Below are 134,573 nucleotides of genomic sequence, written 5' to 3' on the forward strand. Positions count from 1 at the left end.
TTGAATCCCTACAGTGTGGAAGTAGGCCGTTCAGCCCATCAAACCCACACCCACCCCCCCAAAGACCATCTCACCCAGACCCACCTTATTCCTGTAACACATGGCCATTCCACCTAGCCTGCACATTCCCGCACACTAGCAGCAATTTAGCATGGCCAATCCACCTAACTTGCATGTCTTTTGGACTGTGGGTGGAAACCAGAGCACCCAGAGGAAATCTGCGTAGACATGGGAGACCTCTACACAGACAAGCACCTGAGGGTGGAATTGAAACCACGTCCCTGGCACTGTGAAGCACTATGCTGCCCCTTGTGGAAACTCTGCATAGGCAGTTCCCTGAGGGTGGAATCAAACCCGAGTCCCTCGCACTGTGAGGCAGCAGTGCTAACCACTTAGCCACCATGCTGCCTAAATATTTGAACCCCCTACTCCTAAATCCCCGCATTTCCTTTTGGCTCAACCAGCCACATAATGTTTTCTTAAGGTTTGATATGATTGTTGCGTCAACAACAAAAAGAACAGCCTCTGATTGTACATTCTAGACCACCATGCAGAGAAGTTTTAATTTTGCTTTCTGTCCTAATTCTTAGCCAAATAACCTTAGCTCCAAGTCCCCTTGTTCCAGAGCCCAGACCATGTGTGGAACTCTTACAGAGGCTACAGGGTGGTGTTGGTGCAGGAAGTAGAAATGAAGACCTAAAGTTGTACTGGAGCATGTTCTTAGGTTACAAAAGAGTGACATTTAATCTACACTGATGTCTGAAATAAGTGCTCATTTCCTTGCGTGCATATAGGTTCCAAATTGCTTTATGAACATTGTTATTTTGAATATTACAAAATAAGTTCTTAAATTTTCATGGCTGTTCTTCCAATTTCCACTGGTGAGAGTTGGGTAGAAAAGTGGTGCAAACAGCCATTAGTTATTACCCATAGTCATTGATGGAATTCTTCTGATCTTCTTCCACTGGGAATTTACCGTAATTCTTGTGAAAATGTTTGGCATGGCCTTAGTAAAAACTGAGCAATAGCACATAGTAAGGAAGAATAGCTGTGGAATATATCTAGCACTGTGCTTCCATTCCACCTTGCTGATCTGTGCTCCATATTGTTCTGTCTCCCTCCCTCCCACATTCTGCAGTCAGCACTTCTACTCCTGGTTGCCTTTAATTTTTACTCTCGGTATGAGGACAAACAGCAGAATCTTTTCAGCCGCAGAGACAGCCTGGGTGGCAGGCGGGAGATGAAATTTGTTAAGTGGCATGTTGGATCAATCACCAGATGTGGTAGTCTCTGGAAAAATTGATCAGAGGCAGCCAAAGAATAGAAGAAGCTACTCACTTGGCAATAGAACATAGAACAGTACAGCACAGAAACAGATCCTTCAGCCCACCATGTCTGTGCCAACTATGATGCTGTTCTAAACCAATCCCATCTGCCTACATATGGTCCCTATCCCTTTATACTCTGCCTGTTCATGTGTCTGCCTAAATACCTGTTAAACTTTACTATCACAACTGCATCTATCACCTCCCTGGCAGTGCGTTCCAGGCACCTACGAACTTGTGTGAAGAAAACCTTTCTCACACATCTCTTATTAAACTTTTCCCCCTTTCACTTTAACCCTATGCCCCCTTGAATTTGACATTTCCACTCCGGGAAAGAGACTCTGACTGTCCACCTTATGCATGCCTCTCATAATTTTATATACTTCTATCAGGTCACCCCTCAGGCACTGATGCTCTTACAAAAACAGTCCAAGTTTCTCCAACCTTTCCTTATAGTTAGTACACTCCAATCCAGGCATCATCCTGGTGAACTTCTTCTGCACACTCTCCAAAGCCTCTTCATCTTTCCTACAGTGTGTTGACCAAAACTGCACACGGAACTCCAAATGTGGTCTGACCAAAGACCTATACAGTTGCAACATGTTGCCAATTTTTATACTCAAAGGCTTGACTGATGAAGGCAAGCATGCTGTATGCCTTCTTTACTAGCAGCCTATTAGAGCCAAGTAACTTTGACTCAATTTTATCAGGGGTAAACCTCTGCTTTTTAAATGTTTTGTAATATTTTTAATCAAGCTGACCAGGTATGCTATGATACATCTCTGTAGTGCATCTCTGACCTTCCAACCAGAGATCGGGACATTACCACAACACCACTACAGTATATCTTAACTTCTTAATAGGTGTCTTTAGCCAATAGTCACAATCTCTAGTGGGATAACCTTGGATCATCTGTTATTTGGTCATTCAAGAGCTAATTCATCTGAAGAGATACCAAATGATATTAGGGTTACCACCACTGCACCACAAGTCCTGTATCACTGAGCCAGGAGGTCTGGGTTCAAGTTCCACCTGCTCAAAAGCTGTGTCATAACATTTGTAAAGAGGGAAGATGGTGGTGTCATGGTAATGTCAGTGGGCTATCAGTGCAGAACCCCAGGTTAATGGCACATTAGTACAAATACCACTTTGGTAGAATTCAACAAGAGTCTGGAATTAAAATCTGGTTTACGCCAGCCATTGTCACAAACCCAATTGGTTCAACGCCCATTAAGGAAGGAAATCTGCCACCAAACATAGTCTGGCCTACACATGAAGCCAAACCCACAGCAATATGGTAAATTCTTAACTACAGTCTGGGCAAAGAGCAATGGTCAAGAAATACTGACAGCCAGTTATGCCCATATCCTAGGAATGAATGAACAAACAGATTAATTAAAAATACTTACCTCAAAATGCAAGCATGATAATTCTGAGATAGTCGGAACTGCCAGTGCTGGAGAATATGAGATACCAAGGTATAGACCTGGATGAACACAGCAGGCCAAGCAGCATCAGAGGAGCAGGAAAGCTAACGTTTCGGGTCTGGACGCTTCTTCAGAATTCTGTTTTGTTCAGGTATATGAGGTAAGCTTCATTCCTCTCAGACATGGTAATCTTTGCAAAAGCAGGATCATTAAATCTCGGGATGCCCTAAAAAGGTTCCTTAAAGTATCATTGTTGACAGCTTCTCTAATTGCGTGGTAAATAAATACCAGATTTTCCATCACCCCAGGAAAGTTCTGGAGTCTTGAGGAATGAAGGGTGATTCTCATGAATGCTGTTATCCAGGGTAAAATTCTTCAGCCCAAAAAAAAAGTCTTTTTTTCTGTATTTATCTATTCTCTATTTATTTCTAGCAAAAGTATTTGGAACATTAAACAAACAGCTGTTTTTCACAAGGTGGAGGCCAAAAATCATGATGGAACCTCTAAACAATTATCTAATCAAGGTTGCCACACACTGTGCAGCTAAAATGCTATGTTCAATCATCAGTAGCCAGGCTGTTATAAGTTAAGTTTTAAGAATTTAAGTCAAAAGAATTATTTTTTGGATTAAGCTATCTACTTAATTTACTGACTAAAGAGGAGGGTGAGATTTACACTTTCACCCAGGATCTGAACCTATTTATTACCCTGAGATTGTTAAGGAGCAAACTCAGGAACTGTGACTGTTTGGTTCCATCTAGTGGCTACTCTAGATTACTGAATCAATTCACACTCCATTCATCCGGAGGCTGGGAACAATGAAATTAGTTAAATTATTTTAAAGAATAACTATTTGTACCAGCTCACCACTTGATACTGCAGAAAGAATGTTCATGAGGTAGCCTGTCTCATTTTCTGGGGATAGGGACACTAAGAATATAAGACTCATTCCAGGGATGAGGGACTTCAGTTATGTAGACAGATCAGAGAAGACTGCTAGGCCATAAAACATAGGAGCAGAAATATGCCATTTGGCCCATCAAGGCTGATGCATCATTCAGTGACACTGTGGCTGATCTAATAATCCTCAGCTTGACTTCCGTCCTTTTCCCTATAATTTTTGATTCCCTTATTGATTATCTATGTGTCTATCTATCTATCTATCATCTGTCGATCTATGTATTGTCCATCCAGACGGCTGTCTGTCCATCCATCCGTCTGTCAATCTCAGTCACGAATGTATTTAACAACCCACCCTCAAAAGACATCTGCAGTAAAAAAAATCCACAGACTCACTCCACACTGAGAAAAGAAATTCCTCCTCATCTGTGTCTTTAAGTCTGCAACCCCTAATTCTGAGATCATACCTCTCCCACTTAGGCAAATAATTTCTCCAAAATGACTTTGTGAAGTCCTCTAAGAACCTTGAATGTTTCAATAAGGTTGACTTTCATTCTTCTAAACTCCAGTGAGCACAGACCCAATCTACTCAAATTCTCCTGATAAACAGCCCCTTCATACTCGGTATCAACCTAGCGAACCCGTCTCTGGATTGCCTCCAATGCCAGTATAATGTTCCTTAGATAAGGAAAGTAAAACTAATCACAGTATTTCAGCTGTGGTGTGACTAGTTCCTTGCAGAATTTTACAAGACTTCTCTACATTTATAACACCATTTCATTTGAAATAAAGATCAACATTCCAAATGCCTTCTCTATTAACCACTGAACTTGGATTCTAACTTCCTGTGCTGTATAGATGAGGACTCTGAAATCCCTCTGTTCAGCAGTCTTTCTCCATTTAAATAATATGCAGCTCTTCCATTTTCCTGCCAAAGCCCATAACCTCATATTTTTCCATATTATATTCTGTAAAGTTTTGACCATTCACTTGACTTGTTTCATTCCCCCTTCATTCTTTGCGTGATCCTCACCTTCCCATCCATTCCTGAGTTGTTCACAAAGTCAGCTGTATAGGGGTTTCCTGATTTACGAACACTTGTACTTGCATATGCAATCCCATATGGGATGTAATTTTAAAGGTTCAACATATGAATGCTCCCTCTACTTCTGTATGGCTATTTTATATTGTCTTACATTGTGTTGCGACTTACATACAAACCAATTTGTGAATGGACTCAATACCAGAATCCGTTCACAACCCAGGAAATGCCTACAATAAATTCACTTTCCTCTGCCAGGCCATTATTAAATATTGTAAATAACTGTGGCCCCAGCTGTAATCCCTGTGGTACTCCACTAATTACAGGTTGCCATCCTGAAAAATGCCCCCTTTTTCCAATCCACTGTATTCAATCAGTTAGTCATGCCAATATTCTATCCACAACACCTTGGACTTTTACCTTATTAAACAATCTAATGTATGGTACATTAGGACAGAATTCTGTAGTGATGCCTGTAGACATTTGACTGTTCTGTTGTCAGTTACTGTTTGGACTTCAGTTGATTGAGAGTCACTCGAATGAAGACTTGGAAAACTGTAAAGGATTAGACAAGAGCTCTTGCAGCACAGTGATAGTCTGACCTTTGAGCCAGAAGACCTTGTTTCAAGTCCAAATTGCCTCAGGGGTTTGACACTTTTGAAGAGGTGGATTAAAAATATCGACGAGCAAAGTGCTGATGAAACTCAGCAATTCTGGCAACATGCAGGACTCTCTGTCATCGTTTCAGATTTTTGCGAGACACGTGTGAGGTGATACATTTTGGAAGATCTAATGCAGGAGGAAAGTATACAGCAGATGCCAGTATCTTTAAGTAGCATCAACATATAGCTGGATCTAGGCCTACAGGTCCACAGTTCCCTGAAAGTGGCAACATAAATAGATAAGGTGGACAAGAAGGCATATCGCACACTTGCCTTCATCAGTCGGGCAAGGAGCATAAATATCGGCAAGCCATGTTGGAACTGCATAAGACTTTATTCAGGCCACATTTAAATATTGTGTATGGCTCAGGTTGCTATACTACGAGAAGGTGAGGAAGCTTTGATTGAATGAATGAATGATTTTATTGTCATGTGTATTTTACAGTAAGACTATAATAAATTACAGTGAAAAGCTTTCATTTGAATAATTTAAGAATAAGGGAAAAGGGAAAGATATAGCTGAAAGACAGTCCATCACTCCTGAGCCAGCTCACCCCTATTAACAACAGCGTACCGCTATCCCTCCTCCTCCACTTCACTGCCATCTACACTGGATCCGACCAACGTTGAAGCCACTGATCCTAAGGTGCTATCTTTTGCCATTGGGTCTACCTTGCCAATGTTACTTCCACTAACATAACAGCTACCAATTCTGATGCCAGGTCCTGTGCTTGCCCTGGAAAAGTAAGTAAGGACTCACTCGAGGTCTGGTGTGGTACCATTCGCCTCCATGTTTGGCTTGCTTGAGGTCTGGCGTGGGCCCACTCTCCATCATGCTTTGCCTGCTCGATGTCTGCATGCTTGGCCCTTTCGCGGTCCACAGCGGGTCTTTGCTGCTGCCAAAGCCGTCTAAGCTTAGGATAAGAGGTAAGTAAAGGTATAGAGAGAAAAAAAACAAGAAGAAAGGAAAATAAAAGAAAAGGAAAAAGAGCCAGATTGGGCAGACTCCAGTTCAGGACCCCTATCTCTGACGCCATCTTGTTCAAAGAGGGTGCAGAAATGGTTAATTAGGACTTTGCCAGGTTTGGAGGATATTAGCTATGAGGAGAGATTGGACAAACTTGATTTGTTTTCACCTGAACATTAAAGGATGAGGTGTGATCATAGAAGCTTAGAAAATCATGCAAGGCATGGAGTGGATAGATAGAATCTTTTTCCCGGGGTAAAAATGTCAATTATTGGAGACCTAGGTTTAAGGTAAAATGGGATATGTTTAAAGGAGATGTGCAAGTCAGGTTTTTTTACACAGAGGGTGATAAATGCCTGGAATGCACTGCCAGAGGAGCTTGTAGAGGTGGATACAACAGCAATGTTTAAGCGGCATATTGACAGATATATGAATAGGCAGAGAATAGCGGAATACAGACCATGTATAATCAAAGGGATTTTTAGTTTAGAAAGGCATCATTTTTTGGCGCAGTCTTGGTAGGCAAAAGGGTCTGTTCATGTTCTATTCTGTTCTTTTTTCTAGACCTCTTTAAGAATCCAAAGTGGTAAGGAGATTGAATTAGAAATCAGAGTAAGAAAAACATGAGGAAGAAAAAAGTAATTTTAAAATCAAAATTATTTTGATTCATACTTGGAACAAATATTTTGAAAGAAATTTGATGCGTTGCATGAGGCAATTCACCTTAGGCACTTAGGTTCAAGTCAGGCCCAAACCAATTGGATAAGAGTTTTCTTTGTCTGCTACCCACAATGGTCCAGTATGTGATGAGTTCCTGTAATCTCAATTGAGTATCTAGTGAATCTGGACCAAACAGTAAGGCTGCCTCCATTTTCGCATTAACCTGGCATGTGTCACTGTGATGAGTGGAAAAATTAATAGAAAAACTTTAAAAAATGTAAAGTTTCTCAATCCAATTTTCACATTGCATAAATCCACCTCACCCACAGTATGCATATAATAACTGTGAGACCCGTTCTCTTTTGTTTTAGTACAACACTCAGAAATTGGGCTGATCAGATGCCAGCTGCTCCTCCGTTTCATTTCTGTCCTGCATCATCCAATATGGGACAGCAACCCAGACATCAACCGAAGGCCCGGGAACAGATGGTACCCTGCGGCCAACAGACCTTTTTGTACAGACTCTCCCAGCCACACGATGTAAATTAGACTAAAATATTAATAGAAACTTTTGTTTCTTTCACCAACATAAAATGCATTGCCATTAGTGGACAGCTTAAATTTTTCATGGCTTTCAATTAATGCAGCTACAAAGTTTACAGTTTTACAGTGTTCATGTCAAAAATTAATGAAATCAAAATAATTACAGTAGATCTGTGTAATACAGTCTTTTTGAATGCAGCAATTAAAATAACAACATGCCCTTATTTACATCATCTGTGCCCAATGCTAATTGTGCCTGATGGTTATCTGCTACTCAAGCAAATGCATTATCTTTGAGAGGGGACCCCTCATCACTAATTACTTCCACCATATCAGCAGCAGGCCATTTCCTTAAACAATTACATCAACATTAAAGAGATGCCCAACCTGAAACTACAAATTGTTCGTGTTTGCTTAGTCACTTTCTTTTGTACATTTGTTACTCAGTAAGATGAAAAATGTTCCGCAGGAGACTGGAACAATTTCCATTTCAGCAACCCAAAACGAGCCTCAAGCACTTTCTGATCAAGTTGGGCACTGTATACTACATATTTACACTGCCCCAGGAAGCACACAGAGGTTAGGTGCACTATGAGTGTCATTCAGACTAAAGCTCCCTCTGCACTGCCAGTTAAACATTCTTTGGTCAGGTACAGCACAGGTTGGATCCCAAATAAAGCTGCTACTACATAATCCCATCAACATACCCAAGTCAGATGCAGAGAAAACATTCCTTTGCATGATAATGATACTTTTTCATTTTCCATATCAAACACAACTTGTGTTTGACACAACTCTGAGTGACACTGCAGATTCACACCCAGCAGGAACCAAAGTGAGAGTATCCAGAAAAGACGAAGACATTCATTAAGAAGCTGTGATTAAATGATGCCAAGATCAGCCCTCAGACTGCAACAGGAGTGATAACCAAGAGACTCTGAAATCTTGAAGTCTTGGGGAAAGAATGAATTAGAGTTGCAAATGATTTCCACACACCAAGCACGGAAGCAAAGTGTGTGTAGGGCATATAATGGAACAATAATTGATTATTTGTTACTCAGGTGTTTGTGAATGTTGCGAAGATAAGATTGTGTTGCTTGGAATAATTAAGAATCGTGTAAATAGATTGAGATTGCTTGCTTTCGTTTGAGTTAAAAGATAGCCTACAAAGACCAACAATGTACACTACTTCTCTTTAATCCTAAATCACTTCAGCTCTGTTCCCTAACTCAGGGGGGAAAATCACACTGTCTCTTTGATTAAGGAAGGAAAATGCACATGATTCCATACAGAAATTTGTTTGACGTACAGTAGAGAGCCAGACTCATATAGGTTGACCAAATAGATAGTGTTCTTGTCAAATCCTATTTGTGCCAATAGCTCAAATGGACTTGGACTGAAGTGTCTTATTATCAGAGGGTTTTTAATTCCAGTGAGCATTTCCCATCCTGTCCAGGTAAGATCTCTCCTTGGGGGCACTGACATATGGGGTTGCCTCATTCCCATCTGAGCTGTCACTCTGTGCATGTCAAGTAGGAGTTTTAATCCAATTAGTCATTAATAAGACAAATGCCCTGTAGCAGCAGACCAATTTGCTACCCTTTTATTCAGATTAATTTATCGGAGGCTTTAAATACCATCATGTCAGGTATAGTAAAGTAAGGGTTAACAGAATTGTGGTTCACCAGATGGAAGAGTGTTATTTTGCGTTACTTTTCCTCCGGAGGCTGAACTGTTGAACTCACTGGGAAGATGTCACATGACTTTATTTTGGAGTTTCAATTTAAGCATGATAGCTTCAGGTGCTTCCATGTTTCACAATCTATGAACAGAGGTCAAAGAAATAAATTAAATGAATAATCACAGAGTAGTAAAATGCTATAGAAAATCAATCTGTTTTCTTTAGGACACAGAAGAGATGTGAGGCCAGCATGCACAATGCAATGATGTCCTAATATTGATTCAATGGAAAGCAACTTGTGCAAGGGATTGAGAGTGAAAGTAGCCAGTGAGCATAAACTCTGCACAAGTTACTTACAAGCAGTTCCCATCTCTAACTGCTTCACTAAATAACTGTGACAGCCTGAGCTGGACTTAATACCTGAGCACTCCTGGGAAGTGTGTGTGAGCGATTACTAGCTCAGAAACAAAATGCTGTTTGATTTGTGTGGTTTATGTTAAATTTTCAGTCAGGATAAAGATGGAAAAAGTTTTTGTTAATTTACATAGAAAAGTGAAAATTCTAAGTTTTACAGATCCATGTTTATGAAACATTTAGATGCTTTGTTAAATATTCCTTCAACAATTATTAGAAGTATTGTTGAGATATCGTCTAGACTTCAAAAGTTTTAAAATTTTAATTTATTTTCAGGACAAGGCTGATATCTGTTGCCTGTATCTAGTCCCCTTTGAAAATAGTGGTAGGATTTCTTAACTGCAGAGTTTGTGTGGTGGGCATACGCCTACTTTGGTGTTAGGTAGAAAGTTCCAGGAATATGATCTGGTGGCATTGGAGTAAAGCTCTTTGTTTCCAAGTCAGGATAATATTTAATGGGCACTTTGGAGGCAATTCTGTGCTTACATACCTTGCTCCTTTTAAGTAATAAAGCTCCCAAGTCCGGAAAGCACTACTAAAGAAGCCTTAACAAATTTCGTTAGAGCACCCTGTAGAAAGCAAAAAAAAAGTAGCCACTATACTAATAGTGGAGGTACTGGATACTTAAACCACTGGATGAAGCACTGATCAAGTACATGCCCCCTGGAGAGTAGTGACTTTCTTCAGTGTTGAAGCTGCATCAATCCAGGGAAACGAGTTGTGTCCTGTGATGGTAGAGAAGCATTGGGAAGTCAGGAAGTGTGCCATTTCCTTAGGAATATCCAGTTTCTGACTTACTCTAGCAGCTGTGGTATTTTAGTAGCAGTTCAGTTTCTAGTAAAAAGTGGTCTGTCACGATATTGATGGTAGGGGTAAGGCAATGGGGAACCCCTGCAGAATTTTCCTGGGGCTAAGATGGTTGGCTTCCAGCAATACGCAGTCCCAATTTTTCATTGTGCATCTAATATCCGCCAGCTGGGAGTTTCACCCTTTAAATCAAATGGGTGACATGATTGAACTATGCAATAGGATGAAAGACATTGGAAGATTAGATAGGAAATTACTCTGGTCTCTAAAGGAGAATCTAGATTGAGAAGAACATTACATCTTAGAATTTGAACTAAATGAATGCAAACACAATATCTTCCCAAAAAGATATGAAAGAATGCAAAATATCCTGCTCCAGATTGCTATAACTGCAGAATCAATTGAATGTATAAAATGGCTACTTTTGTGGATGGTTACAAAGATATCTAAAATTTAAGAAATTGTGATGGAAATGATCAGGTGTATCCCAGAACTTTGTGGAATTGATTGCTGGGATTTGTGTATCATAAATAAACTCGGTGAGGTGCACGAAGTCTGGGGGTTGGCAAAGGTGGTCCCATTATTTGAAAAAGGTGGTAGGTAAAAGCCAGGGAATTAAAGACTGGTGAGCCTGAGGTCAGTGGTGGGTAAGTTGTTGGGAATCCTAAAGGACAGGATTTACATGTATTTGGAAAGGCAAGGATTAATTCGGGAGAGTCAGTATGGCTTTGTGCATGGGAAATTGTGTCTTACTAACTTGAGTGAGTTTTTTGAAGAGGTGACAAAGAGAATTGATGAAGACAGAGCAGTGGATGTTGTCTTTATGAACTTCAGCAAGGCATTCGACAAGGTTCTGCATGGTGAACTGGCTAGCAAGGTTAGATCACATGGAATCCAGTGACACCTAGCCATTTAGATACAAAATTGGCTTGAAGTTAGGAGACAGAGGTTGGTGGTGGTCTTTTGGACAAAAGCCCTGTGACTAGTGGAATGCCACAAGGTTTGTTGCTGGGTCCACTGCTTTTTATTATTTACATAAATGATTTGAATGAGAACATAGGAGGTGCGGTTTGTAAGTTTGCAGATGACATTTGACACCAATATTGGCATTGCAGTGGACACCTAAGATGGTTACCTTAGACTACAATGGGATCTTGATGAGATTGGCCAAGGATTGGCAAATGAAGTTGGATTTTGATAAGGCAAATAAGGGCAGGACTTATACAGTTAATGGTAGGATCCTGGGGAGTGTTGCCAGACAGAAAGAGCTTGATGTGCAGATTCATTATTCCTTGCAAGTGGAATCACACGTAGACAGGGCTGTGAAGAAAGCATTTGGTACACTTTCCTTTTTGGGTCAGTCCAATGAGTGTAGGAGTTGAGCTGCCATTTTGCACTTGTACAGAACAATAATTAGGCTACTTTTGGAATACTGCATTCAATTCTGGTCTCTGATATAGGAAGGATGTTGTTGAACTTGAAAAATTTCAGAAAAGATTTATAAGTATGTCGTCTGAGTTTGTGGGTTTTATCTATAGGGAGAGGCTAATTAGGCTGGGGCTATTTTCTCCTGGAGTGACAGAGGCTGATGGGTGACCTTAGTGTTCTTTAAAATCATGAAAGGCATGGATAAGGTGAATAACCAAGGTCGTTTTGCCCAGAGTAGGGGATTCCAAAACTAGAGGGCAGTGGTTTAGAGTGAGGGGGAAAGATTTAAAAAGGACGTAAGGGCAACTTTTCACACAGAGGACGGTGTGTGTATGGAATGATCTGCCAGAGGAAGTGGTGGAGGCTAGTACAATTACAACATTTAAAATGTATCTGGATGGGTACATAAAGGAGGGGTTTGGAGACCTATGAACCAAATAGGACTTGATTAATTCAGGATGTCGGGCATGAATGAGTTGAACCAAAGGGCAGCCCATGCTGAACAGTACAATGGCTGTATGACACTGTGATAAAGAGCTCCCATAGCGAATAACACAACCTACTGTGTTTCTACCTCCGCTAAAAGTAACATTTAGGACCATGATTAAATGTTTTCAAAAAGACAAACTGCAGTGCAACTCTTCACAACTTGGAGATCCCATTGGCTGGACTTTGCTGTTTACTGTGAGGCTATCCAATCGGAGAGCGGAAATGTGTGTCCGCGACTATTGGACAATGATCGAAGCATATAATCCAATCAATGAGTCCACGCGCACAGCGGCTCTCTGAGTTTACCAATCGGCGATACAAGGGTCGTGCCTTTTGGCCAATCGTCAAGGCGGAGGCCAGTAGGATGTTGGACCAATCAGAGGAGAAAGGCTTTCGGGGAATTGTCCAATGACCGGACGTAGCGATGGGATTGCCACCAATGGGCATTGAGGAGGGAAAGGGCGCCAAAAATTGTCGGTTGAGATCAGCAATGGCGGCGGCTACTGCGGGAGAGCAATACTGAGGGACTTTTCCCTCTGGGCTTAGGGGTGGTGAGTGACGGGCTCGGTCATGGCTTCTCACAACATCGCCTTCCTCGTCGATACGGCGGCGGAGCCCGGGCCGGTGCGACAGGCAGCTCTCCGTGTGCTGTTACACTCGGGTTGCGGCTCCGGCCTCCACAACGTCCGCTGGGCTTTCAAACTCTTCAACTCGGCGGCGGCGAGGGCGAGAACCCGCGGTGGGTCCCGGGGCCATGGCTTCAGGGAACTACGGCTCCGGCACCTGGAGGAGCTGGAGGAAGCCCTGAGCCGAGAAGCAGCGGCCAGTCGGGATCGGGGGCCCGCCGTTGCCTCCGCCACTCAGACCGCGTTGATCGAGGCCTTATCGGACTATCAGTGGGACCAGCCGGACATCACGTCCCCCGCTAAGTCCCGCCCGGGATCAGGAACCGAGGCCCCGCCGCCCCGAGCTCGAAGTTCCCTCTTTCTCTTTGTCCCTTGCCCGCACTCCCGGGATGAGCTACTTGGTTTCCTGCAGCTCCCCGCTAGCCACAACTGCCAGCAACTGGCTGAGAAAATCATCCCGGCTTCAGTCCGGACCTTACTCTCTAGCCATTCCATCGCCTTCCATTGGGTGGATACCCAGTGCCTCCACCAGGTACCCGATTTTAATTTCTCGTGGTTAAAGTTCTGTCCCTGCTTTCAATTGCTCACCCCATCAATTACCACACCCGACTTCACCCTCCCCAGTCTACCCTCACTTTGATTGACCTTCTTTGATTTCGCTCCCTCTCCTCCCTCCCTCTCCTCCCTCCCTCTCCTCATTTGGACCCCTCTTTTTCTCCCCTGACTTAACCCGCTGGCCCCCGCGACTTCACATCACTTCCCCAACCCCTCACTTAGTTCCCCTTTGTCTCCCTGTCCTTCCACACTTCGACCCCCTTTGCCACTTTCCACTCGCATCAGTAATTTCTTACATGTCTCAAAGATCCTGCCTCTAAATCTATTAGAAATATTCATGTGGATGAATTAAACTTAAAGATAACAATTCATATGACAAAAAAAGTTCAAACGAAATCAAAAGGAGTCTAAGTATTTTAACATCTGTAAAATACATTCTGCTACCTATTGGCCAGATATTGTATGCACCCTTTCCAAAGCCACCCAAGCTTGGTCCAGCCCTACTCCAGGACTTCGCATGACTTTGGTTGACATCACAGTGCTGCATTGTGGAAGTATTACACTGTTGGGGGTACCTTCTTTTGGGTAAGAGGTAAAACCACAAATATCTTCCAATTCCGGTTAACATTAAAAGGAATGTTCCTGTGGCACCATTTGTGGAAGTGGACCATATTCTGTTGTCCCAGAACCTTATTGAAAATACTTTCAAAGTTCAATTTGCATATTTGTTATGACTCTTTTGAGTACTTTGTGCCCAAATTGGCAGCTGCATTCTGGTACATAATTGCATGTTTTACTGTGTCATTTGTGCTTTGCGTACATCTTATTAAGTCTACTAATTTATATGAACAGAATTGGTCAGATTCTGTTGTGTCAAATCAAAATGTATTCACAAATACCCAACAACAGCCAGTGTGACATTTATGGCTGCTACATGCTATGCATTAGAGTAAAATGTATCATCATATGAAGTGTACCTTTCCAAGTGAAATGTTAAAGTGCCAATTCTGCTCCTTTTTTGACTGGATGTTGAAGAATCATAGCAGCTGATAATATAGAGAAGTACCTGAGCGAATGTTGTTTCTTGACCAATGTCTTGAATAACTAATACTAGGTTTACTACATCAATACTATTTGTCATCTTGCTGTGTACATCTGAGTTGCTATACATGCCCAGTTATCAGTTACTGCATTTCAAGAAGTAATTAAGTAGATATAACATGCTGTAGTTTGTTCTGAAAACTGATAAATCGTTACTATTTATAATAGGTCTTCCAGGCACTGAATTTCTTTTACTTATTTCAAAGCATACCTTATTCATAAAAAAACTTTGTAGTTTCTAAAGTATTTTGATTCTCTAAAGTCTTAACATATGGAAAACAAACAAATGATACCCAGCAAACAAATGAAAAGCATTTTTTACTTGTACATATATTTTGAGGCACTGGGATGGTCCAATAAATGAACAGACTCCCATTGTACTTTGGCCACATTACCTTAGATAGTGGTCTTGCCCCATTGTGCCTTGGTGGCAGCTATCCCAAACTTAAATGCATCCCTTAGCTCATAGTCCTGGACCTTGGAACACGCCTGTCTGGAATACTTGTTTGAGGTCCACAGCTTGTACTGGAAGACTAACAAGTTTTGGACACACAAAAGAGCATCTTTCGTAGAGTTGATGGTCCTCTGGGCACAGTCGATGTTTGTTTGTCTCAGTATGCATCCCGGGGAATAGACCATAAAGCACAGAATGCTGCATCATGGAGCTACTTAGGGCAAATCTTGACAAGAACCACTGCATCTCTCTCCAGGCTTCCTTGGTAAATGCACATTCCAGCAGGAGATGTGTGACAGTCTCTTACCCTCCCTCCTCCCAATCTCTCTCTCACCATGTACATCTCACACACCTGCTTCAAGGGCAGTGTGTGGTGCTGCAGGGAGTCTAGCCATGAAGGATCTCACAGGTAGTGCCCTTCTCACCACCAGCCAAGGAACATCTTTGCTTGTTGGAAAGTTCTGACAAAATGGCTTATTTCTACCATCTGTCAAACTGAACATTGTTGTAATCTGGCAACTTTTCACTCAGCACTGTAGGAGATTTGACTAATGTTTTTGTTACACTGCATTTTGCATTTAGTCATGCATGTAAATTGCTGTCACAACTTTATTTCTTGCTTTTCTTGACTCATAATTGACTTTAAGAGCTATCTAAGGGAAACTAATTCACCTCCAAAATGCAAAGTATCGTAGCTTTAAAGGAAATTTCCAGGCTGCAGACCTCTAGTCATTGGCTGAGGCAGTCTAGTTTTTAAGCTGCGTGATTGACCTATTGCAGTTCTATTGTTTCCATGCTACTTGATTTTGTTTAATTTTGATGGTCTGTCTTGGGTAAATATCAACGATTCTAAAGTAGTATTAACCTTTGTGTGGAGAGTTCAAAAGGGCGGGTGAGGATCTATGTGTTGGCCTAGCCAATATTTATTCCTCCAACAATATTGCGAAAACAGATTATAAAGTCATTATTATGTTGTATCTCATTGCTTTAATGAGCCTTTGCAGTGCACTGTTTTGCTTTTACAATTTGTATGTTTTAGTTTGACAAAAATCTTTTGTTTTTTCTTCCCTTCTAGTTCACTGGAACTTCTGATCATATTGGATATAAAAGGGTCTCTGAAGTGATGCGCTCAGTTGGTGGAAGTTTAATTCCCTTTACGGCTTTAATGCAACTTGCAATTAATGACTCTGCTTTACTATTGGGCAAAATGTCCCAAGTTGGTCAGAAGAAGATTGTTTTTGATAAAGATGGAGTAGATAAAAAAGAGTTTGTGAAACTAAGGGAAACAGTAGCTGCTCTCTTTCCATTTGATTGCAGTATGAATTACTTTGTGAATATTGAAAGTTTCTACCGGAAGATGTTTCCTCTTCAAATTGGATTACTGACTATCACCCAAGGTAATTATCCTTTTTCCTACCGTTATCAGTTTTGAATGTCTGCTTTCTGGACATTAATGAATAATATGGTTTTTATTTGATTCCCTGGTTTAAATGCTATAGAGGCATTTACTTCCACCTTGCTGAAGTTCCAAGGTAAAGTTACTAATGGCACAAAGCAATTTCCACTCTTGTCAAAGCTAAATTCCGGTCTTGATCTAGAATGAGGGAGCAACCTGAATTAAAGCTCCTGTGAGAGACATTCTGTCACCATTTTAATTTGACAGCCAGGAAACGTCAATCCCGTGTCATGTCAAAATTGTTCATGGGGTTCCTGTTACTTTTACAATTCTTCTAGGCGATTCTGGTTAAAGTTTCTTAAATGTAACTTCAAGTATGAAAAATCATGGAGCTGCATTTTAGTGAATTTTGTCTGTTAGTATTTGATTTATAGCTGCTTTAATGGGGAAGATGTTTACTTTTTCTCCTTCTGTTACTATCCAATATATCACTAAATTTGTGTAAATTATTGTGAATTATTTGTGTAAAATAAGACCCCATCTGCCTGGTGTTTGCTACGGTTAATTTACTATTTTACGGTTATTTTACTATTTGAAGATGTGTGAATAGTTCTCCTGCTTTGAGCAAAGTTTCACCCTCAATACTATCCAAGTGAGTTGATTTGGTAGCATTGCCTCTTTCTGTGTGCAAAATAGCTAATAAAGCTATGCATAAATGCTGCCTTTCAAAATAGCTTATTGAGCGTGAATGTGAAGATTGACTGGGACTCCCTTAGTGCCAGGGGCTTTTAAGGGAGGGTTTTTTTCAAACTGTATGTGGATAGTCTGATGAGGGAGGGGACCATACTGGACCTGGTATTGGGGAAATGACCCTGGACAGGTGATCAAAGTTTCAGTGGCGGATCATTTTGGGAATAGTGACCATATTTCAGTCTGTTTTTGGATGTTTATGGATAAGGGCAAGAGTGGACCTCGGATGAAGGCGTAAAATCAGGGTAGACCAACTATAACAGAATTAGGCAAAGAATTAGAGAATGTGGATTGGGAGCGGCTGTTTGAGGGCAAATCCCATTCTGACATTTGGGAGTCTTCTAAGGACCAGTAGATTAGAGTGTGGTACGGACATGTTCCTGTGTAAATGAAGGTCATGAATAGCAGGATTCAGGAAAGCTGGATGGCAGGGGAAATTATCAGCTTCATCAAAGAAAAAGGAAGCATACCTAAGGTCTAGACAATTAGAAACAGATAAAGGCCTTGAAAAATATTTTAAAAAAGTAGGGAGGAGCTCAAACGTGGAGTTAGGAGGGCTAAAAGGAGCAATGAAATGTTCTTGGCCAGCAGGGTTAAGGAGAATCCCAAAGCATTTTCAACAAAGATTAGGAGCCGGAGGATAGCCAGGGAAAGAGTTCACTCAAGGATAAAGGAGGGAGGTAATAGGTTCTTTTTAATTCTTTAATGGGGATATGGGTGTCTCTGGCTGGGCCAGCATTCATTGCCCATCCATAATTGCCCAGAGCAGTTGAGAATCAACCACATTGTGGGTCTGAAGTCACATAGAACATAGAAAAGTACAGCACAGTACAGGCCCTTTGGCCCACGATGTTGTGCCGTGAAATAATCCTAATCCAAAAATAAAGTAACCCAACCTACATTCCCCTCAATTCGCTGCTGTCCATGTGCATGTCCAGCAGTCACTTAAATGTCACTAATGACTCCGCTTCCACGACTATCACCGATAAACTATTCCATACGTTCACGACTCTCTGGATGAAGAACCTCCCTCTGACGTCTCTTCTATACCTTCCTCCTAACACCTTAAAACTATGATCCCTCGTGGCAGTCAATCCTGCCCTGGGGAAAAGTCTCTGGCTATCGACTTTATCCATGCCTCTCATTACCTTGTACACCTCGATCAGGTCACCTCTCTTCCTCCTTCTCTCCAGAGAGAAAAGCCTGAGCTCAGTCAACCTCTCCTCATAAGACAAGCCCTCCAGTCCAGGCAGCATGCTGGTAAACCACCTTTGCACCGTCTCCAAAGCCTCCACATCTTTCCTGTAATAGGGCGACCAGAACTGGACACAATATTCCAAGTGTGGTCTCACCAGGGTTTTGTAGAGCTGTAGCATAACCTCGCGGCTCTTAAACTCGATTCCCCCTGTTAATGAAAGCCAAAACACCATATGCTTTCTTAACAACCTTATCCACCTGGGTGGCAACTTTGAAGACCAAGATCCCGCTGTTCCGCCACACTGTCGAGAATCCTGCCTTTAATCCTATATTCAGCATTTAAGTTCGACCTTCCAAAATGCATCACTCAGCATTTATCCAGGTTGAACTCCATCTGCCATTTCTCAGCCCGGCTCTGCATTCTGTCAATGTCTCGCTGAAGCCTGCAATAGTCCTCGAACTATCAACGGCACCTCCAACCTTTGTGTCATCAGCAAACATACTAACCCACCCCTCAACCTCCTCATCCAAGTCATTATAAAAATTACAAGGAGCAGAGGCCCAAGAACAGAGCCCTGTGGGACACCACTCAGCACTGACCTTCAGGCAGAATACTTACCATCTACAACCACTCTCTGCCTCCTGTCAGCCAACCAATTCTGAACCCAGACAGCCAAGTCACCCTGTATCCCATACCTCCTGACTTTATGAATGAGCCTGCCGTGGGGAACCAATGCCTTGCTGACATCTAGGACATGAGTGAACCATTTGGGTTTTCCCTGATAATCGACAGTGACTTCGTGGCCATCATTTGCCTTTTTTTAAATTTATTTTTTCACTGAATTCAAATTCCACCAACGACTGTGGTGGGATTTGCACCTAGGCTTCCAGAACGTTACCTGAGTTTCTGGATTAACTGTCCTGTGATAATACCACGAGGCCGTTGCCTCTCCTGACCTTCTTAATGAGTACTTTATGTCTGTATTTACCAAAGAGAGGCACCTGAGAGATGTTGAGGTTGGGAAAGGTGTATGAATGCTCTTGGGCAGGTAAACATAATGTAGGAGGAAGTGTCTTGAAATATGTTAAGGTAGACAGGTTGCCAGGGCCAGACGGGACCTATCCCAGGATACTGTGGCAGGCAAGACAGGAAATAGCTGGAGCCTTAACACATCTTTGCGTCCTCTTTTAGCTTCAGGCAACTTTCCCAAGGACTGGAGAATGTATCTTTGTTTAAGAAGGGAAAAAGATAATCCAGGTAATTGCAGGCCAGTGAGCCTGACATCTGTGGTGGGCAAGCTGTTGGAGAAAATACAGAGGAACAGAATTTATTCACATTAGGAAGAGAATAGAAGAGATAGGCAGCATAGGTTTGTGCGAGGGAAGTCATGTCTCACCAACTTGATTGAGGTTTTTTTTGAGGAGGTGACAAGAATGATTGAGGAGGAAGGGGCAGTGGATGTTCTCCATGTGGACTTTTGTAAGGTATTTAATAAGGTACTTCACGGCAGGCTCGTTTGGACGGTAGTATCCAGGGCGAGATGGATACAAAACTGGCTTGGTTAGAATGGACAGAGTAGCAGTGGATGGGTGCTTTTTGGAATGGAGCTCAGTAACTCATGATCTGGGACTTTCATTGTTTGTAATGTATATATTTAAATGATCTGGAGGTGAGCATAGGTGGTCAAATCAGTAAGTTTACGGATATGACCAAAATTGGCAGAGTGAGGAGCAATGCCAAAGGATGCAGCAGGACGTAGCTTGCAGATTTCTACAGAGAAATGGCAGATGGAGTTTAATCCTGACAAATGCAAGCTGATGCATTTTGGAAGATCAAATTTGGGTGCAAATTATATAATAAATGGCAGAAGCCTTAGGAGCATAGACATACAGAGGGATCTGGGCATACAGGTCCACAGATTCCTGAAAGTGGCAACATAGGTGGATAAGGTGGTCAGGAAGGCATATAGCATGCTTGCCTTCATCAGTTGGGGCATTAAATATAAAAGTTGGCAAGTTATGTTACACCTATACACAACTTTAGTTTGGCCATATTTGGAATATTGCACACGCTCCTGATCACCACACTCCCAGAAGGATGCGATTGCTTTAGAGAGGGTGCAGAGAAGTTTCACCAGAATGTTGTCTGGTCTGGAGGGTTTTAGTTACAAGCACAGGTTGGATAAACATGAATTCTTTTCACTGGAAAGATGAAGGCTGAGGGGCAATCTGAAAGAGGTCTACAAAATTGAGAGGCATAGATAGAGAGGATAGTCAGAGGCTTTTATCCCAGGATGGAAAAGTCAACTACAAGAGAGCACAAGTTCAAGGTGCGATAACGAGGTGTAGAGCTGGATAAACATGGCAGGCCAAGCAGCATTGAAGCAGCAGGAAGGCTGGCGTTTGGAAGAAGGATCTAGGCCCGAAATGTCAGCCTTCCTGCTCTACTGATGCTGCTTGGCCTGCTGTGTTCATCCTTATTATTTCAGATTCTCCAGCATCTGCAGTTCCTACTACCTGTGAAACAAGTTCAATGTGATTGTTTAGGGGAGAAGTGCAGGAAAAGTTTTTCACACAGTGGGTGGTGGGTGCCTGGAATGCACTGCCGGTGAGTTGGTGAAAGCAGACACGTTAGCAATGTTTAAGGCTTATCTTGATAAACATGTGAACAGAGGGACAGAAACTGCACATGAACAGTAAGTAGCAGTCTAAATAAGGATTGGGAATCAGCACAAACTTGGTAGGCTGAATGGCTTGTTGCTATGGCTAAATGTATTGCATATTGCATTGCATCTTTGGAACATTTCTAAAAGTTTTACAAAGGTGCTGCTTCTAGTGCAGACTTTGCCAGTTGAGGGTTTCACTTCATTTTTTTATTGGACAAATGGATAAGCCAATCAAAAAGCATATGGCATATCTTCATGTGTCAGGCATAGAAGCATTTAAAAAAGACAAATCATGTGCAGGAGTATAGAACTTTAGTTAAGCCACATTTGGAATTTTATTTGCGGTTCTAGATGCCACACTACCAAAAGGATGTGGACACTTTGGAGAGGGTAGAGAATTTATCAGAAAGTTGCCTCATTTGGAGGGAATGAGCTGTGGGGAGAGATTGGACAAACTTGGTTTATTTTCACTTGAACATCAAAGGAGGGCAAACCTGATAGATGTTTATAGTATAGAAAGGCATGGATGGAATGGATAGATAGGGTCTTTCTCCCATGGTAGAAATGTCAAATACAAGGGTCAATAGGTTTAAAGTGATAGTGGGTAAGTTTTTAAATGAGACACGAGAGGCTTTTTTTTTTACACAGCGTGGTATGTGCCTGTAATACACTGCTGGATGAGATATTGGAAACAGATGTAAAATGTTTGCGGTAGCTTGACAGATATATGAATAGGCAGGGAATAGATGGATAAGGACCACATGGAGGCCAAAGTTTTTTATTTAAGTTTAGAAAGGGCGTCGTGTGTCAGTGCAGTCTTGGAGGGCCAAAGAGCCTGTGCCTGTGCTATACTGTTCTTGAAGTTACAACTTTAAATCGTAAAAATAATGGTTTCTTGGCATGAACAGGTGAGCAGGTGATGTGTTGTCCTGTAACTTTGGAGCCGGTTTCTTCTTGTCAGAAAAATGTGACTGCGCCCGTGAACATCATTGTCAAAGGAGCTGTAAAAGATTGGGATCGGCAAAGGACTAATCAATTTTTAACACATGCTTGGATTTTACAATGTGCTCAACAAAAGGAAACTAAAGATAATTATTTTCTTCAACGACTTCTGGAGCAAATGACCTGCAGCAATATATATCTGGTAGGCATTTTCATACAGGCGAATCATTATGTAAAGGTATAATAATTCATGTTATGGTTCTGCTTTTGCATTTGGGATTTTAATTATCTCTCATTTAAAAGATTTGATTGTTGGTGATAGCTTTTCCACCATTGATTTTGATATTAATCACACTGTTCTATTTAGCAGTCAGTTGTAACGCAGCTTGCTTAGTAGGAAAACAAATAGGACTAATGGTGATACCGTCAAAATGTTATGAACTTTTTCGTATTTTTTTCCAGGTTGTTGATGTGGAGATAAATAATTATTTGCCCCCGTATACAGGGCTACTGTCTCCTCTACTTCGAGGCACAGCAGTGCTTACATTGTTTTGTTGCGAACAAGAACCAGAGTTTGAAGAGCTTCTCTTGCAGGCTGAAATAATTGAGAGCAACCAGACGATGTCTTCTGAGGTGCCAGATGCTGTAAACAGAGCATTGACTCTGGCCTCTAATTCTGCTGAAGATTTACCCAGTTCAGGTAAGAACATGAAGTAATACCATTAATTTTATAAATGAAGAATAAAACCCTTCTTGCCAAGTACAGTAGGAATACTTTCTGGCAATTTCTTAGTCCTTCTGTATAGTCATGTTCATTTTAGACAACAGGACTTCTCAAACTTGAGTGAAATGTGAAACTTTGTAGATAAAATGTATTTGTGTTGTTGGTCTCTTTGAATGAGAGCATTATGGTAGATTGGAAATATTTAAGTACTGTTTTTTAAAAAAAAAGATTGTTCTGTCCATTGTCAAGATACTAGAAATTTCATAACAAGCTTGGCTATTGGTGCTGAACTTTTGTCAACCTATTGTTCGGTCTTGTAGTGTTACTTTTTTCAGAACTGAGCAGACTAGCTAGTCTATGATCTTGTGGCTAGCAGTAATTCAGTAAATGCAGGCTTTTGGCTCATGTAGTCACGTAGTTCTTGCATTTCAAAAATGACCAGGCTGTATTCTTTGTAAAAAAAAACACAAACCCCAAGATATTAAGTAAACTGCAAAATGAACTTTTTTTTTTCCTCGAGATTGTAGGACCAACAGATGCTGCAGAATCTGAGGTAACAAGGTGTAGAGCTGGATGAACACAGCAGGCGGAGCAGAAAAGCTGCAGAAGGGCCTAGGCCTGAAACATCAGCTTTCCTGCTCCTCTGATGCTGCTTGGCCTGCTGTGTTCATCCAGCTCTACACCTCGTTATCTCTTTTTTTTTTCCCCTCAAGCCTTGTTTTCCATATTTATTATACTAGTGTTCAAAAGTGACAGGTTTAGTTATGTTTTTTTCTGGATGAAAGAGCCTTGTGGCCAAATTTGGTTATGTTGGGCAATTGACAAATGTAGAACTGTAACTAACTCGTGGAACATGGATATTGGTTGAACATCTGAAACAAAATTTGCCACATTTGAATTTGAATGGGGCAGCCAGAGGATCTTTAAAAACTAAAATAAAACTAAAACTAAAAGAAAATATAAAAAGAAAGCTGAAATTAAAACCACGTTGAAATTACACTACTGAGAAAAGACTATTTTTGTGTATTTTTAGTTTTATGTATTTAATTATTGTTTATTATAAATTTTGTTCTTGCATTTAGCAATATTTAGTTGTGATGTGATTGACTGAATATAAGCTATAAGGTAAGTAAAGACGTCTATTGTACAGTGAAGTGTTTTAATGGTGCAATTTGATTGGTAGGTTTGTGCACTGTAACGTTCTACAAATGATGAGCTAGTATGAAATGTTCATATTTACATTTGCAGTACTGTGTGTGCGTAATGCCATTTGAGCTACTTCCTGCTGAAGTATTATTCCATGAATTATCATCAATCCTCAATCCAATCTGACGTCTGATTTTTAAATAACCAAATTTAAATATATTGCAATTCCCAGGTATTTATAAAGGACCTGCTGATGCTAATATGATCAAATTGGATGGTCTATTTGCATCTTAGTAAACTTATTATCTTTTTATATAAACATGTTCTGGCCTATGATGACCCGCCTCGGATGGGTCAGACTTGAACCCAGATCTTTTGGCCCCGAGACAGGGCCGCGAGAATTGTGCCACAAGACCCTAATCTTAACTGTTATTGACATTTTCTCATTCACATTTATTAGATAACTAAAATTTTTGTGTAAAAGTCATTGAGATATGAAGAGTTGACAGTAAGTATATGGCAGCGGTGATAATGGATTAACAGTGTTGATTGAGTTTATTATTTCCCATTACATCAAGGTTTTCAATAGTATTGAGACCTGTATGCTGCTGCATTATGCCAATTGCTATTTAAATGACCTTAAAAATTTGATGTAAGATGGCTGCAATTTCTATTGAAATTAAATTTAACAGCGTATCCTTGTGCAACGTAGGTGTCTCTACCTCTGAATCAAGAGGCCTGTGTTCAAGTTGTAACGTCTCTGAACATGCTAATTCTAAAATATCCTGAAATAAAGCTAATCCTGTCTGGGGCTATGGTCACTAATTAAAGCACTATTATTTTAAAGGGTTGTATTTCATTTCTCTTTGGAATCCAACTCTAGTAGAGGAAGGGAATAAATCTCACTGTAGCCCAGCAAGGAAACACCTTTTTTTTTTCCCCAATAAAGTTGAATAAATTATATATAAAAGTTGAAGAAATTCTAACACAATGGAATATCTGGCCTCATTTGCTTGCATATCAATTAAATAGCTCCATGAGGTTACATTTGTGTTGCGGTAGCATACCTAAAACTAATTCACTTTAGAAATGAAAATATAACGTTGTAAAATTTTAACAACTAGAAGTCTTTTTATGCAAATCAAGTACTCACCATGAAATCTACGATAGGCCAAGTTTCTAGTCCATTTTGGCTAGCCCAAAAACATTAATTTACCCAATCCTCAAATACACATAACTTGGTGAGTTTTTCCTTGCTATCCTACTTGAGAAATCCATTCCATGAATTTGCTACACAACTGAGTCCATGTTTTCTGCCTCTCAAATTTGTAAGACATTAAAATATGTCAGTGAGGTATGAGTTTTCTAATTTCCCAATCTTGAAAATGTAAAATAACATGACCCTTCTCTTCTCCAAAGTGCTAAATTTCAAGTGGTCAAACCTGACTATTGATGTACATTAAAAGATTGAATTGGATTTGTCCTGCTTTCTTCCAAAGAGGTTACTGTTCCAGATTGGGTGCAACTGGAGCTGGCTCAGACTTCCCAACAAAGGATTTCTTTTGTTGAAGGCTGGTTTCCATTATCAGAGTTATCAGGAGCAAGCTCTACTCTAATGGAATCATTCAGGTAATGAAACTAAATTGTAGTGACAAAAGTGTACATTTTTCAATAAATTGAATAAATTATGTAAAAACATTTATGAAATACGAACACAATGAAAATCTGGCCCTATTTGCTAGCATATCAATTAAGAAGCTCTGAGGTTACATTTGTGTTGTTGTAACTTATCTGCGCTCTAATGGAATAATTCAGATAACTTATTAAATTGTAGTGAAAAAGGTGTACTCTCAGGAAGGCTAAGTATCAAATTCCTAAAAACTAGTCAACTTGCTGTTTTATGCATTAGGTCAATGCATGGAGTTGATGAGAAAGCTAATCTGGACTATGAAACCTCTCTAACTAATCAGTTAGCTGAGTTCTACCAGAAGAAGTCTGCGGATGAAGCCGGACCAATTGTAGAGCAAGGTTTAAAAAGAAGACGGTGTAAGTGTCATATAACTTGCTTGGAATTTAAAGAAGGGTGTTAACAGGAGTTTGCCTTAGTGCTTTTTTTCTACCTTTTCCCACAGTCTACAATTGTTTCCTTTCTGTTCCCAGTGAAATGTCTCAATTGTGATACTGTTCCTTGCCTATAATTTAACAGATTACTATTGTGATCTCAGGCATTGAATGGCAGTGTTTTGTCTAACTGCGTAAGACCAGGTAGATTCTGACTCAAGATAAATCATGTTCAAAATAGACTCATAGATATATACACTACATGCAGTAGGAGAATAATTGGGCCATCATGTCCTCACTGGTCAACAACAATCTGACTCCACTATAATCCCATTTTCTAGCTTTTGGCACATAAGTCTGGAACCTTTGGCAATGCAAGTGAATATCTGAATATTGCTAACACATTTGAGAGTTTCTGACTCAACCACTCTTTTGAGGCAGAATGTGCCAAACTCCCACTATCCACTGAGTAAAAACATTTCTCCTGAACTCTTCTCTTGGCCTGTACCTTGCACCTTATGTTAATGCCTCCATTTATTCACCCCCACTTGTAATGGAATAAATGCCTTTCTTATCACTGTATTTATGTCCCACATAACCTTTTATAATACCTCTGTCTGGTTCCCTCTCGGCCGTCACTATTCCATGGCAACAACCCTAACCTATCCAATGTGCCCTCATAGCTCACGCACCTTTGCACAGGCAGCATCCTGGTAAATCTCCTTTGCACCTTCTGTGGTGCAGTCTCACTAATGTGACCTGAACTGCATGTAGTACTGCAACTGTGGCCTAACAAGTTTGTTTTTAATACAGTTCCAGTGTAACCTTGATCTGTATTCTGTATCCCTGGCTAATAAAGGCAAGTATACCATATGACATCTTAACCACTTTATCTACCTACTGCTCTGCGTTCAGGGATCTGTGAATATGCACGCCAAGGTCCTCTGATCTTCAACACTTTTCAGGGTCCTCCCATTGATAGTGTAATGCCTAGTGTAGTACTGTTATTTCTCCCAACTGCATACCTTCCCCCGTTTCCAAGTTTAATTCCATTTAGCACTGCTATCCTCGCTTGACTAGTCTATTGAGGTTCTCCTGCAGTTTACAGCCATCTTCCCCGTTATTTGAAACCCTGTCATGTTTGCGTCATTCATGAACTTGTTGATTATAAGGTTAAGTCCAAATTATTAAAGTACGTTGCAAACTTCAAAGAACTCAGAACCAAGGCTAGTAAAACTCCACTAGAAACAGACTTCCTGTCACAGAAACATCCTGTACCATCACCTTCTCCTTTAATCTCTGGATCCAAAAATGGCATAATATGTCATTTTGCCTTGGATCCCATGAGCTGTTAACTTTCTTCAGCTTGCCAAGTGGGACCTTATCATAAGCTTGCTCAAATCCACGAATCTGGCATTGAATGCATTGCCCTCGTCAACGTTTCTGATTACCTCTTCTAAAAATTTGATCAAATCTGTCAAACACAACCTCCTTTTTTTTAATAATGGCAGTGTTAGCAGTACTCCAATGTTTTGGCAGCTCATCTTGGCTAGAGAATTTGAAAATTACTGCCTCAACCCCTGGTATCTCTTCCTTTACCTCGCTCAACAGCCTAGAATGCAACTCACCTAGGAGAACTTTAGCATATTAGCATTTGAAAGTGCTGTGGTCATTTTGATCAAATTTTATGGCCAGTTGTAACAATCTCCTTAGGTTAGATTGTTCACTGATTCATTTCTATTCTTCCTTCCCTGTCCTGAACACTTTTGTTGAATCAATTTCAGGTGGTCCTCGAACCCCTGTACGGCAGAGGATGAGATCTATGAGTCGCTCTCTTCAGATGTTGAATGTTGCTAGACTAAACTTGAAAGCACAGAAAAACCAACCGGATGGGATGCAGCTTTCCATTGGAGATGATCCTGCGCATCAGCCCAAGAAACATCTGGGGAGCAAACAAAAAGCTAAAAGAATGAAAAAGATTACTGTAGGTATGTCTTGCGAGCTGCCTTTTGCCAAAGTTATGGGTTCCTGCCTTGATTATTTCAGACAAAAGGTTTTTTCAGATGTTTGGAACACTTAGTCTTCTCAAAGTGTAGTGGCTTAAGTTTCGATTGAGTAATTGAAACACTGCTCAGTCACTTGCTATCCATTATTGCATGAGACAGCTTTGAGAAAGCAGGGGTGTAGTGACACCACCCCTGAAATAAGAGACCTGCTCCAGTGGTGTGTAATAATATCTCTGAATAAATTGATTAGCAAAATGGATTGAGAAAGCAGTAAAGTTGGTGAGTCAATCACCATTACATTAAAGAAAGATAAAAAGTTTTGTTTTGTGTTGTGCTTTGGTGTTAATTAGGAACTAGGTTAAGTCTAAAATATTGAACAATGACTGATGGCCATGGGTGCCTGTGGAACTTACTACAGAATTGTGCTGATACATTAGTTTTGTAATTTTAAAATGCAGAATAGCTTCTTGAAAATTTTTATATTGTCCTACCTAACATTGCTTTATGCACAATTTTATGATGAGATTATGAATGGTCTGAATAGAAGAAACAGTTAAATGGAAATTATCTTCCACTACTCATTATTATGTACTTCTTGCCTATTTGCAGCTTCCAATCTGACTTCCCATTATGTCTGTTACAGATTTTAAAACTGAAGAGGAGATGATGTCCAGTTTGAAAGAAAATTACGAGAAGCATGTGGCAGATGAATTGTCCCAGTTTAGTTTTGTGCAGAATGCAGTCTCCGTCATTAAAATATACTTAAAATCTGCAAACACTAATGTTCATGAGGTATTATTAGCTTCTAATTTGATGGCTTGATAATTCTGAAATAATGTAATCTCACGAAGAAAAAGCTTTTTTAAAAAATCTTCAATGAATTATAATTTACATCAATCCGAAAAACGTGAAACGAATTGCTATTTATTACGTTATTGCAATATTGTCACCTTTAATGTGTTTTATCTACTGATACCATTACATTATAGCAATTATATAGACTTTAACCAGTAAGACAGAATCTAACCATCTCTCCATGATATTCAGCTGGTGAACGACATACACTCTGCTCTAAATCTATCTCCATGAACATCCTAGGGATTATTGTTCACCAAAAATTGAACTAGACTAGTCATGTAACTGGGTAGCTCCGCAAACAGGTCAGAAACTATAAGTTCTGGTGGTGAGTAACTTGTCAGACTTCTCAAAGCTTATTGTTTATGTACAAGGCACCAGTCAGGAGTCTGATGGAATCTCGTCTTTGCTGCAACTGCAGTCATCCAGCAACACTTTTAAGGTTGACATCATTTTGGGACAAAGCAGTCCACTTGATTGGCAATGCATCACATTCTGTCCTATATCATAAACACTCACTGTTTCCACCACTGGCACACAGTGGTAGCAGTGTAATACCACATAAACGTTAGAACATGGAACATTACAGCGCAATACAGGCCACCAAGTGTCCAGGCCACCAAGTCTCCTTTGACAACTGCATCCAAACCTGTAAACTCTGTGATTTGTGTAATGCGATCACTTTCAAAAATGTGAAAATAATAACTGGAACTTATTTCTAGCGGGATAGAAATAAATACCAAAAATGCGTTGATGTGTTTGTTTAGAATCTTGGTTGGTCCACAATTGGATTTCAGGCTCTAAAAGAATGTGGAAGCACTGGGGAAAATACAAATGTTTTTGTTAGAATTACATCAGGATTAAGAGAATATTGCTATCAAAGAAGATGGAACAGGCCGGGACTGTTCCTTTTCCAGGGAAGATAAGACCAAAGAGTGCCCTCAATATAAAATTATATGGGATTACTAGAGAACCTTTTTAGAGAATGTTCTTTTTAAGGGATGCATATACTGTAGTCACTAATAAGTACAATAGAGAATTCAAAAGAAATGCCTGTTCGAGATTAATGTGGATCACTTCACCATGAGAAAGTCAGGTGACTGGCGCAGGTGCATTTAGAGGGTAACGAAATAAATTGTGAGGAAGAAGTGCCAATTGAATGAGATGAAGAGTGGCAGAAGACATAAACACCAGCATGAGTCTATTGTCCAAAAGGCAAGTTCTTACATTGTAAGTTCTGTGCAATACAATGCAATTAGATATCTAAGATATAAATTCCACTTAAAAATGCTCACAATTAATGCCTCCAGAGCTCCCTGGAGGAAGCATTTCATTTCAAATTAGGAAGGACAACTGCATAGTCTTACTTCTGGATGCCTTTTCACAATTTTGAATGCAATACCATTTCAACACTGATTATTTTGTGTACCTTTTGAATGTAACAGCTTTGCCTCTTTTTATTTAAAGACTGCATGTATAAATTTGATTCAAATGCAATTACTGAAGAGCACTAAATCCATTCGGCAGCAGTATGGAAACCAGGAGAACAAGGAACTCAAAATCAGAGAGTAAGTAAAACAATATTTAAATTAAAGACTTTAGGTTTTATTCATCCTCTTATTGACACTCAAATGGAGTAAGTTTAACACAATACTTTTTTCAAGTGTGAGGGTTCTAGCAAAACTGCATGAAACTATCCACACTGAAAAGATGCCAAGTTGATAAATTATCTAATTCAAGCTCTCTTGGTGTGTTGTACATGTAATGAAAATATCACTGAGTTAAAGAAATGCCCATCCCTCAGTTCGCACTCCTAAAATCATTTTCCCACAGGAAAACATGTAATAACTCTGGGTTGTTCCTGAACTGTAGATTTTACATTAAAACATATAACTACCTTGAATCTAACTGGCCAAAGGATCTCTCACTTTCTAATTTTCGACTTGCTAACACTTTTTTCGACTTGTCTCCTCCTTGATGCCTTTCCCATATACTGCTTTCCCCTTTTGATTCCCCAGCTTACTGCTCCACATGCCCACCCCTCTGCCTTCCTAACCCGAACATGAGCAGGAAGGTTGGGAGATGTGGGGATGGGATGGAATGGCAAGTGGTATGGTTGGAGAGAGAAGTGTAAAGGAATTAGGAAAGTAGAACAACGGTTGTTTTTCTTTTTAAAAAAAAAATCTGTATATGCAAAGTTAGAGTGCATTCTCAGGCTTGTACAGTAACCACTTGAAAATTAAAGTAGAGAGAGTGCTGTTTGGAGAGTCTACCTAATTTACAAATGATGTTGAAAAGAAATGTTATTGGAATATGCTTTAAACAGGCTACCTGGATGCTGATTGATTTGGCTTAAGGTCCTACTTGCAGGAAACGTAAATTTTAAGCTTGTAAATTGTCAACCTGCTTCTCACTTGGATTTTGACTACCCGATGTAGAAATAGCCTGTGCTAACAACAGACAACCAACAGGGAAAATAGTAATTAAACTAAATTACTTCTGCAAGGAGATGTTGGTGTAGCCTAGGGGCGTAGACAGGAAAGATTAAAATTTCTGTGTTTCTGTTAGAGAACATCTTTGTGTTAATCTTTATGCTGGGTCCTGTTGCAGTTGCCAGCTCCAGGTCTTGTTACGTTTAGAGATGTTCCAACAGTTTCCATCATTGCAGAGCGACCGTGAACAGTTGGAACGGCTTGTGGAAGAAGTGAGTATGGTGTTAGGTCCCAGACCAAACACACAATTTCATCTCTTTGTTTAAATCTGAGTTAGAAACTCCTGTCCCATCAATTTAAGTTGTGGTGTGAAATGAGGTTAATATTTTGAATTCTATTCTAAGTATGCAGCAGTTCTTAAATAATTCCCTATTAGAATGTCCAAATAGAAATGCCTAAGTTATCTAAAATAAAGATTAAATTTTTTCAACTTGTAGAATATTCATAGGTGATTAATTGCTCATCTGCATTGGCTGAAGTAACCTTGGCTGCACAGTAGCTGATGCTCAAGTTTTATCCCATCATTGAGTGCATGAAATGGGCTTGTCATAAATGCCCTGGAAATTCTATAGCACTATTGGTTTCTTTTTGAAAGCAAGCTCCTCCTACATTTTAGCCTTATGTACATATCTTTAAAACAGGTTATTTGGACCTGCAGCGGCAGTCTACTGATAGGATGATGGCATGGTCTTTGCTGCTCCTGAGAGAGGGAATGGCCTTCCTCTGCACCATCGCATCCATCAGGTCCTTGAAATTACTTTTGGCAAAGCGGGTGCCAATTTCCCTTAGCTAATAAGAGGAGGTAACTCACATGAATCATGCAGGACAGCTTTAGACTGCAGCACTTGATGGGGTACACAGCTGCCGTTTATAGATGGTATGTCAGGGATCCCAGTAATGGCAATGCTTCCGCCTGTGGCAAGTGGGAGAATTAAAAGAACAGGTCATGGGAGGGGCTTTTTTTTTATATTTCTTCATATTGGTGTCACTGGCTTGGCCAGCATTTTTTTGCTCGTTCTTTATTGCTGTTTGAACTGATTGATATATTAGATCCATTTTAGAGGGCATTACTGTGGGTCTGGAGTCACATTTAGGACAGACCTGGTAAGGACAACTGAATTCGTTCCCTGAAGCGCATCAGTGAACCATATGGGTGTAACAATCCACAAGGGTTAGCTTCCAGATTTTCTTTGATTCAAAATTAGCCATCTGCCATGGGAAGATTCAAACACATGACCCAGAGTGTTAACCTGGATCTTTGGATTACAAGTCCAGTGACATTGCCACTCTACCTATGCACCTTTAGAGAGGCAGTGGCACTGAGGTGAGTTTAGAAAGATAATGTGAGAAACCCACAGAAATATGTCAAAATTGACACCTACCAATTTCTTGTAAAATTCAACCTCCCATTTCCAACCCTAATTTGTCAAAAAATATACACACTTACCTTTTGGAGTGGTTTACAGTGTGCAGTTCTGGGCCAGGAGCATTTCCAGATGAAGCAGTTTAGTTCAGGCCAGTAATCCATGCCTTCAACAGAAGAGAGGATTGGTCTTGAAATTACATCATTTTTTTTGGTGTGCTTGACTCAGACTGCACTTCCCTAGAATCAAAGTTTCTGCAGCCACTGTGATAGCTGCTGAGAGTAAAGTATCAAGTAAGTGGTTTTGGGGACATGGTACCAAATTATTGGGCAAGAGTTCAGGTTGAGTCGGAGTTGGTGAGCGAGTGGGGTCTTCGTGGGTTTGAGGTTTGGCTGGGGAGGAGGAACAGTTGGATTAGGTTGCTTGGGTCCTGGTGCTTTGGCTTGAGGCTTTTGGGTTGCAAGTGGTGTGTTCACGTCCAATATGGGGATGTTGCAAGAAAATATTAGACTCCAACTCTTGCAGGTTTGGCGACTGTTTTGGAGGGTAACAGATGCCAGGTAATTGAACCCGTGGAAGTTTCAACTTCCCAGGAAACTCCTGCAGAGTCAGTGCGCTGGATCTATCACAAGATCCCAACACATCATCTGAGGTACGCCGAGTTGCCAACAATCCAGAAGATCTGACCATGATAGCCGATATCTTTAGAAAGGTAGGAGGTGGTTCAGTACTGCTTGGGTTTGATGCCCTATGAAATGCCACTCAACTTCAGAGACCAAGATAATTTGAAAAAGCTGGGATGCATTAGGTAAAAGCATATTTAGCACTTCTGCGATGTTTCACGAGGCATTATAAATACTTGAAGTGCATTTATACAGAATTGTCCACTGGAACATCTATCTGTATTTCTTTTCCTTCAGCATTTTTTGTGTGCTCTCTCCATGGAGTGGATACTGGAGATGCTGGTCATGGACATGAGCATGTATATCTTTTTAAAAAGAGCTAGAAATTATACCATTTGTTTTGCATTGATGTATGACTCGTTACGGTCTTAGGTGGGACAGATAAACTACAACCACCAGTTCTCTTCTCGACTGACTAATCTGTGTTAATTACTTTTTGAAAAATTGGATGTGTTTCTCTAAACTTCCATAAAACTGTGGTCAGTTTAAAAAACAAAAATTACAGCAGCAGACTTTTGTGGGTTAAACACAGGATTGTCTATTTATACAAAGCCTGAATGATCTGACACTGCATCAACCACGCTTCGGAGTGATGTAATACAGAATTTAGTGCACTTCTGTGGTTCGTAAATCAAAAAGACAGTTAACAATTGACGTCTTTGAGAGTCCAGTAAGGAAGGAATCATTTTACCATACTTGACTTGTACCAGATAAGTTGAGATAGCTGGGGTTGTACATCTGGGTTAATTGCATAGCACCCCTCATGGAGAAGGTTATTCAGATCATGCAGACAGACACTTGTGACTGCTGTGTCAAGATGTTCAGTTTCTTTCCTGTTAACATTGGAGCGTTGGAATCAGGCTTAAAGGCTCTTTAAAGTACATTGAGCCCTCTTCTTGAAAGGCCAGGATAGTATGCCCTTTTTCTATAGCTGTCTTGCCAATGTTATTCTTTAGACTGTGCCATGTTTCTTCAGAGTTTTGGGACTAAAAGATTTTAGTATCAGCAAGTTTCATTCTTACGGCCAATGGTCAATGATATTTTATTGAAGGCAACTGGTTTGCTTTCACACTCAATTTGTGGATGCCTACTCTTGTCAGCTATCCTCTGTTAGATTGCACAAATAGGGACATAAGTGTCTCGGGGTCTGTTAACTTTGTTTTTTGGAGTAAACTTTGAAGATTGGTCAGGTGTGAATTCCACAAAAGAGATTTTTAGACATATCTGTTCAAAGGGAACATCACTACCCATTATGAATGATCTCTGAATTTTCCAGCCTCTTGGTCTGTTTTGAAGTTGCAAAAGTCACATTGGCAGCCATCTTGACAGTTCCCGAAGCTTTTGTTGGAGCACAATCCATGTTTAAGATTATGAATGCGACATGCCTTTTAAAGAGTGTGACACTGGTTTGTAATTGGAATTTCAAATATATTTTAATAACGTTAACAAGTCAGATACTTTTTCCATAGGTAATTACTTTGTTTTTGACTGTAGATGACAAATTTGTTGCGCATCATATCCCTAACAAAGGACACCACCTTTCTTGCCACATTTCTGGAAGAAGAGATCTTAAACACGTAAGTTTAAAACAGTCATTCAGTCTGAACATGTTACTTCCAGTTTGTACTGGTATTCTAATTGTCCTGCATATACTATTCCAGTTGACAGGAATCTCACCCCACCATTTTCTCAGGGTTTTGCCCATTTAAAACAGGTTTAACTAAACATTTTTCTTGGAGTCGTGAATCTTTGGCAATCTCCCTGGAAGGGTGATGGAAGCAGAATCCTTGAATAAGTTTAAGACATAAGAATTGACATAACAGTGACTCATTTGTTAGCACTGCTGCCTCATAATGCCGTGGATGTAGGTTCGATTCCAGCCTTGGGTGACTGTCTTTGTAGAGTTTGTACATTCTTCCCATGTCTGTGTCCGTTTGCTCCCAAAGTCGAAAAGCGTGCAGGTTAGGTGGATTGGCCATGCTAAATTGTCCACATTGTCTAGGTTCGTGCAAGGCAGGTGGATTAGCCATGGTAAAATGAGGGCTCTGGGTGGGACCCTCTTTGGAGGATTGGTGCAGACTCTGGACGGAATGGCTGCTTTCTGCACTGTAAGGATTCTTAATTTTAGATAAAAGCACAAGGTAGAAGGTTATTGGGATTATGTGTGAATTTGAGATTCCAATAAGATCATCCGTGATCTGATTCAATGGAACTTACCACTTATCAATTTTTTTTATCTCTGTGGCCTGGTGCTTTGCTACATTTTGCCTTTATCCGTGGGTCAGTTGAGATAAGAGAACTACCTCAATCACAAATTTGAGCCATTAAATCAATATAACATCTTGACCCATGTATTCTGTGGCAGGTTTTACAAAGGATATGAGAAATGTAAGATAAAAAAGAAGAAAAATATTATTATTTCTTCCCCAGATTTCCAACAGCCACATGATGTTGAAAAAAATCATTTATTGTTTAATATTTCAAAGCTTGCAGTGTTTATAGCATGTTATTACTTTTCTGGCATCTTTTCTTGGGATGATATTAGTTGTGTTACATGTTTGCAACATAAGAGCAGCCTGTTTGCACTTACTTTCCTGCCATACACTTTTTAATATTATATTCAAAAGCGTTCAATTTTCTGTTCAGTAAGTAGATATAACTTTTGAGTCTGGAAGTGGATCTGCTGGAGTTCAAACTCTAACCACATTTTTCACAATGTACTTAGTCCTCTGTATCAAAGTATCAAACCTGCACTGAAGAATACTAGGCATAATGTTGAACGGGTATGGAATGTTCATTTGTAATTTAGTGGGGAAGTTAGTAGGGGTGTATTTTTAGATGTATTTTGCGAATTACTTAGTTTCATTGTGGCAGAACTGTTTGGATTTTACTTTTGCAGAAAATTGTGTACGATTAATTACAGGGATGGAGCATTTAGCATCTAGTCTTCAGAGATAATGGGAACTGCAGATGCTGGAGAATCCAAGACAACAAAGTGTGAAGCTGAATGAACACAGCAGGCCAAGCAGCATCTTAGGAGCACAAAAGCTGACGTTTCGGGCCTACACCCTTAATCAGAAAGGATGAAGGGTCTAGGCCTGAAACATCAGCTTTTGTGCTCCTAAGATGCTGCTTGGCCTTCTGTGTTCATCAGCTTCACACTTCGTTGTCTTAGCATCTAGTCTTTTCTCTGTTTTGTCCTAGTTATTCTTTGAATGTTATATTAACTTGATTCAGATAGTTTTAATCATATTGCTTTTCAGGTATTTGTTTACAGTGCCAAAGATACTGGGTGAGCTATACTTTGGATTAGGACAGAATGTCCCAGCACAACTGGCTGCAGTGCTTCCTGCTGACTTCTTGAGTGATGAATCCTTGAGCCAAAAAACAGAGTCACCTGATGTGTTGGTGGCCAGTGAAGCAAACTTTGGAGGTTGTGAAGGAGAGCAGCTGGAAGAACTACGTACTAGATCATCTCGAAAGAGAAGGTATTGGAATCTTCTTTCTTTTGGTATTTGTCTGCCTTTCATCACAAAGAGATTTGTAATCTCAAATTGCTTGAGTCACAACTAACATTATTATAGGCCTGTGATGAACAGCAAGAGAACACATTGGAAAATCACTTTATTCAGGGTTTGCACTCTTTCTTCCCCGGATTTCCAACAGCCACAGTATTTTGCTTGTGTTCTAGTGCGCTGTAGCTTATTCATGTACAATCCCAAGTTTAGAAAGTTAACCTATCATTTTACAATCAGTGTAGTATTTTACTCAGTATGACAAGTATATTATTATGAAAATCTTTCAGACCAGTTTAGCACTGCTAAAATCCTAGTGGGCAGCACAGAGGCAAGATGTGTGGAGGCTTCAAGTGGTGTGTTTTCCAGCATGATATTGGATGACTATAAAGATATCTGTAGTACAAGTGAGGTATAAATGCAATCACACAGTAGAATTGAAGATTGTATAAGCTGACACTTCACTATAGTACGAATAGGTGCCACATTTCATAAGTAATTACTTATGAAGCATTGGGATGTTTTGAGGGGAATAAAGCTACATAAATCTTTTTTAAATTTAAATTGTGCTGTGTAGATCATGAAATGACAAAGTATTTGTTAGTGTGAGCTACACATTGACCTTGTTCCACCTAGAATTTAAAAATTTCTTAGACAGTCACAGCGACATCTTGTCATATGATGAAAGGATGACATTTTGATTGATACTGAAGACAGCTGCTCAGCTTTTGTTGACGTTGTCAGATCAGCTGATTCAACGAGTGTCTCTTTCTGAACAATGCTGCTGTCAGGTTGAATGTCATCAGTCAAATTTCAAAGTTTGTACACTAGAAGTGCAATTCTTTGGAAGAACCTACATTTACTTTCTGCAGTTTAGATCACCACCATAGACTAAAGTTTGAACTAATAGGTTAAAGTTGTAAAACGAATGTTTGGTGCAGTAAATGTAGGTACCTTAATGTGAGCATTCAAGAACTAAACCTGTTCAAAAACTGTCTTTTAGGAGCCTTCCCCTGACAAGACATCGGAGTGTGTCTGAGATTTCCCATAATTTGCGACAAATTCAAATACCAAAGAAATCTGCAAAACTGGTAAGTTGTTGGGGGTGAAGGAACTATGTGATCAGAACTGAGGTACGGATAGTGGTTTTCAGGAAGAATAGATACAGCTGAAATTGTAGAATTTGGTGCTTCCACTGCAATAAATCAATATAATAAATATTCTCTTAAAAGGTTTACTTTGAAGAACAGCCTTGACTTAGAGTGAGGCTAATTGAAAAATACTCCCTTCTTTCCTGTAGTTGATAGATGTGAACCATGGCGCACTTAGAAAGTGAAATATTTTTGTACTTTAATGCAGTATTACTATCTCAAGATGTTCCAGATTTAAACATTATTGTAGATGAGGCCTAACCAATGTTTTTTAAGGTTATTGCTTTGCTTTTGTATGCTGCTTCACTAATAGAACCAAGAACCCCAAATGCTTACAACTGTCTAAACTTTTCCTGCCACTTCAAACATTTTGTATATGCACTGTATGACTGCATTTAAAATTGTGCTCATCTTTCGTTGCCTCATTTAATTTTTCCAGCTAAAGTCGATCAGCTCACACTTGTTGAACTTCCATAATTTCACTAGTACATCTGATTTTACAAACTTTAATATCATTATTGTATAGATACGTTGTAAGACCATATATTGCACTTGTATTTGCTGTAGCTATCCAGAAGAATATTTCATAGTCCACTTTTCACTTGTTCATTGTTTAAAACTAAAAATTTTAAATCTTTTTTTGGGTAATTTATCAATTATTAGTTTTTGTTTCAAAAGGTGTTCTGGTGGAACCCCTTGAAGTAACTTCACAAATGTGAAATATATGGAAGTCTTGTAATTTGTGTGGAAAGTTGCAACATAAATCGAGCTGGAAATTGTACTCATAAAAACTGTTTATTGTAGCAGGAAAATTTGCAGCCTCACCTCCCCATTGCTGCTGAACACCCAATATTACCATCATTACCTTCACAAAAGGAAGTACAAGGTACAATTTGCTAATATTTATATAATGTTGCAGCATTTATGATTGCTAAATGTATATTTTAATTTTGTGCCACTGATTATTGGAGCTCATTTGGTTATGGAACAGCTAATAACTTGATTCAGTCATTGTCTAGCCATTTTTTTAAAATGTGCCCTCTTGTGAGCTGTTGCGAGGTTCACTAATTTGATGTGTGGCAAATATAACAGGATTTATTGAAGTTGATTGCTGTTTATTTCCTTTTTTCTGTTATGTACCTTCAATAGTCTATCATTTTACAAGTTAGTAGTAGCATGCTGATCCCTTGGTACAGCATCCTCTTTAAAAGTCCTTTACAGCCTCACTTCACATATTATGTCTGACTAGTTCAGCTTTGCATCTATCACTTGCTCCACTGTACCATTATATATTATTTTGATGGTAATGCTGATAGAATAGTGCTATGTAAGAATTTTAGAATTTGGATCTAGGGGTAATGTATGTCCAAATTTGGATGACATGTACCTGGGAGAACTCACAGGGGAAGAAGGATCTGTTTTTGAGAGCTTGGTGAGTTGTTGCAGTGCAGCCTATGGATGATCCACTCTGCAACTGCATTTCGGAAGAGGTGGATATTGAGTCCGGTGGCAGGGGCACCGAACAGTCTTTTCACTATAGTACTGGTGACGAATTACATACATAAAAATAGTGTATTGTTCCATGGAGATGTTAAATTGAGGCTTCATCCGCCTACTAAGGCAGATATTTTTTACAAATTCAACATAGTTCAGTACTGAAAATGTTACAACTTGCATTTTTCATAGTCAGCATTTTCAAATCTTTGTTGGGCAGTGTAGAGACACATGTTGAAGAATGCTCGAGAGATGTTATTTTAAAAGTAACTGGTCCCTTGTGTCATAAATGTAAGGCATACAGACTACCAATGCATGTCAGGTGATTATGTTTTCAACATTATACTCAGTATTTGAGAGTATCCCCAAAAATCAAGTAAAAATTCTGAAATCCGGTGTAGTTCAACAAATCTTGATGCTTTAACTTTTTGTAAGCAAGTATTCAGGAGTGTAGCTGATAGTGCACCAAGGAAGATTATTAAAGGAAAAAAATACATCATTCACAACTTCTGGATGCCCTGACATGCTTTACAGTCAATGTGCTTTTGAGGTATAGTCAGTATAATATTGCCAGGAAATGCTTTGGTGATATCAATTAATGGATAAATCTTGGCTAGTATATTGGGTATAGTTCCTCTACATTGATTCTGAGCCACACTGTTCAGTCTCTGAACTTTCCGTTGATAAATGTTAGAATTGATTTGGATAGATGCTTTTGTCTTGGGAAATTGTTTCAGTATCAGTTGGGTTTGGAATGACAGTGAGGCAGCAGAATTCTGCACAGTTCAGGGTAAAACAGTTGGTAGATGCTGAGTACTGTAGCTGGCTTTTAAAATTGCAGCATTTCACTATGCAAGTGCCTGAGAGGCCCTTGGGGTTTGCTGTTTGTAGTAATTGGCTGGTAGTAAATTTGAGTTTAGCAACTACAGGAACTGAATGAAAATGGACAAGTTAAAGGGTATTGAAAGTTTACTTGGAAATTTTTGTCCCAAAATGGGTTACAACCTCAGTTTCTGGGATAGGAAAGTTTTTAGAAAATAAAAACAATTACTGTCCATGATTACTATCAACAACAATGTTTCAAGTGCCAGTACTTTAATAATTGCTTAGTCATGGATCTATAGTGGAGTATTCTGCTGTTGGTTATTCTCTGTGATCAGGTATGTAAGCCTGTTCATGTCAATGGAAATGTATCCCAAAAGTAACCAACGCTTTCTTGGAAAGAAAATTTGGGGGCGGGGGGGGGGGGCAGAAAACTTTAATGCATGTCTTAGTGTATGAAATAAATTGCATGAGTTACTCTGTTGAACTTTTCTTGTTGGACATCCTCTCAAGTGACCTTGTCCTTCTGTTTTTACCTTCATAGAGGTGACAAAAGTGCGAAGAAACCTCTTCAATCGAGAAAAGCTGTCTCCGAAGAAAAAGCTGAAGATGCCAAAAAGCTACTCTGAATCGGTGGTTGAAGGATCAAGCAACCTGCACAATAAAGAAAAAACTAGTAAAGGTTCTTGTGTTCAAACCAAAAATGTTACTTTATAAATTCCACTCTACTTTTCAAAATAGCAATGATTCCTGTTTGACTTTCTGACGTTCTAGATGTGAATTGACTTGGTATAGTACTGGAGACTTGGGACTACTGCATTTGATCATTTTCCCCTTCCCATTTTTGATGGTCCTTGTTATTTGGTGCACTCGCAGAGTTGCCTTTAATTTTTAAGAATCTCTGTCATGTGGCTTATACAGGGACTGGCAAATTGTCCTCACATCCAAGTCCGATGTCTCCATGTGCATTTTGTAGCAGAAGCGATTAAATATTCACTAGGTTTAATCATTTCTTCATTGTCAAAGCCTAGACAATGCTAACACAGATATAAGCTCAACTTAAATTCAAATTCTTTAGATTGATAATTTCGATTAAACAGCACCGCAAATCTAATTTTGGAAAGTGAACAAATTTGAAAATGTTACATCTTTCAGGGCATCGAAAATTACTGACCAAGAAGGTGACCGAGACACCACTTCACAAACAAGTATCACACCGGCTCCTGGACAAACAGATTAGAGGGAGGTAGGTAACCATATATAGAATACTGTACTGGAATACAACACTGACATAATTCAAATAAATGCTGTAATGAGGGATAGGTTCTCTTTGGATTTGCTGGCAATCTTTATGAAAACTAAGTTTCATGTCTGTATTTCTGCAGATGCTCAGAGACTGGTTCTGATGTTAGTATTGTTAAGGAATCTCCAGAGAGAGCGCTATCTGCTGGTAGGTCTTTGGTTGAATGATTAAGTATTTTGTAATGTTCATATTCTTCAAATTTAGCAAATTATTACGTAGATTATCACCAAATTAAATTTCACTAACGGCCAATGTTCTGTCCTTTCACTGAAGTGAGAAATGTGACAACATTTTTTATTAAAAGTACAAGGAGAATTATGAGAATGCATTGCCTGAAAGAGTGATGGAAGCAAATTCATTAATAAAACAGTTTTGATAAATATTTGAAGGGAGATTTGTAGATCAGGGAGGAAGAACAGTAGTTTAACTGAGTGCATCGCTCTTAATTAAGGACAAATGATTTGTTACAGAGTTAAAAAGCTAGTTGTGCTGGGACATTTTGGTTCTTAAGTAAGTGATAGAGTTCAGGTAACCTGTTATACTGGCCATGTGAGCCCAGAATATTAATTGAAGATCAATCAGCTGACCTAGTAATTTGCAATTACTGTAGTGAAAAAAGAATACAAAAATAGTATGAATGTGCTACTTTACATGAAAGATTAATCTTCGCTTTAATGGAGTTCAGTTTACAGTTTTTATTACTTATGTTTAGCAGCAGCAATCTGGCATAATTTGAGCGTCTGACCATATATTTTGAGCATCAACTAAGTGATTATAATTAAAGGCCATTTTATTGTAATATCATTCAGAAAGCATTAAATGTGAAATTAATTATTCAGGCTTGTGATCATTTTCCCTTCATAATCATATTTTTTGTAATGTGCAGACTGTATTCTAAGGAGGAGCCCACGCATCAAGAAGGCAGCTCTTGCTAAGAGTCATTCTAGTTCTTTTTACTCTGGTTCATGCCCAATGTCTCGGAGTTTGGAGCGAGTTCAGTCATTGTCACATATACAAGCAGCAAAAACAAAGAGAGCAGGTAAACAAAGTTACAAATGTTTTTCAAATTTTATCCCTTGTTTATGTATGTTCCTGTGACATTTAAAAAGTGGGCAAGTTGATTTTATTCATGGCCACGTCAAAAATTCAGAAGGTTTTGGAATTGTTAAGGTCTGTTCTTTAAAAGGAGCCTGTGGTGAGAAGTCTCTCTTGAGTCTTGATTTTTAACAACATTCTTGAAAACAAAATTATTAAACACTTGATTGTATGTTTGCAATTTGCTTGCCCCACTTTCCTTTGTGGTTGTGTATATCTGCCAGCCATTTGTCATTAGTCAACCAAGATGCACATGTTGGTGCTATTTAATAATTGGAATCTGGATCTACTTATATTCTCACCTTGTACAATGTGAAAAAATTACTAACAAGACTCAGTAGATCAAGTGGGAACACTCAAAATATACAGGTTTTTGGATGATTTTGCCTCTGCAAGTAATCACGTTGCCTGGGAAAATTCAATGTCAGTCGACTGTTCGGAATCGATTCACTTCTGTGTGAGGGATCTGTGAGGACTGCTTGTCCAACCACAAATTGTGTCTCTCGTGCTGCAATCACAAATTTTCAATGTCAAAAGACAAAGCCTGTGATTGGAGGAGCAGCAAGGGCAGGAGAGAGGGAATCAGTTATTGGATTGAACTTGCAGAACATTTGGCCGAAAGGTGGTGATAAGTAACCTGGGATGGATCTTGGCAAGATCGGCTTCAACTAGGGATCTGAGCCTGAGGGATGCAAATCATCCATGATCTAGTTGAAAGTTGGAACAGGCTCAAGGGGTGAACAGCTTACTCCTCTTATTGTTTATGTTCCTACCTCAGTTAATTCAGATGGATGTCAGAAAATAAGGTTTAAGTAATTAAAGAGCATAAAATTCCTAGTGATCACCAAATTTGACCTCAACCAAAATTCCAAAAATAAAATCTAGTAAATAGTCTTTTGACTATAGCCAAAACATTTATTATATGTATTATTCATGTATCTATTTGGTCAAAGCATTAGATAGATACAAATCTTATAGTATTGTAAATTGGTGTCAAAACTTTGCATATGCCGAAAGTGTCTATTTCTGCTGAATAACTTAATCACTCCTCCTTTAGACATTCGAAACATCCAGTCTCCAAATCGGCTTCTTTTTGGTGCTGTGCTTGGGCACGTCAGACCAAAAGAGAAGCAGTCATCAAAGGGCTACTGTTCAGATTCTGAGAGCCTATCTGCATTTCAGGTATGATTAATCTTAAATATCATTTGAGGGTTAGAAAATAAATCAGACATATTATTGAAAGAAAGAAAATTAATTATTAAAAGTAAATCTTTCACCCCACCCATTTTGCAGTAGAAACAGTTTATTTACTTGAAAGCTGAGTTAAGCATTTGATTCAGACAATCATTACCTCCTTTTCTGTGAATGCAACATGTTGGAAGCTTAGTGGCTTTAATGTAAAAATGATGCACATGTTGGGGGCTTGGAATAGGTATCCCATTGAGTGCAACATATTATTTAAACTGAACGTATTTAAAATTGTAAATATTAGATTAGTGTCCCTAACCTGTTGATAGTGCAGAGACTAGCTAAACAATAAACCTTTGAGCTATTAGCTTAGTTTGCACACTATTAGCAGTAGGGAAATTTACTTATAACATTTAGTTCATCAGTATTCATCTGGTTAGCTAGTATTTTTGTTCTTGTTGACTTTTTGATAAAGCCTAAGATTAATGAACTGTTGGAGCTTTGGAATTATAGTTTACTAACTTTGTGTTTTAAATGCTGTTAGCCTCCAAAGCCTACTCCTGAGAAACTTCCAAGATCCCCGGATAAGAGCAGAATCATACAAAAGTCCCCACTGACATCCTGCTATTTGACACCAAAGAAGGATGTAAACATCTCCAAGACCCCAACAAGATCTAGAACCATTAATTGCAAAAGTAAGAAATCTTCCCCATGGAACATAGTATTGAATTCACGCTTTCAATCACCTAGGCGAAGTGAACGTCTGAGTAAAGAAACAACTAACAAAAGTAAGTCAACTTGGAAGATGGAAGTTCAGTCTCCATTTAACTCCTCTCTTTCACTGTCATCACCTAATAAGGACTATTTGCCAGTTAAATCGTCTTCCCGACGGAGTGAACGCTTAATGTCACCTTGCAGAAATAGTTCAACCACAGATGTTTCTCCTGCACCTTCAAAGACTTTAGAATTGGCTTCCCAAGTGAAAACGCCAAGGAAATGTTTATCTCTGTTAAACAGTCCAGATAAGGTATCAAGAAAGCGATCTCTATCTTATTCAATTAATAGTTTGGTAAAAGATGAATCATCAATTCCTTATACACCACATAAAGGAAAGTTGAAGAGATCGAAGTCTGATGATTCATTCATCTCTCACGCTCCAGTAAAATGTTCTGTGACTTCCCCAGCAAAAGTATCGAAGAGGATTGCTAATACGTCATGCTCATCAGATCAGGCCATATCTCAGAAATCAGATTGGAGCCCTTCTTCTACACAAAGAAGTACCTGGGAAGTCAGTTTTCAAATGCCACCGAAAAGCTCAGTGGTAACAAGATCAATGCATAACATGTTTACTCCAGATAGACTGAATGCAATGCAGCCTAAAAGTCCAATTAGAACAGGAGTTGGATTTCCTGTCACATCATCAAAATCTAAGATGAAGACACCACCAAATTGTGCTGCAACACCACCTCAAAGCTTAGTAAGGACACAATCAGTGTTCTGTGAAACACCACTAAAGTCCAAGTTGAAGACGCCAAGAAAATATACAGCATCACCACCCAGAAGCCCAGTGAGGACACGATCAATGATCAGTGTTACACCAATCAAGCTTGAGTTGACGGATCAACCTGAATCTCATATAACACCTCCACACCTCAGATCTTCAAGGAAAAGGACTCTGCTTAATGTTGCATACTCAAGTATTGATCAAAAGACATTTAAATATAATTCAACACCACCTAAAAGCCCAATTGCAATACAATCAGCACCTGCATCTAGTTCAACATCTACACATCGCAAAACCCCCATAAAGTATGTACTTAGCATTACACCCTCTAAACATGAGCTAAATACAATGTCTAATTCTGGGTCAATGTTGTTTGCATCTCTCAAACCAGTATCCACGAGTGAATCAATGGAAATTCCAGGAAACCTTGCCACCTCAATGACCAGATTAGACCAAATATTAAAAACCCCAGTGAAAGGTAAGAACACAGTTTGCAACGCCCAGAGTAAAACACGAAAGACCCTGAAGACAGTTGGTAAATCCAAGCTTGAGGGAATTTCTGTCTTGCAAGAATCCAATTTGTGTGAGAGTATACCACAAATAAAATTTGAAATCTATGACAGCAATGAAAGCTCTGTCTCCAGCCAAATCTTATCTAACAGTTGGTTTGCAGCAACTTGTGATAACTTGGAGAAGGACTGTCTTAATGCTGTTGTAGGATTAAATACCTCAAATTCCCTCCTTTGCTCTTCTCAGAACACAGTTTCTGACCAAGATTCCAGTGTCAGTTTGATAAACGAGAGACTGAGTTCATCTCTGGCCAGAACAACTGATGCTGGTGCAGCTGACTCTCAAGTGGAAGAGAGTAAAGACATATCTCAGGTTAGACTCCTACAAAGTGAAAGCTCTGCCTTGAAAATGAAATTTGCTGTGCTCAGAAAAGGATCAGATTCCAGCGTTGCTAACTCTGTTGTTTCTAAAAAAATTCCCTTGCTTCAAACACAATCCGCGTCGTATGAATTCCGCTGGACTCCAGATAGGAGGCAAAGGCTAGCAGCAGCACGGCAACAGGTGCCTGATTTTGCCAGAAAAATCTCAACTCCAAAGGGTCAGAATTGGCCACCACTGCCAACATATGAAGTTGAGCTGGAAATGCAAGACTCTGGACTTCCCAAACTCCGATTCAAACGGACCAATTCTAGCACAATGATGAGTCCACAACTGGAGCAATCTGTCACCAAAAGTAATGAAAGTCCCTCCTCAGTGTGTGTAAAGAAGGATGGAAGTGAAAGCCCGTTAAGCGAGAGAAATGCTCAGCGCTGTGTTAAGCATTCGGGAAGAATAGACGGAGGCCATATATCTCCGTCATTTTGTTTTCATTATTCCCATAACACTCCAGCAAAGGCTACACCCAGAAAAGGTGGAGTCCAGACTTTTATTTGCCAGTCATATACTCCAAGCCAGTGGTCCTGTGATGCTGCTTCTCCATCTCGAGCGGATTTAGGATTGGTTCCTTGGACACCTTCTCCCAAACACAAGGCAAGACCTTCTCAAACACCAGATGCTATCAAAAACTGGCCACGGAAGAAAAAGGCAGCCACAACACCACTTAGTGCAAAGCAGCAAAAAGGAGCGACTACAGCTGTACAAAATGATAACTTTTGCACGGATCACTACAGCAACAAAATCGTGCCTTTGGAGGAGATTGGTATGGAAGGAGTGTGCCGGTTACAAGATAATTCCCCCACTATTGAATGGGACCAAAGGTTTCCAAATAGTCCAAAGGAAAAGTTTGGACTTCGGTCTAGAAAACGTGGGCATGATCTTATCTGTACTCCATTAGAAGAGGGAAGAGAACCTAAAAGGCCAAGAGAGGCAAATTTCACTACTGCCTTTTCAGATCCAGAGTTTGCATTGGAAGGAGTGCAAAAGGAACAGTCTTCACCTCGTGCTTTCTCTCGTTTTTGTAATACCTTCATGCACCACCGTTCAGTTGAGGAGGGGATGATTTTCGATACTCCAGGTGATTCTCCTACGCTAGTTCATTTCCCCAAAAATGTTATTTTGATAAACATTGCACTGTATTTCAATTACTATTACCTGTTTCGGGAGGGAAAATTAATGGAAATGCGACTCAGATAGCTTGACCGTGAAAAAGTAATTCTTAAGGTGTAATATTGTCTATTGAAGACAGTGACTGGATTGTTATGTTAGGCTGTTGATTTGTCAGTTTTCCTGGAAGGTAGTGCAGATTACAATGCAAACTCCCTTAACTGGAAATCATTTATTGACACAGTATATCTGGTCTCATCCTACAACATTAGTATGATCGCATTTGGTTATAAAGTAGTTACATGATATGATTTTAATTGCAAAATGAGTATTAGCAGCGTATAGTTAAACTGGAATAAAGTCTTCAGGACAATTCTAACCATCTAAAGAGAAAACATTTGCTGATATGGAGCTTAAAATACACCAATTGATCTTTTGCAGTTTGTTATAAAACTTGGAGGTGGGCTGTGGCTGGAAATTAATCAGGAACTAAAATCTTTGAAAGACCTTGGACCGTCTCTCCGTATATGTCTCTCTTTCTGCTTTTGCATTGAAATGTTGCTATAGGGGGCCCCCAATTTGTGAACGTAATTTATGAACATGATCCTATACAGGGGTTTAGTTTTAATGATCTAACATACGAACATCCCCTGTACTAATGAGCAGCTGCTTTGCATTGCCCTGTGTTGTGTTCTGATTTGCGTGCAGACTTCAGAACGGTGCCTGTTCACAACCAAGGGACTGCCTGTCTTCTGATCTTCTCTAAACACACATTTTTTGCTTGGCAAACAAGCATAAGTTGATTCTGAGGAATGAGTTCCTGAATAGATGTGATGCAATACGAAAGGGAGCAAATTACAAGTTACGTTTGTGGAATAAGCTCCATCTAATTGTTGATATCAACTGTGAGAAACAGTGAGTGACCAAGTAGAACTCAGAATCTTGGTAGCTATTCAGTCAGATCACTAATGTAGGTAACAGTAATACAGTTGTCTTTTTATTTATTTAAGGGTTGAGAGTCACTGGCAAGGCTAATATTTATTGCTTGTAAAATTATACTTCAGTCGCAACCAAAAATAATATTGTATTAGTTTTTTTGAATTGGAGTAGAAAGGCTTGCGTTGGGTTGTACTAAAGAGACTGTTGCCAAAAATGTAGCCTATGAGCTGTCTTAGTGGACCAGCTGCTTTCTACCTGTGATTGTAATGGTTTTATTTGTGTTCTAAAGCTGCAACATCACCAAGCTGTAAAGTTAAATCAACCCTGTCTGCTAGCAGTCTACTGGCACTCACTCAGTCACCGTTGTTGTATACTGGGAGAACACCTGCTAAGAAAAAATCTGGTACTAAAGGTAAAGTTCAAACTTCCTATCCTATTTAAGTGTGATGTCTGATCATTATTTCTGAAATAGCCTTATGGATTACCTTACCATAATTAAATAGCAGGGGAGTCTCTTGATTTCTTTCTTCCTTTTCACTGCTTTAAATTGTCCACCATTCGTTTAAGTTGTGTGCATCAACATTTCTGTGGTGCACACCATTGGTCGCAGGCCTCCAGTCCAACCACCGCGCTCCATCTCCTAACTTTGAGTCAGTTATGAAAGTCTTGGGAGTGTTGCCGAATATAGAGATATTGGAGTGGAGATTCATAATTCTTTGAAAGTGGAGTTGCATGTTGACAGGGTAGTGAAGAAGACGTTTTGTACACTTGCCTTTATTGATCAGTGCGTTGAAGATAGGAGTTGGGAGTTCCAGTTGTGGCTGTACAGGTTGTTGGTTAGGCCACTTTTGGAATAGTGTGTCCATTCCGGTCTCCCTGCTATAAGAGAGATGTTGTGAAAGGGTTCAGAAAAGATTTACAAGGATGTTGCAGGGGTTGAAGGGTTTGAACTGTAGGGAAATACTGCGTATGCTGTGGATACTTTTCTAGACTGTCGGAGACTGAGGGGTGACCTTAGCGGTTTATAAAATCAGAGGGGCATGGACAGGGTAAATAGCCAAGGTCTTTTCCCCAGTGGAGGGGAGACCAAAACTAGAGAGCAAAGGTTTAAAGTGAAAGCGGAAGGATTTAAAAGGGACCTAAGGGGCAAGGTTTTCTCACAGGGTGGTGCATATATAGAATGAACTGCTAAAGGAAGTGGTGGAAGCAGGTACAATTACAACATTTAAAAGACATCTGAATGGGTACATAAATAGGAAGCATTTAGAGGGACGTGGGCCAACTGCTGGCAAATGGGACTAGATTAATTTAGGCTATCTGGTTGGCATGGATGAGTTGAACCAAAATGTTGTTTCTGTGCTATACGTCTCTGTGACTATGTTGGCATCTCTAGTTTTTGCCCTGGAGAAGATGATGGTGAGCTGCCTTAAACACCCTGAGCCCTGCCGAATCTTCACCATCCCCCCAGACCTCCCACTGACTGAGGACGAACGGTCAGTCCTGAGCAAGGGGCTCACCTTTGTCCCCCTACAACCACACATCAACGAATACCAGTCACGGTCGGACACAGAGCAGTTTTTCCGCCGTCTTCGCCTGCATGCCTACTTCTTCAACCGGGAACCCAACCCTCCTTCCACTGACCCCTTCACCCGCTTCCAACACAAGTCCTCCTCCTGGACACCACCCCCAGGCCTCCTACCCTCCCTCGACCTCTTCATCTCCAACTGCCGTCGAGACATTAACCGCCTCAACCTCTCCACCCCTCTCACCCACTCCAACCTCTCCCCCGCAGAACGGGCAGCCCTCCGCTCCCTCCGCTCCAACCCCAACCTCACCATCAAACCCGCAGACAAGGGTGGCGCAGTGGTAGTATGGCGTACTGACCTCTACATCGCCGAGGCCAGACGCCAACTCTCCGACACCACCTCCTACCGCCTCCTCGATCATGACCCCACACCCGAGCACCAAACCATCATCTCCAACACCATTCATGACCTCATCACCTCAGGGGACCTCCCACCCACAGCCTCCAACCTCATTGTTCCCCAACCCCGCACGGCCCGTTTCTATCTCCTTCCCAAAATCCACAAACCTGCCTGCCCTGGTCGACCCATCGTCTCAGCCTGCTCCTGCCCCACCGAACTCATCTCCACCTATCTGGACTCCATTTTCTCCCCTTTGGTCCAGGAACTCCCCACCTATGTCCGTGACACCACCCACGCCCTCCACCTCCTCCAGGACTTCCAATTCCCTGGCCCCCAACACCTCATATTCACCATGGACGTCCAGTCCCTGTACACCTGCATTCCGCATGGAGATGGCCTCAAGGCCCTCCGCTTCTTCCTGTCCCGCAGGCCCGACCAGGCCCCCTCCACCGACACTCTCATCCGCCTAGCGGAACTCGTCCTCACACTCAACAACTTCTCTTTTGACTCCTCCCACTTCCTACAGACTAAGGGGGTGGCCATGGGCACCCGCATGGGCCCCAGCTATGCCTGCCTCTTTGTAGGTTACGTGGAACAGTCCATCTTCCGCACCTACACAGGCCTCAAACCCCACCTCTTCCTCCGGTACATTGATGACTGTATCGGCGCCGCCTCTTGCTCCCCAGAGTTGCTCGAACAGTTCATCCACTTCACCAACACCTTCCACCCCAACCTTCAGTTCACCTGGGCCATCTCCAGCATATCCCTCACCTTCCTGGACCTCTCAGTCTCCATCTCAGGCAACCAGCTTGTAACTGATGTCCATTTCAAGCCCACTGACTCCCACAGCTACCTAGAATACACCTCCTCCCACCCACCCTCCTGCAAAAATTCCATCCCCTATTCCCAATTCCTCCGCCTCCGCCGCATCTGCTCCCACGATGAGGCATTCCACTCCCGCACATCCCAGATGTCCAAGTTCTTTAAGGACCGCAACTTCCCCCCCACGGTGATTGAGAACGCCCTTGACCGCGTCTCCCGCATTTCCCGCGACACATCCCTCACACCCCGCCCCCGCCACAACCGCCCCAAGAGGATCCCCCTCGTTCTCACACACCACCCTACCAACCTCCGGATACAACGCATTATCCTCCGACACTTCCGCCATTTACAATCCGACCCCACCACCCAAGACATTTTTCCATCCCCACCCCTGTCTGCTTTCCGGAGAGACCACTCTCTCCGTGACTCCCTTGTTCGCTCCACACTGCCCTCCAACCCCACCACACCCGGCACCTTCCCCTGCAACCGCAGGAAATGCTACACTTGTCCCCACACCTCCTCCCTCACCCCCATCCCAGGCCCCAAGATGACATTCCACATTAAGCAGAGGTTCACCTGCACATCTGCCAATGTGGTATACTGCATCCACTGTACCCGGTGCGGCTTTCTCTACATTGGGGAAACCAAGCGGAGGCTTGGGGACCGCTTTGCAGAACACCTCCGCTCAGTTCGCAACAAACAACTGCACCTCCCAGTCGCAAACCATTTCCACTCCCTCTCCCATTCTCTTGATGACATGTCCATCATGGGCCTCCTGCACTGCCACAATGATGCCACCCGAAGGTTGCAGGAACAGCAACTCATATTCCGCCTGGGAACCCTGCAGCCATATGGTATCAATGTGGACTTCACCAGTTTCAAAATCTCCCCTTCCCCCACTGCATCCCTAAACCAGCCCAGTTCATTCCCTCCCCCCACTGCACCACACAACCAGCCCAGCTCTTCCCGCCCACCCACTGCATCCCAAAACCAGTCCAACCTGTCTCTGCCTCCCTAACCGGTTCTTCCTCTCACCCATCCCTTCCTCCCACCCCAAGCCGCACCCCCAGCTACCTACTAACCTCATCCCACCTGCTTGACCTGTCCGTCTTCCCTGGACTGACCTATCCCCTCCCTACCTCCCCACCCACACCTTCTCCACCTATCTTCTTTACTCTCCATCTTCGGTCCGCCTCCCCCTCTCTCCCTATTTATTCCAGTTCCCTCCCCCCATCCCCCTCTCTGATGAAGGGTCTAGGCCCGAAACGTCAGCTTTTGTGCTCCTGAGATGCTGCTTGGCCTGCTGTGTTCATCCAGCCTCACATTTTATTATCTTGGAATCTCCAGCATCTGCAGTTCCCATTATCTCTCTCTTAAACTGCTGCAGTCTTTGCAATGCAAGAATATGGTGGTGTCCTCGTGCATCTACTGCCTTTATCCTTCCAAGTGATAGAGGTCACGGGTGCAAAAAGTGCGTTAATGGAGGGTTACTGCAGTGCATCTTGTAAAGAGAAAACACTTCTCTTCACTGTGCTTTATTGATGAAGGGAGTGAATGTCGATTGTGGTGGACAGAGTGCCAATCAAGCAGGCTGCTTTTGTTCTGGATTGTGTCAAGCTTTTTGGTGTTAGCAATGCACCATCCAGGCAAATCAAAAGTAATCCATCGCATTCCTGACTTGTGCCTTGTCAATGGTGGACAGGCAATGGGGAGACAAAGTGAATTGATTGCAGAATTCCGACCTTCATTGTTGCAGCAAGAGCAGTTCAAAGCATTTGACTAGTGCTGTTTAGCTTCTGGATGATGGTCACCCCCAGGGATGTGTTAATGGGGAACTCAGCAATTGTATACCATTGATCATTAGGGACGATGGCTAGATTCTCTCTTGGTAGAGATGGTCATTGCCCAGGACCTCTGTGGTGTGATTGTTACATGCCACTTATGAACCCAAGCCTGCATGTTATCCTGCTATGTGGCATATGGACAGGAATACTTCACTTTCTGATGAATCACAAATACTTCTGAATATTGCACAGCGATCAGCAAACTTCCCCACTTCTGACCTTATGGATGAAAGATGCACAATTTACACGGGATAATCATTAGCACTACTAACATAATTCGCTTCTGTATTCAGTGGAATGTCATTTTGGCCTTTTTGTATTAAAAGAATGACAGTTTGATTTGAGCAGATGGTAATTAGTTAACAGCAGTTATGGAACATCATTCCCAGATCAAAAAAAGTCTGATGTTTTGAATTGGGAACCTATCACTGTAGTAGGATGATGTATTCATCTACATTAATTTAGTTCTCAAATCAGCTGACATTTCAGGATCTTCAACATCAAGGACAAAGCCCATCTGATCAAAATGTTCAGTCCTTACACCATTGGCATACTCTGGTGTCCCATCAACAAGATGCACTGCTGCAACTCACCAACTTTTCTTTATAGCATCTTCTAAACCCTCAACTTCACCCGGAGTGCAAAGAGAGAAGGTACTCAAAAAAAAAACTACTACTAAAAACTTCCATTTGTTATCATACGATTTAAAAAAGCATGAAATTCCCTACCTAGCAGACCATTTCTTTGTACCCCCACCATGTTGATTGTAGCTGTTCGAGAAAGCTGTTGTCTCTCACCTTCTCATTAGCGATTGAGAATGCCTAGTAAATGAAGGCCATGGATGACCCAGAGAAAATCAATTTGTGCCAGGTTAGGATTGTGTAAGGTTACTACATCCCTGCCTCTCTGCCCTTACAGTAGATATGTTAAATAAGTCATCTGCAGCAAATACATTCCAATTAAGCTGTCTTCAGTTCTCAACTGCTTAAAATTTCCGATTCTGGATGATGCCTCATTGTGGATTGCAATTCTGTTTGTGCTCTTGGCCTTCTTCATTGCTGGCCTTATGGCAAGTTTTGGTCCAGCTTGGATCATTTCGATACTGCAAAACATTTTGCCCTGAAGGGCATTGCTGACCCAACTGTCAGTGTTCCTATCTGACTGCCTCGTGTGGTTTTGAAAAATCATTAGAGATTCATTTGGAATGATCTTGCCTACATGGTTGTCTGTCTGTTGTGTCCTTTGTCTTAAGATACAGATCCACTTGAATTTTTGGTCTGGAATTAAGTCATGAGGTTTGAGTTTTGTGACTAAAGTACTGTTTTTGATAGTGCTAAATCTTTTAACAGATGCTACACATGAAGATTTGCTGACTGATAACTCACCTAGCCAAAGGATGGCAATCGTTGGTGACACTGACCAGGATCATTCTCCTTTTGCCAAAGCACCTGTTCGTCGTTGCATCACAAAAACGTACTCGAGAAAAAAATTAGTCAGTTAATGAGAACATCTCACTCCTGGCTTTATCTTCACTCGCTTTGTTTTAGTTCCTCTCTCTGAAGATGTAGGGTATGAAATGTGGTAAATATTTAAACAGTGGAAACTACTTTGTGATTATTGTGGATGTGAAGTGGCACTTGAAATGGAGGGAAAATGCAACACTGCGTTTTAAATTCTGTAATTTTATGTTCACATGTAAAGGGTGACTGAACCTTCAAATGTCATGTTTTTACAGTGTCAAATTTTGTTTCTTTTATATATTTATATATTATGGTTGAACCTTGTTTCATGTCCCAAAGTATCAGTGCAAGCTGACTGAGATAACCTGGATTAGTGGGAAGCAAGGCTGAACATCCATGCTTAAATTCTGTGTGCCAGTTACTAGATCTTTTCCACATGCGTGTTGAAAACGTGGAAAGAAGGATTCATTCCAGCTGTAGAGCTAATGTTATGCATTGGAAATAATCAGTTCAGTGAAGTTCTTTTAAATATTGGGGAATGGGTAGCAGTGCAGTTGCTGACAAAAGGGTTGATATTCTGGAAAGATAAAATTGAAGAGGGTGTAGGGCCGTTTTGATCCAACCTGTAAGATCAGTATCATTGCAAGCTTTAAATGTTAAAGTTAAGACGATTTGTAGTAATTTAGCAGTGGTGTCAATTTAACATTTTAAGGTTTTTCTTGCCTTGTGTTTTAAACTGCCAGTGTTTATTTTAGTGCATCAATGTGAAAATGGTCATTGAAAATTTCAAAGCAGATACTATCCATTTGCTGAGACTTTTAGGGCTATTAATCAAGCCCTGGACATGCTTTGAGATCAATTGTGGGTGTTCTTTATTTTAAATTATTTATTTCTGTTTGTCACATAATTGAGAAGTTCACTTACTGCATTTTTAAAAAAAAACCTGAAATTATGGAATGTTTTCTGAAGCTAACTCATGTTGAAGGAACACCAGTGATGTGTTGTTGAATCTCTACAGTGCAATTTGATCTTTTCAGGTGTTGCTGCTCTTGGCAGTTGTCACTTTTAATTTTAAACAGATTTCACAGTAGGGCATTGCAGAGATGTTCCTGGCTTTTACATTTCTTTTTAGACTACCTGAAAAGAGAATACCTGGATCCATGTGGTAGGAATGTGGATGAGCCACATGATGTGGAATCCAGATCACCAAGTGATGTTTCAAATTTCTATTAAATAGCAAATTATGTATAAAGTTTTACAAATTTTGGGATGAGGGTGTAAAAATGGGGTAAAATGTTTTTAAATGAAAGATAATGAAACATTTTGTACAGTTATTTGCTAAAATAAACAATGAATTTATTACCCTGTTCAGAAAGTGAGAGTTTGTGCATGTTACATAATACATGAAATTCTTCTGACCCGAGCTGATAGCAATACCAGACTAGTCAGATTCCAGATTGAAACCTGGCATAAAGACCACCAGTTTTACTTTTCCATTTTGGTGGCTATCACTGAATGGTATTGACAAGGTTGTTTGTGTACTTTAACAAAAACATAAGTTTATTGAAGAAAAAAAGGCTGACAGTTTGGAAAGGCCTTATTATAAGCAGATTCAGCGCTTTCCCGGCAATATCCTTTCAGGCATTCAACTCCAATGAAGTATCACTCCTATCATCGTTTTAAAATTTCTCACTGAATTGATGAGCGCGCAAGCAGTTCCTTCCAGAATATTTCCTACAGACTTTCTGTGCATTCACCTAATGTGATTCCATGATACTGACTGTCTTCAAGAGAGCCAGGTAGGCCAACTGTCTGACTTTTGTCAGAGAAATTTAAGGATAAAATCAAGGATGTCTACTTTCACACTGCTAACTGCCACAATTGAAGGTCTGAATCTTCAAAGCTGCCACCTGCTTCTGGCCTTTGACCTCCTGTAGGTCATAAATTCTCAAGTCGACAACAGTATTTAGCCTACCAAGTTGCTTGTTAATTCATTTAGTTATGGTTGCATGGTTTCTTTAGCTGACTTCTTTAATGACTTTCTGACTCTTTCAAAAGAACATATTAGAGTTGCAGGACCATAGTCCAAAAGATCATTAACCTCGATGTTAGAATCTAAATTCCCAAGTCATATTGCACAGTAAACCTTCATAACGTTGTGTTGGAGGCAACAAATCTGATTTTCAGATGCTGACCTAACTGTTAGATGAATGCAGAGTTTTCTGTTTTCAGTACCAATTTGAAGGTTTTCTTTCCCTCCATGAAGAATTAGGACAGAGCTTTAATTTGTGTAATTCCTGATTAGATTCACAAAACCACCAAAATACAAGAGTGCAAGCTGTCCCAATGTCTACCTTATCTCTTGTTTCATTTAGGGGTTATTACAGATCCTGTAGATACCATGAGTATTGGTGGATATTTCATATTCTAGCCACCTTACCATGTAAAATAAAAGTAAACTCCTATCTTCTCCAGTGATAATGGGAACTGCAGATGCTGGAGAATCCAAGATAATAAAATATGAGGCTGGATGAACACAGCAGGCCCAGCAGCATCTCAGGAGCACAAAAGCTGATGTTTCGGGCCTAGGCCCTTCATCAGAGAGGTGATGAAGGGTCTAGGCCCAAAACGTCAGCTTTTGTGCTCCTGAGATGCTGCTGGGCCTGCTGTGTTCATCCAGCCTCACATTTTATTATCCTATCTTCTCCATTTGTTCTTTTGATTTTCTTCAGTTGCATCCTCTGTTTACCAACCTGGAAATAATTTTCCCTGACTTACCTAATCAAAATCCCTTCAAACTTTAACACTTCTGTCAGATTTTTCAACCTTTTTTTTTTGAGTGAGTTGTATCTTTCCAGCTTTCAACTGGGACAGAAAATGGAATACTAAAGGAAAATATTGCAGCTGTTAAATCCTGGCAAAAATAAAACTGAAATGAACAGTCAATTAATTTTATTATGACATCAGTTGAGACAGTAACCATCTTATGATTTGAAGGCAAGAATCAGTCATTCACATACCCATGATAGAAAGCTGCACAGAAAACAAAGTCATAATCACATGACACTGGGTTCTTGTCCAACAGGTTTATTTAAAGATGCAAGCTTTCGGATGTATTTTCTCAACAGTTTATAAGGAAATACCTACATGTAAGGGGTGAGTTATAACCTGTAGTTGATGTAGGACAGGTACCGTTGCGCCAATTGACCTTCTTAACTGTAACTTCAGTGACAGTTGTGTGTAGTTCATCTACCTAGCATTGATTTGTTACACAAACATATCTTCCATTAAATACCCTCCAAGCCTGAGGTCAAGGATAAGTCAATTCACCAAATGAGAATTTAGTTAACAAACCAGGCAATCCTTGTTCTCCTAATGTTAGGGATTGCTATCTCGGGACATTGAGATGAGTTAGGCCTGAGGATAACTCCTTTTAAAGGATTGAAAACTTGATTTGCAGTGGGCTTCACTGATGGAAAAATACATTGGCAGGATATACTTCCCAGCCCTCTGTCTTCCATAGATTCATCCAAATATTCAAGCATAAAAAAACTACAGCTGGAAAACCTCAAGTCTGACAGTATTTGTGGAGAGTGATCAGTTAATGTTTTGAGTACAATAACCCTTAAAAACAAACTACAGATTTGTTACTTCATTGAAACTTGTGTTATATCAACGTGCATTGAAGACACATGTCCAAAACAGCATGCTCTAGAAGATGGATGTATGCAATTTTGTTACTTAAATCTATGGTGCCCTCCTTATGTGAGAGCAGAGTAAGACAAGGTTGCGTTAAAGATCAACTTTAGAAAGGGAGAATGTTTTTAAACTAAACTGTAGTTGCAATAACAGTGAATTCTGATGTACAAAACAAAACAAATGTTTAACCTTTTTGAGTAGTCCATATCCTTTGGAACAAATGCTGATAATGTACAACAGGTGGGAAGTGAGTAGAAAAACTCGGTTGAAACTGCCTGAAGTAAGTTTGTGCCAACCATTGATATCCAAAAGAGGAAAAAAAATCCTACATCTGACATTGCTCTGAACCGGAAATATTGTTTTATTCTCCCTCCATTGCATGTTCTGTGTACTTGCACTCCTGTAGTTTAGTACTAGTCACCTAGGTCTATCAGCAAGTAGCTGCACATGTGTTCTGATGTGGAGGTGCCTGTGTTGGATGTAACACCAGGCTATAGTCCAACGGGATAACTTGAAGACACAAACTAGTCGAGACTCTGAAAGCTTGTGTTTTTGAATAAACCTGTTGGACGAGAACCTGGTGTCGTGTGATTTTTGACCTTGTTTTCTGCATAGCTTTCTATCATGGGAGCAGCAGTAGGATAACTCTATATGTAGCTCATGATTTGGCCAGTAGATGTCCTCTGCAGCTAATAGAAAGCTTAAAAAAATAGTTTCAACTTGTATCAGAAATTGTTTTCCAAGTTCCTGTATAATTTAAACTTTACTGACCATAGTTCATCCAACCAATCAGTGCACTAAATTGTTACAAATTATTGCTTCCTTTCAATTTTCTTTTGATTCAGACCCAGTGAGCATGAGGTGAAAAGATTTGATCTGGTGTCTTTTCAGCAATGTCTGAGTTCTGCAATATGAGCAATTATTTCTGTATGAATTCCTGTTTATTTTATTATTCTGACAGCTTCAAGGATTTAGGTACTCTTACCTGTCATTTTAAAGCAGTTTATTCACTGTGTTTCAGTTTTTTTTTAACTGATTTTCTTAATGCCCGCCCCCCCCAACTTTTTTTTGACGGGCCTGATTTATCCAGTTTCACATTCCACAATTATTAGTGGCTTGCCAGTACTTCCTCCAGAAGACTGTTCTTCCTGTGAACCTACAGATTGCTGGTGAGTCTTTGGCTCTGGTCATGTAGTATGAGGTTTAAGCAGGCAGAACTCTTTGGTCATATTTTATTCATGGGTCGTGTCAGTTTATCACAGTGGCACTGTTTTCAGGATTTGAGATACCAATAACATTAGACAAACTGAAGGTTTGATACTCACTTCAGCTACTACTTGTGGTAACACACTAACCACACCTGGCTCAAGAAGCTTATCCTAAATTACTCACACATTTGTTTGTGGCCATCTTATACTTAAGGCCCCTCATACCAGTCCCTGCTGAAAATGGAAACATCACTAAATCTATCCTATCAAATCCTTTCCAAATCTTAAAATCATACAGTTTCACATTTGTAAAAGTCTGCCAAGTATTCTTCATGTATAGTTCTACACTGGGATAATGCACATGAACTGAATCTGATCTTGGAAGAAAATAAATGTGGTTAGTGTTGTATTCCTGTGGAAATTTGTGAGAAACTACTGAGTCAGTATGGGTGGAAATTAGGAACAGCAAGGGAGTAGTCATCTTGTTAGGGGTTTACTACAGGCCCCCCAATAGCAGCAGGGAGATTGAAGAAAGCATAGGTCGGCAGATTTTGGAAAAGTGCGGATGTAGTAGGGTTGTTGTAATGGGTGACTTTAACTTTCCTAATATTGATTGGAACCTCCTTCGAGTAGAAGATTTGAATGGAGCTGTTTTTGTAAGGTGTGTTCAGGAGGGTTTCCTAACGCAGTACGTTGACAGGCCAACGAGGGGAGAGGCCATTCTAGACTTGGTGCTCAGAAACGAGCCGGGGCAGGTATCAGATCTTGTGGTGGGAGAGCATTTTGGTGATAGTGACCATAACTGCCTCACATTCTACATAGCTATGGAGAAGGAGAGGATTAGGCAGAATGGGAGGATATTTAATTGGGGAAGAGGAATCTATGATGCGATTAGACATGAGTTAGGAAGCATGGACTAGGAGCAGTTGTTCCATGGTAAGGGAACTATCGACATGTGGAGACGGTTTAAGGAACAGTTTTGTTGGGAGTGATGAGTAAATATGTCCCTCTGAGACAGGCAAGAAGGGGTAAGATTAGGGAACCTTGGATGACGAGAGCGGTGGAGCTTCTAGTGAAAAGGAAGAAGGTAGCTTACATAAGGTGGAGAAAGCTAGGGTCAAGTTCAGCTAGAGAGGATTACATGCAGGCAAGGAAGGAGCTCAAAAATGGTCTGAGGAGAGCCAGGAGGGGGCACGAGAAAGGCTTGGCAGAAGGAATCCGGGAAAACACAAAGGCATTTTACACTTACGTGAGGAATAAGAGAATGGTCAAGGAAAGAGTAGGGCCGATCAGGGATAGCATAGGGAACTTGTGTGTGGAGCCTGAGGAGGTAGGGGAAGCCCTAAATGAGTTTTTGCTTGTGTCTTTACGAAAGAAACCAACTTTGTAGTGAATGAAACCTTTGAAGAGCAGGTGTGCATGCTGGAATGGATAGAGATAGAGGAAGCTGATGTGCTGAAAATTTTGTCAAACATTAAGATTGACAAGTCGCCAGGCCCGGATCAGATTTGTCCTCGGCTGCTTTGGGAAGCGAGAAATGCAATTGCTTCGCCACTTGCGAAGATCTTTGCATCCTCGCTCTCCACTGGAGTCGTACCTGAGGACTGGAGAGAGGCAAATGTAATTCCTCTCTTCAAGAAAGGAAATAGGGAAATCCCCGGCAATTATAGACCGCTAAGTCTCACGTCTGTCGTCTGCAAGGTGTTAGAAAGGATTCTGAGGGATAAGATTTATGACCATCTGGAAGAGCATGGCTTGATCAAATACAGTCAACACGGCTTTGTGAGGGGTAGGTCATGCCTTACAAACCTTATCGAGTTTTTTGAGGATGTGACTAGAAAAGTTGATGAGGGTCGAGCTGTGGATGTGGTGTATATGGACTTCAGCAAGGCATTTGATAAGGTTCCCCATGGTAGGCTCATTCAGAAGGTCAGGAGGAATGGGATACAGGGGAACTTAGCTGCTTGGATACAGAATTGGCTGGCCAACAGAAGACAGCGAGTGGTAGTAGAAGGAAAATATTCTGCCTGGAAGTCAGTGGTGAGTGGAGTTCCACAGGGCTCTGTCCTTGGGCCTCTACTGTTTGTAATTTTTATTAATGACTTGGACGAGGGGATTGAAGGATGGGTCAGCAAGTTTGCAGACGACACAAAGGTCGGAGGTGTCGTTGACAGTGTAGAGGGCTGTTGTAGGCTGCAGCGGGACATTTGACAGGATGCAGAGATGGGCTGAGAGGTGGCAGATGGAGTTCAACCTGGATAAATGCGAGGTGATGCATTTTGGAAGGTCGAACTTGAAAGCTGAGTACAGGATTAAGGATAGGATTCTTGGCAGCGTGGAGGAACAGAGGGATCTTGGTGTGCAGATACATAGATCCCTTAAAATGGCCACCCAAGTGGACAGGGTTGTTAAGAAAGCATATGGTGTTTTGGCTTTCATTAACGGGGATTGAGTTTAAGAGTCGTGAGATCTTGTTGCAGCTCTATAAAACTTTGGTTAGACCGCACTTGGAATACTGCGTCCAGTTCTGGGCGCCCTATTATAGGAAAGATGTGGATGCTTTGGAGAGGGTTCAGAGGAGGTTTACCAGGATGCTGCCTGGACTGGAGGGCTTATCTTATGAAGAGAGGTTGACTGAGCTCGGTCTCTTTTCATTGGAGAAAAGGAGGAGGAGAGGGGACCTAATTGAGGTATACAAGATAATGAGAGGCATAGATAGAGTTGATAGCCAGAGACTATTTCCCAGGGCAGAAATGGCTAGCACGAGGGGTCATAGTTTTAAGCTGGTTGGTGGAAAGTATAGAGGGGATGTCAGAGGCAGGTTCTTTACGCAGAGAGTTGTGAGAGCATGGAATGCGTTGCCAGCAGCAGTTGTGGAAGCAAGGTCATTGGGGTCATTTAAGAGACTGCTGGACATGTATATGGTCACAGAAATTTGAGGGTGCATACATGAGGATCAATGGTCGGCACAACATTGTGGGCTGAAGGGCCTGTTCTGTGCTGTACTGTTCTATGTTCTATGTTCTATGTTCTATGTCAAACGAGGTTATGGTAAAAATCTGCAGACAGCATTGCAATTTTTGGGTTCTACTTCTAGCTGTCCTCTAGGGGGCACGCTTGGTTCAGTTAAAATGGCAATTGGACTGAATACCTGGATTTTGCACTTCACGCAGTATATGCTTAATGATTGGGAGATGTTTGCAAGTGAAATGTTGAAAACCCTAGATTTATAACTATTTGCCCTGTGATTTTTGCCTTCGGTCGCTGCTTTTGATTGTTTCTAACATTCCAGAGATGAAATATTTCAGCTGGGGTTTCAGTTTCTGATTATTATTGAGTAACCCTTTATTGATGCTTTTGATCTCTGTATAGAATTATATGTAAAGAATGCTTGGTAGACTTTTCCCAGTGTGAGATTTTATGATTTTTAAGATTTAGAAAGGATTTGACGAAGTAGATTTAATTATGTGAGATAACAAGGTGTGGAGATGGATGAACACAGCAGGCCAAGCAGCATCAGAGGAGCAGGAAACCTGACGTTTCAGGCCTAGAACCACCTTCTGCTGTGTTCATCCAGCTCTACACCTTGTGTCTCAGATTCTCCAGCATCTGCAGTTCCTACTATCTCTGAAACAGAATTAATTATGTTTCCATTTTCAGCAGGGACCAGTATCAGCGCTCTTAAAGATAAGATGGTCACTAATAAAGAGAGTAATTTCAGATAAACTTCTTGATTCAGGTGTGGTCAGGGTGTGCTACCACAAAAATTAACTGAAGAGCGTATCAGATACATTTAAGGAGAAGCCTTAAGAAGGAAAATAAAATGTGTTTATAGGCGTTAAACAAAGAAGTTGGAAAGCATGGAACAAAAACAGAAGTTGCCAGAAAAATTCAGCAAGTCTGGCAGAATCTGTGGAAAGAAAGCAGAGTAAATGCTGGGGGTCCAGAGTTCTTCAATGGAAAGTGCTTGTGTGGACCTGTTGGGGCCAAATGATCTTTGTGCTATAGACAGCATGAACCCAAAGAGAAAAGGTGGAAGTTAGAGAACAAGATAACAAAGTGTGGAGCTGGATGAACACAGCAGGCCAAGCAGCATCTCAGGAGCACAAAAGCTGACGTTTCGGGCCTAGAACCTTCATCAGAGAGGGGGATGGGGAGACGGAACTGGAATAAATAGGGAGAGAGGGGGAGGCGGACCGAAGATGGAGAGAAAACAAGATAGGTAGAGAGAAGTTAGAGAACACCTTTTTTTAAGGATAAGATTTAGAATTGTTAAGGAAGCTCTCTTATTTTTTTGTTTTTCTAGGAGGGAATAAGCAGATCTAATGACAAAACTTTTAACATTGAATAGGAAACAGGAAACCATGTTTTGAGATCATGTCAAACATTAAGATTGACAAGTCGCCAGGCCCGGATCAGATTTGTCCTCGGCTGCTTTGGGAAGCGAGAAATGCAATTGCTTCGCCACTTGCGAAGATCTTTGCATCCTCGCTCTCCACTGGAGTCGTACCTGAGGACTGGAGAGAGGCAAATGTAATTCCTCTCTTCAAGAAAGGAAATAGGGAAATCCCCGGCAATTATAGACCGGTAAGTCTCACGTCTGTCGTCTGCAAGGTGTTAGAATGGATTCTGAGGGATAAGATTTATGACCATCTGGAAGAGCATGGCTTGATCAAATACAGTCAACACGGCTTTGTGAGGGGTAGGTCATGCCTTACAAACCTTATCGAGTTTTTTGAGGATGTGACTAGTAAGGTTGATGAGGGTCGAGCTGTGGATGTGGTGTATATGGACTTCAGTAAGGCATTTGATAAGGTTCCCCATGGAAGGCTCATTCAGAAGGTCAGGAGGAATGGGATACAGGGGAACTTAGCTGCTTGGATACAGAATTGGCTGGCCAACAGAAGACAGCGTGTGGTAGTAGAAGGAAAATATTCTGCCTGGAAGTCAGTGGTGAGTGGGGTTCCACAGGGCTCTGTCCTTGGGCCTCTACTGTTTGTAATTTTTATTAATGACTTGGACGAGGGAATTGAAGGATGGGTCAGCAAGTTTGCAGACGACACAAAGGTCGGAGGTGTCGTTGACAGTGTAGAGGGCTGTTGTAGGCTGCAGCGGGACATTGACAGGATGCAGAGATGGGCTGAGAGGTGGCAGATGGAGTTCAACCTGGATAAATGCGAGGTGATGCATTTTGGAAGGTCGAATTTGAAAGCTGAGTACAGGATTAAGGATAGGATTCTTGGCAGCGTGGAGGAACAGAGGGATCTTGGTGTGCAGATACATAGATCCCTTAAAATGGCCACCCAAGTGGACAGGGTTGTTAAGAAAGCATATGGTGTTTTGGCTTTCATTAACAGGGGGATTGAGTTTAAGAGTCGTGAGATCTTGTTGCAGCTCTATAAAACTTTGGTTAGACCGCACTTGGAATACTGCGTCCAGTTCTGGGCGCCCTATTATAGGAAAGATGTGGATGCTTTGGAGAGGGTTCAGAGGAGGTTTACCAGGATGCTGCCTGGACTGGAGGGCTTATCTTATGAAGAGAGGTTGACTGAGCTCGGTCTCTTTTCATTGGAGAAAAGGAGGAGGAGAGGGGACCTAATTGAGGTATACAAGATAATGAGAGGCATAGATAGAGTCGATAGCCAGAGACTATTTCCCAGGGCAGAAATGGCTAGCACGAGGGGTCATAGTTTTAAGCTGGTTGGTGGAAAGTATAGAGGGGATGTCAGAGGCAGGTTCTTTACGCAGAGAGTTGTGAGAGCATGGAATGCGTTGCCAGCAGCAGTTGTGGAAGCAAGGTCATTGGGGTCATTTAAGAGACTGCTGGACATGTATATGGTCACAGAAATTTGAGGGTGCATCCATGAGGATCAATGGTCGGCACAACATTGTGGGCTGAAGGGCCTGTTCTGTGCTGTACTGTTCTATGTTCTATGTTCTATGTTCTATCCCCAAACACTGTCATTAAGCAATTTCTTAGTTTTATTTAATGGCTAGTTACTGTAATATAATGTCCGGAATAGGAAGTTTAATTTTGTCTATATATCGTTGAGACAGATTGTTGGTTAGAAGTCTGCCAAAGAAGTCTCTTTCATTAAGAATTCATTGAGATTATTTAGTTTTAAATAACACTGCCTATTTGGTTTCTAATGGGAAGGGTTGTGATCAGATATATTTTAAGACTATTCATAAGACACTAACTAATTCAGAGTGGACTGGTCTGAGGTTTCATCCATGTTCAAAATACAGATAATCTCACCAAGTCAGATGAGGTTGGAGAAATTCGTACATGGGTTTTAGCCCTGGGGGAAATTGGGCTTTGAGTCTTCCTCCTCAGTGCTGCTATTGCTCTGGACAGGTGGTTGTGCTGGGTGAGACCATGATCGTGGCTGTGTGTGACATGCTAATGCTGGCTGTGTCGCAATCATAGATTGGGCTCATTCACATCAGCTGGCAGCTCAGCTAAGATAATAGAAGTCAAGGGTCATTGTCTCTTCAGGCCAAGCAAAAGGCAGTGAAATTACAGTAACAAAATCTTTTCATCCTCTAGATATTTTTAATCAATCTGTTGAGATTTGTTACGACATATCTCTAGAGCACTTAGGACATGTACCCAGATAACAGTGTGGGGCTGGATGAACACTGCAGGCCAAGCAGCATCTTGGGAGCGCAAAAGCTGACTTTTTGGGCCTAGACCCTTCATCAGAAAAGGGGGATGGGGAGAGGATTCTGAAATAATTGTACCCAGTCCTCCTGGTCTAGAGGTAGGGATACTACCATCATATCACAAGACCTTCTACTGTCCTAATTGCATTCTGCTTTTGGAGATCATGTGATGAAGTCTTCCAGTGTTGCAAAACTATATGCCAGTCTTTGTTGATATTACAATGTTGGTTTAGATTCCTTGATCACAATTTAAATAGCACCATTTGATTGATAACTCCACGAAGAATCATGTACGATACATAGCATGGAAACAGACCTTCTGGCAAGCAGTCCACGCTGCTGTTCATTCTGCGTTTGTGTAACCTTCCATCTTTTGTCTTCTAAATCTACCATTTTAACACATTATTCAGTTTTCTTTCATACCTGTCTAGTTTCCCTTTCATTTCCTGTGATGGCAATTCCACATTCTCACCATGTTTGGATAAACAGGTCCCTTTCAAATTCCTTAGGGGATTTATTCATGACCTTCTATTGATGCAAACCAAACAGCTATACAAATGCCAATCTGAGTTAGCTGAGCAACATTGGAATTGTTAAGGCTAGTCAAGATAAGGAAAAAAAAGTTTAGTCAGAGCCCGTGATCAATATCTTGTCATGCCCCCCCTTCCCAGCCCCTTCAGGTGAGGTCAAGGCTGCCATCATCTGTAAACATCCCATCCCTCCCCTTGCTCCCATGTTGATTACCTGTTCAATATCTTGTCTGGTTGCACACAAAGGATACCATGCCTGAACAAATAAAAATCATTGATTTCAAGGCAAAACTAGGTGGGACCAAGGCTGTATTCGAGACAAAAGAAGCCAATCAAAACACTGGATTGAGTTTGTTGGAAATTATCATCCTTCTGTGACCAGCAAAATTTTCTAATAGGTCCCAAGTTAACTCTACTTCCTCTGCTTTCAAACCAATGTGATTCACTGGATTGTAGTTGGGTTCAACAAAATTGGCCAAGCTTCCCATTCCAGGCACTAAGACAAATTGGTTTATTTCCCTTCTGAATGAGATTAGCTCATTTACCATAAACGAGGAATTGAGCATCATGCCTTTTTGTTTTGACTGCAAAATGCTAACAAATATCTTGAAAGCAGTAACTACGCACTGTCTCGAACAGTGGCTCCATTATATACCTGTTTATCACTTCCACTAGTCCAAATAACTCCCAACACCTTTCCATATGATCATCTGCCCTTGTCCAGTGTTGCCCTATGAACACCACAATATTCAGTGACATTAGTGGTGTTGAAGAATGGATATGTGTAAAACAAGCCTCAAATCTAATACCTATCTTCACCAGGAGGTTAAAAATAAAAAATACCCTCATCTCCCCTCCCATCATTTTGTTGGAGTTATTCCCCTAACTCAAAAACATAACGATAAATGCAGATTAAAGGACTCTCTACTCCTTCTCATCAAACACTGGTAGCCTATTAGAAACACTATATCAGGCTGAGTATATTGTCAGATACAAATCAGTTTGTTTCTCAATCATGTGTGTGATCTTTCAACATTGTCCTAATGTTTGGTGTCGATAAATTGAGGCATTGGAACACCAAGCCTTCACTCATTTAATGAGGTACAAATATCAAAACCTTGGCTGAGCAGAGAGAAATTCCTGTCTTCTGCCAAGTGCTTGTTTGCCAGTATCCGCTCTAGTTGGGGCACTGCAAGTTGCTAAGAGCGATGTTATTTTAAGAGAGATTAAGTCCTGGATGTAGAAAAGTTGACATGCTTAACTCCTGAACAAATACTACCAATTTGCAGATTCATATATTTTAAAAAGCAGATAGAAGAAACTGCTTATATGTCTTTACAAAATAGCAATGATTGGACTGTTTTGGTAAAGAGGTGGGACAGAGTGTTGCACAATTTGCTTTCTCTCATGCATCACCTCTGATAGCACCTTTGACTTTAATATGATACCATAGCTGGTCTGTACTGTAGGATATGTTAAATAAAGAAGGGACTATCTTATAGTCCATAGGTTCTATGTAAAATTCCATCAGAATGTCTGAATTTTTTTTGTGTGGCAATTGGAACTCTGCTTTGTACCTGAAATCCATTGCATTTCACCTAGGCAAACATATAAATCATGACATTGGAAGTATTGGGTGGGTGTTAAAATGAATCAAACCTTTCTAGCTGCTCTGTTTTCTTTCAGTTTCTACCCAAATTTCCTGCTCAAAATAACCTACCTTTGTGCTTCAGTGACTGCCAGCTATGATAAACTTCCAGGAATGGTAATGTTCAGTTTGAATTTCCAATACCAGTCACCTCCTTCTGCTGTGCTCAAAGCCTTGATTGTCTCACATGTCTGGAACACGCAGGTCGTGAGCAACTTGAACAGGCGGCAATGAAGACTCAATAGCTCTTTGTGCTGTAGACAGTGTTTAAAAAGTGGGATCACACAGGGGTCGTGGCTGCTGAAATGACCATTTTGGCTATTTCTTTGTCAACTTTTGATGGAATTCCACCATTGCAATGATCACGGATTTGCTTGTTAATTAAGGAATGATGTGAAAATCAGAGCACCTAAAGCAGTATCGGAATGCAAAGTATGTAGGACTGAAGACAACATTTTCTGTTTTCCATGAGGACCTTCTAAAGTTTGGACATTCGTCACTTATTTTTGTAATCGTTTGTTAACCTTTTTTCACACTGAAAATGATGCCATGTATCAATTAAAAGCAATGTTTAGTGAACTTGTCTGTTGTTGGCTAAAGAATATTGAACAGGTCACTGCAGATAAATGTTCTTCTCTTCTGAAAGGACCACCACAGTTCAGTTGATAGTACTCTTATCTCTGAGCCATAAGGTTTAGGGTTCATGTTTCACTTCAAAGCCCGAAGGCAAAAAGTCAAGGCTGATACTCCAGCATAGCACTCAACGAGTGCTTCTGGAAATACCAACTCTCCAGCGCAGCATGAAATCAAGCTTCCATCTCGCTGCTTGCGTGAATTTAATAGATGCTGCCACATTAGTTGAAATAAGACTGAAGGGATCAATGCTGGCCAAGATTTATTCCTCAAAAAGAGATCTAGTTAATGCTGTTTCTGGAGTTTTGCTGAGCACAAAATTAGTTGCTGTGTTCTCCACATTGCAACAGCTACACTTCAAAACCATTTCATTGGCAATAAAGTGTTTAGCGATGACTGCCTTTCATGGAAAGTTTGTACAGATGTAAGATGTTGCTTTTCTTTCACAGGCAAAACTGTTTTACGCAATGAGTAGTTAGGGTATGAAAGGCATTGCCTGAAAATGTGTTAGAAGCAGGTTTAATTGAGACCTTCAAGGCCTATTGGATGATTATTTGGGTATAATGTGCAAGGGTTTGGGGAAACTTGTAGGACAATGCCAGTAGGTATTGATACTCGTTTGAAAATCCAGTATGTCATGATAGATTGAATGGCCTCCTCAACACCATAACTTTTCCATCATTCTCTGAAGCTTGAATGGTTTATGTCTTGTTTAGGTGCCTTGAAAAAATTACAGAATATGGAATATAAAAACAAAACGGGTTGGATTTTCTTTTGTTAGGCATCAAGCCAAGAGACAAGCTAACATGAGAGAAGAAAGAGGAGGCGGGGCAGGGTCTATAACTTTACACACTACCTAAGTTGCACTGACCTCAATCAAGTTCTTGCTTCCTTTCAGCTTCATGAGCGCAAACTCTTCCTCTCCCAGTGCCCGCACTTCACTTGTGAAGAATGGCTGGAAACAGCTGTCTTCGGACCTGGGAGCCGAAAGGAAATCAACAAATTATGTCCAGCCAGAGGAAAAGAGAGCACAACAGCCTGAGATCTGAGGATCAGCAAAAGGGATGTGCCCATCTATTTCCTGAATGACATTGAAATTTCCACAAATAGGTTTTGTGTTTTCCCACAAGGAGACAATCAGCGTAGAAGGCTTGTTGTGGAACTATTATCTTTTAGCTGCAATAATGTCTTTATTCAATTTATTTATTCAAAGCGTGGTCTTCACACCCCATCTTTTTCTTACGGTGCTGAGCTAACCTTTCGGGGAGATCTGTAATAAATCTAAATTCTTTGATGCACAATTTTTGTCGCCTCTGGTTTGTATTTAATCAATGAGCAAAGGAAGCCTGACACTTTAAAAAGAGTAAGTCAGGAAGTGGTGATTAGCTGATTGTGTTCAGGTTTTCTGAGCCTGAATTTTGTTGGTTGAAGGGAAGGCTGGAGGAGCTGAGGAGTTTAACAGTTGCATGGCACAACTGCTAAACCATGGTTTTAATGTATTGAAGGAAGGGGAAAAATTCATATGTCATGGTGGCCAGACCTTAAGAGGAGACGGAGAAGAAAGCTCAGGATGACATTGGAAAATCCGTCAAGTATGCCCAAACATTAAAAAGCAGACAAAGCTAATCCAGCAAATCACTACCATATATAACAAAGTGTGGGGCTGGATGAACACAGCAGGCCAAGCAGCATCTTAGGAGTACAAAAGCTGACATTTCGGGCCTAGACTCTGATGAAGGGTCTAGGCCCGAAACGTCAGCTTTTGTGCTCCTAAGATGCTGTTTGGCCTGCTGTGTTCATCCAGCTCCACACTTTGTTATCTCGAATTCTCCAGCATCTGCAGTTCCCATTATCTCCAATCACTACCATATCTCCTCCCAATCATTAGCAAAGTGATGGAAGCAGTCATCTACAGAGATAGCAAATGTCATTTGCTCATTAATAATATGCCCACCGACACTCAGTTTGGGTTCTGCTAGGACTATTCAGCTCCTGATCTCATTAGAGCCGTTGTCCAAATGTGGACTAAAGCTGAACTCCAAAAGAGGTGAGTGTGATAGCCTCTGACATCAAGACTGCATTTGACTGAGTATGGCATCAAAGAGCCGTAGCGAAACTGAAATCCGTGGAAATCAGGCAGAAAACCCAATATTAGTAGGACTTATACCTGACACAAAGGAAGATAGTTCTGTTTGTAGAAGGTCAATTATCTCAGTCACTGCAGACATTCCTCAGGATAGATATTTTCTAAGCAACCTGTTCAGAGACATTACTACACACCTCTGGAGGAGGTGGGACTTGAACCTAATTGTCCTGGCTCTGAGATAAGGATACTACCAACGCACCACAAATACCCCAGTTTCCTCAGGGAATATACATTTTAAACAACCTGTTCAAACTTGTCATAATACGCACTTTAGAAGGAGGGACTTGAACCCAGGCTGTCTGGCCTAGAGGCAGGGATACTGCCACTATACCACAAGAACCCCTAGTTCCTCAGGTACTAAGCTAGACCCCACCATTTTCAGCTGTATCTTTAATGGTACATGCTCCATTATAAGATCAGCAGTAGGGAAGTTCGCTGATTATTATGCAACACCTTTCACAATTGCTCAGACACTGGACCACAGCAAGACCTGGACAATAGCCAAGCTAGGCTGATATTTAGCAAGTAATATTCATGCCAATCAAGTGCCATACAATGGCCATATGCTAACAATCAGCACATGACATTCAATAGTATTATCTCACCTCATCAACCCTTCTTTCATTAAACACCTAGGGGGTTTACCACTAAACAGAAAAAGGACTACATCAGCCATATAAATACTGTGGCTTTAACAGCAAGCCAGAGGCTAGGAATTCTGTGGTGGTTAACTTAGCTCTGGACTCCCCAAAGCCTGTCCATAACCTACAAGACACAAGAAGAATACTCCCAACGTGTTTGAATGGGTGCACTCCAATATCATCCAAGATGTTTCACATGATCCAGAGAAAAGTAGTCCACTTGATTGGCCCCCTTTCCACCAACTGGCACATTCACCCCCTTGACCATTGATATAATGGCAGCTACAAGATAAAGTGAGGTAACTCACCCAAGTTTTTCTGATAGTACCTTCCAAACACACAGCCCCCCACCATGTAGAAGGACAAGGGCAGGAGATGCATGGAAACATGACCATCAGCAAGTTCCCTCTGAATCCTTCCATCCTAACTTGAAACTACAACAGAATTCTTTCACTGACACTGAGTCAAAAGCCTGAACTCTGTCCGCAAATATCCTGCAGGTGGACCAACATCTTAAAGACTTCAGCTGTTCAAGAGGGCCATTTTAAATACGCTGTCAAGGGGTATTGGGAAGGGCAATAAATGCTGGCCTAGCCTGTGATACCTACAACCCATAATTGAATAAGAAAAAAAATGAAGTGTTGAAATTCTAAAATAATCCAAGTGAATGCACAAGATACAAACTCATTATTAGAGGGTTAGTGAATGAATTTCTTTGAGACATGCAGTAGATTAATCACTCCACTGTGAAGCATGGTACTGGATATAGATATCGTTCACATCACTGTTGTTATTTGTAATTTGATTTATTTACTTATTGTCACTTACATTTTACAGTGAATAATACAGTAAAATGCAGTGAAAAGCTTCTTCAACTGTTACCTCAATCCAGAGCCATTTTGAACAATTTAGGAATAAAAAGGATGAAAGATATAACAGTAAAAGGGTTAAAGCAATGATACCAATACCCTCTTCCACCGCCCCGTTACTGCCTGCTGCTACGCCAACATACCAGCTGCCACTCTTTCGGCACCATCTGGTTGCTGCTGGGCCCACCCCGCCGACACCGATGCTGATGCCAGGTCCTGTGCTGAATCCACACTCACCCTGCAACAAGGAATTCCTGGCTCCACTGCCAGACCAGTCCACCGCTGCCGCTGTCTCGCTAAGACTCCTCGCCCGCAAAGTTGCCTCGTTGGTGCTGCCATCTTGAAAGGTCTGCTGCCACCGCTGCCTCTGATCGCTGGAGGTGTTTTGCGCCCACCCCACTGCTGCCGCTTCCGCCACCCCCTCCAGTCGCCGTGAGCAACCACTTCTGCTGCTGCCTCCAATCACTGGGAAGAGCTGCCATTCCACACACCGCCCATTCTAGCTGCTACACCAACAGTGCCAACTCATCCATGTCAAATAGTTCCATTTGAAAGAAAGGAAAGAAAAAGACTAGAAGTAAAAGAGAGAAAGAAAAAAGAAAGCATGTGGGAGCGGATCAGCCCCTATCAAGAGCTCCCACACACAGCCCTGCTACTCTGCCTCCATCTTTTATCATGTACAACAGTGAGTCTTAAGTCTGTTGCCACAGGCACTTCTGGAGGTTGTAGAATTTCCACCAGTAGTTTATCCAAAAATCCAAGTGAGAAAGCAGGTGAATAAATATTAAAATCCTCACCAACTCCTCCCACACCATGTTCCTGGGAAACCAGCCGCACTGATCTGAACAGACCAACCGCGCACCAAGTCATCAGCTTCCAAAATGGATCCTCCTTTCAGAACTTATGGATAGCACCCTATGTCAAGAATGGCAGTGGAAATGTTTTAAGAGCAATCTGAAGGCCCAAGAGACCCTATCGTGTATCCTCCCACCTCCAACTACCCAATTCTGTCAAACAGTTATTCTCCACATCACCAACATTGTTATAATTAATAACTGAAAGTATTCTTTGAAAATGTAAGAAGTACTGCAAGTTTTTGAAGGCCACAGTGATTTTTCATCAGGGTTGCTGGTAGCCCAGGAGATTAATTTAAACTTTAATTCCCAGTGATTCCAGGGCAATCACGGAAAGGGGACGATTCCTGTGTTTTGCCCAAAGAAGGAAAAATCAGGTGCCTCTTTGAACCAAGTGTAGATAGGCTCCCAGCAGCACATAATCCATGTTGGATATGACTTTCAAAAATAATCATTTGCGTCATTCTGGCCTCGAGGCACTGAGTGTTATTAAAGGTTCTGCCCCAGTAAAAACAACATTACCTTTAACTGGGAGAATCAGCGAGGCATTCCATCTCTATGTCATGTGAACAAATCTACCTAGCCATAACCTTTGCCATCCAATTAAGATCAGATCATTTGACTCAGTGGTTACAACCCGCACTTTGACCCCTTTGGGTTACAGGTCATTAATGTCTGATGTCGCTGAGCTTGCAAATTATCACTGGGCCTTTCAAAAACATCGCTCAGGTCTCTCCTAATTGCCCTCATCCAAAGTAAACACAGTTCACCCAATCCTTCTTAATCAAGACATCTATTAATCATGTCAAAGTGAAGTTCTGCTGGATCTGATGCTTGTAATGTGCTTTTTCACAGTTGTGTAGCAGTTATGCATAACATGTTGAGCAATTCTAGGGCTTGGTGTTTAAAGAAGATTCCTCACAGTTTCAGAGAAAAGCAGAATACAAAGGTAATTTTCTACAACATCCCTAGAATAAAACACAGAGCTTCTATTGATAAAAACCAACCAGTTCTTGCACACTGTGGCTTGCTGAAGGAGGCCGTGATTTCGAGGAGGAAGAACATCTTTGGATTGCGGAAGAGACTCCAGAGCAAGGTAAGTGATGGGGCAGGGGGAAATGTTTCATACATTAAGGATCTCTTGGGTGGATGGGAATAAAGTGCTCTAAACCCAAGGCAGTGGGAGCTTTGAGGCCAAGACATCAAAAGATTTCAACGAGTTAAAGACGGTTCTTAGATCTGAAGGTGTCAAAGGATATGGAGAAAAAGCAGGAACAGGATGTTGGGTTGGATGATCAGCCCTGATCGTATTGAATGGTGGAGCAGTCTCGAAGAGCTGAATAGCCTACTTGTGTTTCTGTTTTCCACATTTCCATCAGGTCCTGACTGGCTTTGACCAGGTGGTCCTTTGCCCCAGCCTCCTGCTGCTCCCCAAAATGACAAGTCAACCATAAGATAGAAGCTATAGACAAAGGCCTGCTACTGGGTTAATGTCATGGCAGTGGGTTAAGGTCCTTAACTGGTCCTTCATTGGTCACTTACAGATTTTAATTGGCAGTTGAGGTGAGAAAGTTGAGCTTGGGCTCTCTGGAAACAGGGTGAATTTTGGGTAGGCCATCAGCTTGCCGAATTAAATGTCTTTCCCAGCTCAAGGCTCATCACATCCAGAGAGCAGCTTTCCCACAGGAAGCTGCAGATGTGTAAACATGTGACATAGGAACAGGACTAGGCCTTGGGCCTACCTCCGCCTTAAAAATATTCAAAGACTCTGCTTCCACCGCCTTTTTGGGAAGAGTTTCAAAGATTCACGATCCTTTGTGAGAGATAAATTCTCCTCATCTCTCTCCTAAAAAGGCAATCTGTTATTTTTAAACAGTGAGCCCTACTCTTAAACTTAATCACATCCTTGATCACAATCAAGATACTCCGTGATGCTATCTGACCCGCTGTGATCTCCAGCATTTGTTGTTTTAAATACTAGACAATGGTGGGTTGAGAGGAACTGATGATTATTGTCAGGCAGGGTTCCTGTTCCTCATCATTTCCATGTGACTCCCACTGGGAAAGGAGGTATAGGTTTTGGCTGAGGTCAGGAATCACCCTTGGTCACGATGTGTCCCCCACCACCCATTCCCAAAGTTGAATACCCTGCCCACATTGATGGACTTAGTTGACACATTAAGAATGGACAATTGAATGGAGATAGGGTGAGATGGAGGTAGGGTTGCAAACCCTGCAGGATAAGCCTTGAATCTCTGGGAAGTGAAGATCAATCTCCATGGAATGCTGCCATGAGCTACCCTGGAGAAAATTATTGAGGCATTTAAAGAGAATTGTCTATGTTTTATTCTTCTTTTTTATCCCCAGATGCCTTCTTAGAAATGTGAAAAATCATTGGAGATCAGGAAAAACCGTTGTTCAAGAATCAGTCCATCAGATAATGAAGAGACTTTTCAGTTTTTGATTGGTGTTGGAAGGCGGTCAAGGGTAAGGATGGCAATTCGGGTGACTAATAGTTGGAGCATGACAGTGAAAGTGTGATGGAAATGATGAAGCATGAAGTCTTTAGGAATACATTCAATCAGAGTCAGTAAACCTAATTGGGCCAGTGATAAAACCATAGCTCAGGGGAAGACACCGAACTCAGGAGAAGAAGGAATAACATGTTTTTAAAAATGCCAAATCAATCGGAGTGAAAAATAAATTTGCCCACTAGTACATTGCGCTCAATAGTTTGATCCCTTCCCCGTCATAAATGCTGAGAAGCTGGATTACAGTTCAATTTTAAGAGTTGTGTCCTTGTGAAGAAAATTAGGTTACTGTTCACTTCACTTGGATAACAGATTTGAAAATTGTGATGCAGTGTTGGTGCCAGTAATAATGTAACTCTCAAATGGAGAATAGGGTCCCCTGTGCACATAAGGTTATTTGCTGCAAACAAATCCACTTCATGAATGAGACGCCATTGTTTAAGAGTTAAGCTGCGAGGCAACAAGTAATTTAGAGCAAAATAAATTTTCTAAGTACCTCTGAAGCAGGCATCACAGAAAGCGCTCTTTATCCAGAAAGGGATAATCTATATTAGGATTACTCTTGGCCAGCACTTGACCCAAAAACTTCACAGGAAAATTCTTTATCCAGTTAACCCTTGTAGTGTCCGTTTACCAGGACTTTTTCCTCCACTTTTCTTCCTTGCCTTAATCCCTCATAAAAGTTTAATAGAGGAAAATGTACGCATATTAAAAGCAGCAAAGGTTCTGGGTATCAGAGACAGTAGTAGTCAGCATAGTCCTAGAGGACCACAGGGAGAGCTGATGGGTGATGTGTTTAATATGAGGGTCACCATGCCTCAGGTGAGAGGAATGATCAAGAAGGTGGGTATGTCCATGGTGGCCTTAGCTGGTGTGGAAATTGAACAGAGAATCAAAACTACCTCAGTTTACCAACTCCCCATTAGAGACAGTAAGGGGTCCGTGTATTGGGAGACAGTGAGAGCTCCCGTTATCAAATATGAAGAGGTCTCCTGTTGTGAATGCACTACCGGAATCAGCATCAACTCCGCTGCAGCAGCGATGACCTTGGTCACGTTTCGTACATACTACTTAATCATTTTCAGCAAAGACATCAATAAAAACAAAGCCCCAGCCCCAGGTCTAATATTGATCATAATGTGCCTCCACTTGGGAAGATCTATCCAATCTTGGCAGAATCAACTCCACACAACAGGTTTTGCATTAAGTCTAACAATAACAATAATAAATATTTGTTTTCTAGTCCACCACTTGAATATTGTTGAATCAGAAAACAGGTTGTGAAGGCTCATATTCTTGTACTTATCAGGGCACATTCATAAACGCCACAATTCAAACAATGTATGCAACAGAAAAAAAAAGGCTGCTGATTGGTTGGCAATTTAAATTTCATGTAAGTACAGAGGTGCACAAATTGCGACAGAATGAACGATTGAAAAATCAAACTTTCAGTCCCATAGGTTGATGGAAATAAACAATATTTCCTCCATCCAGATTTCCTGATGTTCTTGAGTATTTGCACTGAAAATTCAGAACATAAACCTGACAAATGGAATCATTATTATATAAATGCAGACATTCCTTCACCCTACCAAAGGCTAGAGTGAATTTGACTTTTTTTTGTGAAGTTAAGGACCCATACTGGGGGAATCATAACATGGCTGACTATTCGATTAGTTACAATGAACCAGTTGCCTTTCCCTCACTTCATGCAATAATAACATTTTTGCTTATTTTCAGTTTTACTTGGCTAGGAAGCTAACACAATGATGCTATTCTTCCCACTTTAGCCTCCCACTGGTGCCTGTTTTCAGAAGGCTTTTACAACACAGGCTCCAGTCAACTTGATCTGAACAAGCTCCTGTTTCCTTGTAGGCATCCGGTGCCTTTCTGGAGCATTCAAAAAATAAGTGTTCAGCCCTTCAATGAATGTAGTGTGAGGCATAAGTCTTTTTCTGAGCTGCTGTTCTGTCTGCCAGCTGCTTTTCATTAACAGCGATCAGCTGGCTTTTCCTCAGTTGTCGATCTCACTGAGGTATGCCATTAAACGAACTGAGAAACCATACGGCAGGAAGGTGTGTGCACTAACATTGTGACAGAAACAGGAGGCCTGTAAAGGCGTCTGTTCTATTGCCCTGTGTATTTAGGGTGCCCATCTAGAATTGGACGTCCCCTGTCTATCAGCAGTTGCCATGATGTGCCACTTGATTCAATGAACCATTTTACATGTGAGCCTGAGGCCTGGGTGCACAGCCTTTCTGTCTTTAGATTTCTTTTAGGAGAATACCATGGAAGCTTGAGGCACACATAAAGAAAACAGGTCGATGCTTCTGTAAATGCAAGTTTAGCCACAAACAAATCTCTTCTAAATAGCAAGAATTTAGGATTGACCCTCCAATATGTCAAAAGCACCAACAGCTCTTTACTAAACTTTCAAATCCACAAAATTCAAGTGGCAAAATCCAATTCTGACTGTGTGCCTTCAAGCCCAAAGGCCCTAATTCCTAATGGAATTTTCTCTCTGAGAGTCTCGGCCTTTCTACTTATCTCCCCACTCAAATGAAGACATTTTTTAAAAAATCAACTTCATTCACCAATCAGAGATAGTAAGAACTACCGATGCTGGAGTCAGAGATAACATAGTGTGTAGCTGGAAGAACTTTGAAGAAGGGTCCTGACCCAAAAAGTTATCTTTCCTGCTCCTCTGATACTACCTGGCCTGCTTTGGTCCTCCAGCTCCACACTGTGTTGTCTTCTTCCGCCAATTGTTTGGTTAAGATATGCGCTAATATCCCCTTCTGTTTTCTGCATTCTTTTGCAGGATGTGGATGCTGCTGGTTAGGACAATATTTGTCACCCATCCCTAATTGCACCCAGGAAGGAGGGTGTGGAGCTGCCTTCCCGAACTACTGCAGCTCAATTGGTGTAGACACACTTACAGTGCCTTTGGAGAGTAAGTGCCAGCATTTTGACCATAGCAAAGGAACAGAGACATATTTTTGAGTCTGGAAGTTGTGTAGCTTAGAGAGGAACCCAAAGGTGATGTTGTTCCATAGCTCAGTATCAAGTCTTGTTGGAAAGCAACTAAGAAGTTTGTGAAGAGAAGGTTTTGTTAATATTATGAGCACTATATAAATGGAAAATGTTGTTGCTGTATAAGAAGGGTAAATGCATCATATCCTTACATTTGACCCTTTTGCCAATGTTTTCTATGATGATCAGAAGCTGGAATCCTGTTACAGTTTGCTGTTCTCAAATAGGACAACAGCACAATGTGAAGATTAAAATAAGAAACAAGGAATCAGCTACACAAGATACATAATGAAGATGAAAAGATGTTAAATATTCTATTACACTGAATTCATTGGCGAGGAGAATTGGTTTTATCATTTGAAGAACTTTGCCACAATCCTTTTTAAAAGATCAGAACATTCAAGAATTTTACAGCACGCTTCCACATTTGCTTTTGACAAAATTACTTTGCCAAGAGAACTGGCAGTTTCTGGAGAGTTTGGTGGGGAATTACAGAGAGTTAATCTTCTGATCCTTTCTCTGCTTTATGTAACTCTGTTTTGTGTAACATCACACTCTTTCCTCACCAGCACTAATTCTTGCTATTTCATCCCTTCATTCAGTTTCTGATACTCTGATGTGTTTAATTTAAAGCAACACAAATGGCTGTCAAAAGCAGCTTATGCATGGCGGTTAGTGTCAAGTGATTTGATTCATGATTAGAACATAACTCTGCTTGCTAACAGCAGTTCAAGCGGGAATGCTCATTCTTTCAACTAAGGTTAATATTGCCAGTCTTCATAGAATTATCTACCTTTAGCAGCCTAGACACTGAGGCATAAACATTGGTCTAAGTTGAAAAAACTATCAAATTAGTCCCATTCCCCTGATTTTCTGTAATAGCTCTGTGATTCTTGTTAGTAAACGCCTTATTACATTAAATTGTGTTACTGATACATTTGGTCCTAACACACTATCAATCAGTGTAATATAGGATAATAAAATGTGAGGCTGGATGAACACAGCAGGCCAAGCAGCATCTCAGGAGCACAAAAGCTGACATTTCGGGCCTAGACCCTTCATCAGAGAGGGGGATGGGGTGAGGGTTCTGGAATAAATAGGGAGAGAGGGGGAGGCGGACCGAAGATGGAGAGTAAAGAAGATAGGTGGAGAGAGTATAGGTGGGGAGGTAGGGAGGGGATAGGTCAGTCCAGGAAAGATGGACAGGTCAAGGAGGTGGGATGAGGTTAGTAGGTAGATGGGGGTGCGGCTTGGGGTGGGAGGAAGGGATGGGTGAGAGGAAGAACCGGTTAGGGAGGCAGAGACAGGTTGGACTGGTTTTGGGATGCAGTGGGGGGAGGGGACGAACTGGGCTGGTTTAGGGATGCAGTAGGGGAAGGGGAGATTTTGAAACTGGTGAAGTCAACATTGATACCATTAGGCTGCAGGTGGAATATGATTTGCTGTTCCTGCAATCTTTGGGTGGCATCATTGTGGCACTGCAGGAGGCCCATGATGGGCATGTCATCTAAAGAATGGGAGGGGGAGTGGAAATGGTTTGCGACTGGGAGGTGCAGTTGTTTGTTGCGAACTGAGCGGAGGTGTTCTGCAAAGCGGTCCCCAAGCCTCCGCTTGGTTTCCCCAATGTAGAGGAAGCCACACCGGGCACAGTGGATGCAGTATACCACATTGGCAGATGTGCAGGTGAACCTCTGCTTAATGTGGAATGTCATCTTGGGGCCTGGGATAGGGGTGAGGGAGGAGGTGTGGGGGCAAGTGTAGCATTTCCTGTGGTTGCAGGGGAAGGTGCCGGGTGTGGTGGGGTTGGAGGGCAGTGTGGAGCGAACAAGGGAGTCACGGAGAGAGTGGTCTCTCTGGAAAGCAGACAGGGGTGGGGATGGAAAAATGTCTTGGGTTGTGGGGTTGGATTGTAGATGGCGAAAGTGTCGGAGGATGATGCATTGTATCCGGAGGTTGGTGGGGTGGTGTGTGGGAACGAGGGGTATCCTCTTTGGGCGGTTGTGGCGGGGGCGGGGTGTGAGGGATGTGTTGCGGGAAATACGGGAGACGCGGTCAAGGGCGTTCTCGATCACTGTGGGGGGAAAGTTGCGGTCCTTGAAGAACTTGGACATCTGGGATGTGCTTGGAGTGGAATGTCTTATCGTGGGAGCAGATGCGGCAGAGGCGGAGGAATTGGGAATAGGGGATGGAATTTTTGCAGGAGGGTGGGTGGGAGGAGGTGTATTCTAGGTAGCTGTGGGAGTCGGTGGGTTTGAAATGGACATCAGTTACAAGCTGGTTGCCTGAGATGGAGACTGAGAGATCCAGGAAGGTGAGGGATGTACTGGAGATGGCCCAGGTGAACTGAAGGTTGGGGTGGAAGGTGTTGGTGAAGTGGATGAACTGTTCGAGCTCCTCTGGGGAGCAAGAGGCGGCGCCGATACAGTCATCAATGTACCGGAGGAAGAGGTGGGGTTTGGGGCCTGTGTAGGTGCGGAAGAGGGACTGTTCTACGTAACCTACAAAGAGGCAGGCATAGCTGGGGCCCCCCACTCCCCCTCCCATTCTTTAGATGACATGTCCATCATGGGCCTCCTGCAGTGCCACAATGATGCCACCCGAAGGTTGCAGGAACAGCAACTCATATTCCGCCAGGGAACCCTGCAGCCTAATGGTATCAATGTTGACTTCACCAGTTTCAAAATCTTCCCTTCCCCCACCGCATCCCTAAACCAGCCCAGTTCGTCCCCTCCCCCCACTGCACCATACAACCAGCCCAGCTCTTCCCCTCCACCCACTGCATCCCAAAACCAGTCCAACCTGTCTCTGCCTCCCTAACCTGTTCTTCCTCTCACCCATCCCTTCCTCCCACCCCAAGCCGCATCCCCATTTACCTACTAACCTCATCCCACCTCCTTGACCTGTCCGTCTTCCCTGGACTGACCTATCCCCTCCCTACCTCCCCACCTATACTCTCTCCACCTATCTTCTTTTCTCTCCATCTTCGGTCCGCCTCCCCCTCTCTCCCTATTTATTCCAGAACCCTCACCCCATCCCCCTCTCTGATGAAAGGTCTAGGCCCGAAATGTCAGCTTTTGTGCTCCTGAGATGCTGCTGGGCCTGCTGTGTTCATCCAGCCTCACATTTTATTATCTTGGATTCTCCAGCATCTGCAGTTCCCATTATCTCTGATCAGTCAGTGTATTCCAGTTTCTAAGCATTTGTAACACAAAATATTTTATCAAAATCACCCCAATCTCCTCAGCCCTTCCCCTCCCATCCCCACCCATTTCACCTAGGTTTATTTGCGAATATCATTTTCTGTGTCCAATTCCAACTCAGCCACCAGCTGAAACTATTTGGACATTCTATATGCAGGTGTGCTTCAGCACTTGAGTGTGAAACTAAACAATGCTAGCAAGTTTTTGACTGTGAGTGCAACCATAAAACTCAAATCTTTCCATACATTTTTCAGCAATAAGAATTCTGCCTAGCTATCCGAAATAGGATCTTCCAATAAACAATAAAACCCTTAAAAATTATTTCACGTCTGCTCTTAATTCCAGAGTTTCATTTTCATTGTCTCGACAAGAAAATGCTTATCATTGCCAAATTTGATGCTGAACCCCAAAAGGCTATATGAGGAGACGTGACAAAAGTCTTGATTTAAAAGATCAGTTCAATGGATGTTCAGGAGAGAATGGTGGAGAGATGTGAGTATATAGGGAATAAACTCCAAAACCTAAGGGCCACACAGCTGAAAACATGGCTACTAACAATAGACTGTTTAAAGTCAGGGAATGAAAATATTACAAAAGCAGGTCTACCCCTGCAGCCAAAGTGATAGTGATCGTGACCCAATTTGTAATAGATGAAAGCATTGACTATGTTGCTGCCTCTTCTGAAGCCCTTGGCATCAAGTATTTGTTGCTGACCAATGCAATCCTTGTGTCTTCTTTCAAATGTAACATCCTAATTAAGACCACAGGCATTGTGCCCTATCTCAGGAGTTTATGGTTGGAGCTGTAAGTTGAAAGACCATTGATTCTTCAGGGAAAACAACAACAAAGGACCATTCAGTGCTCAAGACAATGTGTTTATTTGCAATCCTTAGTTTACAAAGTAAACAAGAAGAATAAAATGACACTAAGTGCACAGTGGGTTTGATAACAGTTGGGAAGCAAGGAAGAGGAAGGCAGGAAATCACAAATAAAGCAAATAAAGTGATTTATAATCTTTGAAAACAACTCTATTTTACAACATGGTTCATTATTTAAAAATAGAGGGATGAAATGTGTTTACAATGTCCCTCCGTATCCTAAAAAAGTATAGCAAGGTCATCCAGTTTCACCTAGATACGGGTCACTATACATAAGGAAGGATGTTAATGCATTAGAAGTTGCTCAAGGGTTATTAGTTCAGTGATATGCTGCAGCGTCTCTGGGAGAATATAACAAATAGGGCACCATTAAGAAATGGTGTATAGCTAAAGGGGCATAATAAAATAGGAAATAGGAAAAGGACATTCATCCTCTGAAAAATGCTCCAAAATTCCATAAGATCATGGCTGATTTGCCTGAGATGTCTTTGGTGCCAGATCTTCATATCTTCAATTCCTCAATATTTCATTTATCTATCTCCTTTTTCAATGTTTTCAGTGATTTAACCTCTACAACACTCTGGGGTAGAGAATGCCAAATATTTGCTATCCTCTGGGAAAAGAAATTCCTCTGAATCTCAGGTTTAAATGTGTGTCCCCTTGTTCTGTAACTATCTCCACTAGTTTGAGATTTCCCCACTAGTGGAAATATCTTGTCAACCCTGCCTGCCAAGACTCGTCAGAATCTTATACATTCCAATAATTCATTCCTCCACACTCCAATGAATAAAGGCCTTACTGCTTAGCCGTTTTTGATAAGTGAACTTCTTCATCCCAGGTTACAGCCTAGTAAATCTATTTAGAACTGCCTCAGTTGCCAGTATATTCTTTCTTAAATAGAAGTGAAATCTGCACATAGTATTCCAGATGCAGACTCACCAACACCCTGGACAACTGTAACAAGACTTCCTCATTTCCAAAAACCAAATCCATAGCAATAAAAGCCAAAATTCCATTCACCTCCTTAATTATGTACAGCTCCTCAAAGTTAACATTTCGTGCTTTGAGTACTTTGGCAGAAAGTATCAAAAGGCAGATTATTATTTAGTTGGAAAAAAACTCTAAACAAATGCAGCACTGAGGATCTGGGAGCTCCTGTACATGGCTTCACACTTGCCTCCTTGAAACTTCACCTGCCTAGTATTTGCCCCACTCATTCTATCTATCTACAACCTCTTACAGGCTCCTTATGAACTCATCACATTATGTCCTCGCACCTATTTTTGTATATACTGCAGATTTGGATATATTACACTCTGCCACTTTCTCCAAATCATGAATACAGAAGGTAAATAGTCAAGGTCCTAGTCATGATCCTTGTGGAACTCCACTACTTACATCGTTCCAACCTGAAAAAGACCCATTGATCTGTTGAGCTCCTTATCTTGTGGAAAGTTTGGGTAGACATCATGAGAAGACTCATTCAGTCTCACACAGATGGATTCTCCACATGGCATGCTAAAAACGACACTTATCCAAATTTAATAAGATTCACACTTTATAGAATTTATGTGAGATCTAGAAAATTGGCCAGTTTTTGATATTCTGTACTGAGGTATGGTTAAAACTGTCTCTACCAAATGTGTCAGGGTACAGCAAATTGAAAATTAGTCTGGCATCAATTTTCAACAGTGGTTAAATGTATTCCTGCAGATTTCATCATGTGGCTTGCCACCACGCTCCATATATCAGTTGGCAAATGCATCCATCCTTGTGGTAAAGTACCTCCCACCATTTTCAATAAAGCATATATCTGGTAAAGATAAAAGATTCAAAGGAAATGACTGCAAGACCAAATCTTTCTTAATCAACGTCCTTGTGATTGCCATGCAAGATTGCACACAGCAGTGCTCCTGAATATTGGTCTTCAATTCCAGAAGACTCCTGAGAGCTGGCAAAGATAGTCTTAGAATCAAAACAAGAGAGATAAAAATCGCAGCCTGGTGCCTTGCTCTCTTGGAACTGAAGGTCCAGATACAATTACTTCAGTATATACCCAGTTTCCCAGGATCCCAGGAAGAAGCTGGGGGTGGGGGAACAGATGCAGAAAAATAATTGGGAACATTTTCCACATTATGTTTGTGAAAGCACAGTATAACAGTGTCTATCCGCCAGCATAAACAGTCTGTGATCACAATAGATAGAATAATTAAGGAAGACAATGAAGGCGGGAATCATACTGTATAGTTTGAGACAGCAGTAGGATTGGCAGATGCTTAACATGAAATACTGTTGCACATAATACCACCATAGATCAAAGAAGCAGCTCATTGAAAATGTGATCACAGTGAAGTTATTCTGCAAATGGGTCAATGCAAGGTTATGTGTTAATTACACATGGTACTTGGCAAAGTGACATTAATGCATGGAGAAATAACATTAGTTGGGGTTGGGAAATTGAATTTGTGATATCATTGTTACATTTTTTGGGAATTGGATCATTTTGAGTACAGAGTAGGTGCAGATCTGGATGTCTCAAGGTGTTCAGAGATTTAGTAAGTGACAAACCCGCATTTCAAACATGCTTTGTGGCAATATTAATTATGTTGAAAAGATTCATCGCATCACTTCAATATGACATTGATACATTCATTCATTGGAAGGATAGCAACTTTGTTGAGCTGCCAACGTTTCAGCTTGTGCCTGAATCCTAAATGGCAGTGGCATTGATTTCTGCTGGTTACAGTTTGCAATACATTTCCTGATGGGGTGTTTAATACAGATTCAATAATAACCTTCAAAAGGGAATCAGATGCACACTTGAAAGAGAAATGAAAGGAAATGTTGGAAGAGTGGAGGAGTGAGAATTGTTAGACTGCTTTTTGAAAGACATGATACAGACTAGATGAGCTGAATGGCCTCTTTCTATGCTACACACCCCCATGACTCTATGATCTACCATCACATTATAGTGGCAAGTTGGGAAAGTGGCAGGATGCAAATCAGCCCCGCTATATCATATTATGCAGTCAACCCATTCCTGTCAGTTTTTAGTGAGCAGGCTTGATTAAAATTAAACCCACCTGAATCCCACCCTTGCCACCACCCAATTAAATTTTGTTTCTGCTTTTGAGGACTGGTCTTAAACCTTTTCAGTTTGAGGTCATATTTGGATTCCTGCAACTGTGTGGATAATTGATCTTTATAGAATCTGAATATGAAGTGGATACAGACCAGATTTACACAGGATCTGCCAACATCACCACAGCAAATTGATGGGATGTGTTCAATGGATTGTGATTTACTTGAAATTTGATCAAAAATGGAGCTAGGTGACCATCTCTATTCACTGATTGACTAACTGAACTACAGAAGTTATGGCAGAAAATCAAAGGCCATGTTGCATCTAGGAAGTGGCATAGCTGTTTGGATAAAAGATTGTCTAGCCAACTGTGAGCAGGTGTAAATGGGTCTTTTCCAGCTTGGTGAGATGTAACGAGTCGGGTGACACAGGGATTGGTGCTGGGACTCGACAATTTACGCTTTACGTAAATGATTTTGACGCAGGGACAGAAGAGCTAGGGTCATAGAATCATAGATTTGATTGCTAAATTTCCTGCTGACGTAAATGGCCTACCCCTATTTCTACTTCTTGTGGTCTTATGTGGAGAAAAATGTTACTTCTTACGAGGAGGCGATGGCTTAGCGGTATTGTCACTGGACTGTTAATCCAGAGCCCAGATAACGTTCTGGGGACCTGGGTTTGAATCCCACCGTGGCAGCTGGTAAAATTTGAATGCAATAAATATCTGGAATTAAGCATCTGATGATGATCGTGAATCCATTGTCAATTATCAGGAAAAGCCATCTGGTTCACTAATGTCCTTTAGGGAAGGAAACTGCCATCCTTACCTACTCTGGACTACAAGTGAACTCCAGACCCACAACAATGTGATTGCCTCTTAACTGCCATCTGGGCAATTAGGGATGGGCAATAAATGCTGCCTAGCCAGTGATACCCTCATGGAATGAATAAAAAAAGGTAAGAAAATAAGAGGACACAAGGAGATTAAAACAATTTATTGATAGGTGGGTTGGCAAAGATGTGGCAAATGGAGTAAAATGTGAAATTTCCCATTTTGACAAAAAGAGAATTAAAACAAGTATTAATATTAAAAAGTAATCTCTTATCTAAATGGGGAAGATTGCATAGCACTAAGGTGCAAAATGATCTGGGTGTCCTTGCAGACGAATTGCAAAATGTTAGTATGCAGGTATAGCAAGTAATTAATAACAGAATGTTATCATTTATTGTAAAGGGAGTATTAATGTAAGGAGGGTGTGCTTCAGATATATGGGAAACTGGTGAGATTACATCTAGAATACTTTGCACAGTACTGGTTGCCTTATTTAAGGGAGAATGTAAATGTGCTACAGGAGTTTTAGGAAAGGTTTACTCATCTAATGCCTGAAAATGAGCAGGTTGTCTTACAGGGATAGTTTGAACAGGCCAAGTTTGTATCTTTTTGCTATTGACTCGTGTGGTGTGGATGTTCATGGCTGGGCCAACATTTATTGCCTTTGCTGGTTGCCCTTGATCTGCTAGAGTAAAGAACAGTAATCCACACCTTGATTGAAACATATAAAATCGTGAAGGATCTTAACAGGGATCAGTCATTATTCTATTGAATGGCAGAGCAGGTTGAATGGCCTACCTCTATTCCCACTTCTTGTGGTCTTATGGAGAGAAAATGTTTCTTCTTGTGGGAGAATCTGGAACTATGGGTCACTGTTCAAAAATTAGCAAAAACTCATTTAAAACACAGATTAGGAAAATTTTTTTCTCTCTGAGCATTGTGAATCATAGGAGCTCTCTTCTTGAAAAGACGGTTGAAAAAGAGTCCTCAAATATTTTTGAAGCAGATGTAGACATATTCTTGTTAAAGAAGAGATGAACGGTCATCAAGGGCAGGCAGAAAGATGAATTTGAGGTTGTAATCTGATGAGCCATGATCATATTGAATAATGGAGCAGATTTAAGGGGCTGAATGGCCTACTCCTGCTCCTGATTCATATGTTCATCTGCTTGTGTATTTGTCTGATCACTGACAGTCTTTTTGGAGGATGTCTGCAGTTTGGCAACCCTGCAGGATTGCCCTGCAGTCAGCAGGAATTGAATCTCCACACATCAAGCGTCATCGACCCAGGAGAAAATGCAAGGGACATCGACCAAAACTGCTCTTACTTCAATGATTTTGAATATTGTGTTTATTTGCTGTGAAATCTGGGTTAGGGAAAGATATCTTGACAGTCAAGCTCATCCAGTTGAGTCATGAGGAGTCAATATCACACGGGCAGACCAGATTATTGATCAATGGCAAAAATGTGAATGAGGCCGGTGCAGTCAGAGCATCACGTGATAATCTTAGGAACAGATCCATATTGACAACCTAGCCTTCCAAACTGTCAAGGATAACTAAGATGTAGCTCCAGTTTAAAAGAAAGACAAAGAACAACTCATAACGTAATTACTGAATTCCTAATTGATGACTCTCAGTTTGAGGAGATGACTGGAGCATAACATATTAGTATTACTTGATATGAAAAGTGTTATCCACCGTGATCATAAACCTATAAAAAAGCCTCTAAGTCTGCAGCCTACCAAACAAATCAGCTTCCCAGTTTTAATGTAGTTCCCTTTGCACTTCAAATTAAAATGTTCGGAAAAATGTGATGAAAACCCTAACAATTTAAATCAGCCCATAAATCACCAGATCAGATCAGCTGCAGCAAGGACTTATCACAAGAACTATCCACAAGATTGTTTCCTTTTAACTATCTCAGTGAAAGTTGATATGATTCCTGAAGATGCCTTTCCTTAATTAACAATTACCAACAAAATAACATTTCATATTTGCCAAATTAATCAATTGATTTATGATGCCTATTAAACAGTAGTTACTTCTATCACCAAAACCAAGGTGTTATTTATGAATATACCTTTAGTAACCTGGTGGCAAAATCCTCTTTGATATTTCTTTCCCAGTGAATTTTGTTGACAGGGCAATTCTTATCATGCTAGATTGATCAGGGATCCAGGAGTCTTTCCGTCTTCCATTCAAGTTTTTGGCTGCAGTTGGCCAACAAAGTGGCTTGTAAATGGCATTTTTGCTTGTTATTACAACTTAGAAACCCTGCACGCAATTTTTCTTACACAATGCACACACACACCGCCCCCCCACCCACCCCTCTCTCTCCATCACTGGCACCCCAGCTCCCTGATCAACCTGCAATTCATGCCAATGGACGGTTCTGTGTTTTAGGCTGATTTAATTAGAAGTTGCTGTGAGTGACGTCTTGTGACAATCTAATCCGAATCTACAAAGCTTTGTCCTGAAACTCTCTGCTACCCAATCGTGTCAACCTTCTGGGAGAAGCAGGAGCCTTCCTTTGCTTGTTAAAGTGAACAGCTCACCACTTTTGTCTGCCTGCCAGCAGTCGGTGAGTGACAAGGGTCCTTAAACATCCAATGGATTTAGTCAATTCTTGGTCTGTTGACTTTATCAAATAGAACTTGGGTGCATTTTGCTGCCTTGACATAGGTGAGGTTGCAGTAAGATACATATGTTTTTGTTGCACACTGAGATAAGATTATTGGATAGTATATACAAAATGCTTAAAGTGATTGTCAACCTGTGAACTCTGGAAACCTTACACAGAGCCAAGACAAGAGCGAGAAACAGAGTAGGTGTCTCATGCAGCAAAAAAATTAAATGTTAAGGTATAAAAGTTTTCATCAGAATGTATCTAACAGATTCCTACTTGAAATGTTCATTTGTATTTTCTCATTATCTCTTGTAAAGCGACTTTTTGTGTATTTCCAGTATTTTAGCAGTTTCACCTAAGATTTCCAGAATTCTCAAATTTACTTTTCTCTCTCTATCATTTCTTTTTCTTTGCTTTTTAAGTACATTTAAAGCTGCATACGACAGTTCACACAGATATTCTCAGAATGTACTCATGCTAATTGGTTATTTTTTGAAAGGGAACAAAGTATTATTTGTCTGAATCTGCCTCCTCTGTGTGAATCTGAGTCTTGTGATTCAACTGACGTTGTAGAAGTTTATAAAATTATGAGGGGGGTGGATAGAGTAAAGAGACAAGGTCTTTTCCCCATGGTGAGGGAGTCCAAAACTAGACGGGAAAGGTTTAAGGTGAGCGGGGAAAGATTTAAGAGTGACCTAAGGGGCAACTTTTTCACACAGAGAATGGCGTGTGTAGGGAACAAGCTGCCAGAGGAAGTAGTGGAGTTGGGTATGTTATAACATTTAAAAGGCATCTGGGTGGGAATACGAACAAAAATACTGGTATATGGGATTAGAATTATGTAGGATATCTGGTCCGCATGGATGAGTTGGACTGAAGGGTCTTCTCCATGCTGTATATCTCTAAGGCTCTAAGTGCTTTAATGGGTGAAAGTGAAATTTTGTTAAAGTTGTAACTCTCCTCTTTTGCAGAAAAGTCGACTTCTGCTTAGGTCCTTTGATTCAGAATTTAATCGAATATTGCTAATTTATCTGCAGTGCAGTGTTTATTTATATTGTGAGATTAATATTATAATCACAAATCTTTTTACTTCATGTGAAGTAACACAAAGTATTATTATAAGCATTACTGATGCCATCAGGCAAAGCAGGAAGAGTAATTAATAAATGGAAGTTGTAATACTTCCCGATCTTTAATGTCTGATTCTTAAGCTTGCCTCGATGGCTGATGTGCTTGAGTATGACATACAGACATTACCATCCTCTCGAAGGCTAATATACATCCGCAGTAAAGATGGCTTTTGGCACTAACTGAGACAGGTCAGGAGGTTTCCAGCTTTGAACCACAGCCTGGGTTAACGCTGCCAACTTCTTATGACAGTATGTCTGCTATGCTCTCAGTACCTGGGAGGTCATGATTGAAAAATGGCACACCCACAGCACTGCTAGGAAGGGGTGATCTGGGATTTGATGCAGCAACAGTGAAGGAATGGCGATAGAGTTCCAGATAACAAAGTGTGGAGCTGGATGAACACAGCAGGCCAAGCAGCATCTTAGGACCACTGTTTGGCCTACTGTGTTCATCCAGCTCCACACTTTGTTATCTCGGATTCTCCAGCATCTGCAGTTCTCACGATCTCTGATCGCGATAGAGTTCCAGGTCAGTATTGTGGCTAGGAGGGGAACCTGTGGTCACTTCTGCTGCATTTGCCTGTTTAGGTGGTAGAAATCACAGTTTTGTAAGGTGTTATAGTAAAAACTGTTTCCTGAAAGGAGAATATATGAATTCACCAAACTGGAACTTGCTGCCTAATATAATCAAGTAAAAGTAAAACACTGAAGTGTAAATATCTTAGATAATAAAATGTGAGGCTGGATGAACACAGCAGGCCAAGCAGCATCTCAGGAGCACAAAAGCTGACGTTTCGGGCCTAGACCGCTCTCTCATGAAGGGTCTAGGCCCGAAACGTCAGCTTTTGTGCTCCTGAGATGCTGCTTGGCCTGCTGTGTTCATCCAGCCTCACATTTTATTATCTTGGAATCTCCAGCATCTGCAGTTCCCATTATCAGTGTAAATATCTTGTTCATTTGCTGTAACTTTACAGAATTGTTGGGTGTTTGGATGAGTCATTACTTTAGGTCAACGTTAGTAGAAAGTTGGAGTTCTATTGTTAATATCTTTCAACCTAATGAGAGAGGGGAAGGAAGGATTCAACATGAGGAAAATGCACTGTAGCTCTGGTACGTATGAGGCAGGGTGCAGGTATGACAAACTCATTCTGCTGAGCTGACAATCTCTGCATTGCTGCTTTAGAAGGTTGGCTGGTGGAATGCTGTTCCAGATGGCCTGGATTTTAGACCAGAATTGCTGGAGAACTGGGTTAATGCAACATGGGTTTCACTCAGATCCTTCTATTTATTTTTAAATGTATTCCAACAATTTGTTACTATGTGAACACATTATCTCAGGAAGGTAAAATCATCACAGGTGTTCTTTATTCAGGATGTGAACGTCTCTGACCAGGCCAGCATTTATTGCCCATCTCTAATTGTCCATAGGGCAGTTAAGAGTTAATCACATTGTTGTGGGTTTGGAGTTATGTGTAGGTCAGACCAGATGAGGATGGCAGATTTCATTTCCTAAATGATTTTGACGAAGCAGATTGGATTTTACAGTAGCCAGTGGTGCTGCATGGTCACCGTTAGATGAGATTTTTATGGAATTCAGATTTCACTATCTTCCATGGTGGGAATTGAACGCATGTCTTCAGAACATTAACCTGGGTTCTGGATTAATAGCTCTGTGAAATTATCATTCCACCACCATTGATATAGTAACAACTTATAGTGCATCGCATATGTACATTCTAGAGCCAATTAGGTAAGAGTGATAATACTCTTTGATTGGCACACTGTAGAAATTTTATCTGATTTATGCTGTGATTTATAAAAGGCATTAATAAGACCAGGGGCTAGCGATAGTTACATAATTTGAACTTGGCACTGTTGACTACACTCTGATTTAAAAGGCTATAGGTTCAAGAGATGTTCTGGGATTTCAGCAGAGCCTTAAGGCTAGTATTAAGGAAGTGCTGGATTATCTGAATTATAGCTTTCAGTGAGCCATTAAGCCTAGACAGCACCTGAAATTCAGGACATTAACGATCTCTTGGAGTTTTCATGGACTCAAAAATTAGCGATAAGTTCATCCAGCATTTTAACTGCAACCTTCTGTCTGCCGAAACAGATGAGCTGCTTATTCAGTGTTTTTGCTTTTCCAACTGCAATTAGATCATATACCTAAACAACATTTCTCACAATTCATACATAATTCATTGAAGTGAAATTAGACATAAGGAACTAGCTTCTTAAACAATTTCCTTTAATGTTATTTTGGCTTCGTTTCTTCACTCACCAAAGTGATTTGGTGTCACAAAAACTGATAGTAAGATACTTTATACACGCTGATTCTTTCTTTTTTCTCATTTTGGTTGAAAAGTGTTGAAACTCAACTTATGACTCAGCCACCTCCTGAGATTCCAGCTTTACAGATGCCAATCTTCACCCAATTTGATTCACTCAATATGATATTAAGAAATAGCTGAAGGCATTGGATGGTGCAAAGCCCATGGGCCCCGACAACATTCCAGCAAAAGGACTAAAGACACGTTTCAGAATTAGCTGCATACTCAGCCAAGCTGTTCTAGTACAGTCCAATTGGCATTTACCTACCAATGTGAAAAATTGGTCAGGTTTGTTCTGATCCTCTGTAACAAGCTAAATCCAACCCGGCCAGTTACTGTCCCTTCAGGCTATACCTAGTTATCACTGTCGCCCAGTTTGACTTCTACTAGGCCCACTCATTTCCTGATCTCATTACAGAATTGGCCCGAATATAGACAGAAGAGCTGAATCAAATGCAGATGTGTGTCACTTGACATCAAGACAGCATTTGACCAAGTGTGACATCAATAAGCCATGGCAAAATTGGAAGCAATGGGAACCAGGAGAAAGATTCTCTGCTGTTTGGCACAAATAGATGGCTGTGGGTTGCTGGATTTTAATCATCTCAGCTTCAAGTTATCACTGCAGCTGTTCCTCAGGGTAGTATTCCAGACCCAATCATTTCAGCTGCTTCACTGTGGATGTCCTGTCCATCATAAGGTCAGTGGTCTAGATGTTCTCCGATGTTGTACAACATTCAGCACACCTTCTGATGTTTCAGACACTGTGTCTAAATGCAGCTAGACCTGAACAACACTCAGATTTGGGATGACAATTCATACCTGGGTAACCTGATTCCACACTGCTGTGCATGTTGCTATCTATCTTACTGAGGATCCTGCAGACTTTTACTACTGTAGGATTGACTTAAAATGTCACTATACAGCTACCCACTCACATTAGTAACCCTGATCTCTGGTAAGGTGGCTCAGGAGACTATCTATGCAACCTTGGCAATGAAGTGAAAGCTAGGCAGCGTCTCTTTCCTGCTCCCCAACCCTACAGTCCTGACCCGAAATGTCAACTTTCCTCCTCCTCTGATGCTGCCTGGCCTGCTGTGTTCCTCCAGCTATACACTGTGCTACCTACGATAGGGGTGCAGGCCTATGAGCCTTTGTCTTCTGTGTGGAGATATAGTAGTTGCAATGCCTTGTCTTGCAGTCCTTGAGACTGACTGTCTTAGCTATGGGGAAGCTACAGTGTTGCATGAATGTGCCTGGCTCCTTGTCGCTCGTTGACCTCAGGGGTTACAAGATGGTGATCAATCAGGGCACAACATCTTCCCAATTAACACTTCATGAGGTGAGATCAGATTCGGATGGTATGTGGACAAGAATTATTTCTCATCAACTTGATTAGACAATCAACTTAACTAACTAAACCCAGATATGTAGCATTGTGCAATCACTGGACCACTGATTATTCAAATAGCTGTTTAAGAGCCCTCATATTTCTAGCCCTAAATTCCAGCCCCTTTAAAAATACACGTACGTATTCCTCCTGTTGTTTTCTGGATATCAAGGGCTCATAGAGATGTACAGTTATGGGGATAGGGTCAGGGTCAGGGTCATGATTCTGGGTGGGATGCACTTCGAAGGGTCGATGTGGACTCCACAGACTGAATGTCCTCTTGCCATAGAGATTCTAAGTAGGGCAATTCATAAGATGTAAGTACATGTATTAAGGATGGTCCCTATTTGATGATGTGAGAGTGAGTGTTCCTTCCTGGTTTGACCTATTTGCAAGATAGTATAAGACGGTCCTTCATTCTTTATGTAGCGAGATGGTTGCACCTTATTCATATTGTACCTGATCAGGGCATGATGGTTGGGACAGTGAAGAAGAAGGAGATTTATTCTGCAGGGGACCCATGCTCTTACAGTACAGACACAAACTGCTCGATTTAGTTTGCGATTGTGTGTTTCTTCATATGAACCACCTGGCGTCATCTTTACTCTCCCATTCAATCCCCATGCCCCTAATATTCTTTTACTTCATGAACTAATTCCTGTAAATTCCATGCAGATCCTCTGTAGCAGTTTTATGTAATCACAGTTGTAGGTGCAAATGCAGATACTGTCAGCAAATGTATCAGATCTCAAAAGGTGCTGCAGAATGATACATTAGAAAAGTTCACCGACTATAGTGTGGGAGTGAGTGATGAGTCCGCTTGACTACACATTTATAGGTACACGTTACAAAATCCCGTTTCACAAATCAGAAATGGACTCTGCTTGCCTCTCCATCAAGTGGTACAGCAGAATTCCACTACCCTCCACAGAAAGAACTTCTTCTAATCTTGCCTTTCATTACTTTTGTGATTATGGTCGCTTCTTTTCCCTAACTCTGCTGTAACCTTGTAAACTAAATGACTAAATAACTAAATGGCTATAACCCAAAGGCACAACCTCAGAGTGAAGAGATGACCCTTTAGAACTGAGCCAAAGGGCAATTAATCTGTGGAACTCATTGCCACGTAAAGCTAGTGGAGGCCATGTCATTGAATGTATTTAAGACAGAGATAGATATGTTCTTGATCAGTAAGAGGATCAAGGGTAACGGAGAGAAGGCAGGAGAATGGGGCTGGTAATGGTATCAGCTATGATTGAATGACAGAGCAGACTCAATGGACTGAATGGGTTAATTCTGCATCTGCTCCGTCTTATGGACACAAAAATGTTAATTAGGTTTCTGTGAGGCTGTCAGAATAGGAAACAGTGAGTCAAACAAATGTTTAGCCCTCTGAGAAAAAATTAGTACAATTGGGATTTTTGGCAAAGATGACATCTGTTGGCTATCACTTGCAGTTCATGTGGTAAAGATGCTCCTACAAGAGCAACACTAAAGTACAGCTCAGTATCCAGAGAGATTTGTAAAACAATTTAAAGTCATAAGCGTTGGAGAAAGTCAGTATTATGAGTGACAAAAGAAAGGCAAGGGAAGTCAACCTGTTAATTGCCAACTTCTGATGTTTTTCACTAAGCACTTCCTGAAAAACAAAACATTAGTTTCCAACATGATTGACTAGGAAACAGTTTAGAGTGTCTGATATCCTTCTAGCTGATTTTCTTTTCCCTAGCATGCTATGTTTTGGGAAGTATTGAATGTCTTTTTGGAAATGGGCCTTGATTCTTTATGACCAATGCTTGGAACATTTTCAGTTGGCAGCAACTTCCTCTTTGGGAGCTAATACTTGAATGAGATAAGGCTCATTGTAAAGAAAACCAGGAATGTTCTGCAGAGCGATTTAAATGCAACAATGGGAAGACATGCAATACAATGTAATCTGCTGTAGACTGGATCCAAATTAGAAGGTGGTTCCTCAGCATTCAGCGATGGATTGAATCCACAACAATCAGGTTGAATTGGTCTGGAACGATCATAGAGGATTGCTTCACAATGACAATGGCTGGACCTGATCTAGAGTGATAGGGGATGACTGGGCCAACTGAATGGATTCTTTAGAATTTTCAGAGAATCAGGTGGACATTGATGATCCATCTTTATTGAAACATTAAGCAGGGAATTTGGGAAATCTCCTGATCTCTCATGTGGTCATTTATCTTTGACAATTGTGTATCATCAACCAGATTTCCATCAGTGTCACAGAATTGTTCAGTAACAAAGAGGCATTTTCTAACTCAGACGATTGGAATAATTCCTGAATCAATTTCTATTAATACTTGATTTCAAGAACTAATAACATTATCCTTAAATGGGAAACATTGTAATAACATTGCTTAAATTTTGAGATTAACGTTGAGATCAACTCACATGTGCCTGGCAGTTTGGCTGATGTTAAATATTGTATAAAGCTGTTGGCAGGAGAGATAGCAGCAGTTACAATTCAGTCCAGCCATCAGTTAAACTGAGGACAGGCATCTGAGGGCAATTGTCAGATTCAGGCAAGGCCTTATTGTAAATCTGCAAAATCTCAACCTAACAGTGCCTTTGGTGTTTTGTTATCTTTATTCATGAGGTCCACACAAGCCCAAATCATGGCAGGGATTGCGCAGTGACCGAAAGAGACCAAGTTCCGTTTTCTGTGCAAGCCCTGTGGGCCAGCAGAAGAAGCCAAAGCTTTCCCTCAGAAATGTTGCAAAGAACCTTGTAGCTCCTCAGCCCGGTGCCTTGTTTCTCCCATCAGTGGAATCAGTTGCCAAACCACTTCCCTTGTAGTAGCATTGTGCTTTGGCAACCAATGTCGTGGACATTCAAAGCCAATTGTTCTGAAAACAAAAAATGCTGGAATTCACAGCATCTGTGGAGGGAGAGCAAACTAATGTTTCAAGTCCAGATGACTCTTCATCAGAGCCAGTCATTTAGACTCAAAATGTTAGTATACTCTCTCTCCATGGATACTGCCTGCTTGTTGTGATTTTTCAGCAGTTTTTGTTTTCAGTACAAATTCCAGAATGTGTAGTAATTTGCTCCTACAAGGCAATTATTGCTGTATTGTTGTTGACATACTCTCATTACTGAATGAGAGATTGTCTTGCTTAATCAAAACATCTCTTGAGTTAAAATGGGAATTCCCTGCCTTCCCATGCTCCCTCTTGCCCTTGTGCCACCTAAAACTAACCTTTGGTTTGAATTGTTTGTCCATCCACATGAGGAATAAGGAAGGAGCTATGCTTTTTTAGTATGATTCCTCAGTCTCGGCTTCTCTGTGAATGGCTGTGACCTTAGTTGCTCATTGCCTATGCTAACCTTAGGCCATTTACAGTCCTAAGTAATGTAATGTTTCAGTATCATCTTCAGTACAGCATCAGTTCCAGATTGTTCCTCTCTTGGAGTAAAGCATTCTACAGTCTGATTATACTTAGCATGGCAAGAGTTTCTTTTTATCTTCCCTTTTATATATTCAGTGATTATCTTGACGTGATAACCTCTTGTGTTCGGTTATGCCTGCAGTGAAATTATCTACATGTGAGTTTGCTTTGCTCAGTCCTTTCATCACTGAGCTACAGGCAGGTGGATGTGTTTACCTTGCGGTGTGCCCCTGAAGGTACGCATTTCCAGGAGGATCCTGGCTGACAGGAACCTGCATCTGCTATGCAGCATTTCCTGGTTCAAGATTCACCCTGACAAAAAGCATCTCTTTGAGATTAACAGCTACATTCCAGGGCACAATGTTGTCCTGTTCCTTCTGTCAGATTCACATGAATAAGTTATTACTGAGAACGAAATGATTGCTTCCACAATGGGTTGACCTTAATGCAACTCAGAATAACAAGTTCCAGTGCTGTACAATGCAGTACTACCCTTATTAATAAGGATCATGGAGCTATAGAATTTTGTTAAAATCCATCTAGGTTACTGACATTCTTAATGGAAGGAAATCTGCTGGTCATACCTGGTCTGGTTGACTCCTGCCTATCTGAACAGATTGTTAACGTATAATGTGAATAATTGTAGTTCCAAAACTGACCCTTGCAGAACTCCACCGGTCACTGGCCAATTGGCTTCCTTCAGCTCCATAACAATGCTGTGATTCTGAAAGGATTAACTGACACCACTGGATTAAACCATGCATCAGAATACAAAGGACTGTTCCTGGAAGGAGCTGAGGACTTTTCTCCATGCCTCTTCCGAGTGACCTACCGAGTGTTTCAGAGATTGTTCTTAGTGTTAATATTATCCAGGCAAAGTAGCAATATGTACAAATTTGTAAGTTGTGCCTCATGTCCCAAAAGAGAGCGTCATGTATCTCTGATGCTTTTAAGTAACATGTAATAAATATTCATCAAGATTGAGCCTTTCTTCTGCCTATGACAGTGTGTGGATATACTTCTCCACATGGTATCAGTAGCTTAGACAAATACCAGTTTTTGGATTAGTGGTGACCAATCCACCCAAGAGATTGTAGCAGTAAATTTATGTGTTCAAAAGTTAATGCTTTTTTGAGATTCAAGGCCAAATATTATTAGTAACTCAGGTGTCCAGCACTGCTGCTTCATTGGTTGCTATTTCCTGTTCAAATGCAAAGTTTGGCTGTAGTTGTTTCTTAAGAGCTGTTTTTATTACAGGACTTTACAGAAATCAATAAACTTCAAAGAAGTGAGCTGCTGGCACTTTTCCTGCTTTTCTATTCCTGGAGCTGAGCGTATTTCCCAAGGGAGGCATGAACTGAGCTGATAGGATGTTCTGAGCAGAGTTTCACGATCAACTTTGAAGATGAATGGTTCATTGATGACAGAAATAAAATTTCACTGAAAAGAACTTCACTGAGCAATTTGCACTTACATGTGAATCACAGACACATGGAAACACTCAAGAATACAAATGGACTTGTTCTAATTATGCCTCCCTATCTCCCAATATAGCCGTTGAATATAGCAACAATGATAACATCTTATATTAATGCAGTTCCTTTATAATAGAAAATCCTCCAGCTGCTTCGTAGAAGCATTATCAAACAAGAAAGTCCTTTTTGTTGTTATTCCTGAAAAGACCATATATTTCACCACAGTGTCCCTTGGGCACATTATCCAAAGCTACGGAGTCAACTTCAAAATGCCCTTCAATGATCCAACACTAACTCATTCATCCCTTATATTGCAAATTTATCGCTTGATTGCTCATCTGGTATCCAGTCCTAGCTGAGCCTTAATTATCTCAAAGGAAGTTGTCAGAAAACCACAGTCTTTGCATTTGGCCCCTGCCAAAGAAATCTGTACCTTTGCCAGGGATTTTGTCCCCTTCTTGGTCACCTCTCCAACTTGAGCCAAACTGTTCACGATCTTGGTGTCTAGTTCAGACACTGGGTTGAGCTTCTGCCCACATGGTACCATTTGTGAGAACAACTGTGACCTCATCACCTCAGGGGACCTCCCACCCACAGCCTCCAACCTCATTGTTCCCCAACCCCGCACAGCCCGTTTCTATCTCCTTCCCAAAATCCACAAACCTGCCTGCCCTGGTCGACCCATTGTCTCAGCCTGTTCCTGGCCCACCAAACTCATCTCCACCTATCTGGACTCCATTTTCTCCCCTTTGGTCCAGGAACTCCCTACCTATGTCCGTGACACCACCCACACCCTCCACCTCCTCCAGAACTTCCAATTCCCTGGCCCCCAACACCTCATTTTCACCATGGACGTCCAGTCCCTATACACCTGTATTCCGCATGCAGATGTGCTCAAGGCCCTACGCTGCTTCTTGTCCCGCAGGCCCGACCAGTCCCCCTCCACCAACACCCTCATTCGCCTAGCCGAACCCGTCCTCACCCTCAACAACTTCTCTTTCGACTCCTCCCACTTCCTACAGACTAAGGGGGTGGCCACGGGCAACCGCATGGGCCCAAGCTATGCCTGCCTCTTTGTAGATTACGTGGAACAGCCCATCTTCCGCACCTACACAGGCCCCAAACCCCACCTCTTCCTCCATTACATTGATGACTGTATCGGCGCCGCCTCTTGCTCCCCAGAGGAGCTCGAACAGTTCATCCACTTCACCAACACCTTCCACCCCAACCTGCAGTTCACCTGGGCCATCTCCAGCACATCCCTCACCTTCCTGGATCTCTCAGTCTCCATCTCAGGCAACCAGCTTGTAACTGATGTCCATTTCAAGCCCACCGACTCCCACAGCTACCTAGAATACACCTCCTCCCACCGACCCTCCTGCAAAAATTCCATCCCCTATTCCCAATTCCTCTGCCTCCGCCGCGTCTGCTCCCACGATGACACATTCCACTCCCGCACATCCCAGATGTCCAAGTTCTTCAAGGACAGCAACTTTCCCCCCACAGTGGTCGAGAACGCCCTTGACTGCGTCTCCCACATTTCCCGCAACACATTCCTCACACCCCGCTCCTGCCACAACCGCCCAAAGAGGATCCCCCTTGTTCTCACACACCACCCCACCAACCTCCGGATACAATGCATCATCCTCCGACACTTTCGCCATCTACAATCCGACCCCACCACCCAAGACATTTTTCCATCCCCACCCTTGTCTGCTTTCTGGAGAAACCACTCTCTCCGTGACTCCCTTGTTTGCTCCACACTGCCCTCCAACCCCACCACACCCGGCACCTTCCCCTGCAACCGCAGGAAATGCTACACTTGCCCCCACACCACCTTCCTCACCCCCTCCCAGGCCCCAAGATGACTTTCCATATTAAGGAGAGATTCACCTGCACATCTGCCAATGTGGTATACTGTATCCATTGTACCCGGTGTGGCTTCCTCTACATTGGGGAAACCAAGTGGAGGCTTGGGGACAGCTTTGCAGAACACCTCCGCTCGGTTCGCAACAAACAACTGCACCTCCCAGTCGCAAACCATTTCCACTCCCCCTCACATACTTTAGATGACATGTCCATCATGCGCCTCCTGCAGTGCCACAATGATGCCACCCGAAGGTTGCAGGAACAGCAACTCATATTCCGCTTGGGAATCCTGCAGCCCAATGGTATCAATGTTGACTTCACCAGTTTCAAAATCTCCCCTTCCCCCACCGCATCCCTAAACCAGCCCAGTTCGTCCCCTCCCCCCACTGCACCATACAACCAGCCCAGCTCTTCCCCTCCACCCACTGCATCCCAAAACCAGTCCAGCCTGTGTCTGCCTCCCTAACCTGTTCTTCCTCTCACCCATCCCTTCCTCCAACCCCAAGCTGCACCTCCATCTCCTACCTACTAACCTCATCCCACCTCCTTGACCTGTCTGTCTTCCCTGGACTGACCTATCCCCTCCCTACCTCCCCACCTATACTCTCCTCTCCACCTATTTTCTTTTCTCTCCATCTTCGGTCCACCTCCCCCTCTCTCCCTATTTATTCCAGAACCCTCACCCCATCCCCCTCTCTGATGAAGGGTCTAGGCCCGAAACGTCAGCTTTTGTGCTCCTGAGATGCTGCTTGGCCTGCTGTGTTCATCCAGCCTCACATTTTATTATCTTGGATTCTCCAGCATCTGCAGTTCCCATTATCACCATTTGTGAGAGCTTCTGTTTGTCAGAAAAGGGGTCGACATCAGGTAAACTCATGGTGAAATGCTTACTGCCCTGTTCCCACTTCCATTTCTCTCAGCAACATTTTGGTCATGATTTGCTTCTCAGTAGCCGGGGCAATCACCTGTTTAGGTCAGATACCTGCTCACATTCCTGCTAATCAAGGTCTTATCACACAAATACAACATTGACACAACTTTAAGGTACAAATGGGTGGATCCTGCACTGATACCAGTCATTGACTGACCGAGTGACTGACAGAATCATTCTGAAACCAAGCATATTTCTGGCCTATTAAAGAATTGTTTGGGACAGCAGGAACATAAATATTGCATCTTACCAATTACTGTTTGCATAATTATCCCAGCATTGCTTTCCCCCACTCCGCTCAGTAAGCTTTTAGCTGGATTATGCCACTGAGATTCCAAGTCCTCACCCTACTAACAAGCTCCTGTGAATGCTGCTTCTGCTTTCATTCATCGGCTGAGCAGATGAAGTCCATGCCCCAAAAGGGTTCAAGCCTAACAGGAATAACCTAAAATTTAAAGGAGCACTTTACCCCACTCTCTATCAAAATTATTATCTCTTCTACTTCCAGCTCACTCAACTCATTTCTTGCTGAAGCCCATTTCAAACACTCAAGCACTGTCCTACGTAGATCTCTGTTCTGCACCTTTGAAAAAGCTCCTTTCTGGAACAATGTCTCATCTATCACTTCAGCCCCCTGTCTCCAAGTTGCATCAAATTCTGTGTGATCAGTCTGGTGCCACGTTCCTTCATTCTGCTATCTATAGTCTATTATCTACCCCATTTGCCTTGTCAGTGGTGGCCATGTCTTCAGCAATTGTAGTCACATTCCTGGGAATTTCTTCTCTAAATCCAGGAAAATTTCCACCTCCATTAGGATCATCACACCTTTGTGAAGAATGTCTTTATGTGAACAATGTGATGTGTGTGTAAATTGCTTTTGCATTTTCTTCATTCTCTTTCTCTTCAGATACATAAAAGTATATTGTTGACCCTGGTTATGCTTGGCAAGATGTTGCAGTGGTTTGCTGTTGTCTTCTGCAGATGGCTGACTGGGATTCTCTCCAAATACTACCATCAGCAATTGGTTTATGTTGGGGGGATTTATAAGTTGATCTCCACCTGCTGATTGGCTGTATTGTGAGCACACTTTCTTTAGCCATCAAATCGTGGAGCAGGAGTTCAACTCAGAACTTCTGTCTCAGGGGCAGGAACACTACCACTACCCCACAAAACCCACATTTTCTTCATTATCCACTGTCATTGACAGATTCTGACATGAAGTCTAGTCAAGTGGATAGAGATAGGGTGGAGATCAACTCTTAAATGAGGCTGAGTGGTCTTGTTCTTACTTTATGATTATTTGATTGTATTTTGTTTTATGTTCCAGGGTGTAAAAAAAGGGCCAGCACTAAAGCGATATCATGGCTATGATTGTAAGTATGTAAAGAAATCATTTTCTCACATCTCATAAACAACATGATGTAACACAGAGGTAGGCAATTTCTTCTGCAATCTCTCAGCATTCAATACAGTGATCAAAATTGTGACATTGTAAATTGGCATGAGAGGAAAGAATGAAAAATAAAGTCAATCTGCTCTACTGTGTCTCATACTTGATATTTTCAGGTGACTCTAGCTTAGATGTAATGGATTCAATAGGCATTTTCTGTATTGCATGATTCAAAGTCAAGGAGCACACTACCCTTTGGCAAGGATTGGATGGCATTGGAGATCCTTGTGTGTGTGAGAGAGAGAGAGAGAGAGGGAGGGAGAGAGAGGGAGGGAGAGGGAGGGAGAGGGAGGGAGAGGGAGGGAGAGGGAGGGAGAGGGAGGGAGAGGGAGGGAGAGGGAGGGAGAGGGAGGGAGAGGGAGGGAGAGGGAGGGAGAGGGAGGGAGATTGTTCTTCCCCTTGTAGTATCCCATATACCCTCACCTCAGAACTGAGCATTCTAAGCTTTTTGAAACTCACTGTGGCCATTTAAGACAATTTGCAACTAGGATCATCTGCACTTCTCAGCTTTAAAATTTTTCAGTACCCAGAACAGAATGTGCCTTGATTTTGTATTTTTAAAAAATGGTTTCATGGAATGTGAGTATTGTCACCTATTTCTAATTGCCCTTGTGATAGTCTTGGTGAACTTTTTATGCAAACCACAGCAGTCTATCTAGTATAGGTACTGTTATGACAATGTTTTTAGAGAGACAATTCTAGGATTTTAACCCAGCAACAATGACAATGATGGAATGGCAAAACATTTCCAAGTCAGGATTGTGAGTGGAAATCGCAGGTGCTTCTGTTCCCATGTACCTACTGCCCTTGTCCTTCTAGATAGAAATAGTCATAGAGTTGCATACTTACACTCTTCTGTAACAAAATATTCAACACCCTGACTAGTTCCCTTTCAGTGTGTGCTTGGTCAGTGACTTCCACACAGTTTCCAATCTGTTAACATGATTTTATCATGTGAGAATCCAAAGTTGTAAATAGCATAAATTAGGAAATGTTGGTTGCCTGAGTGACCAATTTGATTTAAACTTTGAGAGAGTGAACCAGAGAGACTAAGCAAATGCAAATGTTGATCACAACATTGGAGTTGAGGCACCACAAATACCTTCAGTGTTGTTGGACTCCAAAATGGGACTTTTGACTGTATGAATTAACAGCAGAAGTAGACCATTTGCCCCTTTCAGCCTGTTGCATCATTCAAGAAGATCATGGTCTTGTTTTAAATTCCAAATTCTCAGCTACGTTTGACTGGCTTTGATTCTCCTGCCTACAAAGAATCTATCCTCCTCTATGTTTAAATATTCAATGAATCACCTCCAATGTCTTCTGGACAGAGGCATCCAAAGCTGTACAATCCCTTAGAATCATAGAATCCATTCAGCCCATCAAGTTGACACCACTCTCTGAAGAGCATCCCACCCTATCCCACAATTAGCACAGTAATTACCTAGCCTGCACATCCGTGGAAACTGTAGGGCAATGTAGCACGGCCAATCCACCTAGCCTGCACATCTTTGGACTGTGGGAGGAAGCCTGAGTAGCTGGCAGAAACCCTCTCAGACATGGGGAGAACAGACAAACTCCACATAGACAGTCATCCAGGGGTGGAATCGAATTCAAGCCCACTCACACTGTGAGGCAGCTGTGCTAACCACTGAGCTACCATGCCACCAATCTTTGTGCTTCTAGGGTAACCCGGGATTTTTAAACAATGCCCCTTGGTTTTGGATGAACCCAAAGGAGAAAACATTTTCTCCGCATCCACCTTGGCAAGACAGTTTGGCATCTTGCATTCAATCAAGTCACCTGGCCCTCTTCCAAACTCCAGTGAAAACTAACCCAGAATGTTCAATCTGTCTTCAAAAGACAACCCACTCATTCCACGTATCAAACAATTTTATGAAGATTGGCAGGTGCCTGGAACCTCAAGGCATAGTGGTGGAGGCAGATACGATAGGGGCATTGAAGGGGCTTTTAGATAAGCACATGAGTGAGCAAAGAATGGAGACATATGGACTAAGGGCGGGCAGAGGGATTAGTTAACTTGGTGTTAAGGACCTGTTCCTGTGAAGTACTGTTCTATGTTCTAATTAAATCTCATTTCAACTGCCTTCAGCACATTTCTATCATTTCTTACACAAACAGAATAAAACTGAAGTATAATATTATTACTAGATAATAAAATGTGAGGCTGGATGAACACAGCAGGCCAAGTAGCATCTCAGGAGCACAGAAGCTGATGTTTCGGGCCTAGACCCTTCATCAGAGAGGAGGATGGGGAGAGGGAACTGGAATAAATAGGGAGAGAGGGGGAGGCGGACCGAAGATGGAGAGTAAAGAAGATAGGTGGAGAGAGTATAGGTGGGGAGGGAGGGACGGGATAGGTCAGTCCAGGGAAGACGGACAGGTCAAGGAGGTGGGATGAGGTTAGTAGGTAGATGGGGGTGCGGCTTGGGGTGGGAGGAAGGGATGGGTGAGAGGAAGAACCGGTTAGGGAGGCAGAGACAGGTTGGACTGGTTTTGGGATGCAGTGGGTGGGGGGGGGAAGAGCTGGGCTGGTTGTGTGGTACAGTGGGGGGAGGGGACGAACTGGGCTGGTTTAGGGATGCAGTAGGGGAAGGGGAGATTTTGAAACTGGTGAAGTCAACATTGATACCATTAGGCTGCAGGGTTCCCAGGCGGAATATGAGTTGCTGTTCCTGCAACCTTCGGGTGGCATCATTGTGGCACTGCAGGAGGCCCATGATGGACATGTCATCTAGAGAATGGGAGGGAGAGTGGAAATGATTTGCGACTGGGAGGTGCAGTTGTTTGTTGTGAACTGAGCGGAGGTGTTCTGCAAAGCGGTCTCCAAGCCTCCGCTTGGTTTCCCCAATGTAGAGGAAGCCACACCGGGTACAGTGGATGCAGTATACCACATTGGCAGATGTGCAGGTGAACCTCTGCTTAATGTGGAATGTCACCTTGGGGCCTGGGATAGGGGTGAGGGAGGAGGTGTGGGGGCAAGTGTAGCATTTCCTGCGGTTGCAGCGGAAGGTGCCGGGTGTGGTGGGGTTGGAGGGCAGTGTGGAGCGAACAAGGGAGTCACGGAGAGAGTGGTCTCTCCGGAAAGCTGACAGGGGTGGGGATGGAAAAATGTCTTGGGTGGTGGGGTCGGATTGTAGATGGCGAAAGTGTCGGAGGATGATGCGTTGTATCCGGAGGTTGGTAGGGTGGTGTGTGAGAATAAGGGGGATCCTCTTTGGACAGTTGTGGCGGGGGCGGGGTGTGAGGGATGTGTTGCGGGAAATACGGGAGACGCGGTCAAGGGCATTCTCGATCACTGTGAGGGGAAAGTTGCGGTCCTTGAAGAACTTGGACATCTGGGATGTGCGGGAGTGGAATGTCTTATTGTGGGAGCAGATGCGGCGGAGGCGGAGGAATTGGGAATAGGGGATGGAATTTTTGCAGGAGGATGGGTGGGAGGAGGTGTATTCTAGGTAGCTGTGGGAGTCGGTGGGCTTGAAATGGGCATCAGTTACAAGCTGGTTGCCTGAGATGGAGACTGAGAGGTCCAGGAAGGTGAGGGATGTGCTGGAGATGGTCCAGGTGAACTGAAGGTTGGGGTGGAAGGTGTTGGTGAAGTGGATGAACTGTTCGAGCTCCTCTGGGGAGCAAGAGGCGGTGCCGATACAGTCATCAATGTAACAGAGGAAGAGGTGGGGTTTGGGGCCGTGCAGGTGCGGAAGAGGGACTGTTCCACGTAACCTACAAAGAGGCAGGCATAGCTGGGGCCCATGCGGGTGCCCATGGCCACCCCCTTAGTCTGTAGGATGTGGGAGGAGTCAAAAGAGAAGTTGTTGAGGGTGAGTTCAGCTAGGCGGATGAGGGTGTCGGTGGAGGGGGACTGGTCGGGCCTGCGGGACAGGAAGAAGCGGAGGGCCTTGAGGCCATCTGCATGTGGAATACAGGTGTATAGGGCCTGGGCGTCCATGGTGAAGATGAGGTGTTGGGGGCCAGGGAATTGGAAGTCCTGGAGGAGGTGGAGGGCATGGGTGGTGTCACGGACGTAGGTGGGGAGTTCCTGGACCAAAGGGGAGAAAATGGAGTCCAGATAGGTGGAGAGGAGTTCAGTGGGGCAGGAGCAGGCTGAGACGATGGGTCGACCAGGGCAGGCAGGTTTGTGGATTTTGGGAAGGAGATAGAAACGGGCTGTGCGGGGTTGGGGAACAATGAGGTTGGAGGCTGTGGGTGGGAGGTCCCCTGAGGTGATGAGGTCATGAATGGTGTTGGAGATGATGGTTTGGTGCTCGGGTGTGGGGTCATGATCGAGGGGGCGGTAGGAGGTGGTGTCGGAGAGTTGGCGTTTGGCCTCGGCGATGCAGAGGTCAGTGCGCCATCCTACCACTGCGCCACCCTTGTCTGCGGGTTTGATGGTGAGGTTGGGGTTGGAGTGGAGGGAGCGGAGGGCTGCCCGTTCTGCGGGGGAGAGGTTGGATTGGGTGAGAGGGGTGGAGAGGTTGAGGCGGTTAATGTCTCGACGGCAGTTGGAGATGAAGAGGTCGAGGGAGGGTAGGAGGCCTGGGGGTGGTGTCCAGGAGGAGGACTTGTGTTGGAAGCAGGTGAAGGGGTCAGTGGAGGGAGGGTTAGGTTCCCGGTTGAAGAAGTAGGCATGGAGGCGAAGACGGCGGAAAAACTGCTCTATGTCCAACCGTGACTGGTATTCGTTGATGTGTGGTGTAGGGGGACAAAGGTGAGCCCCTTACTAAGGACTGACCGTTCGTCCTCAGTCAGTGGAAGGTCTGGGGAGATGGTGAAGATGCGGCAGGGCTCAGTGTGGCTGTCTCCTCTGGGGTTGCTGGCTGTAGAGGAATATTATTACTTCCTGATTCAATTCCTCCCATAATAAAGAATAGCATTCTATGAGCCTTCTTAATCACTTGCTGTGTTACCTGTGTACTAACTTCTGTAACTCATGTGTTAGAACACCTAGATCCCTCTGCACCTCGGAATTCTGCACTCTTTCTGCACTTAAGTAACACCCTGCAGCTGTCAAAGTGAACAACTTCACAGGTGCAATTAAATTTAAATTTAACATCCAGGGTAGATGAAATGTGGAATTTGAAACACAAACAGATCAGCCATGATCTAATTGAATGGCGGAGAAGCCTCGAGGGGCTGAATGATTTTCCTCTGCTCCTATTTGATAGGTTCACATCTTCCAACATTAGATTCCATCTGCCAGATATTTTTCCCACTGAACTATTTATATCCATTTGCATCCCCCTTCTGTCCTTGTCACAAAATTCTTTCTGATCTATCTTTGCATCTTCTTGTAAATTTAGCTTCCATACCTTTGTCCTCTCTTTTAAATCTTCCATCTAAGTTGTAAGAAGCTGAGGCCCCAGGACAGACCCCTCCAGAATGCCATTTGTCACATCCTGAAAATCAGAAAAGAACCCATTTACGTATACTCTCTGTCATCAGCCAGCTGGGGATTCTCAGTGATAGTGCAGAGCAGTTGGCATTTATTATTAACAGGTCAGACTTAGCACCAATGCTCCCTTACCTGCAGTTGATATACTGTAAGCACTCATTATCTAACATTATGTAAACATATTGGTGCAGAGCTGGATGAACACAGCAGCCAAGCAGCATCTTCGGAGCAGGAGGCTGCTTGGCCTGCTGAGTTCACCCAGCTCCACATCTTGTTGTCTCAGACTCTCCAGCATCTGCAGTTCCTATTATCTCTATATAAACATATTGGTTAGGCAGGTAGCTAGAGACAGTAGAATCATAACTTCCAATATTATAAAAGGGTTTTATTGACTGGATACTGAGAGATTGTTTCCTCTTTCAGATAAAAACGTTATCAGAGACCATCGATATGAGGTGGTCACCAAGAAATCCAACAGGGAATTTACTCTTCACCAAACGGTGGCGAAACTGTGCAACTCCCACCCACTGGAAGTGGTTGAATCCAACAGTGTGGATTAATTCGGGGCAAAACTAGAAAACTATGTGAGGGGAGAAAAAAGGAATAGGTGATTGCAATGACAGATTCAAATGAAAAATGAGGAGGCGAGCATTGAGCTGAATGGCCTGTTCTTCTGCCACTTATCCTCAATAATATATAAGTGACCCAACAAAAAATCAATAGATTGTGAGGGAGGGGGAAAAGAGAAAATCAGTGGTTCATAAATGTTACCATACATGTCAGACCTATTCAGCCCTCATTTCCATATGGTTGTTAACCACTGGTTATGTATATGGTGAATATGTTTTGGTATCTTAGAACTTTATGACTAAACTGTTCAACAATTTAAACTCAGTGTATTCCATTCTTCAGCAAACAGGAACATTCCGGATGGTCTCTGAGGAGGAGCAGGCTCTCCGTAACAAACTTGAGCATCTTACCACAAAGGATCATGGGCCTGTGTTTGGTAAATGTGAGACATTACCCCTCCACACACAGCAGAAGGTCAGTCTGAACAACTCCTTGGGTATTGGAGGAATTACTTTCATTCAGGTTGAATCAAGAAATGATGCAGAGAAGGGAAGCCAGTGCACAAAGCTCCCTGGATTATCAGTAAAGATATTTCCTTGCCAACTGCCACCCATGCACACACACGTTTATTGAAATATTTGAAGGCATGGCTGCCAACACTGTGCTGAAGTATGTATGGTGTACATAAAAGTCCAAAGAAATTTGGAAAGCTTGTGATCCTGGGGGAGGTTAGAGAGATGGGGAGAGAAGTGGCCATGTAGGACAATGACTGTGAGAATGAGAAGTTTAAAATCAAGGTATAAGTCAGCCGATGATAATCAATGTTTGTCAGTGTAGGAGTAATAGCAGAATGAGGGATGGGTTTGGATTTAGGGAACCTGCTAGAGAAGCTAGGTAGCAGGCAGGTCTATGTAATCATAAAAGATGCTGCGCTTCCCATTGCCACTTGCATGTTAAGTGGGCCAAGGAGACTTGTCCACTGGCTAGTCATGTTGATAACCCCAGAGCCCTGTAGTGGTGGCTCGGTGATTGCCCTGCACTCAGAGGTTTCCTGCACCTCCTGATGTTCCCCCTGTCAGGTATGTGTGTGTCTGTGTGGGATGGCATATATGTGTGAATGTGTGTATCTATGTGTGTATGGATGTGTGTGTGTGGCACTGTGTCGGCATATGGGTCTATGCTCATGCATGTGTTTGTTTGTGTGTGTGAGTGTTTATATTGGGGTAAGTGGCTAACTTAGTGCCTGACTAAGGAACCCAAGAGGTGGGAGGGAAGCCCCCATTGAGGTCCATCCCTCTGCCTTGAATCTGATCTGTCTCCTTTCCTTACAGATGACTCCTTACTCTGACCCTCAACTCAACTTGCTGTCCTAAAACGTAGTCCAAAGATGTGCAAGTTGGGTGGATTTGCCATGTTAAATTACCCATAGTATTCAGGGGTATGTAGGTTACGTACATTAGCCATGGGAAATGCAGGATTACAGGGACATGGTAAGGGGATGGGTCTGGGTCGGATGTTCTTTGGAGGGTCAGTGTGGACTTGTTGGGCCAAATGGCCTGTTTCCACACTGTAGGGATTTTATGGGTCACATGTGTGATCATCCCAAGGATCTCATGTTGAATCTGGTGAAAGCTTCACTATTATAAGAAGGGTCAATGAGAGCCTCATATTGCTCTACAGCTCTTAATGGATGGAATTTCAGTTCCAGGGTCCCAAATTCAGGTGATGAGCTAACATTGGCGCATTATGGGAGTCTTAGGCTAAGAGAGTATTTGAATATCAATATCAAAGGCATGATGTCTTAGAGAGATGAGCTGAGTCAGTGTGGAGTCAGATGACATTGTGGAGCTGAAAATAGAGCAACTTAATGATGACCACGAGTTGGGGCCAGGATTTCAGATTGGAGTCAAATAGGAAGGTGAACAATGGCTCACTCTCTATAGAGAGGGAACATAGAACTGGTTTGCTGGGGAGACAATTCTGTGGTGAGGGCCAAAGACTGAAACATTTTCAATTCTTCCTACTGAGTAATCAGCTGGAGCTCTGAGAGCAACAAGATTATAAACTCCCTGTTTAACAGACAGCACAGCATTATATAGAAAGTAACATGGTATTGTAGCGAAGAATGATTGCCAAGATGCAATCAAATTTGAGAGCACGTGGAAGACACAGAACACACTCCTTCACTTTGTCAATCCAAAACTCAGATATATCAGTGACTTGCAGCTGCAATTGCAGCTTTGGGACATTCTGCACCTTTCACAAAGCAATCTCAACCCAGATCTGATCTCCATCCCGACTTTAACAATGCCATGACCTTTCCTTCCATTCCTTCTGATGGAAAATGGAATATAGTGCACATTGCACCAGGATCAACACAAGTCTTTCAAGAGTGACCCACAAAAGCAGCTTTCAAAGGTTTAACAAATGAACGTGTTAAACAGGAAACCAGTGCCAGCTTTGGCCTGGAATAAACACACACACAGATACTAACATGCACAGAGATATCAACACACACCAGGATGTACATATGTAAAACAGGCAAACAGAGTCCAAAACAGATGCATGCAATGCACAGTTATTGGAATATAGATACAAGTACACACACAGTGAAGCTGTGAACTCTTCCAGGCTTCCTTGCACAACAGATCTTCAAGAGATTATTTTTAATCATTTGGAACACAATGTCGTGTCATGTGCTGAGGCTGTGCTGAAATTTCGTCAAGTTTTAAGCTACTAATTTGTTCTATTTCATTAGTAGACAAACAATTTCCTTGGTCAGACAGACCTCCAATAGTTTGTTTGAAATTTCTGATTTCATTACTTTTCCTTAAAAGCTTATAAAACTTCCTTTATCTGTCTTCAGATGCGAGAATTAGTTTTTCTTTCATCACTTCTGTTAGTCGGACCCAGCTTTGCCGAAATGCAGAAGTAAATTTTGAATGACTGATCGTCCGGAACTTGCTGCATTGCTGGGAAAGATTGCAGTGGCTCAATTATGTCAGTTCAAAGTAATTCCTTTATAGCCTTGCCTTGTCTCACCTTGGAAATATTGTAATTCAATGTACCAGTGTTTTATCTCTGATTGTTTCTGAGCTGGCAAAAGTTGTTTTGGATCTCTGGTAGACTGATAATGTCTATAGATTTCTTTTAGCAGCCTTAGGGGAAGGGTTGCAACCACCTACCTAGTTCTTTGCTGCAATCCCATAGTCCCCATCTCTTCTTCAAAAGGCACCCAGGCCTCAGAAATCTGATAAATTTATCTCACACCTACTAAGCAGTATACAATGAGCAAGCAGCTTGCTGTCAAATCTACACAGATAATTGCCCTGTAAAAGGACTATCTTCATTATCCTTTGAAATGGGGTCAGTACCCATTATGTTAGAACAAGAAAGAGACAGGACAAGAATAGCCAGGATTAGAGCCTCATTTGCCATCTGCTTTGTTTGAGTGTCACGGAGCGGTCTGTCTGAGTGCTGTTTGACATGATGAAAGGTTCAAAGTTCAAACAAGTAACTTTAATGGACGCCTTCATGTTAATAACAATCTTCCCTTCAGTCATGTTTAGCTGAGTACCCAGAGCAGATATTCGAATATACTACAGCACAGCCATATATGTAATCCAATGGTTCTAAACAGGTAGATGCAGAAATGTCCTAATGCAAAAATTTTATGCTCACCCCCAGACCGATCAGCCCAATCTGACAGTTCCAACATAAAAACACTTTGAATCCATCTAGTACTGCTTTGAAGACCGATTTCTGAGTCTTACTCCTGTTCGTAACCTTTGTCAATAAGGAGCAAACCTTTTTTTAAGATTGCTTAAATAAACTTTAAAATATCATTTGACCTTATCCATTTTGTTATGATTTTACTTTTCCTTTTAAAAACCTCAAACTATTCCTAATCAGAATAGTGGGGAAATGATGCATTTGGAGGCATAATTCTGCATTGATCTCAACTGCCTATTCCAAAGTGCACAAGAAAGGCACAGACTGACTTGCCATTTCTTAAGTCTTTTCCTTTATAAAGCTCTATTCTGGAACATTTGAAGTCAGGAATTCACATTTAATGTCGGTACAATAAAGCCCACATTTTCCTGTAATCTGGGGATACAGTCCAATGCTGGATTTAAACACAAATTACTGCGAAAACTCAGCAGCTCTCGCAGCATCTGTGGAGGGAAAGTAGAATTATGTTTCAGGTTCAGTGACCCTCCTTCACAATTGAGACACGCTAACTCCCTGAACGACAACTATGCATTTTCATTTCTTTCCAAAGGCTAAAGATGAACTGAACGAGACAGAGGAGAAACGAGTGATATGTGTGAAAGAGCTTCAGAAACTTGTCCTTGATTCTGCTGATACTGGAGAGGAGATTTGCAAGACTGTGCTTGAAAAGACAAAAGACAAAGATGAATCCTTCTTCCTACGATTTGTTAGAGCAAGAAAGTATGATGTGAAAAGGGCGTATGAACTTGTCAAAGGTGAGAGATGAAACAGAGAAGCTCATTAACGCATTTTAAGGTACTACCTAGAGTTAATTTTACCCTGACCAATTCTCTGAAATAGTACTCAATTCAATGACAACTGGCATATCTTCACTTCTTGCCTTTCGCTACTCAATGAGCTGAGGAATAAGTTGTTACTGTTGTGATCGAATATCTCACGCAAATTGTTCCCGATTGGTGAAGTCTGTGCTCAGACTTTGGTTGAGGAGCTCTTTCAATGCTCACTGTGCTCACTTTAGCATTCAGTGCTCATTGAACTGATATTGTGGCAATGACAAAATAGAAGTCCCTGATTGCTCACCCTTAGTATTTCTTTCTCTCTCAGTTAGCTCAGAAAATTCTTTGCTCCGAGAGGAGAATACAAAAACAGGAAGGACTGGCAGACTTCTGTTGTTTTGCCTCAGATTTCCTCCCAGTGTTTTCCACTGGCTATAGAACATAGAACATTACAGCACAGTACAGGCCCTTCGGCCCTCGATGTTGTGCCGACCTGTCATACCGAACTCAAGCCCATCTAACCTACACTATTCCATGTACGTCCCTATGCTTATCCTATGATTTGTTGAAGTGGTTCTTCATTGTTATCCATATCCATATCATCCCTACAGTGAGGAAACAGGTCCTTTGGCCCAATAAGTCCACACTGACTGTCAGAGCATTCCATCCAGACCCATCCCCCTATGGCCCTTGTGAGTCTGGTCAGTCATTGAAAGAGTCATAGAGGTATCGAGCGTGGAAACCGACCCTTCGGCTCAACTCATCCATGTTGACCAGCTTTCCTAAACTGATCTCGCCTCAATTGCCTGCTTCATATCCTTCTAAACCTTTCCTGTACATGTACTTGTCCCAATGTCTTTTAAATGTTGTACTTGTACCTGCCTGTACAATTTCCTCTGGTACTTGTTCCCTACATTCATCGCCTCTTTGTGAAAACGTTGCCCCTTGGATCCCTTTTAAATCTTACCCCTCTCGTCTTAAAACTATGCCCTCTAGTTTTGGGCTCCCCAACCCTATTTACCCTCATCAATGCCCCTTATGTTCCTCTGTAAGGCCACTCTCTGCCTCCTACACTACAGGGTAAATAAGTCCCAGATTACCTAGCCTCTCCTTATAACTCAAGCCTTCCAGTCTTAATGCGAGCCTTGTAAATCTTTCATCACCCTTTCCAGTTTAATAACATGCTTTTTATAACAGGGTGGCCGGAATAGTAGGAAGTACTCCAACCGTGGCCTGACCCATGTCTTGTACAGCTGTACCATGATGTCCCAACTCCTGTACTCAGTGCTCTGACCGATGAAGGCAAGCGTGCCAAATACCTTCATCACCACCCTCTCTACCCGTGATGCCACTTTCAAGGGACTACATACCTGCACCCCTTGGTCCTTTTATTCAACAACACTCCCAGGGCCCTATCATTAACTGTGTGAGTCTTGCCTAGGTTTGTCTTACCAAAATGCAACACCTTGCACTTATCTGAATTAAACTATCTGCATTCCTTGGCCCATTGGCCCATTTGATCAACATCCCATGGAAAAGCTGTTTGATTGTGAATGGTATCATAATCAATTTTATGTTACATAAAATCCACCTTGAAAAAGTCATCTCACCTAAATCATAAACTTGTCTTTTTCAATTCTCTAGCCCAAAGAAACAAGGCCAATGATCTGGACCTCCTCATCATCCTGGTGAGCTCAGCACACACTGGAGAGTGGGTCACAGTCAGCAATGACTGTGGTTTCTGTGATACGTCCAAACCCACGCCCTAACACTTCACTGCAATCCAATCAGCAAGTGCAAAGCACTTAGCCACTAGATATTCAGAAGATACTCATCAAACAGGGGGATGTGTTTCTTGTGTGTGTTATTGAGTAATTACTCCTGACAAGGCCCAGAGTTTTGGCATGGGAATGTAGAGCATTTCTGGATTAATTAGTGGTCCCTCAATGTGAATGTTCCTCTCACCGCTCATGAGACACAGGCAGGCATTGTCCAGTGATTAAGTAAATCAAGAAATAACCAGTTGAGACTACAAAGAGGAGAATAATGCTGACACAAACAAATAAAAACAAGGTACAAACAAATGTTTTAAATAAATGAGGCTGGATAATTAATATTGGATTATGCCCATGGTGTTGCTTGCCAGTAGACTGTGATCTGGTGAATGGTTCTGAATGAGTGTTTGATTCTACTCGTACATAATAACCTACCGGTGACAGGAATTTGCTGCTTCATCTCTCCAGTCATGGAATTATGTGGAATTTTCAGCCTGCAAACACCACTCCACACCAGTCTCACACTACATAATCTTATTTTATCTGTGTAACCTTCTATTCCTTTCTCTCTTGTGTATTCATCCAATTTCCCCTTAAATGCATCTTTCTGACTTGTCTCAACCTACAACACTGCCTTGCAAGTTTCACTTTGCACTACTTTCTGAGTAAGATCATCTCTCCTGAGTTCCATATTGGAACCATTGCAATTGTTTGTGGAAACTGCAAAGAGAACAATCACCATAATGTGAGAACTATAAGACATCACAGTGTAAGGCTTCATACTTAGCAGGGTATGAGAATCACCACCACTTTGTTATTGAAATGCTGAATTTGGTGATGTGGCTGGTCATGCCCTCAGCTGGAGAGTTTGATTTATCCCAGGCTGTTCTCTCCTGTAGGCTATGTGCGCTTTCGGGAGCAATATCCTGAGCTCTTTGAAAATCTGACACCTGAGGCTGTACGTAGCACCATCGAGGCAGGGTACCCAGGCATCCTCCCGAATCGAGACAAGAACGGACGTGTCGTGCTGCTCTTTAACATTGAGAACTGGGATTACGAGGAAATCACTTTCGATGAGGTAGTCAAATGCATTTCTGGCAAGGTTCAGTTTATTCCAGTAAAACAGAAGAGAGTTTCTCTCTCCAAACTCTTGCTGCTTATATTTGTAATTTATCACTTCATGGGAAGTGAAACTGGCAAAGCCAGTATTTGCTGCCCATCACTCACTGCCCTTGAATTGAATGGTTTGCTAGGCCAATTCAGAGTTAATGACATAATTTCGATCTGGGGCCGGACTAAATAAGGACAGCAGCATAAAGGAGATTTATGACAATTGGCGCATAGCTTCAGAGTCACTGTTACGGGGACAAGCTTTTAAAATCATTTATTGTTTAAAAATTCCACTAGCTCCTGTGCTGTGACTCGATCCAATGCTACAGGAGAATTGGCCTGGGCTCTGGACTACAAGTCTGTATTACCCCCATGTCTCTATTTGCACATACTGAATTAGTTTTCTCTTTGGTCTTCCAACTATCTCCTCCTTTGTGAAGATATTGGCTTGGAGAGAGATAATTTACAACTTATAGATCCTGCGGTTAATATAGAAAGCATTTGATTTTCCTTTTCTTTCATTTCATTGCTAAAGCTCAGCTACCAGCCAAGTCCTGGTAACAGCTTGTTAATTGTTTGCCACCAGCAAATTAAGGTCCTGGGTTCCATTTCCTAGTGAGATTGCCCCATCCCACTTTCAGCTCTAGCTGTGAGGCCCCTGTCACTTACATATGACCGAACCCTATGACACTTTCAAAGACATGATGGAGAAGTTGGCTGCAAGTGATTGCTCTTTTCATCATTAGATCCTTCGCGCTTACTGTGTGATTCTGGAGAAGCTTCTGGAGAATGAGGAGACGCAGATTAACGGATTTTGCATCATTGAAAACTTTAAGGGATTTACAATGCAACAAGCATCGGGCATCAAAGCCTCAGAGCTCAAGAAAATGGTAGACATGCTTCAGGTGAGTGTAAAAAAGACTTCAGCTGGAGAGAACGATTTTATAGCCAGAGCAGAAAAACCATGGTGCCGAAAGGACCAACTCCTGTTTTCAGCTTTCTATATGGGGATCAATTCAGGGAAAAGTACTTTTACTGCCTTTGTTTTCTCTTATGAAAATGTTTTTATAAAAAGCATAATATGTATTGAAACTGACTGGAGTTAACTCGTACATTTTCAGTTATTCTTCTTCCATCCTCTCAATACTCTGATGTGTCCATTCATTTTCTCCCCACCTCCCCTGGTCGTCAATGTTCTTCCCCAGCTGAAGGGTTTCCTGCAGAAAACTGGTCACTAAGAGGAGTTTGAGGACAGCGTATAAGAATCCCCTTCCGTCCTCTTCTCAACAAGTCTCTGACTTCATGTTACCATCTTCTTCAATCCCGGCTGAGATTGAAAACTCACTGGGAGAATAATTCCACCTTTTGTGCTGTAATCATGCCCCATTTGACAAATAAGCTGAAATTGGGCTGGACATTAAAAAGAAAATGAAAGCACTGGGGACTAAATATTTCAGCAAAGAAATTTGGATTGTTTTACATCTGCCCTGCTTTTTCAACTTTCAGGACTCCTTCCCTGCCCGGTTTAAAGCTGTACATTTCATCCATCAGCCTTGGTATTTCACCACAACCTACAGCATGGTTAAGCCTTTTTTGAAAAACAAACTTTTAGAGAGGGTAAGTGAAAAACAAGGATATTGAAAGTACTTTTAATCATTTTTCCAACCTATAGCCCTTTTTTAACCCCCTTTCAGAATTGCTCCATTATGTTTCAGTCAAAATATTTAATAAATTACTTTTCTGAAGTTCTGAGGTTGTTTCTGCTACAGGAGATCAAAACAGGGCTAGAAGAATAAATTGTGAAGGAAGGCTACTGAGGTAGGCAATGTCAACTGGTTTGAGTTCAAGTAAACAAAAAAAATCATTGGTAGATATTTGGGAAGGAAGGTGGTGCTGCACAATGACCAGGCAATGGCTGTCTTTAATAAGCATCACCTCCTGATGGTAACTCTGATTTACTGTCACTGAATCCCCCACTATCAGCATTCACCATCCCGGGGTTACTGTTAACCATAAACTGAACTGGACCAAACAAGTGGTTAGTATTTCTACCTCACAACGCCAGGGACCCAGGTTCTATTCCACCCTTGGGCAATGTTCCATGTGGAGTCTGCACATACTCTGTTGGGGTTTCCCCTGCGTGCTCCAATTTCCTCTCACAGTGCAAAGATGTGCAGGCCAAGTGGATTAGCCATGGTAAATGCAGGGTCAGGGCTGGGGCTGGGTCCGGGTCTGGGTGGGATGCTCTTCAGAGGGTCAGTGTGGACTCATTGGGCTGAATGGCCTGCTTCCACACTGTAGGGATTCTGTGATTCTATGAAATAAACAAATACTGCAGCTACAAGTCAGAGTTTGGACATTCTGTGGTAACTTAGCCCCATCCTGAATTCACAAATCATCTACAAGACACATGTTAGGATTATGAAAACATACTCTCCACTTTATTGTTTGAGTTCAGCTCCAAAAATACTTGCTCCTTCCAAATCTGTGACATTTATGATATAGCAGAGCTAGAGCAGCAGATGCCTGGTAACACCACCATCTATAAGTTCCTGTGTGACGCACACCACCATCCAGACATGACATACTGTTGCTGGGTCAAAATCCTCAAACTCTCTTCCTAACAGTGTTTTGGGTTTAACTGCTCATATGGACTGCAGCAGTTCAAGAAAGCAGCTCACCATCATGTCCCCCAGAGCAATTTGGGATGGGCAATAGATCCTGAAGCCTACACCCTGAGTCAATAAAAGGAAAGTTGGATTACAGCCAGGGTTTACTGAAGCAATTGTGATCGTCAAACAAAAACTTTAAAGTAAATATGAGAACATCTAAAAAATAAATGTAAGCTTTTTGTTTTTGGAATTAAGAACATTTAGGCATTCATGTGGAGTTTGAGGGTTTTCAATTACTGAGAAAGAAATGTTTCACTTGAGCAACTATTGGGAAGCTGCTTGTTCGACTATACACTCAGATTAAACTACTGCAACTATAAAAAAGCAGTGATTGTGCATCTGATTTTGCAACAACTTTAACATTGTAAAATCGGTATCACTTAAGGGATAGTGCAGACACTTAATAATACGTTATCAATTAAACATGTATCCTTATTCATAAAAACATTAGAACTCGGAACTGCAGTAGGCAATTCAGCCCCTCAAGCCTGCTATGCTATTTGATACAAATGTAGCTGATCTCACCTTGGCCCGAACTCCACTTTCCTGGTTGCTCTCCATAACACTTCAACACATTACTAAAGAAAAATTTATCCCCACCTTAAAGTTACTCTATGTCCCAGTGTCCAGTGCATACTAGGGTAATGAATTCCACAGATTCATGACTGTTTGAGAGAAGTAATTTCTCCTTGTCTCTGTTTTAAATCTTCTGCTCCTTATCCTAAAACTATGATTTCTTGGTCTAGATTGCTCGTCAAGAGGAGACATCATTTCTACAACCACTTTTTCAATCCCTTTTAGCATCTTATATGCCATTAATATACATTTAGTTCAGTTCTTTAAAAGTAATTTGCTGATTTTTACATACTGTGGCTTCTATCCAAATAGATTACTTACATCATGGAATATGAATTACTGTTTCTTCACAGGTTTATGTCCATGGTGAGGAACTGGAAGCATTTTTCAAGGAGATTGATGCTGATATTCTCCCAAAAGACTTTGGAGGTAATCAACCCAAATATGACGGCAAAATGGTGGCTGAGAAAATCCTTGGTCCGAGCACTGAGTCAGAAGATACTGCCCTTTAGTTACACAAACATAGAGTTGAAAAAACCTCAGGTAGTGAACACACAGTCTAGTTGTCATGTATACCTAATTTTTTTTAAGCTGTCTACTTAAAACATTACACAAAACAGACTGGATTTTTCACAGTTCCCTCCATGTTTTCCTTTATGTACTTTCTTCGATGGCAGACCCAAGCCACAACGAAACCATTGCCTCTTGTTGAAATGCAAAATTAGAAATAAATTTTTTTTTAAGGAAAAGCACGAAGCAGCTCTGTCAATTGTTTACCAAATGCAGAAAATCAAGCATTTCTATGTTACTCTATCACAACAGCAGAACCATCTCCGATTGATTCTCTCGGTAAACAGAGAGGTCAAGCTAAGGCCAAGTGATGCATCATCAGAATCAGGTTTACAATGCATGTACACAACCGTACAAAGTGTGAGCTGCAGACACTAATACTCAACTGACAACACAACACGATGTGGTAGCCAAAACAGAGATGTGCCTTAAAGAAAGAACAGGACTAGATACTAAATATTTGTAGTTACAAGGTGTTCAGGAAGGAAAGGGAAGGGCTTGAAGAAGGAAGGATGGCAGTATTGGTTAAGGAGAATATTATAATTTTGTCAAGAGAAGATATCTAGGAGGATTCAAGGACATAGTCCATTTAAAAACAGAAAGAACAGCAGCTGCTGTAAATCAGGAACAAATACCATAAGACATAAGACATAGGAGTGGAAGTAAGGCCATTCGGCCCATCAAGTCCACTCCGCCATTTAAATCATGGCTGATGGGCATTTCAACACCACTTCCCTGCACTCTCTCCGTAGCCCTTGATTCCTTTTGAGATCAAGAATTTGTTCATCTCTGCCTTGAAGGTATCCAACGTCCCGGCATCCACTGCACTCTGTGGCAATGAATTCCACAAGCCCACCACTCTCTGGCTGAAGAAATGTCATCTCATTTCAGTTTTAAATTTACCCACTCTAATTTTAAGGCTGTGCCCACGGGTCCTAGTCTCCCCGCCCAGTGGAAACAACTTCCTAGCGTTCACCCCTTCTAAACCATACATTATCTTGTAAGTTTCTATTAGATCTCCCCTCAACCTTCTAAACTCTAATGAGTACAATCCCAGGATCCTTAGCCATTCATCATACGTTAAACCTACCATTCCAGGGATCAGCCGTGTGAATCTCTGCTGGACACTCTCCAGGGCTAATATGTCCTTCCTGAGGTGTGGGGCCCAAAATTGGACACAGTATTCTAAATGGGGCCTAACTAGAGCCTTATAAAGCCTCAGAAGCACATCACTGCTTTTATATTCCAAACCTCTTGAGATAAAGGACAACATTACATTCGCTTTCTTAAATGCGGACTCTACTTACAAGTTAACCTTTAGAGAATCCTGGACCAACACTCCCAGATCCCGTTGCACTTCTGATTTGCAAATTTTCTCACCGTTTAGAAAATAGTCCATGCCTGTATTCTTTTTTCCAAAGTGCAAAACCTCACATTTACTCACATTGAATTTCATCAGCCATTTCCTGGACCACTCTCCTAAACTGTCTAAATCTTTCTGCAGCTTCCCCACCTCCTCAGTGCTACCTGCCTGTCCACCTATCTTCATATCATCGGCAAACTTTGCCAGAATGCCCCCAGTGCCTTCATCCAGATCATTAATATATAAGGTTAACAGCTGTGGCCCCAACACTGAACCCTGCGGGATACCGTTCGTCATCAGTTGCCATTCCGAAAAAGAGCCTTTTATCCCAACTCTCTGCCTTCTGTCAGATAGCCAATCCTCAATCCAAGCCAGTAGCTCACCTCGAACACCATGGGCCCTCACCTTGCTCAGCAGCCTCCCGTGAGGCGTTGTATCAAAGGCCTTTTGGAAGTCTAGATAGATAACATCTACTGGGTTTCCCTGGTCTAACATACTTGTTACCTCTTCAAAGAATTCTAACAGGCTTGTCAGGCACGGCCTCCCCTTACTAAAACCATGCTGACTTGTTTTAATCTGACCCTGCACTTCCAGGAATTTAGAAATCTCATCCTTGACAATCGATTCTAGAATTTTACCAACCACTGAGGTTAGGCTAATGGGCCTATAATTTTCCATCTTTTGCCTTGATCCTTTCTTACACAAGGGAGTTACAACAGCAATTTTCCAATCATCTGGGACTTTCCCTGACTCCAGTGACTTTTGAAAGATCACGACCAAAGCCTCCGCTATTTCCTCAGCCACCTCCCTCAGAACGTTAGGATGTAGCCCATCGGGGCCAGGAGATTTATCAATTTTTAGACCCTTTAGCTTTTCTAGCACTTTCTCTTTTGTAATGCCTACCATACTCAACTCTGCCCCCTGGCTCTCCCTAATTGTTAGCATACTAATCATGTCTTCTACTGTGAAGACTGACGCAAAGTACTTATTAAGTTCTTCAGCTATTTCCTTATCTCCCATCACTAGCCTTCCAGCATCAATTTGGAATGGCCCAATATCTACTTTTGCTTCTCGTTTGTTTCTTATGTATTGAAAGAAGCTTTTACTATCATTTCTAACATTACTAGCTCGCCTACCTTCATATTTGATCCTCTCGTTCCTTATTGCTCTCTTTGTTATCCTCTGTCTGTTTTTGTAGCCTTCCCAATCTTCTGATTTCCCAGTGCTCTTGTCCACTTTATAGGCTGCCTCTTTTTCTTTGATATATTTCCTGACTTCCTTTGTCAGCCATGGCTGTCTAATCCCACCCGGGATAATCTTTCTTTTCTTTGGGATGAACCTCTGTACTGTGTCCTCAATTACACCCAGAAACTCCTGCCATTGTTGCTCTACTGTCTTCCCCGCTAGGCTCTGCTTCTAGTCGATTTTCGTCAATTCCTCTCTCATGCCCCTGTAAGTATCTTTATTTAACTGTAACACCATTACATCCGATTTTGCCTTCTCTCTTTCAAACTGCAGACTGAACTCTACCATATTATGATCGCTGCCTCCTAAGTGTTCCCTTACTTTAAGGTCTTTTATAAAGTCTGGCTCATTACATAGCACTAAGTCCAGAATAGCCTGCTCCCTTGTGGGCTCCATTACAAGCTGTTCCAAAATACAGAAGTCCTGAGGAAGGGCCACCAGACCTGAAATGTTAACTCTGATTTTTTTTTCTTCACAGATGCTGCCAGACCTGCTGAGCTTCCACACAATCTATTTAGTTTGAGTTCAGAAACAATAGCTGTGCCACCACACCACTGGTATATTCTACTAATCACTAATTAACCAGGAGGTTATGGATGAACAAACTTGCAAGCATGTCCCAGAGAAAGGATTTCCTCTGTGTGCTCCGGTCTTCTCCCACAGTCCAAAGATGTGCAGGCTAGTTGGATTGGCCACGGGAAATTGCCCGTAGTGTTGAGGAATGTGTCGATTAGGGGGATGTGGTCTGGGTGGGATGCTCTGAGGGTCAGTGTGGACTGCTGGGCCGAAGGGCCTGCTTCCACACTGTAGGGATTTTACATATTCTGTGAAATGCACAATATATTGTTTAGTCACATTACAAGACCACTGAGATAGCCACAGTGTACAGGGCAGAGAGGGACAAGAGTGATCCGTTTTGAACAGTATGCTTTCACTTTAATCAGGAAGGAGGCATTGTAAATTCTGATTCAGGTAGATCAAACATCATCAGGGAAACCATTAGGGACAAGTGATCATAATGTTCGGGTTAGCCCTGGAAAGCAAACTAAAGTAAGTACTTTCAGCTGGAGGAGGGTGGTGAGAGTGGACCTGCCAAAAATAAATTGGAATGAAAAGTTGGCAGGCAAAAGTGTAACAGAATAATGAGCGATCCTTAAAGACAAGGTGGTTTGGGTGCAGTTGAAGTAGGTTGTCACGGGGGTAAAGGTAGCACGACTGAAGTCAGAGGACCTGGATCATGAAAGAAAGAGATACTAGAACAAAATGTAGATTCTGGGTTATGTCTCATAAATATACTGCAACTGTTGGAAATCTGAAATAAAAACACAAAATGCTGTGGAAACTCAGCAGGTCAAATAGCAACTATGCAGAATTAATGTGAGGTCAATCCAAAGAGGAGTTATATTGGCCTTGAAACAAATAAAATGTTAAATGCATGTGTTAGACTTACTCCATTTTGGAAAAAAATAAATAAGATTTGTTCTGAAACAAATTTGAAATGTCCAAGTTCACTGCTAAATCACTTTCAAATGCTTGCCCACTTCCTCTCAGTGATGGGCCCTTTTCTGTTCAGAATTGAACTTGGTGTTTGTTGAGGCAGAGTTGAGAGAACTTAATTTGGTGTCATGCTGTACTATGTTTTGTTTTGTTTTTATTTGTTTCTGAGATGTGAACATTGCTGGCAAGGACAGTAATTATTGCTCATCCCTAAATACCTTTGACAGGCAGTACTGTGGATGCATTACTTTGGTTCTTTTGTCTAGACCCTCCTTAAAGAAGCTCAAAACTACAACCAGAATGTTACGAATGAATTTGCTGAGATGTCACACAACATGGAAGCTGTCAAATTACTATGACTACAAGCCACTAAGCATGCAAACCATTTCAACTTTGTTAGGACACAGTTCCAATAGCTTTTAATACTAAACAATAGCAACTCTAATCCTATTCAACCCCTTAAACTTACAATACTTCCTCAGTCACTTGTAGATTTACGCAGTGACTCTCTCTCACTCTGTTTCTATATGTGTGAAGATGCTCTCGCTCCTCTCTCTTTCTTTGTCTCTCCCTACCTCCCTCCCCCCACCCCGGTACAGCCTGCTAGTCTCTGCCTTTTGTCACAACTGTCTCCTCAGAAAGCCTACTGCCTGATCTGCAGGTAGGCCCTATTTTTATATTTTTCCCCCTAGCTTCCCCAGCATCTGGATTTTTCTGTAGCTTTAGCCATTCAGGAGATCCTGCTTAATGGCTATCGATGGTTTGGGAGGCTTTGTTAATCAATGAATGTTCTGTTAATATTTGTTCCATTGTTTTAGGCTTGAGTGTCTGGTTCTCAGTCACTAATTTGCATCACTTCTTTGTTTCATTGATGAAATATGTCTTTTCAGGATGACCTTGACCAGATGTGTCCTTTACACTATGCAAATGTCTTTAGCACCTGGTCGTTGCTTGTGTCTGGTTTCTGGGTTTTGTGACTTCAAGAGATTCACTTGGCCAACATTCCCAGCATCTCTTGCTGTTTGGCCAAGTTGGTGATCTGTATTTGAGCAGCCAGGAGGCTGCTATGCCTGACCTGGGAACATTTGGTACTGACAGTGAGTACTTGAACTGGGGAAGCATGCCAATTCCTTAGGATTATCATCACTCACCTGATGAGCACAGAATTCATATCAGGAGTCTTAGTGTCAGTGAATGGATTCATTTAGACGTTTCAGGTTATTTTTTTAAAGCAGGCTATCATGGGGATATGTTGAAGGAAGGCTGATTTGTACTGTGCCCAGTGTGTAACATCCTTCAGCACCTCTGGAATGTTAAAAATGTTAGCAAATTAAAATGTTAAATCAATCGTGCATGGAAGGTGTGGTGCAGCCTGGCATAAGATACTAGTCATTTGTCAGCACTGGTTACTATTAAAGAATATAAGTAGTCAATAGCATTTGCCACTTCTGATGTGTGTCCTGCTGTGCGAGGTGGTGGTTCATACCCAGATTGTACACAACAGTCACAATGAGCCAATGTAACAAAGTCAACAATCCACTATCGTGATGTAGTCGCATTACCGATTTCATCTTCAAATAGAAATGGCCACGCATCTAAACTGTTCAGTGTCCTGTCTTCAACTCTCTAAACTCTTACAAAGTTGTGAAATGGGCACCAGTCACTTTCTGGTATCTCATCACCCCAAGCCTAGGCACTGAAAGTCAGTAGATTGTGAGACTGTGGGCTAGGCTTCACAGTAGAATCTGGTCATGATCTCATAACAAGGTGCTTGAAAAATGTATCAGAGATAATGGGAACTGCAGATGCTGGAGAATTCCAAGATAAAAAAAATGTGAGGCTGGATGAACACAGCAGGCCAAGCAGCATCTCAGGAGCACAAAAGCTGACGTTTCGGGCCTAGACCCTTCATCAGAGAGGGGGATGGGGAGAGGGAACTGGAATAAATAGGGAGAGAGGGGGAGGCGGACCGAAGATGGAGAGTAAAGAAGATAGGTGGAGAGAGTGTAGGTGGGGAGGTAGGGAGGGGATAGGTCAGTCCAGGGAAGACGGACAGGTCAAGGAGGTGGGATGAGGTTAGTAGGTAGCTGGGGGTGCGGCTTGGGGTGGGAGGAAGGGATGGGTGAGAGGAAGAACCGGTTAGGGAGGCAGAGACAGGTTGGACTGGTTTTGGGATGCAGTGGGTGGGGGGGAAGAGCTGGGCTGGTTGTGTGGTGCAGTGGGGGGAGGGGACAAACTGGGCTGGTTTTGGGATGCGGTGGGGGAAGGGGAGATTTTGAAGCTGGTGAAGTCCACATTGATACCATTGGGCTGCAGGGTTCCCAGGCGGAATATGAGTTGCTGTTCCTGCAACCTTCGGGTGGCATCATTGTGGCACTGCAGGAGGCCCATGATGGACGTATCATCTAGAGAATGGGAGGGGGAGTGGAAATGGTTTGCGACTGGGAGGTGCAGTTGTTTGTTGCGAACTGAGCAGAGGTGTTCTGCAAAGCGGTCCCCAAGCCTCCGCTTGGTTTCCCCAATGTAGAGGAAGCCACACCGGGTACAGTGGATGCAGTATACCACATTAAGCAGAGGTTCACCTGCACATCTGCCAATGTGGAATGTCATCTTGGGGCCTGGGATGGGGGTGAGGGAGGAGGTGTGGGGACAAGTGTAGCATTTCCTGCGGTTGCAGGGGAAGGTGCCGGGTGTGGTGGGGTTGGAGGGCAGTGTGGAGCGAACAAGGGAGTCACGGAGAGAGTGGTCTCTCCGGAAAGCTGACAGGGGAGGGGATGGAAAAATGTCTTGGGTGGTGGGGTCGGATTGTAAATGGCGGAAGTGTCGGAGGATAATGCGTTGTATCCGGAGGTTGGTAGGGTGGTGTGTGAGAACGAGGGGGATCCTCTTGGGGCGGTTGTGGCGGGGGCGGGGTGTGAGGGATGTGTTGCGGGAAATACGGGAGACGCGGTCAAGGGCGTTCTCGATCACTGTGGGGGGAAAGTTGCGGTCCTTAAAGAACTTGGACATCTGGGATGTCTTATCGTGGAATGGAATGTCTTATCGTGGGAGCAGATGCGGCGGAAGCGGAGGAATTGGGAACAGTGGATGGAATTTTTGCAGGAGGGTGCCTCCCTAACCGGTTCTTCCTCTCACCCATCCCTTCCTCCCACCCCAAGCCGCACCCCCAGCTACCTACTAACCTCATCCCACCTCCTTGCCCTGTCCGTCTTCCCTGGACTGACCTATCCCCTCCCTACCTCCCCACCTACACTCTCTCCACCTATCTTCTTTACTCGCCATCTTCGGTCCGCCTCCCCCTCTCTCCCTATTTATTCCAGTTCCCTCTCCCCATCCCCCTCTCTGATGAAGGGTCTAGGCCCGAAACGTCAGCTTTTGTGCTCCTGAGATGCTGTTTGGCCTGCTGTGTTCATCCAGCCTCACATTTTATTAGCTTGAAAAATGTAACTCTTTTGTAGACAGAGAGATGGACAGATGTGGGTGGAGACAAAGGTTGAAGCATGCCTGTGAAAAGTACCTGTAGTTATACAACTGCAGAACACAGAAGGTCTGAAGAAGGGTCCCAAAATGTCAGCTTCCCTGCTCCTCTGGTGCTGCCTGGCCTGCTGGGTTCCTCCAGTTCCTCATTCTGTTCTCTTATCCAGCTGAACTTTCCCCACAACAATCTAACTGTCCTGAAATGTTGTCACAATCTTTATTTAATTCACTAATTCTGCTTGCTACACAGCAACATGTCAAGAAGTATTATCTTCTTCTCCGTTCTCAATTTTTACATTTAATTTTCTACCTCCTAACTCCTCATTCTAGACATGCAATCATTTCAATCTAATTTGTTCCTTCCCTTCATAATTCTGACTGCTTCTACCAAAGTTTTGGGGGGGGGGGGGGGGTTAAATCTGTCTTGTTCGAACCTTGTCTCAGAGCTGAATACTCTCCCTGTAAGCGTGGATCCAGTGACCGTTATTTCAGAGAATTGCTTCTTGTGCTGTTTGGATGAAGGCTCCTGTATTTGCTGCACTTTTGGGCCAAGGGAATGAGGTCAGGTTCCTGTCAGGAAATGAGCAGTGATGCAGTGGGATGTTTGCCAACAGTTCAGAAGTTTGCCCCAGACAGCCAAGCATTGAGGTGTTTAATAACAGCATAATTGCTTGCTTTTCCGGGCCAGAGATCTCATTTCAAAGAAGTTGTTCAAGCATTTTTCAGTGTTAACAGGATCCTTGACCCTCCAGGGAGCTCACCCCTGTAAGTGTGCTGGCCTGTTCTGTTTCTGGGCTGCAGGTGGATGGATTGGAGTGACTGAGGGCTGTTTGGGAATGTTGGTTAGTTAAGGTGTTACCTGGTGACTCCTTCTGCAAAAATAATTGACTTGTCTAATGTCCACCTGATGTTTTTGAATATCCTTCTGATCCTCATTGCCTATGCTCACATGCGGAGAATGGTGGCCCAAACACATTCACAAAAGGCTGCAAGGCTCTGTATCTCAGCAACAATCAGGAGAGAAAAGCTAAGAGAAAGCAATTGACTTTTATTAAAATCACAAGTGATGTATCTGCACTCAAATCTATCCCCAGTCATCATGTTCAAAACACCCTTTCTAGATTAACACTAAGATATCCTGCTAGGAAAATAATTTTTACGGCTTTCATCCGAAAAAGCAAGTCAACACTTTAGGCATGCTGATGCTTGCCAAATCTCAAAATTATATCAACCGTTCAAACAGGACACAGACTAACTGTGAAGCACTTGCAAGAAGAAACACCAGAGGGTGCTCTAAGCCCATCAGCTGTGAGACCGGACGCAAGGAGAAAGTGGTTAAAGTTGCAAAGTGTTCGAAATAGCAGCCTTTCTTCCGTGGTGAACAACTTTTAAGCAAAGCCTATAAACACATTTATAAGATGCTCAGAAAGCAAGTTTGTGCACCTTCTCGTGTAAAAACAGAAAATAACGACTGGGGTTCTCCATGCTATCTGGGAACAGAAAAGGCAGGTTAAAATTTTGACTGTCATCATTTCAAAGAAAAAAAAGCATGATTCAAAGGCATCCTGTGGGTGAGCTGTAAAAGTGAGGTTCCTGCCACCATCCTAGTGATAGTTTAATACCCAAAACAATCAGAGCACACCTTGAAGAGTGAGGAATTTTCCCAGCATCCTGAGTAAACCTAATTTCCTCGGCTTGCAGTCTTTTGAGATTCCCTGTGATATACAATAAAATGTTACATAATTAGAGATGTATCAGTGATAATGGGAACTGCAGATGCTGGAGAATCCAAAATAATAAAAAGTGTGAAGCTGGATGAACACAGCAGGCCAAGCAACATCTCAGGAGCACAAAAGCTGACGTTTCGGGCCTGAAGGGTCTAGGCCCAAAACGCCAGCTTTTGTGCTCCTGAGATGCTGCTTGGCCTGCTGTGTTCATCCAGCTCCACACTTTATTATCTATAATTAGAGATGTTGTTGCTTTAACAGAACATCTGAAAGATGCTGGGGGGGCATGTTCAAATGCAATGGTTGGAAAAGCCGACAGCCTTGAGGGAGTGGGAACATTCAGGTCTCTCTCATCTTGATGCACACAAAAAGATGCTCAAAAGTAAAACCATAGCGTTCATATTTTCAATGATAAATACATTGTGCCATTCTCATTAATGAGTTTTGTAATGGAGACACAACTAAAAGGTGGATTGAAACTTTTAAAAGCTGCCCTCAATGAAAAATTAAAAATCTAAAATCAAAATTATGGCTGTTTGAAAACAAAATCGCCACAGCTGCTGGAGCACATTGTGATGCAGTAATGGGTATGACAAAAGTGAATTTGTTTTTAAATAGCTTTTGTACAAAGTTTAGCACCTCTTTCAGGTTTGGCATAACACGGGTTATGCTATAGACTGTGATAACCGGAGGCAATTAGAGAGAGTGTACAAAGTGAAGATCTACACCTTTGAATAGTTGTGTTGGACAATTGCTCATTCTCGAAGCCAGAGTAAAATGTAGTTCAGAGTCCTGTTAGCTTGGGGTGATACAGGAAGCAAGAGGGAGTGAATGTAGATGGCCTGTTCTTGCAATAAGGAAGCTTTGCCAGGTATGTTGAACAGAGCTCGCTCACCCAAACAGTCTGAGTGACAAATTCAAACCCACACCTTCAAAAGTACTCAAATCTGAACTAAGTTTTCTAATTGCTGCAGCATCTAGTTGCAATGAAACTCAATCGCCAATTAAACTCTGTCACACTCCTAGGTTTGATCAAGAAATAAATAGTCATTGAATGTTGGGGATTATTTAACAAGATCTTAATTTTTAAAATGTAGTTTCCAAACACCTTTATACATTCTACAGTATTTCTAATCTGCCTCACAGACATATTTAGCTGCATGTTACAGACAATAACGTACCTTCTACGCGTTGTACTTAAATCGTTATTTTTGAACATGCTTATTTTTATTTGGGGTGGGAGGAACTGATAGTTGATAAAGGTCAGCCACAAAACTTCATGTTTAGGCAATTGGTTTCACATGCATTTGATTCTGTCAACATTGACTGATGTGATCGGCTTAGGGTGAAGCCTTCAATTCAAGCTAACTAACATGAATTCTATATTACAGAAAATTACTCCTTACATCCTATTGTGCAATACAGCTTTCATTACTTCCTGAATGCCACTAAATTAATGTGAAATGCATATTCTTCCTTTTAAATCCTTCCATGGTTTTGCCCACTCCTGCCTGCAAGGATCATGATTTTACTCAGACCTCACTGCTTCATTAGACAGGAGGTTTCAGAAACACCTTCCCCAATCTCACATGCATTCAAATTGCATTGGTTGAATGAACCTTTGTTTTTAACTATTACCTTCCATAACATCTCCATCAGGGTCACCTCTATTCTCCTGTAAAGTACATTGCACCACTATTCAAGTGAAATGGGTTGTTATGGTTATTGTGATAAAACATGATCTATAAAGGTTTACATGATAGTCTCTGATTCGTGCTGGAAAGTGCAAAGGAATATGGGATGTTGGTAGATCACAAGGTTCCTCCTTAGAGTATATTCTCAGTGCTATTTGTCCTCGTGCATGAACGAACCTTAGATGGTAGAGGATGCCAGTGCCCATGGACTTATACCCCAAAATGAGTCACAAATTTGCTCTGTGTCTAAATGATACTTTTTGGAATTTGGTAGAGGCTACTGATCGGAACTATTCAATACTCATGATGATTAGCTCCATCTCCACAGTTCCTAGAGTGTTGAGCTTTAGTAAAAGCACATGCTTCCTGTTGAGATTGCAGAACATCAGAAAAGTGCTAAAGTAAAACAAAAAGAACTGCAGATCCTGGAGAAAACCAAAAGAACTGCAGATGCTGTAAATCAGGAACAAAAACAAAGTTGCTGGAAAAGCTCAGCAGGTCTGGCAGCACCTGTGAAGGAGAAAACAGAGTTAATGTTTCGGGTCGGGTGACCCTTCCTCAGATCCTGGAGGACTGAAACAAACCAAAAAAATTCCTCCAACACAGTTTGTGTCTTAGGTGCCAATGAACACTGATCTGGCAGCAGAGTTAACATTTCAAGCACAGTGACCATTCTGAAGACACTTTCATGCTGGAGGTGAAAACAAGACATCTACGAATTCCAAGTCAATTCACTGGCATTGAGGAAGCAAAAGAAGCTGCATTAGCTGAAAGCAGGGTTACTGCTGACAGACTTACAGAATAGGATTCGAAGAGTATCTTTCTGAAATGCAGGAGTGTTGACCTGGCTGTCAGGAGGCCAGGGAGAACATTCTTTCATGGTATGGTGGACGTAGCAGTGTCATTCAGGTCAACCTGTGCTGAAGCACAATAAGCTTGTAAAAAGGAATGACGGATGTAAAAATCAACCTTTGGTATGTAAAGAATTTACATCTTTTCGTTAATAAATCACTTCACATCCTGGAGCCGTACACTGAAGATGCAGCAACTGTCTCAATGTACAGATACAGCACAGCAAATAAAAGTAATGACAGCAAAATGAATCAACCCTATCAACAAGCATATGATACACATTGAGGAAAATGTAACACTGATATGTCTCAGAGAAGAATGCTTCTGAACAAGAAACAAATGTCTTGTACGGGATAGTCTTGTCACTTAACTTCCTTCTAGTTAAAACCTTTTCTAGTTCCCACTTTAACCGTATGATTTATAATGCCTCTGAAATGTTCTGTCTTGTTGTGCTGAGATGGTTAATTTACTAATCCTGTATACTCTGACATTTCAAAGTTCATCACCCCATCTCCTCATGAGTTGTTCTTTTTCACAGCACCTGCAAACAATAAACAGCCAGACATGAGCATATCGGGTGAGCCAATGTGCAAAACCCTCCTGTGTTAGACTATCCTGTGTAGCAGGAAACAGCTATTGGAGGATATCACACTAATTGTAAGAAATGGAATTGTAAGCAACAGAAATATGCTTTTGTATTAAAAGTTAAATCGAAAGCTGGGTTGTAAGCTGGACACCTTGGTCTGAAACTAATAGAAAACAGAACCTCGGTGTGCAATCGGGGCTGGTAAAATTTACAAGCTCATTCCTGCCATTTAAATGTTTGTTTAAGTATAAAGCAGATGTTTGTGAAATAGTCTGAACAAATAACACCTAACATCTGGCAGACAGCTGGGTTGGAAGATGCCTGAATTAACAAGTGCAGTGCACTGGTAGATAACAATGAGATTAGGTTCTGGTCACAGAATCCTAGGGGAGATAATGGTCTTGGTCTTCCAAATGTAAACAACAGAGAAACTGTCAGCACATTCAATTAGTGAACTTTGAAACTGACAGCAACTTTGAGCATCTGCACAAGTACAGTTAAATCCAGACCAATCCATGGATCTTTTAGCCTAACATGGTGCTATGGTTCAGCTACTAACGTGCATGTCCCAATCTTTATTATCTCTCTGTAAAACTGATAAAAAGCAAGAGGACAATTACTGTGTTTAACGTTTTGTTTTTTAATCTAGAGGAATTTTTGATGCAATTGGTGGTTTATACAGTTTGAGGAAATCATATTAAAATTAACATTAAGGAGGTGCGAAATGTCTGAGCGCTAGATTTTGATAGGCTTCACTCACTGATGTGAGCATTACATTTGCACTGACCACAAAAATCCAGGTCACTATTAGCCTTGGTGGGTGCAGTGGAGTACATCTCACAAAGATTCCAGTATTTAAATTAGGAGGAAAGGTTAAAGATAACGATGAGGAGGAATTTACAAGATTTAGGAGGAAATTACATGATCTTGAAGCAAAGTGACACAATTAATAAAGTAAAATTGTTCACTGCGGTGAAGAGTTCAAATTCCAAGGATGCAGTAAAAATGAAGAGTTCAAGAGAAATAGAAGCTGGGCGTAATAATATTTATTATCTTTGAAAAGGTATTTATCGATAAAGTTAAATTTCCAGTAACAAAAACAGAAGTTGCTGGAAATGCTCAGCAGGTCTGGCAGCACCTGTGGAAAAAAAAATCAAAGTTAATGCTTCCAGTGACCCTTCCTCAGAAATATATTCCAAACCACAGAAATGCTTCCCATTAGCTTTTAAAATGACCTTCCTTAATGGTTATATAGCAATCTGCCCTGAAGAGGGTGCTTCATTCTCCAGAACATGCCGAATGTGATTTTTACCGCTTTAGGGCTAGCTTCCTTTATTTTTCTTTACCGGCCTGGTAGTTCCTAAACCTAGAACTGACTT

General features: G+C 41.8%; 2 protein-coding genes and 1 long non-coding RNA gene across 6 annotated transcripts; 2 read left to right on the top strand and 1 right to left on the bottom strand.

Moving 5' to 3' along the window:
- Positions 1-12,833: 12,833 nt before the first annotated feature.
- Positions 12,834-55,780, top strand: ticrr (TopBP1-interacting, checkpoint, and replication regulator). 2 transcript variants are annotated; one of them, XM_048563167.2, is made up of 22 exons: positions 12,834-13,503; positions 16,157-16,478; positions 21,999-22,234; positions 22,495-22,732; positions 25,402-25,531; positions 25,812-25,948; positions 27,748-27,951; positions 28,613-28,761; positions 30,292-30,392; positions 31,435-31,528; positions 34,858-34,940; positions 36,627-36,851; positions 37,882-37,969; positions 38,834-38,915; positions 40,890-41,027; positions 41,501-41,591; positions 41,731-41,795; positions 42,535-42,687; positions 43,801-43,925; positions 44,476-47,458; positions 48,716-48,838; positions 54,367-55,780. In XM_048563167.2, exons 1-22 carry the CDS (start codon positions 12,916-12,918, stop codon positions 54,516-54,518), a joined length of 6,507 nt encoding a protein of 2,168 aa, XP_048419124.2. In that variant the 5' UTR covers positions 12,834-12,915; the 3' UTR covers positions 54,519-55,780. The 2 variants fall into 2 exon arrangements, with proteins under 2 accessions (XP_048419124.2, XP_048419125.2); XM_048563168.2 differs by having other exon boundaries at positions 40,890-41,021.
- On the bottom strand, positions 40,905-89,123 carry LOC132206174 (uncharacterized). Its single transcript, XR_009442884.1, has 3 exons — positions 89,014-89,123; positions 69,733-69,838; positions 40,905-40,999 (listed from the first exon to the last, which is right to left on the bottom strand). It is a non-coding gene; the product is annotated as an uncharacterized LOC132206174 (long non-coding RNA).
- Positions 89,124-89,395: 272 nt separating this feature from the next.
- Positions 89,396-120,935, top strand: LOC125467139 (retinaldehyde-binding protein 1-like). 3 transcript variants are annotated; one of them, XM_059639281.1, is made up of 8 exons: positions 89,396-89,514; positions 103,437-103,482; positions 109,885-110,016; positions 113,825-114,029; positions 116,725-116,903; positions 117,682-117,840; positions 118,442-118,552; positions 120,537-120,935. In XM_059639281.1, the coding sequence occupies exons 2-8, from the start codon at positions 103,471-103,473 to the stop codon at positions 120,693-120,695; spliced, it is 957 nt and encodes a 318-aa protein (XP_059495264.1). In that variant the 5' UTR covers positions 89,396-89,514; positions 103,437-103,470; the 3' UTR covers positions 120,696-120,935. The 3 variants fall into 3 exon arrangements, with proteins under 3 accessions (XP_059495264.1, XP_059495266.1, XP_059495265.1); XM_059639282.1 differs by lacking the exon at positions 89,396-89,514 and adding an exon at positions 89,523-89,615; XM_059639283.1 differs by lacking the exon at positions 118,442-118,552.
- Positions 120,936-134,573: the final 13,638 nt, after the last annotated feature.

This window comes from Stegostoma tigrinum, chromosome 33 (genome assembly GCF_030684315.1).
Source record: "Stegostoma tigrinum isolate sSteTig4 chromosome 33, sSteTig4.hap1, whole genome shotgun sequence".
Lineage (NCBI taxonomy): Eukaryota > Metazoa > Chordata > Chondrichthyes > Orectolobiformes > Stegostomatidae > Stegostoma > Stegostoma tigrinum.

Bases quoted from the DNA above. Each gene is read 5' to 3' on its own strand.
- ticrr (XM_048563167.2), top strand. From the start codon at position 12,916: ATGGCTTCTCACAACATCGCCTTCCTCGTCGATACGGCGGCGGAGCCC. The intron at 28,762-30,291 runs GTATTATTAGCT...TTTTATTTAAAG, and splicing joins CAAACACTAATGTTCATGAG to ACTGCATGTATAAATTTGAT. The intron at 42,688-43,800 runs GTAAACAAAGTT...CTCCTCCTTTAG, and splicing joins AGCAAAAACAAAGAGAGCAG to ACATTCGAAACATCCAGTCT.
- LOC125467139 (XM_059639281.1), top strand. The intron at 117,841-118,441 runs GTGAGTGTAAAA...TTCAACTTTCAG, and splicing joins AAATGGTAGACATGCTTCAG to GACTCCTTCCCTGCCCGGTT. The intron at 118,553-120,536 runs GTAAGTGAAAAA...GTTTCTTCACAG, and splicing joins AAAACAAACTTTTAGAGAGG to GTTTATGTCCATGGTGAGGA.